General features: G+C 46.3%; 1 protein-coding gene across 1 annotated transcript; it reads right to left on the bottom strand.

The window, feature by feature from the left end:
* Positions 1-44,597: 44,597 nt before the first annotated feature.
* Positions 44,598-127,556, bottom strand: LOC135057286 (serine/arginine repetitive matrix protein 1-like). The gene is made up of 5 exons (XM_063963176.1): positions 127,485-127,556; positions 127,124-127,298; positions 46,490-46,558; positions 46,202-46,414; positions 44,598-45,289 (listed from the first exon to the last, which is right to left on the bottom strand). The coding sequence occupies exons 1-5, from the start codon at positions 127,554-127,556 to the stop codon at positions 45,060-45,062; spliced, it is 759 nt and encodes a 252-aa protein (XP_063819246.1). The 3' UTR covers positions 44,598-45,059.
* Positions 127,557-144,179: the final 16,623 nt, after the last annotated feature.

Genomic DNA, 144,179 nt, shown 5'->3' with positions numbered 1-144,179 from the left:
TTACTTACCTACACCCCATGCCGATGACGTCCAACCTGCAAAAATTTAAATTATACTTTATACAGGATGGGGGGAAAGAAGAGAGAGAGAGAGAGAGGGGGAGAGAGAGAGAGAGAGAGAGAGAGAGAGAGAAACAACAACCACACACTAACCTGCCTATTATGCTGCAGCTGCTGCTGCCGGGCCGAACGGGAGAGGAGAGAGCTGCTGGCTGGGGAGGGGAGAGTGCAGAGTGCTGCTGCTTTGGTAGGGAGGGAAGACGGCTGCTGGCTGCGACGGGAGGACGGAGGAGGAAGGACAGGGGAAAGCCAAACTCACTCCTGCTTCAGCCACTTCCGCCTCCAGCGTCGCTTGTGGGTGATTGGACAGTGGATCCAGCACTGGATCCGTTGTCCAATCACAGGTGCCTCGCTGACATAGGGCTGGTGTCCCTGTCAGCGAGGCACTTGTTTCAGTGCCGCATTTCCCATCATTTTTAAATGGGCTTTTACAGCCCAGTGCTTGGCCCCGCACCGCATTGTGTCCCGTTATCATTATTTATGGGAGGCACTGCTATCAGTGCCTCCCAAACTCATTTAATAGCTAAAATTATTAAAATTAAATACAGAAGATACTTATGACACAGAATATGTGTCATAAGTATCTTCTTTGTATTATTTTAATAATTTATCACGGAGAAGGCACTGTCTCCCCTGCCTCCCCTGACTGCACGTCCCTGCTTCATATGTCAACTTTTGTGAGGATTTATTTGTACCATAAAAAACTGTCTGCATCTATGCAAACAACAAACCTTGGTTTACTGCTAATCTTAAGCAGTTACGCCTTGCTAAGGAAGAGGCGCAAAGAAGTGGTGATAAAATCAGGCATAGACAGGCCAGGAATACTCTATCGAGGGAGATCAGGGCAGCAAAAAAACATTACACCGACAAGCTTGTAACCAAATTCTCAACCAACGACTCTCGGTCTGTGTGAAAGGGCCTGAAGGCTGCCACCAACTACAAGGGCCCCACTTCCTGCTCTCGCTCTAGCCAACAGCTTGCAGATGATCTGAACGTTTTCTACTGCAGATTTGAAAAGTCTCTTGATGCAAGCGACACTTTGGCTCATTCTGATGAAGCGTTGGTTGCTACGACGGACGCCCACCCTAGACCACAGGGCACCATGCCCACTCTTCAAGTGGAGGCAGCTGAGGTAGCAAAGCTATTTAGAATGTTGAAGCCCAGGAAGGCATCAGGACCAGATGGTATGCCTCCGTCCGCCCTTAAAACATGTTATGATCAGCTGGCCCTGGTGTTCACAGCCATTTTCAACAAGTCGCTTGTTGAAACTTGTGTGGTCCCAGCTTGCTTCAAGCGCTCACTCATTATTCCAGTGCCGAAGAAATCTTCCTCTTCCGGTAACTTGAATAATTACAGACCAGTAGCGCTAACATCGGTAGTGATGAAGACGTTGTAGCGTCTAGTACTGGCTCAGCTGCAGTCCACAGCAGGCATCCTCCTAGACCAGGGGTCAGGAAACTTTTTCACCTTTTACCCCAAAACATATTTAGATACACAGATGTTACCCCCTTGATTTGAAAGGAGGGAAATCATATATTATTGTGCATATATACTGGTTATCACTGGCATTTCTGAGATTGTGTGTGTGTGTGTGTGTGTGTGTGTGTGTGTGTGTGTGTGTGTGTATATATATATATATATATATATATATACACTGCACAAAAAAATAAAGGGAATACTTAAACAACACAATGTAACTCCAAGTCAATCACACTTCTGTGAAATCAAACTGTCCACTTAGGAAGCAACACTGATTGACAATCAATTTCACATGCTGTTGTGCAAATGGAATAAACAACAGGTGGGAATTATAGGCAATTAGCAAGACACCCCCAATAAAGGAGTTGTTCTGCAGGTGGTGACCACAGACCACTTCTCAGCTCCTATGCTTTCTGGCTGATGTTTTGGTCACTTTTGAAAGCTGGCGGTGCTTTCAGTCTAGTGGTAGCATGAGACAGAGTCTACAACCAAAACAAGTGACTCAGGTAGTGCAACTCATCCAGGATGGCACATCAATGCGAGCTGTGGCAAGAAGGTTTGCAGTGTCTGTCAGCGTAGTGTCCAGAGCATGGAGGCGCTACCAGGAGACAGGCCAGTACATCAGGAGACGTGGAGGAGGCCATAGGAGGGCAACAACCCAGCAGCAGGACCGCTACCTCTGCCTTTGTGTAAGGAGAAACAGGAGGAGCACTGCCAGAGCCCTGCAAAATGACCTCCAGCAAGCCACAAATGTGCATGTGTCTACTCAAACGATCAGAAACAGACTCCATGAGGGTGGTATGAGGGCCCGACGTTCACAGATGGGGGTTGTGCTTACAGCCCAACACCGTGCAGGACGTTTGGCATTTGCCAGAGAACACCAAGATTGGAAAATTCGCCACTGGCGCCCTGTGCTCTTCACAGATGAAAGCAGGTTCTCACTGAGCACATGTGACAGACGTGACAGAGTCTGGAGACGCCAAGGAGAACGTTCTGCTGCCTGCAACATCCTCCAGCATGACCGGTTTGGCAGTGGGTCAGTAATGGTGTGGGGGGGGCATTTCTTTGGGTGGCTGCACAGCCCTCCATGTGCTCGCCAGAGGTAGCCTGACTGCCATTAGGTACCGAGATGAGATCCGCAGACCCCTTGTGAGACCATATGCTAGTGCGGTTGGCCCTGGGTTCCTCCTAATGCAAGACAATGCTAGACCTCATGTGGCTGGAGTGTGTCAGCAGTTCCTGCAAGACAAAGGCATTGATGCTATGGATTGGCCCGCCCGTTCCCCAGACCTGAATCCAATTGAGCACATCTGGGACATCATGTCTCGCTCCATCCACCAACGCCACATTGCACCAGAGACTGTCCAGGAGTTGGCGGATGCTTTAGTTCAGGTCTGGGAGGAGATCCCTCAGGAGACCATCCGCCACCTCATCAGGAGCATGCCCAGGCGTTGTAGGGAGGTCATACAGGCACGTGGAGGCCACACACACTACTGAGCCTCATTTTGACTTGTTTTAAGGACATTACATCAAAGTTGGATCAGCCTGTAGTATGTTTTTCCACTTTAATTTTGAGTGTGACTCCAAATCCAGACCCCCATGGGTTAATAAATTTGATTTCCATTGATAATTTTTGTGTGATAATTTTTGTGTGATTTTGTTGTCAGCACATTCAACTATGTAAAGAACAAAGTATTTAACAAGAATATTTCATTCATTCAGATCTAGGATGTGTTATTTTAGTGTTCCCTTTATTTTTTTGAGCAGTGTATATATATATATATATATATATATATATATATACATATATATACACATACACATTTTTTTATTATTTTCGCCAATAATTTTTTTGGCAAAGAGTGGGTTAATTAACACTTTCTCCCCAAAACACCAGAATGAATGTAAGAAAGTTGGATGAAAGGGGAAGGGGGGACACGACTTTTAGGAGATAGATGGCCACATCCTCACCTCAGTAATGTCAGTGGGCCACTGTCTGATCCTGCGGAACTCCGTCAGGGGTCAGCCACAGAACATTTCAAGTTCTGTGTGTGGGTTGGCGGGCCGTGGGCGGGACGACAGAACAGCGCAGGACAAGGCAGGCGTGAGGGAGCGCGGTGTGACGTCAGCATGTCACACCACGACCAGGAACACAGCACAGGGCAGGCAGGAGCACAGGGCGGGCAGGAGGTAGCGCGGTGTGACGTCAGCACGTCACATTGCGAGCTGGCTGGTGCTGGACGGGGCTGTGTCTCAGCAGCATGACCATCCATTACCCCCAGGAATTTAACTTTTACCCCATTTGGGGTAATTTACCCCTGTTCCCTGAACACTGTCCTAGACCCTCTCCAGTTCGCCTATAGGGCGAACAGATCAGCAGAGGATGCAGTGACTCTGGGTCTGCACTTCATTATGCAGCATTTGGATACAGCAGGCGTCTATGCGATGGTCCTGTTTGTGGACTTCAGCTCCGCATTCAACACCATTATTCCTGGCATTCTTCAGTCTAAATTGCGCAGCTCAGGAGTTTCAGAAATGTTGTGTGACTGGGTGGAGAATTTTCAGATAGAGAACAGCAGGTCAAGATGGGGAAATTCACCTCTGGTGTTCGGTCGACAAGCACCGGCGCACCACAGGGTTGAGTTCTCTCACCCTTCCTCTTCTCACTGTACACCAACGAGTGCACTTCTGATGACAAATCTGTGAAACTCCTTAAATTTGCGGATGATACTACGCTCATTGGACTCATCATGGATGGTGATGAGTCTGCTTACAGGAAGGAGGTTGTGCAGCTGGCCAACTGGTGCAAAGCAAACAATCTAGAGCTAAACACACTAAAAACAGTTGAGATGATTGTCGATTTTAGGAAGTACCCCCCTGCACTCCCCCCACTCATAATTGCGGACAATGTTATAACTGTGGTGGAATCCTTCAGATTCCTGGGCTCCACGATCTCTAAGGATCTGAGGTGGAACTCTAATATAGACAGCATTGTGGGGAAAGCCCAGCAGAGACTGAACTTCTTACGCCAACTTAGGAAGTTTAAACTGCCACAGGAACTTCTGATCCTTTTCTACTCTGCAATCATACAATCTATTCTCTGCACCTCAATAATAGTGTGGTTTGGCTCTGCCTCAACCCACGACAGAAACAGGCTACAACAAGTTGAAAGGGCAGCGGAAAAAATCATAGGGACGATTGACGAATCTCCCGTCAGACGTGGATATTTATCGGGGTAAGGGTCAAGAAGCGAGCGGGGAGGATCATCGGTGACTACTCCCACCCTGCTCATGACCTGTTCCGGATGCTGCCGTCGGGCAGACGGTACAGCTCAAGGCTCGTGAGAACAGCCAGGCACAGAAACAGCTTCTTTCCTCAGGCAACTAACTCGGGGGGTAATTCCAAGTTGATCGCAGCAGGAAATTTTTTAGCAGTTGGGCAAAACCATGTGCACTGCAGGAGAGGCAGATATAACATTTGCAGAGAGAGTTAGATTTGGGTGGGTTATTTTGTTTCTGTGCAGGGTAAATACTGGCTGCTTTATTTTTACACTGCAATTTAGATCGCCGATTGAACTCACCACACCCAAATCTATCTCTCTCTGCACATGTTATATCTGCCTCCCCTGCAGTGCACATGGTTTTGCCCAACTGCTAAAAAATATCCTGCTGCGATCAACTTGGAATTACCCCCAAGGTTAATTCAGCAAACGCTTAGTCATATTCACAAATCCACTCTGTACTCAACTCATGTACTCAAACTATCCGTCATGTGTTCTCCTTCCTCTATGTTTATTACTTGGCAATAAACTGATTCTGATTCCAAAATGGTAAAAGACGCCCACCGATGCATACGCAGAAATCGAGTACCATCGACAATAGCGGTTGACTCAGAGCTATTAAGAATAATGAGAATGGGCAGATATAATGTGCAGAGAGAGTTAGAATTAGGCCCATTGTTAGATGAATTTCTGTGGACTGGATGGTACAGTCCTTAGATGCTTCAAATCATTTCTTGCTGGCAGGTCACAGAGAGTTTTGTCTGGAGTATACCCTTTGTCACCAGTGCCATTGATTTGCGGTGTCCCACAGGGTTCTATACTATCTCCCATGCTTTTTGCAGTATACATGCTACCACTGGGTGAAATAATCAGAGGTCATGGCCTGGTCTACCACTGCTATGCAGATGATACACAACTGATGATAGGTCACAAGACAAGACTGCAGCAGACCCAACTGACAGGACTTACGGTTACGGGTTCAGAACTACAAAACACTGAACATGTGCGGAATCTTAGTTTTGTCCTGGATAGTGGTCTGACACTTAAACATCAGGTATCAGCCACAATCAAATCCTCAATCATTCCTTCATATGAGGAACATTGGGACTAATTTAGACCTGCTCGCAGCAGCAAAATCTTTCTCTAATGGGCAAAACCATATGCACTGCAGGTGGGGCAGATAATAACATGTGCAGTGAGAGTTTAAACTGTAATAGGCAAATGTAAAGCACTTTGAGTCCTATTAGGAGAAAAGTGATCTATTATTATTATTAATCTTGTTACCACCTGTGTGAGCCACTGTATTCATGTGTATATCTGTGACAGGATGGGCTCTTCTCTAGATGATTTATCTGTGGCTGTAGTGTTTTTCGTGTTGGGGTTCCTTCATGGTCAGTAAATTGCCATTACTGACCACTCCCACTGGTGATATTCAGCCACCAGACACTCACCAACTGTGAGTGCCAACTGCGCACCAGCTTGTAATAGAAGAGTTCCTGCCACCAGCAGGCCCATTTGATTTAACAACACCTAGAACTACAGTATTTAATTCTGGATGTTGTGTACAATATACTGTAGCTGCGCTATCATCTATTTGCTGTTGACTGTGGTTGGCTCCTCCTGACCACTTATGTTAGAGAACAGCAATCCAATGGATTAGAGGTTTAGACCTTATATGTAGGTCACATGATTAAAGCAGACCAATGTGTCATTCAGGATCTTGTTAGCAGAATGATGTGTATTGCTCTAAAAATCTTCTTACAAGGACTATTATACGTCTGTCTGTGTTACAGATGATTAATCCAAAAGTTGAAGATGGTGCACACTGCCAAGATGAGGAGGGGTGTGAGGTCAACACTCTCTTGGCTCATCAGCCTCAGTGGACTATTGGCTAGATCCCATAAGCATCAGTCCCCCTTCTGAAATATTAAGGCAAACAGTATAATGTGCTGCGGATCCACACTTTCCTCTCTTTGTATATGACCCTAACCATGTTTTTGTTTTCATGCACAGATTATGGGCAGCATGGATGGTGTAATGGTTAGCATTACTGCCTCACAGCACTAAGGTCATGGGTTTGATACCCACCATGGCCCTAACTGTGTGGAGTTTGTATAGTCTCCCTGTACTTGCGTGTGTTTCCTCCGGGTACTCTGGATTCCTCCCACTATCCTAAAATACACTGGTAGGTTAATTGGCTCCAAACAAAACTACTCCTGTTGTGTACATGTGGTAGGGCATATAGTGTCTAAATATTCCCTGTAAAACACGGCGGAACATGTGTGCGCTATAAAAAATAACTGGTAATAAATAAATAAAACAAATCATGGCTGCTAAGGTAGTATGGCGTTGCACAATGGGGGTATTGCAGACCTGATCGCAACAGCAAATTTGATAGCTAATGGGCAAAACCATGTGCACTGCAGGTGGGGCAGATATAACGTGTGCAGAGAGAGTTAGATTTGGGTGGGGTGTGTTTAAACTGAAATCTAAATTGCAGTGTAAAAATAAAGCAGCCAGTATTTACCCTGCACAGAAACAAAATAACCCACCCAAATCTAACTCTCTCTCTCTGCACGTTATATCTGCCCCACCTGCAGTGCACACGGTTTTGCCCATTAGCTAACAAATTTGCTACTGCGATCAGATCTGAATTAGGCCCTATGTTCTATTCCAGTCTAAAGCATGGATGATGGGTTTTGTGTAACTGTAGCGATAACGGATACCTCAAATTTTATTTATCATGGGCCTGATTCTAAGCTGGATGCAACTGTGGAACATTTTACTATCAGGCGATAGGGGGAGCTGAGAGGAGGAGATGGGGGAGAGCAGCGGGGAGACGGGGGAGAGCAGCGACTACAGCAGCGTAGCAGGAGGATGGGGCACTGCCGCCGCTGACAGCAGAGTCCACCCGGCCCCAGCAAGCAAGGTTCCGCTTGCTGGAGCCGGGTGGACGCTGCCGTGAGCGACGGCGGTGCCCCATCTTCCTGCTAAGCTGCTGTAGCCGCTGCTCCCGCCCGTCTTCCCGCTGCTCCCCCCCCCCCCCCCCCGTCTCCTCCTCTCAGCTCCCTCAGCTCAATCTGACTTTTTTTAAAGTCGGATTGAGATGGTCGAAAACGGGGGGGCAAAACCTGTTGGATTTGCCCTCGTTTCCGATAGAAGCGTGCCGATCCCAACTTGTCAGATAATTCTGGAGTGTATTGAATAGTTCGGAACCCCTTCCGACCTAAAAAAAAGTTGAAAACTGACGTCTTTCCAACAGACGGCAGCTTTCGACTGCAATTGAATATACCCCCAAGTGGGAAATACCAAGCAGCTTGGCGGGACTCCGGCATCGGTATCCTGAACGCCGGGATCCCGACAGCCGGCATTTTAACTGCATCCCTCAGCAATTATTGCCATTAATTCCAAAAGACTGGGAAAGTATACCCTAAAAATAGTCTCCAGATTTTATGGTGTGGAATGTGATTATTTTCAGGCTTAAAATATAATATAATGTTTTGTGGAGCACAGACTAAATTCTTCTTTTCTGCTGATCATTTTATGTATAAACTTTTGTCTTTCTAATGGAGTCAGCATGGCTGAATTATATCTTGGTCCTGTACTTGAAACCACAAACACATTTCTAGGTCATATCTCAGGAAAACAGCTTTATTCACATTCCTTCATGTCCCCCCTACCCTCCTCCTCTTCAATGCCTGAGCAGAAGATAAATCAGGTTGTTGTGCTTCCTGCAGTGGAATTCCCTGAGGGCAAGATTTTCTTACTGGGAATTCCTCCTGACATCACCTCTGCGTGCAGCAACCTTATAGCTGAGGATTTGCCCAGCTGCCCATTTATTTGTTTTGTTTCACACAGTCATATATTAGAAAGCCTACAAAAATAGAACTGTAGCTATGGGCGGGATTCAATTCTTTTCACCCCTTTCCACACCCGTTTTGTTTCTGCCCTCAGGGACATTGTATCATTATTTCAGCTCGCTACCCCCGGAGTATCAAGGCACCAAACCCTTTACACAGCTAAACTTGATTACTATGGGCGCAATATGCACGATAACGGAGATCATTTTAGAAAGGAAATTGGGCGTGATATATCATTTGAATCTCTCCCTATGTGTTCACATGATTATGGGGTCTATGTATTAAGCCTTGGAGAGAGAGAAAGTGTAGAGAGATAAAGCGTCAGTCTATCAGCTCCTACTTGCCGTGTTACAGGCTGTGGGCCCCTAATTCAGACCTGATCGCAGCAGCAAATGTGTTAGCTAATGGGCAAAACCATGTGCAGTGCATGGGGGGCAAATATAAGATGTGCAGAGAGAGTTAGATTTGGGTGGGGTGTGTTCAACTTCAAACTGAAATCTAAATTGCAGTGTAAAAATAAAGCAGCCAGTATTTACCCTGCACAGACACAATTTAACCCACCCAGATCTGCACATGTTATATCTGCCCCCCCCTGCAGTGCACATTGTTTTGCCCATTAGTAATTTGCTGCTGCGATCAGGTCTAAATTAGGCCCATGGTTAATAAGAATAAAACACAGGGGGTGATTCTAATCTTTTTTGAGTGCCCAAAATAGTGGGCTCCCATCAAAGCAATTCAGTTGTTGCTGTGATCAGGCACCCATTGTATTATACGCGCCCACATAGAAGGATAGTGAATGGCGGCTAGGCCCATCTAAAGTCCTGGTTAAGAGGTTCAAACTTCTGTTTGGGCTCCTCCCAGGGAGGTAACGGAGACCCCCCGCACACCTACCCACAGGTATCACGGGGGGGGGGGGGAGGGGGCGAGGGGCAGCGATCCCGCCCTTTATCAGCTTCCGGTGTAGTAGTGCGCGTGCACCTACACCCTCAGCTCCGAGCAAGCCCGGTGGTGTGACCCGTCGCATGCGCAGTTGACCTGTGTTAACCTGTCAAAAGCAATAAAGTTTTTATTGAAGAAAGTGAAAAACACCACAGCATGTTAAGGAATCTCCAACACTATGTCAGAGCTGACGTTACAGGACAGCCGCATTTGGAGCTGATGAGTGCATTTAGAGGCTTTCGTACATTTGCCTCACTCATCGGACTCCAGTGAGGACCCCGAGGAAGAGGTAAGCGGTGTGGGAGCACTGCGGGCACAACACACAGCGGTAACATGCTGTTCATACATTAAAGACAAACGCTTAGTGCAGTCTTACCATGCGCTGTGGGCAAGAAAAACCACAGCGCACTTTCATACATCTGCCTCTTAATTCTTTGTAAAGATATTGATATGTCTATCCCAGTCATGTTTAAATTGACCTACTGTCATAGCCTCAACCATCTCTGGTGGGAGGCTATTCCACTCATCCACTACCCTTTCAGTGAAGTAGTTTTTCCTTACATTTTCCCTGAACCTACTTTCCTCCAGTGTCAGAGCATGTCCTCGTGTTCTATTACTTCTGTTCATTTGAAGACTGACTCCCTCCTGTACTTTGTTAAAACCCTTTGTATATTTGAAAGTTTCTATCATGTCCCCCCTTTCTCATCTCTCCTCCAAACTATATTGATTTCACCACATAGAATTAAAAATGTTAAATGCAACTATGGGGTATATTCAATTAAAGTCGGATCCATTCCGACATGTATTTGTCGGAATGGATCCGACAACCCCTATTCAAATCTCATCTCAATTCGACTTTTTCAAGTCGAAATGAGATGAGGGACGCAGAGGAGGAGAGGGGGGGGCGAGCCGCGGGGAGACCAGCAGGGGACAGCCACCGGCAGCCAGAGGAGATCAGCGCTACAGTAGCGCTACAGATGGATGTCACTCAGACACCCGACCTCACGGCAGTGTCCACCCGGCTCCAGCAAGCACGTGGATCGGCAGCTATTCCGCCAATCCACGTGCTTTTCGTCAAGTCGAATTCATCGACTTGTCAAAAAATGTAGGGATATATTGAATCGGTCGAATCAGGATTGGACCTTAAAAAGTCGAAAACTGCCGTCTTTTCGACAGACGTCACTTTTCGACTTCAATTGAATATACCCCTATAGCTTTTAAAAGGCAAGCTAGGATTTTCTAAACATAACCCATTGTAAAGTGAAGAAATGGGAAGGCTTCAAGTTCATTTTACTTTGATATAGTGAATTAATTTATGCCAGGAAGGGCAGCGTGAGTGAGCTGACTCAGGGTCTGGTCTTTGTAAACATGTCTGGGATGGGCTGACTCAGAGGCATAGTCACTGATAGGAAAATTGGAGTACACATAAGATTATAAGAATTTCAGAGGACACATGATATATATGCAAGTGAAATGATGGTGTTGGGTGAAATTATTGGCTTTCAGTTGTGTTTTGTTAGGTACTGTATTTTTTCTTTTATAATGTATAAAGGAAGTGTTTATTTATTACCAGTTATTTATATAGCACACACATATTCCGCAGAGCTTTACAGAGAATATTTGCCCATTCACATCAGTGCCTGCCCCAGTGAAGTTTACAATCTATGTTCCCTTTATTATTATTATCCTTTCTTTATATAGCGCCACAAGGGATCCACAGCGCCCAATTACAAAGTACATAAACAAAATAATCAAAATAGGAAAATAGTGACTTAGAGTTGAAGACAATAGGACAAGTACAGGGTAAATAAATATAGTTACAGCAGCAGATGACACTGACATAAGTATCAGGGTGGCAGAAAACTGCGGGTTTGGTGCTGTCAAAGGTTTAAGTAAGAGAAAGATAAGCACATGAGGAGGTTGAGGGCCCAGCTCGTGAGAGCTTACATTCTAAAGGGGAGGGGCAGACAGACAAGGGTAACATAGACGAGGTAGAAAGTGAGCGTGGGCCATAGGGGGCTTAGGATGAGAGACGACTGGGTTTGGTGAAGCAGTGGGTCTTGAGAGCCCATTTGAAGTTTTGTAGAGTGGTGGAGAGTCTGGGGGGGGAGATGTAGAGAATTCCAGAGAAGGAAAGCAGCATGTGCAAAATCTTGGAGGTAGGAGTGGTTGGAGGTAATCAATAGGCAGGAGAGGCGGCGTGCATTAGCAGAGTGAAGAGGACGGGTGGGAGTGTAGAAGGAGATAAGGTCAGAGATGAGGAAGAGGAGTGGGCAGGGGTGTAGCCACAACTTTGTGGGCCCCATAGCAACATTTTGAAGGGGCCCCTGTCTCAATGTTTGTAGGGCCATCAATAGAAAATGAAATTGTGGGAGGTGAGGTTGTGTGGTAGGGTGGGAAGATTATCAACTCAGTCTTAGACATGTTAAGTTGACGATACGCATGAGGAGAGCAGGGGAGAGGTCAGGGGAGGAAAGGTATACTTGAATATCATCAGCATAGAGATGATATTGGAAGTCAAAAGAACTAATGCATTCACCTGAAGAGAACGTTTAGAGAGAGAAATGGGGAGGACTAAAAACAGAACCTTGGGGGACCCTACAGTTAGTGGAAGTGGGGTGGGAGGCGGTGAAGTCATGAGAGGAGACAGAGAAGGAACAGTCAAAGAAGTAAGAGGAGTGCCAGGAGATGACAGTATCACGAAAACCAAGGAGTGAAGGTTTTTCAGAAGGAGATAGTGAAGAAGTCAAGAAGAATACCTTCCACACGTACATGCTAGGGTTAATTTTTGTTGGGAGCCAATGAACTTACCTGTATATTTTTGGAATGTGGGGGGAAACTGGAGTACCCAAACTTACGAAAGTATGGGGAGAATATACAAACTCCACACAGGGCCATGTTGGGAATCTAACCCACAACCAGAGTGCTGTGAGACAGATTTGCTAACCATTACACCGTCCGTACTGCCCAATGTGAAGCTGTATGCAGGAAACTATTCAGGAACCTATTTCCCTAATGTGTCTGCATGCATTGTAGCTCCTCTGATTGTTGCAGCAGTTTAAGCTTAAAGAATGGAACATTTATAATTTATGTATAATGAAAACAAACCAAAGAGGGAGTATTTTATGTTAAAATCTATTTATGCATCTATAAAAACTGTATTGTTGGCATTGACAAACATGGTGAAAAAAACGTAGCTATTTATCATTATTTTTAATTCAATGAAAATGAATGGAGCAAAATGAATTACTGTATGTTACAATACTATTTCATATGGAACCACAAATAAAACAACCAGAAACATCTGGCCACATTTTGTTATCCAGTCTCTACACAATCAAAAGTCTTACTCAGAGCCATGGATGCCAAAGCTGATCCAACATGATGTAGGTTGAGGCTGGCTACACATCAGAATGACCAGCCTTTTCCCAAGACCATGCCAGATTGCCGGTACACAGCAGGAAGACTTCATGAACGACGGGACGTTCACTGTTCCGTCCTTCATTAATATGCATGTCCGATGGGAAGATGACGCATGTGGCCTGCGGGAGTGCGCAATAGTACACTGCACAATGTAAATAATTTGTCGTGCCGATACAGCAAATCGTGCCAACATCATGCAAGTGTGTAACCTCCTCTGTGTGAAGTTTGTGTGCTGAGTAAGTATAAGGGCCCCCTCTAGATGTCGTTTACGACAATGCACTAGGTTTCATTTTCACCTAGTAGCGTATGGTGTCAAATTATGGATAGTAGTATTCACATCAATCTAAACATGTCCACACACTATCAGATCCATCACTAATAGCTCAGTGTGTGATTATTGGATGTAACTTGGTAATAGGTGATCACGCAAGGTAATGACTCAAGTTGGACTGCACTGCAAGGATCAAGCTGTAGGGAAGAAGCATAGTGATGTGGATTGGTGTATGGAGAAGCCTCTGCCAACATAACTACTTTGTGCACCCACTAAAACCGGAAAGGCAATGAGCATAGGACCGGATTCAGAGATCGCCGCAAAGCGGCAGTGCGGCAGTTTTCGTTGCGCGTCTCAGCCTGCAACTGTGGTACCATATGCAACTACAGTATCACTGGCATTTAAGCTTACTCAGAATTGCCACCTTCTGCCTGCTTGTAATCTGCATTGGAAGTCGCAGACACTGTCCACTCCACTCCCAGAAAACGGGCCCATTCCTGGAAACACAGACATGGCCGCCCCGGACATGACTGAAATGCTACGGCAGCTTGGGGGCACTGCGAGTGAGCTGAGATGTACATAAACCATGGGGTTTATGTACATCTCTGAATCAATTATACACTAACTTATTTCCCAAGTGATGACTTTTGCAAGTTTGACCACAACATTTAAAGCAGCACTAATATAATATTAAGTGAAAACAAGCCACTTTTAGCGCTGCTTTAAATTTTGAGCTCAACGTGAAAAGCCACTTAGTAAATCTAGGGGGTAATTCAGATCTGATTGCTGGGCTGCGATTTTTGCTGCCCTGCGATCAGATAGTCGCTGCTTACAAAAGGAGTGGGTTTTCGCTGTTCAGGTGTGCATTCGCATGTGTAGCAGAGCTGCACAAACTGATTTTGTGCAGCCTCTGTGCAGCCCAGGACTTACTCATCCACTGCGCTCACATCAGCCTGATTGGGGCCGGGGCTGACGTCAGACACCCTCCCTGAAAACGCTTGATCCCACCTGAGTTTTCCCTGACACTCCCAGAAAACGGTCAGTTGCTCCCACAAACGGCCTCTTCCTGTCAATCATCTTGCGATTGCCCGTGCAAATGGATTTTTTGCACCATCCTGTCGCAGGTCGCTTATGCCCATTGCAGCCCTGCGATGCGCAGTCGCAGTGCGGTGCATACACATGCGCAGTTTGGATCTGATCGCCTGCTGTGTTAGCCAAACCTATATGCCCATGAGTTTGGCTATTTTTGTCAATTTTTATTGTTCTGTTACATGAAAACAGACAGACTTAAACATACGATATAAGAATAAAAAGGTGGAACTTACAATGATTGTTTTGTTAATACTATAGCATCAGGAAACAGTAGAGGCAGACCACGTCCCATTTGGTTAAAAATAGTTAATCAGAATATTCTGCTTTGAATTTTCTCCTTAGAGCCCCCTTTTTACCATCCCCCAGCTCATTTCGGACACCTGCTTTTTGTTAGGCACTCACAGCCTCTGGATAGTTTTCAGGAAGCACAGGGCGGGTTGTGGGGGGTCCAAATTAGATGGGCCAACTCCCACCCCCATAACTCCCCTTAACCAACTCTGACCTCTGGGACAGGCAAGACAGAGACTAAAAGGGAAAGCAGGCTTTTTATGGCTGTATTTTAAACACAATATATATAAGCAATTTACTTTTAAGGGATTGACAACTTTATGTTTTGTTTTAAATTCTATAACAATAATGAGAAGAACACTGGATCCCGTTACAGTTGAATGCTTTTAATAGGCTTTTTGGTACAAGTGACAAATGCGGCAGAATGGTCAGGACAATTGAGAGAGGAAGTTATTTTCCTCTATGGGGGGTATTCAATTATGTCCAGATTTTTTGGTTTGCCAAAAAATCCGGACACAGCTATTCAATCCTGGCCGTTTTCGGCCACTTTTTCCGACATAGCGGATTTAACTTGTTAACAAGTCCGCGAAAAATAGTCGTAAAACAACCTTGTTTTTGACAAAAACACGTGGATCGGCGAGTAGTTCGCCGATCCACGTGTTTAGCGACAGTGCTGGATTTTTCGACAGTCGAAAAATCGGCACTTTGATTGAATAGGTCGAATATAAATTTGACCTAAAAATGGTTGAAAAGCGATGTTTTTCTGACTGTAGGAAAATTTGGCACTAATTGAATACCCCCCTATAAAGGAAAAATACATTTCTATACAAATTGTGTTTGAATGAGGAAACGAGTCTCAGCATCAGGCTAATTCATGCAGTATGTTTCCATTTCCAATTGTAATCTGACTTTTGGTATTTAACAGTCATTTCAGAAACTCCAACATTACCATGTTGCTCCAAACGTTTCACTTTTTCTCTCTTGCAGTTAACCTGGACTAAAATAATGAATGGATGATAGTGGTGTGGTTAACCATCAATAATTGGAATAGGAAAATAAATATCAATTACAGAGGCAGAACCTGCAGTGTGTGTAAGGGTATCAATTATTTCCAATCTGTGTGTCAGGATACATTAGAATCTTGTGTCGTAGACTAGCTAAGAATTTAGGGTCTTTAGATTTTCTGCAAACAGAATGTGATGGGATCAAATTGCTCTGAAAATCATAAAGAACATTGAGTCCAAGTCTACATGTTTCTGATAATTATAAATGTGATAATATAAACCACATGTCAATCTGAAATGCTAATCTAGATGAACTCTTAAAGTGTACCATACAGAGGAAGCAGCCATCTTGTGGACCGGGCCACAGTAAGAAGTGGAATATCTAAACCAAAGAATTAAGATTATGTACTCAATAGTGAAAAATAATAAATAATAATAATAATTTCAACTCAATAGGAATAAAAAATGATTAGTAATTAATTAAAATCCCAGTTGTCATCATTAAGTAAGGATAGTCTGCTTATCCAAAGACACAAACGATAAAGATTTATAGAAGTGCTACCAAAAAAATCTACACATTCTGAACAGAGCATCAGTGCAATTATAAATAAATGATAAATGCACTCAATACTTATTACTACAGTGTATGAATCAATATTAAATAAGGTCTTGAAAAAATAAGCCAAGTATCGGTAGGCATTAGGCAGGTGAGTGACTGCAGTTTTCTCCGGTTCCCTGCCAGAACATCTACCTGCATGTCAGGCTTTAAAGCGGACTTTCTCTGAGACCCGGACATACATCAGGACTGTTTGTGATGTGCCTGTCTGTACTTTTACTAAGTAGGAGACTAGAATTATTGCACAGTTTCATACATGTTCTTTCATATGTTTTTATTGTAGGTGGATTATTAAAGCATTTATATTTTCCATCTCTTTGATGGTATTACTCAGGTTATTCCACTATTTTTCCACTGTTCATATCATTTGGAAAGGAAGGCGTACCGTTAAAAAACTAATTTGAATGTTGTCATTTCATCTCCATATAATAGGAGTATATACTGAGATTTCTATGGTGGGTTCCTTGTGTTCTACTGACTAGAGAAATTCTGATGGGCCCAACTCTTACTCCGGTAAGAGTACCAACACCGGATATATTGGATATTAGCTTCGTCACCTATATTTTCCATTCTTAATTTCTTTGGTTGACTATCAAGGATATCACCAACATACACTTTTTTTCAACACAGGATATTATTTGGAGGAATATATTTGTTTGGAATACTACACTATGTTATTTACATTTTTTTTTAAATACTACTACTACAACTACTACTACTACAACTACTACTAGTTATTTTTTTTGTTCACGTGTTAATTACTGAGAAATCAGAAGAAGGAATCAAGACTAAGCTCTTAAGAAAAAAGTAATATCCTTTTATTTTGATTATCCAACTTGTGTGTTTGATCCCAGTTGGTCATATCTGCAGTTAATAAAGGATAAGCCACAGGAAACCTATGTAGAATAAGAATATTCTTATCCGGTCTATCCCATGAAATAAAGAGAAAATAAACCGACCCAATATTTGACCACTTAAAATGATCTGGAGAGCAGAGGGAATGGAGAGGGGAAGCGCTTCAGCTCCCATAAAAGTTAACCTTTAAGTGCCCAGCTTTGCTGCTGTGCCGTCAACACAATCCCATGTATCAGTGCCCCAAAGTTTGGATGAAAAACAAACATATGTATGAAGAAAATGTAAAATAAATTAGACTACTAACATAAGGTGTCCCCCCCCACACACACACACACCCTTTCCCCAGCAAAATCTGTAATACCAATATTCTCCTCATATAGATGTAACTGTTGAAACCAGAATGATGTAGTGAAAGATGCTTAGGAACACTATGTGGTGAATGAAATTCAGTGCCACAGATGTAATTTGCAGTTCTGGTAGGGCTGGGGAGGGTCCAGCAGTAGCATACCTCCCAACTGTCCTGATTTTTGTGGGACAGTCCCATTTTTTGGGGACTGTCCCGCTGTCCCACCCGTGGGCTGCAGTGTCCCGCGGTGGAGGGGGTGGGTCAGTTGGGAGGCTCCTGCACTCCCTGCGCTGCTTAGCAGAGCAGCGGTGAATAGACACTGTTCATTATAGAGTCTATTCACTGGAGACAGAGGGGGCATGCCAGCAGCTCACAGAGCGCTGGGCATGCCCCCTCAGTGACGAAAATGGGGGTCATGGCTGACGATTGCGGCACTCCCATGAAGCCATGCCCCCTTTGTTGAGGCCAAATCCCTTTTTCCTGGCCGGGCGTGGCTCCGCTGCGCCAAAAGTCCCTCTTTCTCCCATCCTAAAGTTGGGAGGTGTGCAGTAGTGGGTAAGGGAGAAGTGTTATTGGAGGGGTAGGCAATCGCCCTCATTGTCCCTCCCCCTCCCCGAACTGTGACATATTTATATATGCATAGATAGGCATCGTAGCAATGCCTGGCTGTACATAGTGTTCAATTGAAATCCCCCCTATGGCTATCCAAAGCCTAATTTTCTTATTTCTATTTTCAAGAACCTTTTTCCTTTTTTCCACAGATGCAAAAGCAGGCATTCGTCCTATTCAGATGGAACTTGGCTGGATCTGTCTTTCCAGGAAATTGGGTACTTCGATGTAGCAACTGCCCTGTCTTGTGGGAGTGATGTGGGAGTGTCTTTGGCATGTAAGTAATACTCTGTGTGAATTGTGCGCACGTGGAAGGGAAGCTTGTTTCTTACAGATCTTTTGCACCTAGCATGTGGCTGATGCAAGTGCAGATAATAGTGATTGACAGGGCTGTAACTACCTATGGGTGAGTGGTGCCTGGCACACAGTGCAAAAGCACTTTGGGAGCAGGGCTGCAGACAGAACCCGCAGGGCCTCAACCACCGCCGCTAGCTGCAGCGCTGGCTGTAGTGAGGTACGCCTGGCCCCTTCTCCCACCATTGCCACGACCACCAGCGCTGCAGCTGCCCGCCCCATCTCGGCTCCCCCTCTCCGGCCGCAGCTCCTCCTATCACCATCAGTGGCAGCACAAAACCCCGCCCACTCACTCCCTTGTGCCCCCACCCATGTCTGTCTGCTGTATGTGGATTACAGCAGCAGGCAGAGAGAGTGTGTGCTTCCCATGCGCTCAAATCACCCTCCCTCCGCACCCCCCCCCAACTGACAGATGCTACTTCACGGGGTAATGTGACTGACTGATGCTACTGTGCGGGGTAATGTGACTGACTGGTGCTACTGCGCAGGGTAATGTGACTGACAGATGCTACGGCATAGGGTAATGTGACCGACGGACGCTACTGTGTGGTATAATGTGACTAACGGATGCTACTGTGTTTGTAATGTGACTAACGGACGATACTGTGCAGTGTAATGTGACTAACGGATGCTACTTTGTGGTGTAATGTGAATTGGTACTATTCTGTGGTCACGCCCCATCCCCATAAAGCTACGTCAAACAATCAGGAAACTTGCATGGTATTATAACCATGGCCCCAACCTCAGCTGTGCAATGTCATGATTATTGCCATCAAGCAGAAGAGGGTACAACGAAACATGTCATCAGGGACTTTAAACTCTCCGTAATTTTAGAGTCTCCTGGACATTCTGGGAGATGAAACAAGTATGCCTATTATTACTGTCTGGCTGCGTGCTCCTGTCCTCTACTGTTTATGATGTTTTCCCAATACAGGTTTATTACTTTAAGAAACTCGCTAAACAATATGTCTCTGAGAGATTTAAGGTCAAATAGAAGGTCATTCTCTTGAATGGTGACTTGTCTTCTGTGTAATGAGTCTGCATATGCACAAGCAATGAAACCTCTGGTCTCCACCTCCAAGTAATTCGAAAAAGTAGCTGACCTACTATAGTTCAAATTGTTAGGTATTGCTAGTGCTTCTGTGAAGCTTGTACAGCACATCATGTTATCGTACTGTCTGTACCAATCCCGGCTTTGCTATTGATTACATCCTTCTACTTTATTCCTCCATCATAACTATGAAACAGGCGTACCTATCTTGGCTTGTTTGAGGCTATACATTTCAGCTTTCTCCTCAACTAATATTGTTACTTTGTGTACTGAAATGTATTTATTTAACAGTTTCTTATATAGCGCAGCATATTCCGCTTTACAATTAGAACAACAGTAATAGAACAAAACTGGGTAAAAACAGACAAACATAGAGGTGGGAAGATCCTGCTCGCAAGCTTACAATCTATACGGAAATAGGCATTGATACACAAGGATAGATGCTACCTGTTGCATAATGGTCCATCAGATTGCTAGGTTCTTAATGGGTTGTATGATATGATAACCCAGCAATTTTGGCAAACGGTCAGGAGGGTGTGAGAGTAAAGAAAGACAAAATATGTGAGGTTATGTGTACTGTACAGAGAGGATGTAATTAGATAGGGAACCATTAAAGGTTTATGCGTGTGGGTCTGGAATTTGATAGGCTTGTCTGAAGAGGTGAGCTTTCAGGGAGCGTTTAAAGGTTTGGAGACTAGAGGTGAGTCTTATTGTGCGTGGGAGGGCATTCCACAGAGTGGGTGAAGCCCGGATAAAGTCCTGTAATTTTGAGTGGGAACAAGTAAATACGTGTAGATGAAAGACGCAGATCTTGTGCAGAGCGAAGAGGTCGGTTAGGAAGATATCTTGAGATGAGTGAAAAGCTGTATGTTGGTGCAGTTTGGTTAATTGCCTTGTATGTAGAGATGTGCACCGGACATTTTTCGGGTTTTGTGTTTTGGTTTTGGATTCGGATTGGATTCACCAATTAAAAGAAGCAATCAATCTCTCCTTACACAAACTGGCTCTACAGAGGCAAGATGTCCACCTCCTCCTCCTCCTCCGATTCCTCACCCCTTTCACTGTGTACATCCCCCTCCTCACAGAGTATTAATTAGTCCCCACTGGAATCCACCATCACAGGTCCCTGTGTACTTTCTGGAGGCAATTGCTGGTAAATGTCTCCAGGGAGGAATTGATTATAATTAGTGATGAGCGGATTCGGTTTTACTCGGTTTTACTCGGTTCTCAAAACGGCATCTTATTGGCTCACGGATGTCACGTGTTTTGGATAGCCAATAAGATGCCGTTTTGAGAACCGAGTAAAACCGAGTAAAACCGAGTAAAACCGAACCTCGCTCATCACTAATTATAATTCATTTTGATGAACATCATCTTCTCCACATTTTCTGGAAGTAACGTCCTACGCCTATGGCTGACAAGGTTACCGGCTGCACTAAACACTCTTTCAGAGTACACACTGGAGGGGGGGCAACTTAGGTAAAATAAAGCCAGTTTATGCAAGGGCCTCCAAATTGCCTCTTTTTCCTGCCAGTATACGTACGGACTGTCTGACATGCCTACAGTGATGCTGTCACTCATATAACCAGTGTCTCACCAGCAGGTCTTTGAACATCTGCAGACTTGTGTCTGCCAAAAAGAGAGATACAACGTAGGCTTTAAACCTAGGATCGAGCACGGTAGCCAAAATGTAGTGCTCTGATTTCAACAGATTGACCACCCGTGAATACTGGTTAAGCGAATGAAGGGCTCCATCCACAAGTCCCACATGCCTAGCAGAATCGCTCCGTTTTAGCTCCTCCTTCAATATCTCCAGCTGCTTCTGCAAAAGCCTGATGAGGGGAATGACCTGACTCAGGCTGGCAGTGTCTGAACTGACTTCACGTGTGGCAAGTTCAAAGGATTTCAGAACCTTGCACAACATTGAAATCATTCTCCACTGCTCTTGAGTCAGGTGCATTCCCCCTCCTTTGCCTATATCGTAGGCAGATGTATAGGTTTGACTGGCCTTTTGCTGCTCCTCCATCCTCTGAAGCATATAGAGGGTTGAATTCCACCTCGTTACCACCTCTTGCTTCAGCTGATGGCGGGGCATGTTCAGTAGTGTTTGCTGGTGCTCCAGTTTTCGGCACGCGGTGGCTGAATGCCGAAAGTGGCCCGCAATTCTTCGGGCCACCAACAGCATCACTTGCACGCCCCTGTCGTTTTATTTTAAATTCTGCACCACCAAATTCATTGTATGTGCAAAACATGGGACGTGCTGGAATTTGCCCACATGTAATGCACGCACAATATTGGTGGTGTTGTCCGATGTCACAAATCCCCAGGAGAGTCCAATTGGGGTAAGCCAATCTGCGATGATGTTCCTCAGTTTCCGTAAGAGGTTGTCAGCTGTGTGCCTCTTATGGAAAGCGGTGATACAAAGCGTAGCCTGCCTAGGAACGAGTTGGCGTTTGCGATATGCTGCTACTGGTGCCGCTGCTGCTGTTGTTACTGTGGGAGGCAATACATCTACCCAGTGGGCTGTCACAGTCATATAGTCCTTAATCTGCCCTGCTCCACTTGTGCACATGTCCGTGGTTAAGTGGACATTGGGTACAACTGTATTTTTTAGGACACTGGTGACTCTTTTTCTGACGTCTGTGTGCAGTCTCGGTATCGCCTGCCTAGAGAAGTGGAACCTAGATGGTATTTGGTACCGGGGACACACTGCCTCAAGAAATTCTCCAAGTCCCTGTAAACTAACGGTGGATACCGGAAGCACGTCTAACACCAACACAATTGTCAAGGCTTGAGTTATCCGCTTTGCAACAGGATGACTGCTGTGATATTTCATCTTCCTCGCAAAGGACTGTTGGACAGTCAATTGCTTACTGGAAGTAGTACAAGTGGTCTTCCGACTTCCCCTATGGGATGACGATCGACTCCCAGCAGCAACAACAGCAGCGCCAGCAGCAGTAGGCTGTTACGCACACCAGTGCTAACAGGAGTATACCGGTGTATGAACAGAGAGGGATGCGAGGCAAAACGAACTCACAGACAGTATAACACAACATACACAGGAGGTGATGGAATAACTAATAAACACAAAATGAACGGGGAAGCCCAAAGGCTCAGGAATTGGGTGTCTCCCTAGTGTCAGGAATGCTCAGATGGAATAGAGCGGACAATGAAGTGAGATGTAGTGTTTAACACCCAAAATGATGTTGCTAAGAGCAACAGGAAAAACCCCAAAGGGTTACCAACGGGTGTGGGAATAAACTCCTTGGTCAGAGATAGAAATATAGACACAAGGAGAGTATCCACAATCCTAACCCCCACTTGCAGGGCACAGGTTCAGCTTACTGCCACTAAACTGACACCTGTTAGGCGCCGGGGTCCGCTCGTCGGTGCGGCCCGGCGCCTAGCAACCAGGGACGCCGTGCGCGTACAGCCGCCGGCTCCCTGGCAACGCTAGACGCCGGGCGCACGGAGCCGCACGGACCCTAGCAACGGGGACGCCACTGACGGACCGCGTTCCCCGTTGCTGGGTCCATTTTAATTAATAGGACACCTGTTTCCTGGCCATGCAGCTAGGCAGCTGTATGGTATCTAATCCAATCAGCCTCTAAACAGCTGATTGGAGGACTCCCTGTTAAATACACTTCCTGGGCTTCTCACAGACGCCGGTAATAGCTTCTTGCATGCTGTATCTGTTTGCTGAGAGTGTTTCCAGTCCTGCTGTATCCGGTCGTTCCTGTTCTCAGTTGTCCTGTACTCGGAAGTCGTCATCTGTTCCTGGAGTCCTGACTGAGCACCTTTGAACATCCAGTGGTGTTCGTGAGTCACGGCATAGCCGTGTGTTGCGGCTTGGCCGCTTTATCATTTATTATTTATTATTTGTGTTTCGGAGCTTTTGCGGAGGATTCCGCTCCCACAGATCCACTCTGGTATCCAGCGGTGCTGGGTAGGAGTAACGGACTAGTGGATTTTGGTTGTCCTTTTCCCTGGCGGGTTTCCGCACATACCTCAGCTTTTGTCAGTTAGCTTGTAGCCCCTGGCCTGGTTGTTTAGTCAGAGGGCCCCTTGTTATCACCCTGTCTCGGATTTCCCTTTGTCTCCCATTAAGACCTGAGGGGGCATCGGAGTTGGGCAGACATAATCCGCCCTTCAAACGCGGCTGCCATGGGCTCAAGCAACCATAGTCTCGCAGGGGATTTCTGACAGCACGGGCGAGACAACGGAGTTAGGGCGCCAGGGGCTACTTTCTATTCCCGCTTCCTTCCCCAGCATTACATTCCAGTGCTCCGGTCCTTGCAATAGGACCTCCTCAGACCAGAGTGCTGGAATCATAACATTATTACCGGCCACACCCAAACTTAAAATTAAACAGGGTTTGATTTTTTCCTTATTCAGTTTTGTAAGATTTTTTCGGCCTCATGAATCCCACTGGTTTAGGGCCAAATCCTGGCCAGCTCCTAGTTAGCCAGATTCAAGAACTTACTCAGATGGTTCAGGATCTTTCCCTTCGGGTGAAGTCGCAGGAAGATCTTTTACGAACTTCCCCGAGGGTAGTCCCTGAACCAAAAATGCACTTGCCTGACCGCTTTTCTGGTGATAGGAAGGAGTTTTTTAATTTTAAAGAGTCCTGTAAACTTTATTTTCGTTTAAGACCAATCTCCTCAGGTACTGAATCTCAGCGGGTCGGAATTATTATTTCTTTGCTCCAGGGGGATCCTCAGACCTGGGATTTTGGTTTAAAAGCAGAGGATCCGGAATTGTTGTCAGTGGACGCCTTTCTGGGGTCTTTAGGGCTTTTGTATGATGACCCTGATAGAGAGGCATCCGCTGAGAGTCAGTTACGCGCTCTCAGACAGGGTAGAAATCCTGCAGAGGTTTATTCTACGGAGTTTCGCCGTTGGTCGAACGACTGTGGCTGGAATGACCCAGCCCTGCGCAGTCAGTTTCGCCTCGGCTTATCTGAGTCTATAAAAGACAGTCTCCTTCAGTATCCCGCTCCTGAGACTCTCGATAAACTCATGGAGCTTTCTATTAAGATTGATCGTCGTCTCAGAGAGCGGAGGGCTGAAAAAGGAGCACCTGTCAGGTCTACTCCATGTGTATTTTCCATTCCTGAGGACATAGAGGAGCCCATGCAGATGGGTCTCTCCCGGCTGTCTCCAGAAGAAAGAGCCAGAAGGCAAAACTCTGGTCTTTGTTTGTACTGTGGGGGTAAGGGACATTTTGCCCGTAATTGTCCGAATAAGTCGGGAAACGCCTCGACCAAGTGAATTGTGAGGGGGTTCACTTTGGTCTGCAGCTTATCTCCTCGAATAACTCCCTTTTAGTCCCAGCTAAAGTTTCCTTTGGCAGCCTCTGTTCTTCGGTGTCGGCTTTTGTTGACAGTGGAGCTGCAGGGAACTTTATGGACTTAACGTGGGCCAAGGCCTTGGGTATTCCTCAGTTAGCTTTGGGTAGGTGTATCACCATGCATGGTTTAGATGGGAGTCCCTTGTCCAATGGGGTTATTTCCCTCTGTACACCCCCTGTACTACTTACGGTAGGAGTTCTTCATTCCGAAAAAATTGAGTTTTTCCTTACCCATTGCCCAGCAGTTCCAGTGGTTCTGGGTCACCCTTGGCTGGCCTTTCATAATCCCATCATTGATTGGCAGTCGGGGGAGATCTCACAATGGGGTACCATCTGTAATAAGGAATGTATTACATTTCCCGTCAGAATAGCTGCTGCCATTCCCGAACCCATTCCCGTGGAATACCAGGACTTTGTTGATGTATTTTCCAAGGGCAATGCGGACATTCTGCCTCCCCATCGGCCTTATGATTGTGCTATTGAGCTAATTCCTGGTGCCACATTGCCAAAGGGAAGGTTATATGCATTGTCCGGGCCAGAAACTGCGGCCATGAATGAGTATGTTAAGGAGAGCCTAGGGAAAGGATTTATCAGGCCATCTAAATCCCCTTTAAGTGCAGGCTTCTTCTTTGTGGAGAAGAAAGATGGATCACTCAGACCTTGCATTGACTTTAGAGCCCTGAATAAGATCTCAGTTAAAAATACTTACCCTCTGCCGCTGATTTCTGTCCTCTTTGATCAGCTGCGTTCGGCTGTGATTTTTTCTAAAATTGACCTGAGGGGAGCGTATAACCTCATCCGAATCAAGTCAGGAGATGAATGGAAGACGGCGTTCAGTACTCAGTCGGGTCACTACGAGTATCTGGTGATGCCGTTCGGCTTGTCTAACGCTCCGGCAGTTTTCCAGGATCTCATTAACGATGTGCTCCGTGATTTTCTAGGAAGATTCGTGGTCGTTTACTTAGACGACATCCTGATCTATTCTGACTCTATTGAACAACATGTTACCCAGGTGCGTCAGGTTCTTCAAAAATTACGTGAAAATCACCTATATGCCAAGCTGGAGAAGTGTGAGTTTCATGTCACGGAGGTATCCTTTTTAGGGTACATTATTTCCCCTTGGGGATTCTGTATGGAACCTAAGAAGCTCCAAGCCATCCTTAGTTGGGCGCAACCCACCAACTTAAAAGCAATTCAGCGCTTTTTAGGGTTTGCGAATTATTATAGAAGATTTATTCATGCTTTTTCCGACCTGGTTGCTCCCATTGTGGCACTGACTAAGAAGGGAGCGGATCCTACCAACTGGTCACGTGAAGCTGAGTTATCCTTTCAGGCCTTGAAACAAGCTTTTGTCTCAGCCCCAGTCCTCAGACATCCCAACCCTGAATTGCCCTTCATTGTTGAGGTTGATGCCTCGGAGGTTGGAGTGGGGGCTATCCTATCTCAGAAGGATCCGGACTCTCTAGAACTACATCCTTGTGCCTTTATGTCCAGGAAATTCTCATCCGCTGAATCCAACTACGATATTGGTAACCGGGAGTTACTGGCTATTAAATGGGCTTTCGAGGAGTGGAGGCATTGGCTTGAGGGAGAAACACATACCATTTCAGTATTGACTGACCACAAAAATCTTCAGTACATCGAATCAGCTAAGCGGCTGAATGCCCGGCAGGCTCGTTGGGCTTTATTTTTTACTCGTTTCAAGTTTATTATCACCTTTAGGCCAGGTTCCAAGAATACCAAGGCAGATGCCCTGTCACGCAGTTTTCTTCCAGTTCATAATAACAGTCCTGTTACTTTCATACTTCCGTCTTCAGTCATTTGGGCAGGCCTCACACAAGATTTATTTACCCAGTTAAAGCAGCTTCAACATCAAGCTCCTGGAAATACTCCTGCTGGTCGTCTTTACGTCCCTGAGTTTTTGAGAGCTACTGTTTTGACTGAGTTTCATGATAGCAAAGTTGCCGGGCATTCGGGGATCTCTAAGACTTTGGAATTAGTCTCCCGCTCAGTATGGTGGCCTGGTCTTTCTAAAGACATTAAGGAGTTTGTTTTTTCTTGTCAGGTCTGTGCACAGCATAAGGTTCCCCGTTCCTTGCCTATCGGGCAACTTATGCCCTTAAATGTTCCTCTCAGGCCATGGTCTCATATTTCCATGGATTTTGTGGTAGACCTCCCTCTGTCAGCCGGATTCCGAGTCATATGGGTGGTAGTGGACCGTTTTAGCAAGATGGCCCATTTCATTGCTCTTCCCCGACTGCCATCTGCCCAGGGATTGGCAGTTTTGTTTCTCCGCCATGTTTTCAGACTTCATGGGTTGCCCACTGATATTGTTTCTGATCGGGGTCCACAATTCATTGCACAATTCTGGAAGTCTTTTTGTGCCTCATTAAAGATGAAATTGTCTTTAACATCCGGCTACCATCCCCAATCCAACGGGCAGACCGAGCGAGTTAATCAATCATTAAAACAGTATTTGCGTTTGTACTCAGCCAAACTCCAGAATGATTGGTCCGAGTTTCTTCCTTTGGCGGAGTTTGCTTACAACAATTCTTGTCATTCCTCCACTAATGTGTCTCCATTCTTTTCAGTTTTTGGTTTTCACCCCAGAGCTAATTCTTTTTTTCAACATTCCTCTGTTTCCTCGCTAACCTTAACCTCTCATCTCAGAGTCATTTGGAAAAAAGTGCACCTTGCTCTCAGAAAAGCGGCATTTCGAGAGAAAAAAATTTCTGTCAGGCTCCGGCGTCCTTGCACTTTTAAGGTGGGAGATAGGGTATGGTTGTCGACTCGTAACATTAAACTTCGACAAACCTCAGCTAGATTGGGCCCCAAATTTATTGGACCATTTCATATTATTAAAAAAATCAATCCAGTTGCTTTCCGGTTACGTTTACCAAGAGCTCTCCGGATCGGAAATACGTTCCATTGCTCCCTGTTGAAACCATACGTTTCTTCCAGTAGATTTCCTCGGAAGATCTCTCAGGGGAAATCACCAGTAGATGTACAGGGTCATCAGGAGTTCTTGGTGGAGAAGGTTCTCAATTCCAAATTGTCCCGGGGTCGGCTTTATTTTCTGGTGCACTGGAGAGGCTATGGTCCAGAGGAAAGGTCTTGGGTCCTGGATAAGGATCTCCATGCCCCGAGGCTCAAGAGGGCATTTTTTCGGGAATTTCCTCGGAAACCTGGCTTTAGGGGTTCCTTGACCCTTCCTCAAGGGGGGGGGGTACTGTTAGGCGCCGGGGTCCGCTCGTAGGTGCGGCCCGGCGCCTAGCAACCAGGGACGCCGTGCGCGTACAGCCGCCGGCTCCCTGGCAACGCTAGACGCCGGGCGCACGGAGCCGCACGGACCCTAGGAACGGGGACGCCACTGACGGACCGCGTTCCCCGTTGCTGGGTCCATTTTAATTAATAGGACACCTGTTTCCTGGCCATGCAGCTAGGCAGCTGTATGGCATCTAATCCAATCAGCCTCTAAACAGCTGATTGGAGGACTCCCTGTTAAATACACTTCCTGGGCTTCTCACAGACGCCGGTAATAGCTTCTTGCATGCTGTATCTGTTTGCTGAGAGTGTTTCCAGTCCTGCTGTATCCGGTCGTTCCTGTTCTCAGTTGTCCTGTACTCAGAAGTCGTCATCTGTTTCTGGAGTCCTGACTGAGCACCTTTGAACATCCAGTGGTGTTCGTGAGTCACGGCATAGCCGTGTGTTGCGGCTTGGCCGCTTTATCATTTATTATTTATTATTTGTGTTACGGAGCTTTTGCAGAGGATTCCGCTCCCACAGATCCACTCTGGTATCCAGCGGTGCTGGGTAGGAGTAACGGACTAGTGGATTTTGGTTGTCCTTTTCCCTGGCGGGTTTCCGCACATACCTCAGTTTTTGTCAGTTAGCTTGTAGCCCCTGGCCTGGTTGTTTAGTCAGAGGGCCCCTTGTTATCACCCTGTCTCGGATTTCCCTTTGTCTCCCATTAAGACCTGAGGGGGCATCGGAGTTGGGCAGACATAATCCGCCCTTCAAACGCGGCTGCCATGGGCTCAAGCAACCATAGTCTCGCGGGGATTTCTGACAGCACGGGCGAGACAACGGAGTTAGGGCGCCAGGGGCTACTTTCTATTCCCGCTTCCTTCCCCAGCATTACATTCCAGTGCTCCGGTCCTTGCAATAGGACCTCCTCAGACCAGAGTGCTGGAATCATAACAACACCTGGCCGCCCTGCACCGTGAGGGAGGATTAAGCAAGCAGGTCTGAGAGTACAGCCGCAAACCTGCTGGGTTCACAGAATAGCAAAAGAACCCCAGCAGGTTAAACAACTGACTCCAGTCTTACTGCTAGGTCCGGATTGGCAGAATGAAGTACCGAATCCCAAGGCCTATTCGCAGTAAGCAACAAGTAAATACAAAGTCACACAGTACTAGCTAACTCTCTGGAACTGACTAACAAACAAAGATTCAGCAGCATTTGCCTAGCCTGAGAGGATGGTTTATATAGCAGGTGCTGTCCACGCCCCACTCAGACCTCACAGACTGTGAGCACAAAACCAGCGCCGGATTCCCTGCCGTGCACAGAGCCTGTAACCACTACACAGTAAAAACCCGGACCGGAGTATCAGCTGCGCTCAGGTTACTTCGCTAACACTTGCCTCCCGGATGCCATGGCGACGTGGCAGTAGAGAACAGGAGATCCTAACAGTACCCCCCCTCTGACGTGGGGTCAAAGAACCCCTACCACCGGGTTTATCGGGGAACTGCGAGAAGAAAGAGCGTATCAGTCTGGGGGCATGAAGATCACAACTGCGCACCCACGACCGCTCCTCCGGGCCATACCCCTTCCAGTGCACCAAAAATGACAGCCGACCCCGAACCATCTTGGAGTCAAGAACCCTTTCAACCACAAACTCCCTCTGACCCCGTATCAGAAGAGGAGAAGGTCTTCCACTGGAAGAAGGATTACTAACCGCCAGTTTTAAAAGGGAACAATGAAATATTTTATTGATACCCAATGAACGGGGCAGATCTAACTGAAATGCCACCGGATTGATAACCCTGGTGATCTTATAAGGGCCGATGAACCGGGGGCCTAACTTATGAGATGGCTGTCTCAACTTCAAATTCTTGGTGGACAACCAGACGAAGTCTCCTAATTTAAAGCTGCAGGGTCTTCTCCGCTTATCAAAAACCCTTTTGGTCACTAATGACACAGACACAAGGGCTTTCTTAACTTTCCTCCAAATACCCCTAAGGGCCGAAACCACAGAGGAACCACCAGGCGTGGAATCCAGGGGGTCAAAAGAATTGGCCTTAGGATGATGCCCATACACACAAAGGAAGGGAGAGATCCCTGTAGCAGAGTGAGCCGCGTTGTTATAGGCAAACTCCGCCATGGACAGATGAGCAACCCAGTCAGTATGACACTTGGAGACATAACACCTGAGGAACTGCTCCAAGGACTGGTTCACCCTCTCAGTCTGCCCATTAGACTGTGGATGTTAGCCTGACGACAAGCTCACAGAAATCTGGAGATCAGAACAAAATGCCCTCCAGAATTTGGCCACAAACTGGGATCCACGGTCAGAGACCACATCAAGTGGCAACCCGTGGAGGCGCACAACAAGCTGCATAAATAACTCAGACAGGCGTCTGGCCGATGGCAACGCAACCAGTGGAACGAAATGCGCCATCTTCGAAAACCTGTCAACGACAACCCAAATGGCTGTCATCCCCGAGGATTTGGGCAAGTCCACCACAAAATCCATGGAAATGTGGGTCCATGGCTTAGATGGAATAGAGAGTGGATGTAATGGGCCGACAGGAACCCCTCTAGGAGTTTTATTTCGGGCACAAACGTCACATGCCCCGAACCCACTGATCCACATCCCTAGCCACCGAGGGCCACCACACCGCCCTAGACAGCAACTCCCGAGTTCTGGCAATACCCAGATGCCCTGCCGACCTCTTGGCATGGAATTCCAGGAAGACTCGCTGTCTTAACCTAGGAGGCACAAACAAGAGACCTACCGGAAGGTCTGGAGGAGCCTGCTCCTGTGCTCTAAGGACTAATGACAAGAGGTCCTGGGTAATGCCCACTTTAATACATGATGGGGACACAATGGGCAATGGCTCCTCGGTGGTCTCTTGGACTGGAGCAAAACTCCGCGAGAGCGCATTAGCCTTGATGTTTTTTGACCCAGGGCGATATGTTATCAAAAAATTAAAGCGAGCAAAAAACAAAGCCCATCGTGCTTGCCTGGCTTTGAGCCGCTTCGCTGACTCTAAATATGCCAGATTCTTATGGTCGGTGAGAATTGAGACCACAAACTTAGCCCCCTCAAGCCAGTGTCTCCACTCCCCGAGTGCATCCTTTATAGCCAACAATTCCCGGTTACCCACATCATAATTCATCTCGGCAGACGAAAATTTACGGGAAAAGTAAGCACAGGGATGAAGGCGATTATCAGACACCCCCATCTGAGAGAGCACTGCCCCAATACCTATCTCAGAGGCATCCACTTCTACCACAAAAGGACGCTCTGGATCTGGGTGTCGCAGCACCTTGGCCGAGACAAATGCCCTTTTGAGACGGGCAAAGGCCGCTTTGGCCTCACAAGACCAGTGAGCAACATCCGCCCCTTTCTTAGTGAGTGCCACCAAGGGGGCCACTATAGACGAAAATCCAGCGATGAACCGTCTATAAAAATTCGCAAAGCCCAGAAAACGCTGAAGCGCCTTCAAACTAGTGGGCTGCACCCAATCCAGGACTGCCTGTACCTTAGAACCCTCCATTTGGAAACCTTCTGAGGAGATAATATACCCTAGAAATGCGATTTGCTGGACTTCAAATTCGCACTTCTCCAGCTTCGCCCCAAGCTGGTGGTCTCTGAGTTTCTGGAGGACTAAGCGTACATGCTTCCGATGTTCCTCCAGGGAATGGGAGAAGATTAGGATGTCATCTAGATAAACAACTAAAAATCTATCCAAATATTCCCTGAGCACATCGTTCATGAATTCCTGGAAGACTGCCGGGGCATTAGAGAGCCCAAAAGGCATCACCAAATATACATAATGCCCTGAGTGGGTATTAAAGGCAGTCTTCCATTCATCCTCCTCTCATATTCGGATTAGATTGCAAGCACCGCGTAGGTCAATCTTAGAAAAAATGGTGGCAGTGCGAAGCTGGACAAACAAAACCAAAATGAGAGGCAGTGGGTACGAGTTTTTAATCGTGATACGGTTCAATTCCCTGAAGTCGATGCAGGGTCGCAACGAACCGTCCTTTTTACCCACGAAGAAGAACCCCGACCCAACTGGGGACTGTGAGGGTCTGATAAATCCCTTAGCCAAGTTCTCCTGAATGTACTCTGCCATAGCCTGAGTCTCAGGACGTGACAGGGAGTACAACCTGCTCTTGGGAAGCTTAGCATCCGGCAACAAATCAATGGCACAGTCATAGGGGCGATGGGGAGGTAGTACCTCCGCAACTTTTTTGGAGAACACATCCGCAAAATCTGCATAACCTCCTGGCAATCCTGGCAAACTTAGCTGCGAGAGCCTGACTGGAAGGCTCAAGCAACTCCTGAAACAATCACTACCCCAACTAAGAATCTCCCCAGAGACCCAGTCAAATTGAGGGTTATGGGCCCTTAACCAGGGTAACCCCAAAACCAATGGGGCAAAAGAACAGACAGTCACATAGAAAGACAATTTTTCAGAGTGTGTGGCTCCAATAAACAAAGGAATTTGGCTGGTGCAGGAGGTAATTTTACCCTGGGACAATGGTTCCCCGTTTAACCCACAGATCTCAATCTCTGATGCCAAAGGTACTGAGGGAACAGAGTGTTCCAGGGCGAATTGACGGTCCATGAAAACCCCATCGGCCCCACTGTCAACAAAGGCCTCAGTCTTGACAGTTTGACCGAGGATCTCCAAAGTCACCGGAATAAGAAAAGTCTTTTTGGGAAAATCTGACTTCTGGCCCGACAGGATATTTCCCATCACCCTCAGGCCCTGAAGTTTTCCGGCTTTTCTGGGCATGATACTACGACATGACCTATATTCCCACAGTACAAACACAAACCCTGCTGTCTCCTCCGCGTCTTCTCACGCGAGGAGAGGCGGGTAGCCCCAATCTGCATAGGCTCCTCGGAATATTCCTCAGAGTCTGAGGTTCCCTTGGGAAAAAAAGAAACTGCGGTCTCCCTTTTAAGCCTACGCTCTCTCAGCCGTCTATCCACCCGGATAGATAACTGCATGAGCTGATCTAAGCTATCAGGCGAGGGATATTGTACCAGTTGGTCCTTTATCTGGTCAGAAAGGCCCCTTCGGTACTGGTTTCTCAGGGCTGGGTCATTCCACTGGGTATCATGAGCCAACCTCCGAAACTCCGTACTATAAACCTCAGCTGGCCGTCGCCCTTGCTTTAGGACCGTAATCTGAAGCCATCTTGTCAGGGTCATCATACAAAATGCCCAGTGCCGTAAAAAAAGCATCAACACTTTTAAGCGACGGACAGTCAGGCTGCAACCCATATGCCCAGACCTGTGGGTCTCCTAGTAGCAAGGAAATCACCATGCCCACCCGCTGAATCTCCGACCCAGAAGACTGGGGCCTAAGCCTGAAATATAGCTTACAGCTCTCCTTGAAACAAAAAAACTGCGAGCGATCTCCAGAAAAACGATCTGGGAGATTTACTTTCGGCTCCTTAACCCCTAAACTTGCCGCTGCTGCTGCGGGAGCTCCGCTAGCGGCCTGCGGGGTGTTCATTTTAATGGACATCTCATTAAATTGTCGAGTCAGGACCTGCACCTGATCGACCACCTGTTGCAAAGTATTTTGAGGGGTATGCTCCATATTCCCACAAAATTTCAACAGGAGTAGGGCTGCTGAATATGTTACGCACACCAGTGCTAACAGGAGTATACCGGTGTATGAACAGAGAGGGATGCGAGGCAAAACGAACTCACAGACAGTATAACACAACATACACAGGAGGTGATGGAATAACTAATAAACACAAAATGAACGGGGAAGCCCAAAGGCTCAGGAATTGGGTGTCTCCCTAGTGTCAGGAATGCTCAGATGGAATAGAGCGGACAATGAAGCGAGATGTAGTGATTTAACATGCGGAGCACCCAAAATGATGGCCCTCATTCCGAGTTGTTCGCTCGGTAAAAATCTTCGCATCGCAGCGATTTTCCGCTTAATGCGCATGCGCAATGTTCGCACTGCGACTGCGCCAAGTAAATTTGCTATGCACTTAGTAATTTTACTCACGGCTTTTTCATCGTTCTGGCGATCGTAATGTGATTGACAGGAAATGGGTGTTACTGGGCGGAAACAGGCCGTTTTATGGGCGTGTGGGAAAAAACGCTACCGTTTCCGGAAAAACCGCAGGAGTGGCCGGAGAAACGGAGGAGTGTCTGGGCGAACGCTGGGAGTGTTTGTGACGTCAAACCAGGAACGACAAGCACTGAACTGATCGCAGATGCCGAGTAAGTCTGAAGCTACTCAGAAACTGCTACGAGGTGTGTAATCGCAATATTGCGAATACATCGTTCGCATTTTTAAGATGCTAAGATTCACTCCCAGTAGGCGGCGGCTTAGCGTGAGCAACTCTGCTAAAATCGCTTTGCGAGCGAACAACTCGGAATGACCTCCGATGTTGCTAAGAGCAACAGGAAAAACCCCAAAGGGTTACCAACGGGTGTGGGAATAAACTCCTTGGTCAGAGATAGAAATATAGACACAAGGAGAGTATCCACAATCCTAACCCCCACTTGCAGGGCACAGGTTCAGCTTACTGCCACTAAACTGACACCTGGACGCCCTGCACAGTGAGGGAGGATTAAGCAAGCAGGTCTGAGAGTACAGCCGCAAACCTGCTGGGTTCACAGAATAGCAAAAGAACCCCAGCAGGTTAAACAACTGACTCCAGTCTTACTGCTAGGTCCGGATTGGCAGAATGAAGTACCGAATCCCAAGGCCTATTCGCAGTAAGCAACAAGTAAATACAAAGTCACACAGTACTAGCTAACTCTCTGGAACTGACTAACAAACAAAGATTCAGCAGCACTTGCCTAGCCTGAGAGGATGGTTTATATAGCAGGTGCTGTCCACGCCCCACTCAGACCTCACAGACTGTGAGCACAAAACCAGCGCCGGATTCCCTGCCGTGCACAGAGCCTGTAACCACTACACAGTAAAAACCCGGACCGGAGTATCAGCTGCGCTCAGGTTACTTCGCTAACACTTGCCTCCCGGTTGCCATGGCGACGTGGCAGTACAGAACAGGAGATCCTAACATAGGCATTACACTCAAGGATCCATCGGAGGAATCCCAGTTAGGAGAGGACTAGTCAGACTTGCCAGTGACATGGCCTGCAGGTCTATTGGCGTTCCTGTCTAAGGAGGAAATTGACACTTAGGGAGTTGGTGGTGTGGTTTGCAGGAGCTTGGTTACAAGAGGAAGAAGGGATTTAGATGTCACTGTCAGTGGACTGCTTCCGCTGTCACCCAAAGTTTTTGAACTTGTCAATGACTTCTGATGAATGCGCTCCAGGTGACGTATAAGGGAGGATGTTCCTAGGTGGTTAACGTCCTTACCCCTACTTATTACAGCTTGACAAAGGCAACACACGGCTTGACACCTGTTGTCCGCATTTCTGTTGAAATAATTCCACACCGAAGAGGTGATTTTTTTGGTAATTTGACCAGGCATGTCAATGGCCTTATTCATCCCACGGACAACAGGTGTCTCCCCGGGTGCCTGACTTAAACAAACCACCTCTCCATCAGAATCCTTCTCATCAATTTCCTCCTCAGCGCCAGCAACACCCATATCCTCATCCTGGTGTACTTCAACAGTGACATCTTCAATTTGAATATCAGGAACTGTACTGTGGGTGCTCCTTCCAGCACTTGCAGGGGGCATGCAAATGGCGGAAGGAGCCACCTCTTCCCGTCCAGTGTTGGGAAGGTCAGGCATCGCAACCAACACAATTGGACTCTCCTTGGGGATTTGTGATTTAGAAGAATGCACAGTTCTTTGCTGGGCTTTTGCCAGCTTAACTCTTTTCATTTTTCTAGTGGAAGGATGAGTGCTTCCATCCTCATGTGAAGCTGAACCACTAGTCATGAACATAGGCCAGGGCCTCAGCCGTTCCTTGCCACTCTGTGTCATAAATGGCATATTGGCAAGTTTACGCTTCTCCTCAGACGCTTTTAATTTAGATTTTTGGGTCATTTTACTGAACTTTTGTTTTTTTGGATTTTACATGCTCTCTACTATGACATTGGGCATCGGCCTTGGCAGACGACGTTGATGGCATTTCATCGTCTCTGCCATGACTAGTGGCAGCAGCTTCAGCACTAGGTGGAAGTGGATCTTGATCTTTCCCTATTTTACCCTCCACATTTTTGTTCTCCATTTTTTAATGTGTGGAATTATATGCCAGTAATATATCTGGAATTAGACGGCAGTAATGTCTGGAATTAGATAACACTAGATAGATACCAGATACCACTGTGACTGGAATGATGCTGACCTATGCACAGTGACAGGACACTACCACAGCACCCTACAGCAGCAAGATGCAGCACAAGACACTGGACTTTTAGTCACCACAATGTAGCACTGATAATAATGAGCACAGATACTGAGCACTATTCAGGATAATAGAACTGACACTAGGCAGCAAAATACAGCAATGGACTACTGTACTGTACTGTACTACTATATACTGCTCAGTGGTCACCACAATGCAGCACTGATAATATAATAATGAGCAGAGATACTGAGCACTATTCAGGATAATAGAACTGACACTAGGCAGCAAAATACAGCACTGGACTACTGTACTGTACTACCATATACTGGTCAGTGGTCACCACAATGCAGCACTGATAATATAATAATGAGCACAGATACTGAGCACTATTCAGGATAATAGAACTGACACTGGGCAGCAAAATACAGCACTGGACTACTGTACTGTACTACCATATACTGGTCAGTGGTCACCACAATGCAGCACTGATAATATAATGAGATATTGAGCTGAGATTTGCTGATATTGGGCTATTCGGGCAGAGAACGTAGCCACGTCCTCTCTCTATCGCGACAATGCACGAGTGAAAATGGCGGCGACGTGCGGCTCTTTATATGGAATCCGAATCTCGCAAGAATCCGACAGCGGGATGATGACGTTTTCCCCCGTTTGGGTTTTGCGTGTTAAGCGGGAAGAACCGAGGCTGGCCCTTTAGATTTAGCAGTGACCAGATCATTCACTACCTTAGTCAGTGCTGTCTCTGGGGAGTGTTGGGCATGAAGAGGAAGAGGACCGATCTACACAGGATTTTTGTGAGTATAATTTTATTTACAGGTACCCCGTGGATTCTACGTGGAGAAGGGGACCGAGCCTTGTGTCAACATAGGTAAGTATGTGTGTGTCGGTGTGCATGTATGTAATAAAGTTTTACTTTCACAGTGTGTGTGTACTGTTTTTATTTGGGTATTTTTTTTGCAGTAGAACTATAGGTACCAGCGGGCCCGTTTCCCCCCGCCTGCTGGTACTTGTGGTTCTCCAAGTACCAGCTTGCGGGGGAGGCTTGCTGGGACTTGTAGTTCTGCTACAAAAACCAATATTCTTTATTTTGTCACTTGGCTATCAGCCCCCCATCTGCCGCCCTTGGATGGGGGGGACAGCCTCGGGCTTCACCCCTGGCCCTTGGGTGGCTGGAGGGGGGACCCCTTGATTTAAGGGGTCCCCACTCCACCAGGGTACCCCGGCCAGGGGTGACTAGTTGGGGATTTAATGCCACGGCCGCAGGGACCGGTATAAAAGTGTCCCCCGGCTGTGGCATTATGTCTCCAGCTAGTGGAGCCCGATGCTGGTGTGAAAAATACGGGGGACCCCTACGTCTTTTGTCCCCCATATTTTTTGCACCGGGACCGGATGCAGAGCCCGGTGCTGGTTGTTAAAATACAGGGGATCCCCTGTCATTTCCCCCCCATATTTTTACATTTTTTTGCTCTGTGTAAGGGCTTGTATTTTTTAAGTGCTGCTTGGATTTGTAAGTGTGAGTTGTAAACAGCAAAAAGGTGAGTTAGAATACAGAAAAAGGTGAGTTTTATAATACACAATCAGGAACACACATTTGCAGTACCATTAAACTACTGGTGAGGCTGCAAGGGGCTGACCTTGTGAGTGAGTGAGAGGGTCTCTTACTTAGAGTAGCAGATGGGCTGTGATTGTGCGTGTGTGTGAGGTTTTTTTTGTTTTGTTTTTTAGCAGGAGCTGGAAGCCGAGTGAAAAGGAGGTGCAGTGAGCTGGAACAACTGCAACTGCTAAGTGGAGTATAGGTGCCGCAGGAGAGAGTACTACAGCTGCATAAAAGTGAAGGACCAAGAACCGCACAAAGATAGATAAGTATAAGCCAGCTTAATTATTGTATAAGTGAGATTGCTTGTCTTCTACTTTTTATTTTTGCTGGGAGTTAGACCTTACAAACAATATGGGAGGGGCTGTGATTGGGGACCTCACTCAGTGCATGTCGTGCAAGATGTATGCACACCTGGAGCTACCGGCCCAGTGTGATTACATCTGCACGAGGTGTGTGCGAACGGTTGCCCTGGAAGCCCAGGTAACTGATCTAGAGCAAACCGTTACGCGACTGAGGGAGATTCACAATCTCGAGCGTAGTTTAGACAGAACGGTGGAGGAGTTGCGGGAGGGGTCACTGGTAGAAGAGGATGATGATCAGGTAGCCAGTTGGGTCACAGAAGGAAGAAAAAGAGGGGGAGGCTCGACATCTCCGAACTATCAAACCCAAACAAATTTACCCGATTGGACGAGGAATCGGAGGATGACAGTGAAGAAATGACGGTGCCGGAGGAGACTGCTCCCTCTAGCATCCAGAGGAGCGGTCCCTCTGGCGCGGTTGGGATAAAAGATAGTGAGGTACCTAGTCAGATGGTAATGGTAGGGGATTCTATCACCAGGAAGGCAGATAGGGCAATCTGCTACCGGGACCGTGATCGCCGTACAGTCTGTTGTCTCCCGGGTGCTCGGGTATGGCACATCGCGGACCGGGTAGATAGATTGTTGGGAGGGGCTGGGAAATGACAAAGTTAGCGGAAGGTGGGATGTCCTTAAGAAAGACTATAGGGACTTAGGAAAGAAACTGAAAGCAAAAACATCTAAGGTAATATTCTCGGAATTATTACCCGTGCCATGCGCTAGTCCAGGGAGGCAGAGGGAGATTAGGGAGGTAAATGTGTGGCTTAGGGATTGGTGCAGGAAAGAGGAGTTTGTGTTCCTGGAACACTGGGCGGACTTCTCAGTCAGGCGCCATCTCTTTTGTCGTGACGGATTGCATCTGACTGAGGAGGGGGCAGCGGTGCTGGGGGGAAGGATGGTTAGAAGGTTGGAGATTTTAAACTAAGAGCCTGGGGGGAGGGTTTAGCTAGAAACTACGGGTCATGCAGTGAGAATAGTGGGGATGGCGGTAGTAAACAAAATGGGGGAGAAGTTGGGGGGAGGGTAAGAGCAGGCGGTAAGGTTACTAACATGGGTACTAAAAGAGATTTTACCAAAGCACTAACCAATGACGATTACAGGTCATCATTGCTACATAAGGTGAAAGATGTCCCTAACGCAAGGGAAAATACTTATCTTAGTTGTATGTATGTAAACGCCAGAAGCATTACTGGTAAAAAGGGTGAACTAGAAATACTTGCAGCAAGCAAACAGTATGATATTATAGGCATTACTGAAACTTGGTGGGATGAATCTCATGATTGGACAGTCAATCTAGAGGGCTATACACTGTTTAGGAGAGACAGGCTAAATAAAAAGGGTGGAGGGGTGTGTCTTTACGTAAAGCCGTTTTTAAAACCTGATATACGGGAAGATATTCAGGAGGGGACTGTAGACACTGTCGAGACATTATGGGTAGAAATTGCATGCGGGGAAAAAGGAATAAAAAAGTTAGTATTGGGTGTATGCTATAGGCCGCCTGGTATCAATGCATCTGATGAGGAATTGTTACTAAAGCAAATTGAAAGAGCAGCAGGAGTAGGAGACATAGTAGTGATGGGAGATTTTAACTATCCAGAGATAAACTGGAAAAACGATTCATGTGATACTGCTAGGGGCAATATGTTTTTAAACACACTTAATGATAACTACTTAATCCAACTAATTGAGGAACCAACTAGGTACAATGCAATCGCAGACCTGGTATTAACAAACAATGGGGATTTGGTATCAGGTATTATAGTAGGGGAACCCATAGGAAACAGCGACCACAATATGGTCACATTCAATATCAGTTTCCATAAACAGCCCTTTACTGGCTCAACTAGGACTCTAAACTTTAGCAAAGCAAATTTTGAAAAGGTGAGGGTATTTTTCAGGGATATTGAATGGGAAGGTTTGTTTTTAGGAAAAAATACTACGGAGAAATGGGAGGTACTAAAATTCCTGCTAGCTAAAAATACACTCAAATTTATTCCTATGAGCAGCAAAAAAAGGAATAAAAATCATAAACCGATGTGGCTTAACAAAAAGATTAAGGAACTTATGGGCAAGAAAAGGCGAGCATTTAAAAAATACAAATCTGACGGGGAAGCAGAGTCATTTCAGTACTATAAGGAATGTAACAAAATTTGCAAAAAGGAAATAAGAGCGGCTAAAGTAGAAACTGAAAAACTAGTAGCAAAGGAAAGCAAAGTGAATCCCCCAAAAATTCTTTAAATACATTAATAGCAAGAGATTAAAGAAGGAGAGTATAGGCCCTTTAAAAGACAAGTTGGGAGTCTTAAGCAAAAATGATAATGACATAGCGGACACACTAAATGAGTTTTTTTCAACAGTATTCACTAGAGAGGACCCAATTCAGGGACTGACACACAATCTCAATAATGAGAATATCCCACTGATAGGTACTTATTTAAGCGAGGAAGTAGTCTGTGACCGATTAAAACATTTAAAGATTAATAAATCACCAGGGCCCGATGGTATTCACCCAAGGGTTCTAATGGAGCTTCACTCTGAAGTGGCAAAACCGCTATCTTTGATCTTTAAGGATTCAGTTATATCAGGTATGGTTCCCAAAGACTGGCGTATAGCGGAAGTAGTGCCTATATTCAAAAAGGGAAGTAAAGCTGAACCAGGTAATTATAGCCCAGTTAGTCTTACATCTATAGTGGGGAAAGTATTGGAAGGTATTCTATAAGATAGTATTCAGAAGTTCCTTGAAGTCAATAAGGTCATTAAAAGGAATCAACATGGGTTTATGAAGGGCAGATCCTGTCAAACCAACTTACTTGGCTTTTATGAAACAGTAAGCGCAAACCTAGATCAGGGTAAAAACGTGGATGTAATCTTTTTAGACTTTGCCAAAGCGTTCGATACTGTACCACACATGAGACTTATCTACAAGCTACAAGAATCAGGGCTAGGAAGCACAATATGCACTTGGGCAAAAAACTGGTTAGATAATAGGGAGCAGCGCGTTGTGGTTAATGGATCTTTTTCAACTTGGACTGAAGTGCTAAGTGGTGTGCCGCAAGGCTCAGTATTAGGAACGCTATTGTTCAATATTTTCATTAACGACCTAACAGAAGGTCTAGAGAGCATGGTGTCTATTTTTGCAGATGATACCAAATTGTGTAAGGCTATAAATACAGAGGAGGATGCCGAGTCTCTTCAGAACGACTTAGTTAAATTAGAAGCATGGGCAGCCAAATGGAGAATGCGCTTCAACACAGACAAGTGTAAGGTAATGCACTGTGGTAACAAGAACAAAAATTACACCTACCTACTAAATTTGGTAAAATTAGGGGATTCTGTACTGGAAAAGGACTTGGGTGTCCTCATAGATAGCAAACTAAGCAGTAGTACCTAAAGTAGGACTGCAGCAAAGAAGGCTAATAAGATATTAGCATGCATAAAACGGGGTATTGATGCTAGGGACGAGAGTATTATACTCCCGTTATATAAATCACTAGTGAGGCCACACCTTGAATACTGTGTACAATTCTGGGCACCGTACTACTAAGGATATCCTGGAGCTAGAAAAGGTTCAGAGGAGGGCGACCAAACTAATTAAGGGCATGGAGACGATGGAATACAAGGAAAGGCGTGAAAGACTAGGCATGTTTACATTGGAAAAGGGGAGACTAAGAGGGGATATGATCAACATCTACAAATATATAAGGGGACAATACACAGAGCTTGCGCTGGACCTGTTTTTGGTTAAATCAACACAGAGGACTCGTGGACACTCGCTCAGGTTAGAGGAGAGGAGATTCCGCACAATACGGCGTAAAGGCTTTTTCACGGTAAGGACAATACGTGTTTGGAATTCCCTGCCTGAGGGAGTTGTAATGGCGGAATCTGTCAACACCTTTAAGTATGGGTTAGATAAATTCCTAATGGATAAGGATATCCAGGGGTATGGTGCATAGTCATGCATAATAGTTACTATAAATAGGGATAAAATGCAACGGCTGACAGCAGCATCAGTCAGAAATTTTAGTCAAATCATCATGCATAGGAGACCACAAATAGGTTGAACTCGATGGACAATTGTCTTTTTTCAACCTCAGATACTATATGTTAGGACCGGCTCAAAGAGCCCGAGGCTGGTTATGCTTAGGAGGGGCGAACCCACTAATTTTTTTTCAGGATTTTTTACACACTTTTGTGCCGTTCATGAAGTCGAATCCAGGACACACACTATCGTCAATTGGTCCGTTTTTCGACAGCGGGACTGTCGAATCTGTTTTTTATTGAATATGTCGAATTCGGGTCCCGGCGGGAGGGTGTTTGACTGTCGAATTTAAAAACGGTCGAATTCCAGTCGGAATTCGACCGCAATTGCATATACCCCATATTCCGTTGTGTATCAGCTGAATGTGAGTGTGGTATGTGGATGGGACCTGGATTTGGGGATGTCACCAGCTAGTGAAAGCAGCAGAAGAGAGATAGGTATAGTTGGGGGAGGTGTGAGAAAGTTTCTTATGGTGACAGATTGAAGATGTTATAGTAAGTATACATAGGGGGTAATTCTGAGTTGATCGCAGCAGGAAATTTTTTAGCAGTTGGGCAAAACCATGTGCACTGCAGGGGAGGCAGATATAACATGTGCAGAGAGAGTTAGATTTGGGTGTGGTGTGTTCAATCTGCAATCTAAATTGCAGTGTAAAATAAAGCAGCCAGTATTTACCCTGCACAGAAACAAAATAACCCACCCAAATCTAACTCTCTCTGCACATGTTATATCTGCTCCCCCTGCAGTACACATGGTTTTGCCCAACTGCTAAAAAATTTCCTGCTGCGATCAACTCAGAATTACCCCCATAGATAGGTTAAAAACTCATGAGTGTTAATCTTAGGGGAATGGATTAATGAGGATACCGTGAAGTGCTATTAGGAAAAACAGTTTGTGGTACATGGGGGTATATTTACTAAGCTCCCGATTTTGACCGAGGTGGTGTTTTTTCTTCAAAGTGTCATCTCGGGAATTTACTAAACTCAAATCACGGCAGTGATGAGGGCATTCGTATTTTTTTTACGGCTGTGTAGTAAAAATACGAATGAATACACCATCGGTCAAACGCTACAGTTTAGGTATAGAACTCGGTCATTTACTAAGCATTCGTATTTGAAATCTCTTCCGTGAAAATGCATGTGCGGCCGTGAAAAAAATGCTAATCGTAAAATAAGCCTAAAAAAAAGTAGACCTGCTTTTGAGAAGTGTGTTTACATGTGTTTCCAATTTTACATTACTCACACCTGATTTTTTGGACCTTTAAAAGGGACCCAAGCACATGTTTCACATCTCTCACTCTGAAATGGCTGCTACCGTGTGTACTACTGATTTCTTGTTTGCTGGGGGATACCCGAGACTGCTCCATGAGGCTACAATAAAGCAAGGCCAGGAAACTGAACATGGTCAGCAGGTTGTACAGGTTCCGCGTAGGCTGGGCAGGCCTGGTTTTTTTAGGGGGCGTTTAAACTTGAACAAATTGGCCGATGACCAGGTTATACAGATGGTCCGGCTAAATAGAAAAAACATTTTCCGTCTGTATGACCTTGTCAAACTGAACCTAGACCCTGACACAGCACGCTCTCGCTCTGCCTCAGGCCTGCACAAACTCCTGGCTGTGTTGCACTTTATGGCTACTGGCAGCTTCCAGCCTGTGACTGGCGATGTAATTAGTATCTCACAGGCCACCATTTCTAAATATTTAATTCAGGTGAGTTAAAACATACATACACGTCTATGTGTAAGTGGTGCATATGTAATGTAATATAAGTTAACACAGTATTGTATTGATTACAGGTCATGACACTCACCTTAAATTTGGTAATGTCCACTCAGGTTTTGGATGTCTTGGATGCCCACATAGATGCCTCTCTCTGCTTCCCTACCCAGGAGTCGCAGTGGCATGCAGTCAGGGTAGCTTTCTCTGAGCTTGCTGGCATGGCCTATGTGCTGGGTGCCATAGATTGCACACACGTTGAGCTGAGGCCACCTAGGGGCAGGCAATATATTTATACCAATAGACATCTGGGCCAATCCAGTAATGTGCATGTGGTTTGTGTTGCAAATTAAACAATACACATATTCCGTGTGAAAAATGTATTACCTTTAACACAGGCATCTTTGGTGTAACAAATCAAAAAACATTATTTGGAACAAACAAATTTCTGCAGGCGTCATTATTTTTTTTGTGTGTGTGTGCTGGGTGCAGAGGCTTGCCCTGGTTCGTTGGGCCGGGTTCGGCTTGAGCGTCTAACTGGGGAGTTAACTGGGGTCTGGCTTGGTGTAGTTGTTCCCGAGCTAGAGCTTACTTGGTGTGATGCCAACACATTAAGGCTTTGGCTGAGGTTATTTAGGCTTGCAGTCATTTGGGTATTAGCGGCAGTGCTGTTTGCTATAATTCTGGACAGGTTTTCGTTTATCGTTTGGTTGTTTTGAATAAATTGAATTAGGGTTTGTTGTTGCCGCTGTTGTTCATCCATGATGCGTTGCAGATTGGCTTGCATTTGGGTGTTGTCTGCCCTCATCTGCGTCATTGAATTCGCAATTCTGCCAACCTGAACTATCAGTCTGCCTGAGTTCCGACTAAGTCGCGGCAGTTGATGGGGCAGACTGGCAAGGTATTGGGTGTGGGTGTTCAGGCACGCATAGTGTTGAGCCTGTTGTGTGGCCCAACTGCTCCAAAACTCGGGGCCATTTGTTGCTGGGGTGGTGTTGGGCTCAATTGGGGGCTGTGGGATGTTTGGGGTGGTTGGAGTATGTCCTGCGGCGTGGTTGTCTGGGTAGGATCTATGGCTTGCAGGTGTAGTGTGTAGGTATCCTGCTGGTCACTTTCCTGCTGGGCATCCTCGGCCATGATGGGTGGTTCTGTATGGGGTTGAAGACAGCCACTATTTAGTCATTATTTAGCATTGGTCTAATTATAGCTTTACGTCAACATGCATTACTTCTTAATATTCATGTTGGTATTGATAAATAGATTGCTGCCTAAACTTCACAATTTAGCTCACCTTTTTGTATAAATGTGTTGCTTTTAACGTCCACTACTCAGTTGAAAAATGTTTAAGGGAATTGTTGGACTCTGAGCCATAATTAATGTTCGAACACGAAGAACTCTAACAAATACAAATTACTACATTTATATATTGTGTATGAAGCTTCCTTTTGAAGAACACACACAATACAATAAATGTGTTGAGCCATACACTCATACATTATTCAAGGCAGTCAGTGGTCTGGCCAAAAGTTAAACAAATATAGTGGAAAAAAATGTAAACATTAACAATGGGGGAAAAAGTCTTAAGGTGGCCTATGTTTCGAACTGGTGATGTTGGGCATGCAAAACAATTGGATGAGACTTAACATTTATGTAGCTGTTTCTAGCAAACATAAAAAAAATATTTGTTGCTATGCCCAACATCACCTCTGAAAATTATGCACAAAAAAAAAACATAAACCCCCATGTGCTTGCTGTTGATGATTATTACAAGGATGAATGTTTATTTGTGACACATTTTTTTTTCTGTGCACAAACAGTGGGGCAGATGAATTAACCTTGAGAAGGCATAAGGAAGTGATAAACCAGTGATATGTGCAAGGTGATAAAGGCACAAGCCAAACAGCTACAATATGTAAATTAACAGTTAGGATTTGTTTGGCTGCTGCCTTTATCACCTTGCACATATAACTGGTTTATCACTTCCTTATGTCTTCTCCAGGTTAATACATCTACCCCACTGTTTTTTAACTTCTTTACAAGTAATTGTTATGTTTACTCACCAGACAGCTGAGGGGATTGAGGATCCTCGCTTTCTGGGCTTGCCAAAATGGCTTGTGGTGGCAGGGCCGACACTATGGAGATGCGCCGTTGGGGTGGTGAGGATGCTGATGGTGATTCAGCCTCAAGACGGCGTCTCTTGGTTGCCCTCCTATGTTGAGGATCCGAGCCCTGTGATGGGCTCCTTGGTGGAGGGGGGTTTGCTGAAGAAGAACCTATGTGATAAGATAAACATTAACATTCTGCTTTTCTCTGTGTTTTCAGAATATGTGTGTACACTAAATTCTTACCTGCATCGCCAGCATGTGCATCTCTTGGCAGTGTGGGATGTGGCCTGGCTGTGCTGCTTCTCTTTCGTACTGTAAAAATATGAAGAATGTACTAATGAACATACTATTATGTTTATCTGTTTATGCAAATTCCTTATTGTGATATAAACATATGTGGAACCTGATGAGAAGTAAACTAAACTATTCTTATGCTTTTCTGCATGACTTCATTGGGTGTGTATAGATGAATTAATAAACAATTTCACCAACCAATCCATACACAAAGGTGCATAATGCACAATATTATACTACTTAAAACCCAAACTTGGGGGTAAATTTACTAAGATGGGAGTTCTATTTGAGATCAGAGCCGGATTAAGGGGGGGGCCCTGGGGGTATGTACCCCAGGCCCCCTTTTTTAAAAGGGTGCCCCGCTTCCCACCGCAGCGTTGCTGCGCTCCTGACTCCCGGCTGCACTGCTAAACGCCGGCGCCACAAGCAGTGTACCTGAGCTCCAGCTGTCCCGGCTCCAGGCTTCCCACTGACAAACGTCGGCGCCGCGCGCAGGACAGCTGAGCAATGGATGTCCCGGCTCCCGGCTGCCTGTCCTGGCTCCACACTTCCAAACGCCGGCGCTGCATACAGGGTGGCTGTCATGGCTCCTGGCTGCCTGTCCCGGCTCCCCCTTGCTAAACACCGGCGCTGTACGCAGGATAGCTGAGCGACTGCTATCCAATAACAGTTAGGCTGGCTGCATTTAAAGTTTAGGTATGTGTATATATACATATATATTATTATAGTGTGTGTATAAATGCATATGTCTGTGTGTGTATACATATATATATATATATATATATATATATATATATATATTGAAAGAAGAGATTTCCCCAGGGAGCTGATGTCGTACTTTGGTATGTACAAGTTTTGTATAATAAAATAATCTTAAAAAAGAGAGACTGTTTATTTTTTTTAAAAAGCAATACATAAAACTGTTTACAATTTGCCCAGAATAACAATAAACAATGTTTGTACAGATGATAGTTGTGTTGGTAATTCAAACAACATCAAAATGATCTTCTTTGAAGAGATGTCAGAGAACAATGTGCTAACCCAACACGTTTCGTCCTACAGACTTCATCAGGGGTGTATTAATCTAAACAATACAGAAACATTCATAAACAACTTCACTCTTCTAGTTATAATACAATTAACTCTCTTCACAAGCTTATTGAATACATACCAAAGAATCACAATATTGACATACATCTTATCGTGTCTTCAAAAAGGCAATTTAACAATGCTTAAAATAGTATCGGACCAAATTTCACCATATGGGGTATCTGTAAAATCATAACATATGTTACCAAAAGAATATTACCATAATAATATATGGACAGGATATATTATGTGAGGAGGAACAGAGGAGGAGGACTGGTTTACAAGGATTCTATTGGGCTTTTAATTAGCCTTACTGCTTCATACTTAGTCAGAAAGAGTTGTCTGATCATATTTGAATGTTAAACATATTTATACGTTCAACTTTTAATAAATATGGGACCAACAGAATGTGTAGATAACTCTCTGATGAAGCGTTACTAATATTCGCTTAATATTCACCAATTGGAAGTTTGAAGTGTAGATATACATATAAATAATTGTTTTATATTTTATTTACTTTTATTTTTATTCGCATTGGCACAGATTATACATACCAATTTAAATTGAATTGGAAGTAACCCTTTTCACTGATTATCCACTGGGTATAAACCTTTTTTTAAATTTAGAGTAATTCTGAATCTATAATGGAAAAGAGATTCTATTTAACTCTTGGGTGTGGTATTTATAATGTGATCGCCCATACCACATTCATCATACATACCAATTTAATTCAATTAAGCCCATAAAATGGCAAGTCACTGGATATCTTCCAGATGTCAATTTAGACAAAGTGAACCACTGTAATAGTACCTATGATTAAACAGAATATGTAGATGGGTATAATATTTGTCATTTTAATCCCCCTTGAAATATGTCTTATTTAGTATATTCATCGTACATACCAATTAGATTACATCAAGCCCATAAAGTGACTGATCACTGAGTGTCGTCCCAGCGTTTATTTGGACAGGGTAAATCACCGCAACAATGCCTATGATTAGACAAAATATAGACGGGTGTGATGTTTGTAATATAATTCCCCTGTGGGGTGACATCCTTATTATATTCGTCATACATACCGATTCAATTAAATAAAGCCAATTGGAGCAGCTAATCACTGGATATCGTCCAGGTATCAATTTGAACAAGGCAAACCACTGCAATTGTGCCTATAATTAGACAAAATATACGGGTAGTATAGCACTTTTATAAAAAGCATTTTATAGCATTTTTAGCATTTTATAAAAATCCCATATATGGAGATTGTTTCCCAAGCAGACCTGGTCAGTGCTGCTTAATCAGGGATTGACATAGCATAACATAACTGGAGCTGATGAAGAAACACTCCAAAGCATTTCTCTTCAACAGTGGCATATTTCAAGAAAAAGGTGTAACATAGAGAAAGCTATTACTGATTTTCACCAATTTTTTAGTGATAACATGTTCAGATAACATGGAGAACCATGAAGTTAACATGCTTACCTCTCCACAGAAAGTAACACTCCTAGCTGCTGCATGGTCTGAGGGCTGGAAATCCTGGGTTTAAAAAGCCCTTAATTGACTACATCACTTCCTATCTGATGATTAGCAAGAAAGTGTTTAAAACTCCATATTTTTCTGTTACCGGTGTGTAATGAACTTATGTTAACCTAAAAAACGACCCCAATAACAATTCCTTAATTAATTAAAAAAGGATTGGTGCTGTGTCTTAAGGAGAGAGAGATTTAATTTGATAATTGCTCTCCAATTACTACCATGGCGTGCGTTCCACCAGGCAAATGGAGTTTCCTATTGTTACTTTGTTACCTAGGTAACCATAGTTACCTAGGCGTGTCTCCGTCTCCCGTCTTCGCGCGGTGACGGAGATGCCGTGACAATGTTCCTATCCCTGCCATAGCGCATCTCTGTCCACCGACATCTCGCGGTGACAGGAGCGCCATGGCAACGTACTGCATGTTATGATGACGCGCCTTTTCCACCCGGCGCGTCATGCATTGCACTCACCCATGGGCGCCATGGCAACGCGCCAAGCACTATTACGATGCGCTCCTTCTATCTGGCGCGTGATGCGTTCCACAGCCCCATAGCTTCCTGTATCTAACCCGGAAGCTGTGTTCCATTAGCTCTAATGGCTTAGTCAACGGTCAATTAGTTAACGGTCAGATAGATTTTAGATCAGAAGATACTGTGCACAAATTCTCAAATATACTAATTGACTCAGGTCCTATTGATATTACAGTTATTAATTTTACAGTTATTAATTTTAATAATGTTGATCGTGAATAAATTGGTAATTGCTATAAGTGACAACGTGAAAACTAATCCTTAAAGGATGTGACACATCAATTCCCAATGATTAATAAATTACCCCAATCAGCTTTTAATGTCAATAACTGATACATAATAATTAATTAACTATTCATTCCAATCACAAACAGTCCTAGCTATCAGTATTTAATATTTATAAGTTAGACTGCAATTTTGTGCATAAATTGTGTTGTTTTACTTATACCCTCAGGTATAGGCAGTTCTATATTAGTAAGTGATAATTTCTTCATCAACCCACTCCCTAATTATTCAACCCTTAATGTGGCATAAAAATTGTAGCTATACATAATAATGATTTAACTATTCATTCCCATCATAAAACAGTCCTAACTCTCAGTATTTAATATTTACTAGTTAGACTGCAATTTTGTGCATAAATTGTGTTTTTTTTTTACTCATATCAACAGGTGTAGGCAGTACTATATTAATAAACTTTTCTTAAAAGTGATAATTACTTCATCAACCCAATCCATAATTATTAAACCCTTAATATGACATAAATATTGTAGCCATCCTTCAGGTAATTCTAGTGTCCACAAGCTTCGATTAAATGCAATTACTCCTGTATAAAATATTAACTTATACTATGTAGGGAGTACCTAGCTCAATTAACTTCATGATTCTCCATTTACATTGCAATATATTGCTCTTATTCAGATAATCAATACAGATTAGTAATTCAATTGCTACATATAGTGGCCCTATATTATCAGTATAAAGATACAAATAAAGAAAAGAGGACAAGAGGGGAAAGCCAAAAAATAAGATGGAAAGGAATAATTCTAATGATTGACCTTCATTTAGGTGATTCCTATTTCTAGAGGACTAGAGGAAAGAAACAATATCAATGCCCTCATTGTGGCCTCTCTGGGCTTGAGTGTTTAAAGTATAAATCCAGAACGCTTCACGTTTTGACAGTGTAAGTTCTCGACTGCTGCCTCTTATGTCAATCGGTATGAATTCCAAAATAGTAAACGTGAAATTTTCCCTATTAATTAGGGAGTTGTGTTTCTCTTCATAGTGTCTGGACAGACTATGAGTGGCTACCTTATTTTTTATGTTTCTCATATGTTCTTGTACTCTGATTTTGGCTGCTCTTTTTGTCTTCCCTACATGTGACATATTGCAACTGCAAGTGATTCTATATACTACAAACTCTGTATTGCAATTCACCAGATGATATAGTTTGAAAATTCTGCCCGTATCCAACTTATATTCAAACTGTTTGCGCTCCATATGCTTACAGCATATACACCTGGAGCATGGAAAGCACCCTTTGGTGGGAATAATGGAGCCGGCCTGGAGCTGTGATGTCTCAGGCCTAGTGATTCTACTCGGAGCCAGTCTGCTTTTCAAGTTCGGTGCTCTTTGGAAGACTATATCAGGCTTTTTTGGCAATGCAGGGCCCAGAATTGGATCCCCGCTACCCACCGCAGCGTTGCTGCGCTCCTGGCTCCCGGCTGCACTGCTAAACGCCGGCGCCACAAGCAGTGTACCTGAGCTCCGGCTGTCTCGGCTCCAGGCTTCCCACTGCCAAACGTCGGCGCCGCGCGCAGGACAGCTGAGCAATGGATGTTCCAGCTCCCGGCTGCCTGTCCTGGCTCCACACTTCCAAACGCCGGCGCTGCATACAGGGTGGCTGTCATGGCTCCTGGCTGCCTGTCCCGGCTCCCCCTTGCCAAACGCCGGTGCTGTACGCAGGATAGCTGAGCGACTGCTATCCAATAACAGTAAGGCTGGCTGCATTTATAGTTTAGGTATGTGTATATATACATATATATTATTATAGTGTGTGTATAAATGCATGTGTCTGTGTGTGTATACATATATATATATATATATATATATACCCCGTATATATACTGTATATATTGGTGTATATGCATTTATATATGGACGTGTATGTGTGTGTGTATATATATATATATATATATATATACAGGTTGAGTATCCCATATCCAAATATTCCGAAATACGGAATATTCCGAAATACAGACTTTTTTGAGTGAGACTGAGATAGTGAAACCTTTGTTTTTTGATGGCTCAATGTACACAAACTTTGTTTAATACACAAAGTTATTAAAAATATTGTATTAAATGACCTTCAGACTGTGTGTATAAGGTGTATATGAAACATAAATGAATTGTGTGAATGTACACACACTTTGTTTAATGCACAAAGTTATAAAAAATATTGGCTAAAATTACCATCAGGCTGGGTGTATAAGGTGTATATGTGACATAAATGCATTCTGTGCTTAGATTTAGGTCCCATTACCATGATATCTCATTATGGTATGCAATTATTCCAAAATACGGAAAAATAAGATTTTACTTACCGATAAATCTATTTCTCGTAGTCCGTAGTGGATGCTGGGACTCCGTCAGGACCATGGGGATTAGCGGCTCCGCAGGAGACAGGGCACAAAAATAAAAGCTTTAGGACTAGGTGGTGTGCACTGGCTCCTCCCCCTATGACCCTCCTCCAAGCCTCAGTTAGGATACTGTGCCCGGACGAGCGTACACAATAAGGAAGGATTTTGAATCCCGGGTAAGACTCATACCAGCCACACCAATCACACCGTACAACCTGTGATCTGAACCCAGTTAACAGTATGACAAACGTAGGAGCCTCTGAACAGACGGCTCACAACAATAACAACCCGATTTTTTTGTAACAATAACTATGTACAAGTATTGCAGACAATCCGCACTTGGGATGGGCGCCCAGCATCCACTACGGACTACGAGAAATAGATTTATCGGTAAGTAAAATCTTATTTTCTCTGACGTCCTAGTGGATGCTGGGACTCCGTCAGGACCATGGGGATTATACCAAAGCTCCCAAACGGACGGGAGAGTGCGAATGACTCTGCAGCACCGAATGAGAGAACTCCAGGTCCTCTTTAGCCAGGGTATCAAATTTGTAGAATTTTACAAACGTGTTCTCCCCCGACCACGTAGCTGCTCGGCAGAGTTGTAATGCCGAGACCCCTCGGGCAGCCGCCCAAGATGAGCCCACCTTCCTTGTGGAATGGGCCTTGATAGATTTAGGCTGTGGCAGGCCTGCCACAGAATGTGCAAGTTGAATTGTGCTACAAATCCAACGAGCAATCGTCTGCTTAGAAGCAGGAGCACCCAGCTTGTTGGGTGCATACAGTATAAACAGCGAGTCAGATTTTCTGACTCCAGCCATCCTTGAAATATATATTTTCAATGCCCTGACAACGTCCAGCAACTTGGAATCCTCCAAATCGCTAGTAGCCGCAGGCACCACAATAGGCTGGTTCAGGTGAAACGCTGAAACCACCTTAGGCAGAAACTGAGGACGCGTCCGCAGTTCTGCCCTGTCCGAATGGAAAATCAGATATGGGCTTTTATACGATAAAGCCGCCAATTCTGACACTCTCCTGGCTGAAGCCAGGGCCAGTAGCATGGTTACTTTCCATGTAAGATATTTCAAATCCACCGATTTGAGTGGCTCAAACCAATGGGATTTGAGAAAATCCAAAACTACATTAAGATCCCACGGAGCCACTGGGGGCACAACCGGGGGCTGTATATGTAGTACTCCTTTTACAAAAGTCTGGACTTCAGGAACTGAAGCCAATTCTTTCTGGAAGAAAATCGACAGGGCCGAAATTTGAACCTTAATGGACCCTAATTTGAGGCCCATAGACAATCCTGTTTGCAGGAAATGTAGGAATCGACCCAGTTGAAATTCCTCCGTCGGGGCCTTCCTGGCCTCACACCACGCAACATATTTTCTCCAAATGCGGTGATAATGTTGTGCAGTCACCTCCTTCCTGGCTTTTACCAGGGTAGGGATGACCTCTTCCGGAATGCCTTTTTCCCTTAGAATTCGGCGTTCAACCGCCATGCCGTCAAACGCAGCCGCGGTAAGTCTTGGAATAGACACGGTCCCTGCTGAAGCAGGTCCCGTCTTAGAGGTAGAGGCCACGGATCTTCCGTGAGCATCTCCTGAAGTTCCGGGTACCAAGTTCTTCTTGGCCAATCCGGAGCCACGAGTATCGTTCTTACTCCCCTTTGCCGTATAATTCTCAGTACTTTTGGTATGAGAGGCAGAGGAGGAAACACATACACTGACTGGAACACCCACGGTGTTACCAGAGCGTCCACAGCTATTGCCTGAGGGTCTCTTGACCTGGCGCAATACCTGTCCAGTTTTTTGTTGAGGCGGGACGCCATCATATCCACCTTTGGTTTTTCCCAACGGTTCACAATCATGTGGAAGACTTCTGGATGAAGTCCCCACTCTCCTGGGTGTAGATCGTGTCTGCTGAGGAAGTCCGCTTCCCAGTTGTCCACTCCCGGAATGAACACTGCTGACAGTGCTATCACATGATCTTCCGCCCAGCGAAGAATCCTTGCAGCTTCTGCCATTGCCCTCCTGCTTCTTGTGCCGCCCTGTCTGTTTACGTGGGCGACTGCCGTGATGTTGTCCGACTGGATCAACACCGGCTGACCCTGAAGCAGGGGTTTTGCCAGGCTTAGAGCATTGTAAATTGCTCTTAGCTCCAGTATATTTATGTGAAGAGACATCTCCAGGCTTGACCACACTCCCTGGAAGTTTCTTCCCTGTGTGACCGCTCCCCAGCCTCTCAGACTGGCATCCGTGGTCACCAGGACCCAGTCCTGTATGCCGAATCTGCGGCCCTCTAACAGATGAGCACTCTGCAACCACCACAGAAGAGACACCCTTGTCCGTGGAGACAAAGTTATCCGCTGATGCATCTGCAGATGCGATCCGGACCATTTGTCCAGCAGATCCCACTGAAAAGTTTGTGCGTGGAATCTGCCGAATGGAATCGCTTCGTAAGAAGCCACCATTTTTCCCAGGACTCTTGTGCATTGATGCACAGACACTTTTCCTGGTTTTAGGAGGTTCCTGACAAGTTCGGATAACTCCCTGGCTTTCTCCTCCGGAAGAAACACCTTTTTCTGAACCGTGTCCAGAATCATTCCCAGGAACAGCAGACGTGTCGTCGGGGTCAATTGAGATTTTGGAAAATTCAGAATCCACCCGTGCTGTTGCAGCACTACTTGGGTTAGTGCTACTACGTCCTCCAGCTGTTCTCTGGACCTTGCCCTTATCAGGAGATCGTCCAAGTAAGGGATAATTAATACGCCTTTTCTTCGCAGAAGAAACATCATTTCGGCCATTACCTTGGTAAAGACCCGAGGTGCCGTGGACAATCCAAACGGCAGCGTCTGAAACTGATAATGACAGTTTTGCACCACGAACCTGAGGTACCCTTGATGTGAAGGGCAAATTGGGACATGCAGGTAAGCAACCTTGATGTCCAGGGACACCATAAAGTCCCCTTCTTCCAGATTCGCTATCACTGCTCTGAGTGACTCCATCTTGAACTTGAATTTTTGTATGTACAGGTTCAAAGATTTCAGATTTAGAATAGGTCTTACCGAGCCGTCCGGCTTCGGTACCACAAATAGTGTGGAATAATACCCCTTTCCCTGTTGTAGGAGGGGTACCTTGACTATCACCTGCTGAGAATACAGCTTGTGAATGGCTTCCAATACCGTCGCCCTGTCTGAGGGAGACGTTGGCAGAGCAGACTTTAGGAACCGGCGAGGGGGAGACTTCTCGAATTCCAACCTGTAACCCTGAGATACTACCTGCAGGATCCAGGGGTCCACCTGTGAGTGAGCCCACTGTGCGCTGAAATTCTTGAGTCGACCCCCCACCGCCCCTGAGTCCGCTTGTAAAGCCCCAACGTCATGCTGAGGGCTTTGCAGAAGCCGGGGAGGGCTTCTGCTCCTGGGAGGGAGCTGCTTGGTGCACTCTCTTACCCTTTCCTTTGCCTCGGGGCAGATATGACTGTCCTTTTGCCCGCTTGTTCTTATAGGAACGAAAGGACTGCGGCTGAAAAGACGGTGTCTTTTTCTGTTGGGAGGGGACCTGAGGTAAAAAGGTGGATTTCCCGGCTGTTGCCGTGGCCACCAAATCCGATAGACCGACCCCAAATAATTCCTCCCCTTTATACGGCAATACTTCCATATGCCGTTTGGAATCCGCATCACCTGACCACTGTCGCGTCCATAAACTTCTTCTGGCAGATATGGACATCGCACTTACTCTCGATGCCAGAGTGCAAATATCCCTCTGAGCATCTCGCATATAAAGAAAAGCATCCTTTAATTGCTCTATAGTCAATAAAATACTGTCCCTATCCAGGGTATCAATATTTTCAGTCAGGGAATCCGACCAAACCACCCCAGCACTGCACATCCATGCTGAGGCGATGGCTGGTCGCAGTATAACACCAGTATGAGTGTATATACTTTTCAGGGTAGTTTCCAGCCTCCTATCAGCTGGATCCTTGAGGGCGGCCGTTTCAGGAGACGGTAACGCCACTTGTTTTGATAAGCGTGTGAGTGCCTTATCCACCCTAGGGGGTGTTTCCCAGCGCACCCTAACCTCTGGCGGGAAAGGATATAATGCCAATAACTTATTTGAAATTAGCAGTTTTCTATCGGGGTTAACCCACGCTTCATCACACACTTCATTCAATTCCTCTGATTCAGGAAAAACTACAGGTAGTTTTTTCAGACCCCACATAATACCCCTTTTTGTGGTACTTGCAGTATCAGAGATATGCAAAGCCTCCTTCATTGCCGTGATCATATAACGTGTGGCCCTACTGGAAAATACGTTTGTTTCTTCACCGTCGACACTAGATTCGGTGTCCGTGTCTGGGTCTGTGTCGACCGACTGAGGTAAAGGGCGTTTTACAGCCCCTGACGGTGTCTGAGACGCCTGGACAGGTACTAACTGGTTTTCCGGCCGTCTCATGTCGTCAACTGATTTTTGTAACGTGCTGACATTATCACGTAATTCCATAAACAAAGCCATCCATTCCGGTGTCGACTCTCTAGGGGGTGACATCACCATTACCGGCAATTGCTCCGCCTCCACACCAACATCGTCCTCATACATGTCGACACACACGTACCGACACACAGCAGACACACAGGGAATGCTCTTATCGAAGACAGGACCCCACTAGCCCTTTGGGGAGACAGAGGGAGAGTTTGCCAGCACACACCCAAGCGCTATAAATATATAGGAACAACCCTACAGAAGTGTTGTTTCCTTTATAGCAGCTTAATATATCAATATCGCCAAAAAAGTGCCCCCCCTCTCTGTTTTTTTACCCTGTTTCTGTAGTGCAGTGCAGGGGAGAGTCCTGGGAGCCTTCCTCGCAGCGGAGCTGTGCAGGAAAATGGCGCTGTGTGCTGAGGAGATAGGCCCCGCCCCCTATTTCGGCGGGCTCTTCTCCCGGTGTTTGTGAGACCTGGCAGGGGTTAAATACATCCATATAGCCCCAGGGGCTATATGTGATGTATTTTTAGCCAGAACAAGGTATTATCATTGCTGCCCAGGGCGCCCCCCCCCAGCGCCCTGCACCCTCAGTGACCGCTGGTGTGAAGTGTGCTGACAACAATGGCGCACAGCTGCAGTGCTGTGCGCTACCTCATGAAGACTGAAAAGTCTTCTGCCGCCGGTTTCTGGACCTCTTCACTTTTCGGCATCTGCAAGGGGGTCGGCGGCGCGGCTCCGGGACCGGACTCCATGGCTGGGCCTGTGTTCGATCCCTCTGGAGCTAATGGTGTCCAGTAGCCTAAGAAGCCAATCCATCCTGCACGCAGGTGAGTTCACTTCTTCTCCCCTAAGTCCCTCGTTGCAGTGAGCCTGTTGCCAGCAGGACTCACTGAAAATAAAAAACCTAATAACTTTTTCTAAGCAGCTCTTTAGGAGAGCCACCTAGATTGCACCCTGCTCGGACGGGCACAAAAACCTAACTGAGGCTTGGAGGAGGGTCATAGGGGGAGGAGCCAGTGCACACCACCTAGTCCTAAAGCTTTTATTTTTGTGCCCTGTCTCCTGCGGAGCCGCTAATCCCCATGGTCCTGACGGAGTCCCAGCATCCACTAGGACGTCAGAGAAAATCCGATATCCAAAATTCCTCTGGTCCCAAGCATTTTGGATAAGGGATACTCAACCTGTATACGTATATAAAATGATATCTGTGTATACAAAATTATATATATGTGTATGTATGTGTGTGTGTGTATATATATATATATATATACATACACACACACACACACACACACACACACACACACACACACACACACACACACACACCGTGGATTCAGGCCGGCACTGGCTCCTTTTATAAGTAGTTAAATGCTCCGGTGCCCCCCATGGATTAGATCCGATGTAGTGCAAAGGATGGCGGCGGTCTTGTAATAATGAATTACGTTTTCACTCTATTAGCTCAACATTTCGGGCCTGCTGCCCATCGTCAGGAGACGACATGGACGGGACGCTCACAGCGGATGCGATCAGGTAATTATGACATGCCCTGGTGTGGGTATATATTTGTTTATCCTTGTCACATTCTGTTATCTCCTGTTGAGCTAATAAAGTGAAAACTTAATTCATTATTACAAGACTCGGAGTGCCGCCATCCTTTGCACTATATATATATCCATAGGTGTTTCTAACTGTTTGTTATTTTTACGTTTTTGTATTGTAAAATTGTCATTTCAGTACGTCTGCACTTCCTGTTGTCTATGGTTGCCTAGCAATGCCCCGACGTGTGCTTAGCCACGCCCCCTACCCGCCTGACGTGGTATACCGGTGCAGTCCTGCACTAATGACGTCGTCGTCTGGCGGTGGGGAGGGACGGATGTAGCCACGCGATTGGAGTCCTGCCAGGTACCGGTTTTGTATTTAAATGTTTTGTATCACAGGTTGCTGGTTGTGTCTTGATAAAAGGGAACCATCCCTGAAACGTTGACCGCATCAGCGTTGCCTCTGCTGTCATTTTTCTGAGTGCCACCATACGTTCTTCTATATATATATATATATATATATATATATATATATACATACAGAATAATATAGACATATATGCGTGTGTGTGCGTGTATATATATATATATATATATATATATATATATATATTATACTTTGTAGTGATTAAAGAAATTATGGTTTTCATTTTAGCTCTTAGGGCCCCCCTGTCGTAAGTACCCCGGGCCCCCTGAATCCTTAAGCCAGCTCTGTTTGAGATGGGATGTAGCAACCAATCAGATTCCAGGTATTATCTTCTAGAAGGTGCTAGATAAATGTGAAGTAGAATCTTATTGGTTGCTATGTTCAACATCCCATCTTCAATATAACTCCCATCTTAGTAAATTTACCCCTTGGTAGCTTGACACAACCTGAATATAGCACGATATGTTACTAAATTTTGCTAACAACAAACCACTACCCACAAATATCTAAAACAAATTGTAAGCATCAAAAAAAAAAATATGCTTGAAAAATCACATCAACCACACAAAAGAAAACCCAGATCAACACACAATAACCATAAGTCCATTGAAAAATTATAATTTAAAAAATTAGCAAAAAACACATGAATCACACTTCATTAAAATACAGTGACAACAATTTACTTTTGAATTTAAACACCAGAAAAAGGCAAAGACAACCTGCTAAATTGACAATACAAAGGTAAAAAACTAAACTAATTGTGATTAAAACTACATCATGTTAAAATTATAAATAAAAAACAATAATAAACTCACCATCCTGCCTTGGCCGATCCGAATCCCGGACATGAGTCGCACCAACCACTTCTGGCGGAATCAGAGTACGCACAGGCTCCTCCCAATTCCGATAGGACACTCGGAAGGGGTGTCACTGTCCACCCCATGTTTAGCGGGCTGATTTAGCCTCCTTCGACATCTTAGCCTTGACACGGCGCTTGATGTCGTAGAATCGCTTACGACACGTGTCCTCGGTCCGCCTCACCACACCCTCACTATTCACAGCTGCAACAACCTTCCCCCACAGAACAGTCTTCCTGCGTGACGACACCTATGCAGAATCATGGCCAAACAGCTGCCGATGATGCCTCATCAGCTCCCGCACCAAAGCCATATTTTCAGCGTAGCTGAATTTAACATTGCGGCCCGTCTTTGTAGTGGTGCGTGGCTGCGGAGCCACAGCACCATCACTGTCACTATTACTGGAGGCCGCAGCAGCAACCTCCCCCTCCTCCTCACTAACCTCCTCCACTTCACTCACCTCCTCCCTCTCACTCACCTCCTCCCCCTCACTCACCTCCTTCCTCTCACTCACCTCCTCCCTCTCACTCACCTCTGACTGGGACATAATCAGGACAAACAACAAATAACACTGATAAAAAAAAACACTAAACACACTCCTCCACTATCACTACACACCACACACCAAACACACACACACACACACACACACACACTTACTCACAATGACAATAGACCTTAAAAAAAAAAGACAAAAAACTAGACAGACTTTTAAATAACTACACAACAAGTATGACAAGACTACTTACACACACAGTACAGCACTCAACAATCGCAAAGAACCTCCTCAAAACCGCCAAAAACTCCAAACAACTCACCAACTCCTAACACACCTTCCTCTCACCTCTCCACTAGCTAAACCCACGAGGTGCGGACGGTTTGGGGCGGTTTTATAGTAATGAGCACAGACACTCCTCCATCACGAATCAAACCAATCACGGACGAGTGACAAAAACGAAACTTAGAAAAAAAATGCGGCCGGGAACGGATAAACACTGCCGTAAACGAAAAATTATGCAGTCGTGAAAAAACCTCATAACACGGTCGCAAATCCTCAAAATCGGCCGCATTCTACCTTTGAAAAACACGAATGACATCGACATCGGAAAACACGAAAAAGAAAAATACGACAGCTTAGTAAATGAGTCGTAATAAATTCAAAAAGTTGCAACTTTACACATTCGATGTCATTCGTGTTGGAACTTAATAATCTCATTCTGAAAAATACGATTTTTAGTAAATATACCCCATGGTGTTTGTTAATTAAAAGTATAGATAGTTAGGTAAGTGCTTATGGAAAATGTAAGTTAAATAGTGAAATTACCTGATTTCCAATTTTTTTCAACTGTTGGTTTAACAACTGTTATTTTAAATTTTCCTAACTTTGTAATTTCCAAGCTTCTTATATTTCCTCACTTAGACAACTGCCCCCTCAGACAATTTATTATTTATTACCAGTTATTTATATAGCGCACACATATTCCGCAGCACTTTACAGAGAATATTTAGTCATTCACATCAATCCCTGGCCCAGTGGAGCTTACAATCTATATTCCCTAGCACATTTATACGCACACACAGTCATACTAGGGTTAATTTTGTCAGAAGCCCATCATGGGGGTGGTGTTGGGATCCTTTTACCCTCAAGCTACACATACCAACTTATACCTCCAGAACCATCTCTTACATTCTCTACATTTGAGGTCCATGCAATTCGCCTCTACCAACCCACTAATCTTCGAGTTGCTGTCATTTACCGTCCACCTGGCATTTCCTCTAAATTCCTCGACAACTTTGCCTCCTGGCTTCCTCACTTCCTCTCTTCTGACATTCCCACCATTATCCTAGGTGATTTCAACATCCCTATCGATAACCCCACAAAACCACCTGCCTCTAAACTCCTTAACCTCACCTCTTCACTTGGTCTCTACCAGTGGACCTCCTCACCCTCCCATGTGAACGGGAGCTCACTGGATCTGGTTTTCACTCACCGCTGTGTTATTTCTGATTTCTCCAATTCCCCTTTTCCCCTCTCTGACCACCACTTGCTCTCATTCAACTTATCTATCTCTGCTCCCCCATCTCTCCCTCCTAAGGCTACCATCACTAAGCGTAATATTGAGGCTATTGACACCTCATCCCTATCCTCCCTGTTTGACTCGATTCTCTCTCCTCTTCTCTCTCTCACATGCCCTGAACAAGCCACATCTCTATACAATGCATCTCTTACTTCAGCCCTTGACTCTGTTGCTCCGCCAACCACTATTCACCCTCGCAGATCAACACCTCAACCCTGGCACACCAAATGCACCAGATATCTACAAAAATGCTCACGTACTGCCGAGCGACACTGGAGGAAATCACGCTCTCAAGCAGACTTCCTCCATTTCAAATTCATGCTCTCATCCTTCAGTGCTGCCCTTTCCCTTGCTAAACAATCATACTTCAAAATCCTCATCTCTACCCACTCTTCCAACCCCCGGCGCCTCTTTGCCACTGTTAACTCCCTCCTCTGCCCACCACCACCCCCTCTCCCTTCCTCATTGTCTGCTCTTGACTTTGCCACTTACTTCACATCCAAGATTGACTCCATACGTCAGGACATCACATCCCACCAGTCCAGCAACCAGCCACCACCCATCCTTTGCCACCCCTCCCCTACCCTCTTACCAACTCTGACATCTTTCTCCCTAGTATCTGGTGAGGAAGTCATGGCCCTCTTACACTCCTCCCCCCCCACAACCTCCCCACTCGACCCTATCCCCTCCCACCTCCTTCGCTACCTCTCCCCTTCTGCCTGTTCCCATCTTGCCCACCTTCTCAATCTCTCCCTCTCATCAGGCACTGTCCCCTCTGCCTTCAAGCATGCTCTTGTCTCCCCTATTCTTAAAAAACCTACCCTTGATCCTAACACTCTCTCCAACTATCGACCGATCTCTCTCCTCCCCTTTGCCTCCAAACTTCTTGAGCGTATTGTCTATAATCGCCTTACTGCCTTTCTTTCCTCTCACTCACTGCTTGACCCATACCAGTCTGGTTTCCGCTCTCTCCACTCCACTGAAACTGCCCTCACAAAAGTCTGCAATGACCTCCATGCCGCCAAATCTAAGGGCCACTACTCTCTGCTTATTCTTCTTGACCTCTCTGCTGCTTTTGACACTGTGGACCACCCTCTTCTTCTGCAAATCCTTCACTCTCTTGGTCTACGTGATACTGCCCTCTCCTGGCTGTCCTCCTACCTCTCCGATCGTTCCTTCTCTGTCTCCTCTCATGATGCTACCTCGCCCCCACTTCCACTAACTGTTGGTGTCCCCCAAGGTTCTGTTCTTGGGCCTCTCCTTTTCTCTCTCTATACGTCCTCTTTAGGTGAACTCATTAGTTCTTTTAATTTCCAGTACCACCTCTATGCTGATGACACTCAAATCTACCTCTCCTCCCCTGATCTCTCCACGGCTCTCCTCACTCGTGCCTCTAACTGTCTTTCTGCTATCTCTTCCTGGATGTCCCAGCGCTTTCTTAAACTCAACATGTCTAAGACTGAGCTGATCATCTTCCCACCCTCCCGCACAACCTCACCTCCCACAATCTCATTATCCATTGATGGCACGACTATCTCCTCTAGCCCCCAAGTACGCTGTCTTGGTGTAATCCTTGACTCCTCCCTCTCCTTCAAACCACACATTCAGCACCTCTCACAAACCTGTCATTTTCATCTCAAAAACATTTCCAGGATCAGACCTTTTCTCACCCAGGATGCCACTAAGATCATTATTCACTCACTGATTATTTCCAGACTGGACTACTGTAATCTCCTCCTAACTGGCCTCCCTGACAATTACCTCTCTCCACTCCAGTCTATCCTCAATGCTGCTGCTCGGCTCATCTTCCTCACCAAACGCACTACATCCACCTCCCCTCTCCTACTAGCCCTTCACTGGCTTCCCTTCCCCTTCAGAATCCAATTCAAACTTCTCACTCTCACTTACAAAGCTCTCACCCAATCCTCTCCCATTTACATCTCTGACCTTATCTCCCTTTACTCTCCCACCCGTCCTCTTCGCTCTGCTAATGCACGCCGCCTCTCCTGTCCCCTGATTACTTCCTCCCACTCCTATCTCCAAGATTTTTCACGTGCTGCTCCCTTCCTTTGGAATTCTTTACCTCTCCCCCTCAGACTCTCCACCTCTCTACAAAACTTCAAACGGGCTCTCAAGACACATTTCTTTACCAAACCCAGCCAAATCTCATCCTAACCCCCTGTTCCATGCTCTCTATGTACCCCATCTGTGTCACCCCTGTCTGTCTACCCCTACCCCTAGAATGTAAGCTCTCACGAGTAGGGCCCTCTTCCCTCATGTGCTCACCCTTTTCTTCTTTAATAATTCTCAACTGCCCAAATCACAGTTTTTGGGCCACCTGGAACTTATCTCTGTCATTTACTGGTGTAGTTATGCTTAGTTACCCTGTACTTGTCCAAAATTGATTTCAACTGTAAGTCACTGTTTTGATTATGTGCATATGTACTCTGTAATTGGGCGCTGCGGAACCCTTGTGGCGCCATATAAATAAATTGATAATAATAATAATAATTAACCTACCAGTATATTTTTGGATTGTGGGAGGAAACCGGAGTATCCGGAGGAAACCCATGCAAGTTCAGGGAGAATATACAAACTCCACACAGTTAGGGCCATGGTGGGAATTGAACCCATGACATTAGTGCTGTGAGGCAGTAATGCTAACCATTACACCATCCGTACTGCTCGTACCAGTCAACTGCCCCGTTACTGAATGCAAACATATACTAGGTCAAATTAACAGAGGCTTCAGCTAAAGCCAATTGGACATCTAATCAAAGGACTTAAATTACCCTGTGTTAAGAAAACTACAGTCTATGTATGCTCAATAATCTACACTCCACTGACCAACATCTTTAGAAGAGATAATATAGTACTAATATTATACAAATACATTTGAATACACTGCTAAATTATACATTAGTTTGAATTCAGATTAGGAGTTGTAGTTTGCAGGGGGTGGTCTTCAGTACCACACCCGTTTGCAGGATGTCAATGAGAAATCACATACATTTTCTACACAGCTCAGGATGTTTGTGGGTTAATTCAGAGATGTAGGGATCATCAATGAAAAATCACATACAACTTTGCTCTGTTCCCTGCCTCATCTACTATTTATAATCCTGTTTACTGATAACAGCGGCAAATCTGAGGAAGGGGAGGGGTTCCGAGCGATTGCCCCCCACTTCCCTCATAACACTTCTCCGCCGCCCACTATGGCTGGCCACTGTATAGCAGCACAGCGGAAACGGAGAAAGAAGAGACTGAGCAGCAGTGGCACATTGGGCAGGGAGCGAGCAAAGACTGAGCAGCAGTCTCTGTTCTTTTTCTGCCGGATGTGCTGCTGTGCTACTATGCAACAGCCAGTAGTAGTGGGCAGATAAGAAGTTTTATTTATTTATTTTTTGTTTTTTTCTCGGGGTGAAGGGGGGGGGGAAACTGCCCTAACCAACACCCCCTGGATCCGCCCCTGACTGACCATCTGAGTATCAAACCCCAGACCATTATCTGACCAAATATCTGCCTGCTGTTATGTGAGACTATCAGGGAAGCCAAGAAGTGGGGGGTACTACTTATATGGTGCTCTATTGCCACATCTGTATAGTGGTGCAGCCTCAGCGGCACATCGGCCATTAAGTGAAAAGTGACTGATTTTGCTCAGCAGCAGCAGTCGTTTCTCTACCACTGCCCGATGTGCCACTGTGGCTGCACTGCCGCAGTGGTAGTTTTAGGTCAGCCTGTGAGCTGTCCCTTCCCCCTGGTGCAGCTTCTGTGCTGAGCGTGTGGCGCCGTGCATACTATTTTTTTTAAACCAATTTTTGAGAGGTGGTGGCCCACTCCCAGGACCCATGCCTGCCTGAGGTTTTGGAAGGCCTTGATGACTATCATACTTCTGGATCACATTCTCTGTAAGAAGCTTCCCCAAAAATAAGAAGAGTGGTAAACCTGCCAAACTGTAATGAACGTGTTCTGAGATAAGCTCAAGGAAGACAGAAATCTCCTTAGGAGTAGAAGGGCAAACTTGACCTTGCTCTTATCTTTGCCCTTGTCTGCTTATTCATTGCCCACTAGATAGTACCCAACTGAGAAGTGTTCAGACTACTCTTAAACCAGTCTTGTTGTCCATCAATATTAAACACGCTTCAACCAGTCATCTGTGCATTACTTTTGTAGCTCACTCCCAGCTGTCATATCATTGTAAGCCTTTGCCATTGGAGTCCTACTCTGAAACACTTCCTGGCTAAGTTCATACCCAGTTAATGTGACAACAGCAAGTTAATAAGAGCAGATAGAAATATCTATAGTTTCATTCACAGCCTGAGGAAATCCATTCTGCACATGTGCAGAATGTATGCCTTTTTTAAAAGCTGTGGGACGGATTCGACAATGTCAGCTTAAGCTAACATAAGTGGTTCACATACAACATTGATAAAGTGCATGTTATTGGAATTTATATTTTTTGGTATTGGGTATGACTTCCATAAATAATATTAGTGTTGTGTCACAAATAATTAAGAGGTCTATGTACGAAGCACTGGAGAGAGATAAAGTGGGCGGAGATAAAGTTTAAGCCAATCAGGTCTTAACTGCCATCTTACAGGCTGTGTTTGAAAAATGACAGCTATAAGCTGGTTGGTTGGTAGTTTATTCTATCTCTCTCCAAGGCTTAATACATAGACCCCTGTGTCATACTTGCCAACTTTTTGTAACTCTTTTCACTAGTCACAGGTCTGTGATGAGGGCGCAGGGCCAAAATGATGCAATTCTTATTGGATCGCATCATATTTACCACAGCTCTTCCACATGGATGTGTGCTTCCTGGCATTTCACTCGCCATCCTGCTTAGGAATTGGGCATGATGCGGGAGGGCTATCCACTCTTCCGGAGGATTCACCAGACTACCTAAAAAATCGTGAGTCTCTGGGATGCTGCAAGACAGTAGATAAATATGACTTTAATAACTTGATCGAACAGAATCTCACTGATTATTATAACTGACTGGTGTGTGTTTATGAAATCCATGTTTGAAGGCAAATTTCACCTGGGCTTATGCAGAGGTCTGAAGGGCAGTAGCTGCACCATGCTGGCACTGCAGCCATGCCGAGGGCCTCTTCCTTCCACGTGAGGGCATTGCAGCACTGGCACTTGTGGCTCATGATAACCAGGGTTACAGTGCTGTCTGTTTCATAAGCCAAGTCAGAATCATATGGCATGCCTGAGTGAGCCTTGACCTTCCAAGGAAGTGTGTGTGTGTGTGTGTGTGTGTGTGTGTGTGTGTGTATGGAGTGTTCTGAAAAAAAATTATATACTGTATTTATACATATAATTGTCTTTTATTTAAAATCACACATTTCTTAGCAGTCATACCCAGGATTAGAACCCATGACCAGACACTTTACTGATGGAGCTCTTTGCTCCTGTAGAGGAAGCATGAGAATTGTAACTATATGAAGTTACGTGTAATTGTCAGAGAAGTATCTTCATACAGTTAAAATTCTCATATTTCCTATACAGGAGCAAACAGCTTCATCAGTAAGGTGTCTGCTTCCAGTTTAATAGGTCATGGTTTCTAATCCTGGATATGACACTTGTAAAATGTGTACCTACAGTATAATAAAAAGGGTGTGATTTGTAAGGTGCAGGGACCAGTGATGAAGTTGGCCACTGAAAGACAGCGACAGGTATCAGTTAACTTAATTCAATGGTGTCACAGAATGGGAGGAGAGGTGCCCCCCTTCAGAGCAGGAGCCCGGCGGCAAATGACTCCGTTGCCTCCCAGAGTTCTGCCTCTGTGTGCTCCTATGTGCACATCAGAGTTATTTAGCTGGTACGTGGACACCGCAGCACGATGCACTGCAGGATTTCCTTGCTGTATTCTGAAGTTACTTCCTCCTTTTAGCATTTGGGTGTCTGGCATTACATTTGGCAGGAGCCTTCAGAAGAGAGATGAGAGGTGTAAGGCGGAATCGGCTTTAGGGAGGGGTGGTGTGGTAGACACCTCATAAGATTTATGTGGTAGGTACACAAAGTATCCCTTGGAAAGGTCTTATGTAAAGTGTAGCCTCCTCACAGGGAAACATTCAGCACTGAAACTCTCATAGCACTCACCACAGTGGCAAATCTCGAAGAGGAACTTGAACAGTTTCCCAGCCACCAACAGTTTGCATAAATCACCATAAGTAAAGGGTTGGGACATGTTAAGGAGTTACTCTGATATAGTTGTCCCCCTCGCTGTTGGGGAACATGATGGAGAAGTAATTCCAGTTGTCCACCACGTGCCTCATGATTAGCTCATGAACCTCCCTAGCCTTATGCTGAGTGTCATACATGAGATAGGTGATGGTCCAGGTCTGACAGGCTCTGTTTCTTGTGATGGGTCAATTGCCATGTTCGAGAAAATTAAAAATCCAAATTCAAATCAAATAACATAACATAGTAACATAGTAGATGAGGTTGAAAAAATACAAAATGTTCGTCGAGTTCAACCTGTATTATAATTCTTACACTACTCTGTATTTAACTAGTTAACTATAATGACACCCGATTAAGTTATGTTTATAAGTCTAAATAACAGCTATAATTTATGCTTGTTCTAACATAAGCTAGGAATTATCTAATCCATTTTTAAACATATTAACTGAAGGCCTAATTCAGATCTGATCGCAGCAGCAAATTTGTTAGCAAATGGGCAAAACCATGGGGGTCATTCTGACCCGATCGCACGCTGCAGTTTATCGCAGCAGTGCGATTGGGTCAGAACTGCGCATGTGCCAGCGCTGCCGCATGCCAGACGTCCGAAGGCCGTCGTGCCACTACGAGAGGCGGTCGCTGGGCTGGGGGAAGGGGGCAGAACGGCGGTGTTTAGCCGCCGTTTCGTGGGCACAGTGACGTGGCCAGACCGAACGGGGGTGGGCCGCAGCGGCTGCGTGACGTCACACGCAGCTGCTGCGGGCCGGGGAGCGATGAGTAGCTTCAGCCAGCACGCTAAAGCTGCACTGGTCGGGAGCTACTCTTGAAGTGCACAGGCATCGCCGCTGTGCGATGCCTTTGCACTTCTGCGGGGGGGGGGGGGGGGGGGTGTTACTGACATGCGGGGCGGGATAGCCCTGTGCTGGGCGTCCCCCCGCATGTCAGTGTGAATGATCGTAGCTGTTCTAAATTAAATTTAGCACAGCTACGATCATCTCGGAATGACCCCCCATGTGCACTGCAGGTGTGGCAGATATAACATGTGCAGAGAGAGTTAGATTTAGGTGGGTTATTTTGTTTCTGTGCAGGGTAAATACTGGCTGCTTTATTTTTACACTGCAATTTAGATATCAGTTTGAACACACCCCACCCAAATCTAACTCTCTCTGCACATGTTATATCTGCCCCCCCTGCAGTGCCAGTGGTGGATTTGCCGCTAGGATAAGTGGCTGTGACATCACTTCCTGTTGGTATTCATATTCAGTTTTTTCCCACAAAGTTTAATATCAATATAAAACTATATTTGGGCTCATTATTAGCAGCCCAATCTTCTACCCACATTGATATTAAACTTTGTGGGGAAAAACTGAATATGAATACCAACAGGAAGTGATGTCACAGCCACTTATCCTTAATCATAGCTGCTATAAATAAGAGTGTTTGCATACTAGTCCCTCACCCCTTGATGAAGTCTGAAGGACGAAACGCGTTGGGTGTACCTCTACTGACTCTCCATTTCTACAGATAAGCACCACTCTCTTATCTTTAAAATATTTATTATCAGTTTTATACTTTTATTTTTTATTAATTTTTTTGATCCTGGGTTCTAGCTAAAATTATACATTTTTATTCAGTCATTTTTGTATTTTGTATTTTTTAAGCTTTTACCTTCTATATTTTTTATCCCATATCATGTTTTAAATTGTACAAATAAATATTGTGATATTTTTTATAAACCGTATCCTGCAATATTCTTAATTTTTATATTAATATATTAGACACTGCAAGTCGCAGATACCCCTATCCTCCCCTTTTTTGGATATCTATCTATCTATCTATCTATATATATATATATATATATATATATATATACTCTAGTTGCAGCTGACTCAGGTACATTAAGGGGAGGGAGCAATCTCTGAATATTGTCCATCCTCTGACTGTCATTGTATATTGTCTTTCCTATATATGTATGTGTATATATACTGTGTGTGTGTGTGTATATATATATATATATATATATATATATATATATATTGTATGTTTATATGTATAATTAAATCACTGTTTTTTTTTAAATTTGTATGAGTTGGTTCTTCAATTTTGCTATAATTCATGAATGTTTATACAGAAGGGGCCACGGTTATCTTGACTAGTTTGCTGCGCCTAGGCACAACATGGTTTATTAACATAAACCCTTCATCTATTGTTCTCAGCTGCAATACAATACAGAAAACAATACAGCAGGGGATTAAGGCGGTCATTCCGAGTTGATCGCAGCCAACAACTTTTTGCTGCTGCTGCGATCAACTAGTACACGCCTATGGGAAAGTGTATTGTAGCTTAGCAGGGCTGCGATCGCTTGTGCAGATCTGCTAAACTAAAAAAATTTCAATCCTAGTCTGGCCTATACCTACTTACCCTGTGCGACGATCCCTGCGATGCTTGAGCCAGCTTTGACGTCAGACATCCGCCCTCTGTTCTTCTGGACACACTTGCGTTTTACTCACCACTCCCTGAAAACGGCTCCAAACAGTCCGGATCTGCCCTGGAAAGCCTTCTTCCTGTCAATCTTCTTTGCGGTCGGCTCTGCGACCGCTTCCTTTGTAAGCCGCAACGTAACCCGGCGACCCCTGTCGCCGGCCAACGTCGCGCATGCGCACTGCGGCTGCCACGCATGCACATTCCGCACCCGTTCGCACTGCAGCGATAAACCGCTGCGTGCAAACGGGTCGGAATGACCCCCTAAGTCCAACTGCCCAGTCTCAGGTAATCCTATTAAAGGTCAAGATAAACATGGACCCATCTGTATATATAAGTTGTATATAATAATCAATACTATCCCAGTGCTGTTTTTCTATTGCTTTTTGGAAGAATGAGCAATGTTCTTCTGCTAACCAGGAGCCAATATTAGTGCCGCATTTTCTGCAGTACAGAATGCAACTAATCTAATCACTGTACCGAGTTATTTCTTGCTGGTTCATGTGGAGGCATACTTCCTACCTCATACTATCACTACATTTAAAGACACAACAGGTCAGGGGAGAAAGGTGTACAGGGATTTTCAAGGTAAACTAATAGGAATCAAGGATAAGAAACTTGTTTTCTCACTGGCATGATATACAATATATATATTATTAATGGAATTAAAATGTGATATTAATTAGTGAATCTACTGAGCGACAAGCATGTGCACAAAGATCTCACATGTGGTATATGCGTAGAAATGTGACATGTGCCAGGCTTCTCTCCCGCCGCCAAAGTCCTGCCGTTAGATTTGAACACACAACTCTTTGTAGGCTTTACAAAGTTCTGTGCAAAAGCACCTCATCTATCAAGCAGAACATTTTCCCTTGTGGGGGCTGGTAAACCTGCTGCATAGAAATCTACAGTTCACTGCTTCCAGACCTGCTGAGTCCCCCACTGCAGTAATCCAAAAGCATTATATATCAGTCTGCACTAAAGATCTAATATTATTATTATCACAGATTTCTCTCTGTTTTCATCATCCATAAAAAGCCCTTCTGGTGCCGAAGATATTTTGTCTTTAACCATCTTATAAATTATAATGGGACATGATGAGCGAGTGGAACATGGCAATCTACAGATTGGAAGATTGGGGGTCATTCCGAGTTGTTCGCTCGTTGCCGATTTTCGCAACGGAGCGATTAAGGCGAAAATGCGCATGCGCATGGTACGCAGTGCGCATGCGCTAAGTATTTTAGCTCAAAACTTAGTAGATTTACTCACGTCCGAACAAAGAATTTCCATCGTTGAAGTGATCGGAGTGTGATTGACAGGAAGTGGGTGTTTCTGGGCGGAAACTGGCCGTTTTCTGGGAGTGTGCGGAAAAACGCAGGCGTGCCAGGATAAAACGCGGGAGTGTCTGGAGAAACGGGGGAGTGGCTGGCCGAACGCAGGGCGTGTTTGTGATGTCAAATCAGGAACGAAACGGGCTGAACTGATCGCAGTGTAGGAGTAAGTCTGGAGCTACTCAGAAACTGCTAAGAAATTTTTACTCGCAATTCTGCTAATCTTTCGTTCGCAAATCTGCTAAGCTTCGATTCACTCCCAGTAGGCGGCGGCCTAGCGTGTGCAATGCTGCTAAAATCAGCTAGCGAGCGAACAACTCGGAATGACCCCCATTGAGAGCAGGGCCCTCTTACCTCTTTGTCTGTCTGTTAATACTCAGCTTCCTTTTAGTACTATCTTGTTCCCAATTGTATAATGCAACAGAATATGCTGGCGCTATATGAATAACTGTTAATAAATAAATAATCTAATAACAAGGCTATGCTTATTAGTTTAAAGGATCAATACAGCTGGTAATCTGTAACTGGATTGCTAGTTTAAGAGATCAATTAATTGATAGAGAGAGTGACAGAATGACAATGATTTGCTTAATGTCTTCAAGGGTCAGAAGTCCAGTTGGTTTGTAAAGTTACAAGTTGTAAAACAATGTTATATGAAATGTTTATTTAGTATCTACATGAACAAAGAATCTCCCCCTTAAAGATTAACAGTGACTGAGTCTATTGGATGGCTGGTGCTTTTTCAATGGGTTTCAGTGTTTCTCAAATTCTGCAGACTTGTAACATTCTGTGGGGGACATGTACTAAGCTTTGGAGAGTGATAAAGTGGAGAGAGATAAAGTACCAGCCTAGCAGCTCCTAACTGCCATATTACAGGCCGTGTTTGGAAAATGACAATTAGGAGCTGAATAGCTGGTACTTTATCTCTTTCCATTTTATTACTCTTCAAGGCTTAAGGCCAGTACACACTGGCTGAGATGTGTACTGAGCAATCTAGCACAGACCGCTCAGCACACATCCCGCCCCCCCCCCCCCTGCTCAGCACAGCGCGATGTGTGCTGAGTTGGGAGGGGAGGGGGGGGGGGGGCTCTCATTTCATTTTTGAGCAATGTGGTAGATTGTGCCTGCATGCGTGCCAAATAGCACAGGCGATAGCAACGCGCGGGGCCGCGCATCGCTATCTCTGGGGGGCATACACACAAGAGATCCGTGCTTAAAATCTATGCAATCGTGGGGGTAATTCAGAATTGATTGCAGCAGCAAATTTATGGATGTAATTGGTCCTGTCTTTGCAAAAATTGTTCAATGCTCTTTGCAGACAGGCATATTCCTGGACCCCTAAAGTAAGCAATTGTTAGACCTCTTCTTAAAAAACCTAATTTAGATCCCGACTGCATGACCAGTTATAGACCGGTATCAAACCTTCCTTTTCTAGGAAAGGTTATTGAGAAAGTGGTTGCAAATCAACTGGAAACCCGCCTGACAACCCATGATATCTATGATCCATTCCAATCAGGATTCAGGAGAAGACATAGCACTGAAACAGCCCTGGTGTGTGTGTTAAATGATCTTCTGACGGCAAGAGACAGAGGTGACTGTTCAATATTAATCCTTCTGAATCTCTCTGCAGCATTTTATACCGTGGACCATGGGCTTCTGATTGAGCGTCTGATACATGTTTGTGGACTGGATGGCACAGTTCTAAATTGGTTCAAATCATTTCTCACAGGCAGGTCACAGAGAGTATCATCTGGATTATACTCATCACCACCAGTGCCATTGCCATGTGGTGTCCCACAAGGTTCTATACTATCCCCCATGCTTTTTGCAGTATACATGCTCCCGCTGGGTGAAATAATCAGGCGCCTTGGCTAGTCTACCACTGCTATGCAGATGATACACAACTGTACTTGTCCTTTGCTCCGGGCACTGATAACCCAATAGCAACCCTAAATGGCTGTCTAGCTGAACTCCAGGAGTGGATGAGTGCTAGTTGGCTGCGACTGAACCTGGATAAAACAGAGGTCCTTATGATAGGACTGCAACATCAAAGGACAAGACTGCAGCATAGCCAACCAACTGGACTTACACTCGGGGATTCAGAATTACAAACCACTGATCATGTGCGGAATCTTGGCGTTGTCCTGGATGGTGGCTTGACACTTAAACATCAGATATCAGCCACAATCAAATCCTCATTCTTTCACCTGAGGAACATAGCCAGAATCTAGCACTTAATTCCCTCAGATGATCTGCCAAAAGTCATCCACACATTTGTATCATCTCGAGTAGACTACTGTAATGCCCTCTACCTTGGTCTCCCAGCAAAAGAATTGCACCGCTTACAGTTGGTGCAAAACACAGCTGCCAGGCTGTTAACCAACCAGCCCCGTTCTAGCCACATAACACCCACACTCTATTCCCTTCACTGGCTGCCTGTAAGATGGCGAATCATCTTCAAGATTGGCTTACTGAGTTTCAAAGCACTACATGACCAGGGCCCAAGGTACCTGAAGCAGCTACTGACCCCATACTGCCCCACTCGATTACTGTGATCTGTAGATGAAGGACTTTTAGCAGCACCTAGAATCTCCCGTAATTCATCTGGGAGTCAAGCTTTTAGTCATGCGGCTCCGACTCTATGGAACTCACTTCCCCGCACAGTGCGAGAGGCCCCAACTATAGAATCCTTCAAAAGTAGACTCAAGACTTTTTAATCAAGCATTCCCATAATTGTCCCTTTAGTATCTCCATACTTCTGTATTTTGTGAAAATCTGTTCTGTACTTCATTATTTTCTGTACTATATTATGCTATGTATCTGTTAAGCGCCTTGAGTCCTATTGGAGAAAGAGCGCTATATAAATAAAATTATTATTATTATTATTATTATTATCATAATTTGTTAGCAGTTGGACAAAACCATGTGCACTGCAGGGGGGGGGGAGGGGGCAGATATAACATGTGCAGAGAGAGTTAGATTTGGGTGGGGTGTGTTCTATCTGAATTCTAAATTACAGTGTAAATATAAAGCAGCCAGTATTTCCCCTGCACAGAAACAATATAACCCACCCAAATCCAACTCTCTCTGCTGCTGCAATCAACTCTGTATTACCCCCTTAGTCAGATTGCTTAGATTTTAAGAACTGATCTCTCAGTGTGTACCCCCCTTTAGTAGATCTGCCCCTGTATGTTGCTTGCTAAGAGACACAGTTCATTAAGGAGAATTTTTTCTGCTCCCTAACTTTTCACCATACGGTATGTCTTATAATGTAAATATGGCCTCATTTCATTAATATATGTAAAACAAGTTCAATCCAACAAGAAAATCAGTGGTAACTTTGGTTGGTAACATATCTCCTGGTTCAAGCTGCGGTCTTTGAGATAAACTAAGTGCTTTCTTAAGAGCAGAATTAATTAGTAGTAACTGCATGTCAAAAGAGAATTTTAGATAATGATATTGTAGGTAATACATAATGTCAACATGCAGGAGATAGGCAGCAGACTGTCAGCATCACAATGCAGACAGAGGCAAAATGCTGCTTAAACCATTTACCAGCATGTTTACAATTGCAGATTCCTAAAATGCTGTAAGCTGCATGTTATCTTTGTCTGCATAGTACCTTCTGCTGCTGATCTCCTCTTTGTTGATAAGCTGAATGTATCCCATACTGTAGAACTGGGTATAAAGTACAAACTAGATCAGGTTGTGATGTCACACGTATCAGCATGCCATACTCTTTTGGGGAATATGTATGAAAATGAACCTAGAACAACAATTAATGCAATACATAGAGATTCTGAAAAGAAATGTAAACATTCTCTATACATCTCAGACATATCCTTACCCCGGGTACACATGAAACGATATAGCTAACAATATATCTGTCCAATACGGATCGTAACTATCGACATATCGCCTGTATCACCTAATGTGTATGGCCGATCACACGCTTCCGTGGTTCGATCCCCTGATCGTCATGGCATGATGCACGCCAAATTGCATGACCCAGGAAATTATGGCATGCATTTTTAATTCAGTGAGCAATGGTACATTGTGCCATTGTCCACCGCATCATAAAGTGTGTATGGGCAGCGCGATATATATCGTGCCGTTGGCTGGGGTACACAGCGTTCTGATGTGTACATGGCCTTAGACAAGAAGCAAGAATTTTCTTCTCATATTGGCTGTATACCTTCAGCACTTAGTAATTGGCAAAATCTATCAATTGTACGCCAGCTTATATGTAGTGTACAGAACAGTTGTTTAAAAATATGTGGATTTAAATACATATACATAGTATCTAAGGTTGAAAAAAGACAATTGTCCATCGGGTTCAACCTATTTGTGGTCTCCTATGCACGATTATTTTGTATAAAATTTTGACTGAAGTTGCTGACTGCCGTTCCGATTAACCCCTCTTTTTTATAATAACCATAGTGCGTGACTATGCCCCGTAACCCTGGATATCCTTATCCATTAGGAATTTATCTAACCCATTCTTAACGGTGTTGACTGAGTTGGCCATTACAACTCCCTCAGGCAGGGAATTCCAAACACGTATCGTCCCTACCGTAAAAAAGCCTTTACGCCGTATTGTGTGGAATCTCCTCTCCTCTAACCTGAGCGAGTGTCCACGAGTTCTCTGTGTTGATCTAACCAAAAACAGGTCCTGCACAAGATCTGTATATTGTCCCCTTATATATTTGTAAATGTTGATCATGTCCCCTCTTAATCTCCTCTTTTCCAGTGTAAACATGCCTAGTCTTGCAAGCCTTTCCTCGTATTCCAGCGTCTCCATACCCTTAATTAGTTTGGTCGCCCGCCTTTGAACCTTTTCTAGCTCCAGGATATCCTTTTTGTAGTAAGGTGCCCAGAATTGTACACAGTATTCAAGGTGTGGCCTCACAAGTGATTTATATAACGGGAGTATAATACTCTCGTCCCTAGCATCAATTCCCCGTTTTATGCATGCTAATATCTTATTAGCCTTCTTTGCTGCAGTCCTACTTTGGGTACTACTGCTTAGTTTGCTATCTATGAGGACACCTAAGTCCTTTTCCAGTACAGAATCCCCTAATTTTACCCCATTTAGTAGGTAGGTGTTATTTTTGTTCTTGTTACCACAGTGCATTACCTTACACTTGTCTGTATTGAAGCGCATTCTCCATTTCGTTGCCCAAGCTTCTAATTTAACTAAGTCATTCTGAAGCGACTCAGCATCCCCCTCCGGGGGTGGTATTTGGTATTCATTTGTATATACTGTACGTTGAGACTTACTTCTCTGCACAGTTTTTTTTGCCAAATTATACTCACTAGTACACCAGTCATTGTCCCTCTTTAGCAGTTGGTAAAGTCCAATTTTCCAAAGCAGTCATGTTCAAACTTGTCCTCAGGACCAACAGTGTGTTTTTCTGGAGAATGTCTTTATAGGAGATATCATAACCACCCCTAATTGCATCAAATTGTAGACATCGGAGCTTAATCCACTTGTACTACTGAGATGAAATTTACAATGTACCCGTCAGGGCCGGTTCTACACCTTGTGGCGCCCAGTGCAAAAGTTTCCACTGGCTCCCCCCAGCGCCCAAAAATAGGTGCGTGGCTTCATAGGGGAGGGGCATGGCCACAGTTATGCCCCCAGTAGTTGTGCCCCCAGTAGCTGTGCCGCCTGTAGCTGTGCCCCCAGTAGATTTGCCCCAAGTACTTGTGCCCCCAGTTGATTTACCCCCAGTAGATTTGCTCCCTGAAGCTTTGCCCCAGTAGATTTGCACCCTGTAGCTTTGCCCCCAGTAGATTTGCCCCAGTAGTTGTGCCCCCTGTAGCTATACCCCCAGTAGATTTTCCCCTTTAGTTGTGCCCCCTGTCACTGTGCCCCTTAGTAGCCGCTTACAAACACAAAAAAAACCCAAAACAATACTTACCAGCCCCGCTCCTGCTTCCCGACCTATGCTGCTGCTATGTCTGGCCGCCTGCGGCTCATCTCTATGGGAGAGACGTCATGACATCTCTCCCATAGCAGTGCCGCGCAGACATTAGAAGTCAATAATGACCTCTAGCGTATGACAGGTGCGCCGTCTGCAGCAGACACCCACACAGCCCACTGCGTCTGCGGCAGCTGGGGAGCAGGGTGTGGGTAGACGGCGGGCACCTGCGGGGTGACTGCGGCCACGCCCCGGGCGCCGGCACTGCTTGCCCACACCAAGAACCGCTCCTGGTACCCATCAGTGGTGATGACTGAGGATGGATCTAAGAGCCAACACAAGGCCTTACCATGCCAAGACAATTGATCTTTAAAAACAGGTGCAGTTTAAGAGAGGAGGGGGTCCATGAGCAGGCTCTGTGTGGGTTCTCTCCTTTCCTGTAGAGCAGTAGACATGCGCAAGAGTCTACTGCGCATGTACAGGTCTCCGGGAACATGGAGCCTGCACCATGTTCCCTGTATCTTCTCTACTGCACATGCACAAATCTGTGGGAAAATTGCTGCCACGCCATTTTCCCGGATATTACTGCTGGAGTGCCATGTCGGTAATTATATGGGTGCAGGGTGTACGGTGTGAGCACCCCTGGACCCAGGGGCCATTGTGTACTGCACACCATGCACCATACTTGCCTACCTAACCCTCTCCATGAGAGAGAAAATGCTCTGTTCCTGGACTTTCCTGGTAATGTATGATTGCCATCACCTGTGGTGAGCTAGTTAATTGATAAGAAAGGTGTTTCACCACAGGTGCTGGCAATCATACATTACCAGGAAAGTCCAGAAACAGAGCATTTTCTCCCTCATGGAGAGGGTCAGGTAGGCAAGTTTGCCATGCACCCATTATACATACACCAACGTTTAGGAAACTCTTTATCAAACACAATCAACACAGACCAATACTATGATGTCAAAGAAGAAATCAGGGAAGTTCCATCATATAGTGGAAAAAAATGTCAAACTTTAAACCAAATGTGCATAATTCATGACATCCAGGACATACAGTTACCAGGCAAAGTTATTGGTATATGGAGAAAACTTCGGTATATAAGCAGTTTAGGTAATGTATTTCAACAGATGTTTTGCATATGCCTGCATTGCTTTACATCCAGGGATTCTGGAGTAGATGATTAAATATATTGGCAACAAGTAAGGAATTATTGGTGCCTTATTGCACCGTTCATTGGGCTGGTAATGAGAAGCTGTCTTTTTTGTCTTCCTTCCTGCTCTGGATCAGTTCAGCTTAGTGAGACTTGCCAAAATATTCCTCTGATTTCACTCCAAGCAGAGAGGAGTAACCAGAGCTGAGCTGGCAAGGGGAATGAGAGCAGAGGGGAGGTGGGGGAAGGAGTGTTGTAGGGAGGGGAGGTGGGTGTTAATCAGTCAGTCAATAAAGGGGACAATATATACGTTTAAAACAGAAATACCACGTGCACATTATCAAGCATATTAAAGAAATGGTATTTAATGGCATTCTCTCCATATTCCTTGACAACTTTGCTTCCTGGCTTCCTCGCTTCATCTCTTCTGACATTCCCTTCATTATCTTAGGCGATTTCAACATACCAATTGACAGGGACGGACTGGGCCTCCATTTCGGCTCGGGCATTTGTGAACACGCGAGCTCCAAAGGCGAACGCGCATGTCGCAGGGGGCATACCGTCACGATGTACAGTGTGTGCCGCAAGTCAAGGAGGCATGGACTCCTGGCACACCCACATTTCTATGGTGGCGCTTGCTCTGTGCGGGGGGGGGGGCGCCGTGAGTCCGCATGGACTCCCGGCACCCCCCCATTTCCATGGAGACCAGGGAGGGCTAAACCATGGAGCCGAAGGCTGCACTGTGCGTGGCCTTCCTAGCTCCCTGTGGGACCAGGCCGGCCCACCTGCCCTTCAGGCTTTTGACAGAAATGCCACATGGGCAGTCTGACCCTGCCAATTGATATCTCCACAAAATTCATGTCACTGAGTTTTGTTTGCATCTTTGGAGTACTGGACACCCAATTCTGCATAGTCTTGCTGTATATGTTGGTAAGACCTGGCTCCCAGCACCTCCTTTCTCTTATGGTCAGGATTCGTGTCTCCAGCTAGTTATCACTAGAGCAGGAAAAGGTATATACCAGACACAGGGGGTAATTCCAAGTTGATCGCAGCAGGAATTCTGTTAGTAATTGAGCAAAACCATGTGCACTGCAGGGGAGGCAGATATAACATGTGCAGAGAGAGTTAGATTTGGGTGTGGTCTGTGGTGTGTTCAATCTGCAATCTAATTTGCAGTGTAAAAATAAAGCAGCCAGTATTTACCCTGCGCAGAAATAAAATAACCCAACCAAATCTAACTCTCTCTGCAAATGTTATATCTGCCACACCTGCAGGGCACATGGTTTTGCCCAACTGCTAAAAAATTTCCAGCTGCGATCAACTTGGAATTACCCCACACAGTTCTTAAACTAGCTCATTATCTAATGTTAACAGCTTCCAGAGTCTATTCCCTGTGCATGTTGAGTGTTGTTTTTTTTCTTCTCTTCCCAGCTGCTCATGATTCCCCCTATGCACTTCTATGTAAATAGCAAGCATTTGCAGCCCACCTTTTGTTTGTTCAGTTGTCTATTACAGGCTTCCTGGGGTTCTGGTTATTCTCACTTTCTTGTGTTTTGTTTGCTACTTCTTTGGAGTACTCCCGGTAACTTGCCCTTTTATATAATACTCCTCTATGATCTAAAAAATCACTGACCCTTGTAGTCAGTTGTAACCAAACCACTAGTGCTTTGCTCATGCTCACGTTGCTCAATTTCCTGCGTTGCCAACATACATTGACCTGAAACATATGTAGATTCCCAAGTCGTATTCAAAGCATATTGAACTATGTTGTGCATTTGGTGTTGGTATCGCATTACCGGCAGCCGGGATCCCGGTGGTCAGCATCCCGGCGTTGGTATCCTGACCACCAGTAGCGGATCATGGTACGGGCACACGGAACTTTTGCCCGGGCCGCCGCCTTCCGGAGGGCGCCACCGCCATCTGGAGGGGGCTGCTGCAAGATCCGCTACTAGTTGTGCCCCCCCTCCACCCGTGCCGGTACTGCTGTGCGGTGCACGATGCACCGCACGGCATTGTGGGAGCGGCACTTAGACACTAGGGGTCATGATTGACCTCTAGTGTCTATGCGTTTCTATGGGAGAGACATCATGACGTCTCTCCCATAGATCAGAGGAGCGGCGCCAGCGGCCAGAGACGGAGACAGAGGGCAGCGAGCAGCAGCGGTCGGGAATCTGGAACGGGGATGGTAAGTATTCTTTTTTTTTATTTTTAAAAGCCACACAAACGGGGGCAATACTACTGGGACACAAACTGGGGCAATACAACTGGGGGCACAAACGGGGGCAATACTACTGGGGGCACAAACTGGGGCAATACAACTGGGGGCACAAACGGGGGCAATACTACTGGGGGCACAAACGGAGGCAGTACTATTGGGGGCACATTGACCACGCCCCATTATGAAGCCACACCCCTATTTTCGCCCCGGGGCGCCACAAGGGCTAGAACCGACCCTGCTGACCACAGAATGCAGGCGGTAGGGGGGGAGGCGAGTGCAAAGAAGCCCCTTGCGGGCTCAATGGCTCGCTGCCCTCGCCACAGGTTCTATTATATGCCAACTGTCAGAATTTTGAGTGGGCGGGATGTAGGGGTCGGTCTCCTGACTGCCGGTCACATAACTACATCCCATGCATTTGTGTTATAACAGCCATTTGCTTAAATATAATTGTGATTTATACCTGTAATGTTCCAGCTACTTTCTTGTCAGTAATGCTAGCCATACATCAGACCAACTTTACTCCAACCGCCCAACTGACCAACCAAACAAATTTCGCACCATCCTGTCGCTGCTGTCCGTCACGCATGCGCATTGCGGTGCATACGCATGCACAGTAGTTCGATAATCGCCGGCTGTGCAAAAAAACACAGCAGTGATCAGGTCTGAATCAGGCCCTATATTCCCTACCACATGTACACGTGCACACATTCACACTTGGGTTCATTTTTGTGTACTTTATCATCGTGCTATTTATCACTCTCCACGGCTTGATAAATCTGGACCTGAATCTTAAAGACGAAGTTTTGGAGTAGTTTCTGTGTGAGCGTAAGAACACAATCCTTTGGGGTACGACTGTCTGCCATCTATGGGGCATCAGCCATTTAAAGGGCATTAGCTAAAATCTTGCCATGGGCACTTAATTGGTCAGGGCAGGATCTTTGTAAGCAGCTCCTGCTTGTGGTAAAACAGCAGCCACAAATACTGTAAAAAATAAAAAACATTTTGCAGGTGTGGATCCAGATAGATATTTCTCCTTTCAATGTATTAAAAAAAAAAAAAAAAGTTGTTTCCCGTCTTTTGGATGGACTGGCTGGAGGATTCACTAACATAACTTCAGGGTTCGATGATTCTTTGAAATGTGGGAAAGCTGATATGCAATGCCTGATATAAAAGTGGGTTTCGTCCATGGCATGATATGAACTGCGCATTACAGATGATGCTCCTTCCTTATACTATACTTGAGGGGGGAAACTAATTGTCATGCACGGTAATGGGACTCTCACAGACCCTATTGTTCCTTTGCACTAGTATTTGTTGCAGCTTGTATCCTAATGCAAATTAAATGCAAACAAACTAAACAAAAGGTATTTGTGTGTTTTTGTTTTCTGATCGATCTTTTCCCATTGTGTTACTGACCTGTATGTTTGATGCTTGCACAGATACTTTTGTCCTTAGGGGGTAATTCCAAGTTGATCTCAGCAGGATTTTTGTTAGCAATTGGGCAAAACCATGTGCACTGTAGGGGAGGCAGATATAACATGTGCAGAGAGAGTTAGATTTGGGTGGGATGTGTTCAATCTGCAATCTAATTTGCAGTGTAAAAATAAAACAGCCAGTATTTAGCCTGCACAGAAATAAAATAACCCAACCAAATCTAACTCTTTCTGCACATGTTATATCTGCCTCCCCTGCAGTGCACATGGTTTTGCTCAATTGCTATCAAAAATCCTGCTGCGATCAACTTGGAATTATCCCCTTAAACCATAATTGTTGCTATGTTTGAATATATTGTTTTGTCTGTGATATTGTTTTGTGATCACCAATGACTAATGTATTATTTATGCTTCAGGAACTATAAATATTATATTGAAACTATAAAATAACATAAATGATCTAGCAATTCACACACAGAAGACAGAAAATAAACATTTCAAATAACATTGGAAAGACCTTACATACTTGTTACAGAATTCAGGCATTTGAATAGATAGGATAATTGTTCTTTGCATCAGTACACACAGGATAAATACATTAACAACATTTACAATATGTTTCAGGGAAGTGTAGACTGAAAACAAACTAGAAAAATACGTATACTTCGTTCTACTTAATATATTTGTCTGTATAGGGGGGATCTGTTATGTAATACCAGCTGATGGGTTGCCGGTTGTCGGTATACCGACAGTGAGGCAGCAAGTCTCCTTTGCGGGCTCACTGCGCTCGCCACGAATCGGGCATTCACTCGCCACAGGTTCTACTCCCACTCGGTTGGTGGCGTGGACCCACCAACCGTGTGGGAATTACGGGTGGCGTTCGGTATTCCAACCGCAGGTAAAATGTCGGCTGTCAGGATTACGGTGTCAGACTCCTGACCGCCGGGATCCCGTCAGTCGGCATTTTGACTGCATCCTGTTATACTAATGTGTACACTGACAACTAACTGTGGGGCAAATTTATTAAGCCTGGTGAAGTGATATAGTGGAAAGTGATAACGCACCAGCCAATAAGCTCCTAACTGTAATTTTTCAAACCTAGCCTATAACATGGAGGTTAGGAGCTGATTGGTTGGTACTTTATCACTCTCCACTTTATCACTTCACCAGGCTTAATAAATCTGCCCCATAGTAACATAGTTAATGAGGTTGAAAAGAAGCAAAATGCCCATCGAGTTCAACCTGTATTCTGTATTAGTTGAGTTCATTATAATGTCCCTGCTGAAGTAATGTTTTATGTTTAGTTAACAACTAGAAATCATGTTCTTCCCAGATTATCAATGTCAATATTTTAAATGCTATAACCTTATTTTTTTCAGTCAGAAATGTATCCAAATTGTAAAGTGCAACGGAATTGTTAATAACTACTTTGTAAAAGGAAATTATATATACTGAGCAGCAGAGCCGGCCCTAACCAATATGATGCCCTAGGCAGGATTTTGGCTGGTGCCCCCTTGCACAGATGCTAGTTCTGCCTCTGACCCCGTACCCCTTTCCCAGCACCATCACCCCTCACCCATAGCAGTCCTCATTTTGGTGCTCCTACCCCCAATATTTTAAATAAGAACAGTGTGCATATTTGGTGCACAACCCAAAGCGGTGCTGGGAAGGGGTATGGCCACATAATAATACCCCCAGTAGAAATTACGCCACGCAGTATTGCAACTTTATTCACACTATATCATGCAATAGTGCCCCTTATTCACATTACACCACACCATATTGCTCTTTATTCCCATTAGGCCACACAGTAGTGCCCTTTCTATACGTTACACCACAAAGTACTGTAGTACACCTTGGGGGTAATTCCAAGTTGATCGCAGCAGGAAATTTTTTAGCAGTTAGGCAAAACCATGTGCACTGCAGGGGAGGCAGATATAACATGTGCAGAGAGAGATAGATTTGGGTGGGGTGTGTTCAATCTGCAATCTAATTTGCAGTGTAAAAATAAAGCAGCCAGTATTTACCCTGCACAGAAACAAAATAACCCACCCAAATCTAACTCTTTCTGCACGTGTTATATCTGCCTCCCCTGCAGTGCACATGGTTTTGCCCAACTGCTAAAAAAAATTTCCTGCTGTGATCAACTTGGAGGGGGTAATTCCAAGTTGATCGCAGCAGGAATTTTTTTAGCAGTTGGGCAAAACCATGTGCACTGCAGGGGAGGCAGATATAACATGTGCAGAAAGAGTTAGATTTGGGTGGGTTATTTTGTTTCTGTGCAGGGTAAATACTGGCTGCTTTATTTTTACACTGCAAATTAGATTGCAGATTGAACACACCCCACCCAAATCTAACTCTCTCTGCACATGTTAAATCTGCCTTCCCTGCAGTGCACATGGTTTTGCCCAACTGCTAAAAAAATTCCTGCTGCGATCAACTTGGAATTACCCCCGGAATTACCCGCTTTATACACATAATACCGCACATTAGTAATGCATTTCGTATGCAGATAGAGCCGCAGTCACACACACAATATAGGCATGCTGCATATCATTTTTATCAGCAGAAGCTGCTTGTTCCCCTAGGCATTCCAAATGCCCTAGGCATTTGCCTAGCTTGCCTATGCCTAGGGCCAACTCTGCTGAGCAGTACCCCCTTAGAGCACATGTACCCTGATAAAAATAAGATTTTAAACCTACCGGTAAATCTTTTTCTCCTAGTCCGTAGAGGGCGCTGGGGACTCCGTAAGGACCATGGGGTATAGACGGGCTCCGCAGGAGACATGGGCACTCTAAAGACTTTAGATGGGTGTGCACTGGCTCCTCCCTCTATGCCCCTCCTCCAGACCTCAGTTAGAGAACTGTGCCCAGAGGAGACGGACAGTACTAGGAAAGGATTTTTGTTAATCTAAGGGCAAGATACATACCAACCCACACCATCCACACCGTACAACTTGGAACATACGAACCAGGTAACAGTATGAAACAAAACAGCATCAGCCCGAAACTGATCAAAACTGTAACATAACCCTTATTTAAGCAATAACTATATACAAGTCTTGCAGAATTTAGTCCGCACTGGGACGGGCGCCCAGCATCCTCTACGGACTAGGAGAAAAAGATTTACTGGTAGGTTTAAAATTTTATTTTCTCTTACGTCCTAGAGGATGCTGGGGACTCCGTAAGGACCATGGGGATTATACCAAAACTCCAGACCGGGCGGGAGAGTGCGGATGACTCTGCAGCACCGATTGAGCAAACATGAGGTCCGCCTCAGCCAAGGTATCAAACTTGTAGAATTTAGCAAAAGTGTTTGAACCCGACCAAGTCGCCGCTCGGCAAAGCTGTAATGCCGAGACGCCTCGGGCAGCCGTCCAAGAAGAGCCCACCTTCCTAGTGGAATGGGCCTTTACCGAATTTAGTAACGGCAATCCAGCCGTAGAATGAGCCTGCTGAATCGTGTTACAGATCCAGCGAGCAATAGTCTGTTTAGAAGCAGGAGCGCCAAGCTTGTTGGCTGCTTACAGGACAAACAGTGCCTCTGTTTTCCTAACCTGAGCCGTCCTGGCTACATAAATTTTTAAGGCCCTAACTACATCAAGGGACTTGGAATCCTCCAAGTCACCCGTAGCCACAGGCACCACGATAGGTTGGTTCATATGAAAAGATGAAACCACCTTAGGCAAAAATTGAGGACGAGTCCTTAATTCTGCTCTATCCACATGGAAAATCAGATAGGGGCTCTTGTGAGACAAAGCCGCCAATTCGGACACCCGCCGTGCAGATGCCAAGGCCAACAACATGACCACCTTCCAAGTGAGAAATTTTAATTCAACTGTTTGAAGAGGCTCAAACCAGTGAGATTTTAGGAACTGCAACACCACGTTAAGGTCCCATGGTGCCACTGGGGGCACAAAAGGAGGCTTTATATGCAGCACTCCCTTTACAAAAGTCTAGACTTCTGGGAGAGAAGCCAATTCCTTCTGAAAGAAAATTGATAGGGCCGAAATCTGTACCTTAATGGAACCTAACTTTATGCCCATATCCACTCCTGTCTGTATAAAGTGGAGAAAACGGCCCAGATGGAAATCTTCAGTAGGAGCATTCTTGGCTTCACACCAAGATACATACTTCCTCCAGATGGGGTGATAATGTTTCGCCGTCACCTCCTTCCTAGCCTTAATCAGAGTAGGGATGACTTCCCCCGGAATACCTTTCCCCGCTAGGATTTGGTGTTCAACCGCCATGCCGTCAAACGTAACCGCGGTAAGTCTTGGAACACGCAGGGCCCCTGCTGCAATAGGTCTTCCCTGAGAGGAAGAGGCCACGGATCTTCTGTGAGCATTTCCTGAAGATTTGAATGCCAGGCCCTTCGAGGACAATCCGGAACAATGAGTATTGTCTGCACTCTTTTTCTTCTTATGATTCTCAGTATTTTTGAGATGAGCAGAAGAGGAGGGAACACATAGACCGACTGAAACACCCATGGTGTCACCAGGGCGTCCACCGCTACTGCCTGAGGGTCCGTTTACCTGGAAAAATACCTCCGAAGCTTCTTGTTGAGGCGTGACGCCATCATGTCTATTTGTGGAAGTCCCCACTGACTTGTTATTTCTGCAAAAACTTCTTGATGAAGTCCCCACTCTCCTGGATGGAGATCGTGTCTGCTGAGGAAGTCTGCTTCCCAGTTGTCAACTCCCGGAATGAAGACTGCTGACAGAGCGCTTGCGTGATTTTCCGCCCAGCGAAGAATCCTGGTGGCTTCCGCCATTGCCACTCTGCTCCTTGTCCCGCCTTGGCGGTTTACATAAGCCACAGCTGTGACGTTGTCTGATTGAATCAGAACCGGTAGGTCGCGAAGAAGATTCTCCGCTTGTCGTAGGCCGTTGTATATGGCCCTCAATTCCAGTACGTTGATGTGTAGACAAGCCTCCTGGCTTGACCATAGTCCCTGAAAATTTCTTCCTTGTGTGACTGCTCCCCATCCTTGGAGGCTCGCGTCCGTGGTCACCAGAACCCAGTCTTGAATGCCGAACTTGCGACCTTCGAGAAGCTGAGCACTCTGCAGCCACCACAGGAGAGACACCCTGGCCCTGGGGGACAGGCTTATTTTCTGATGTATTTGTAAATGGAACCCCGACCATTTGTCCAGAAGGTCCAACTGAAACGTCCTCGCATGGAACCTGCCGAAGGGGATGGCCTCGTAGGTCGCCACCATTTTTCCCAGTACTCAAGTGCATTGATGGACTGACACTTTTTTCGGTTTTAACAGGTCTCTGACCATGTTCTGGAGTTCCTGGGCTTTTTCCAGTGGGAGAAAAACCCTCTTTTGTTCCGTGTCCAGAATCATGCCTAATAAAAATAGCCGAGTCGTTGGAATCAACTGTGACTTTGGTAGATTTAGAATCCAGCCATGCTGCTGCAGCACTCTCAGGGAGAGCGACACGCTTTTCTGCAATTGATCTCTCGATCTCGCTTTTATCAGGAGATCGTCCAAGTACGGGATAATTGTGACTCCCTGCCTGCGCAGAAGCACCATCATTTCCGCCATTACCTTGGTGAAAATCCTCGGGGCCGTGGAAAGCCCAAACGGCAACGTCTGAAACTGGTAATGACAGTCCTGTACAGCGAATCTCAGGTATGCCTGATAAGGGGGATATATGGGGACATGAAGGTATGCATCCTTTATGTCTAGAGACACCATAAAATCCCCCTTCCCCCCCCCCCCCCCCCAAGAAGGAGATAACTGCCCGGAGCGATTCCATCTTGAATTTGAACTTTTTCAAGTACAGGTTTAGGGATTTCAGATTCAGAATGGGTCTGACCGAGCCATCCGGTTTCAGGACCACAAACAGGGTTGAATAGTACCCCTTCCCCTGTTGCATTAGGGGAACCTTGACAATCACTTGTTGTTGACACAGTTTTTGAATTGCAAGTAAAACTATCTCCCTTTCTGGGGGAGAAGCTGGTAAAGCCGATTTGAAAAATCGGCGAGGAGGCACGTCTTCGATTCCAGCTTGTAGCCTTGGGATACAATTTCCATCGCCCAAGGATCCACGTCTGACTGAACCCAGACGTGGCTGAAGAGTCGAAGACGTGCCCCCACCGGCGCGGACTCCCTCAGAGGTGCCCCAGCGTCATGCGGTGGATTTAGTAGAAGCCGGGGAGGACTTCTGCTCCTGGGAACTAGCCGTAGCAGGCATTCTTTTCCCTCTACCCTTACCTCTGGCGAGGAAGGAAGAGCCCCGACCTCTTCTGGACTTATGCGACCGAAAGGACTGCATCTGATATTGTGGTGTTTTCTTTTGCTGTGGGGGAACATAAGGTAAAAAAGTAGATTTACCCGCGGTAGCTGTGGAAACCAGGTACGCGAGACCTTCCCCAAATAAAACCTCACCCTTGTAAGGCAAAATTTCCATATGTCTCTTTGAGTCGACATCAGCCGTCTATTGGCGGGTCCACAGGGCTCGCCTAGCAGAAATCGCCATGGCGTTGGCTCTCGAACCTAACTACCCAACGTCTCTCGAAGCGTCTCTCATATATAAGACTGCGTCTTTAATGTGACCTAAGGTCAATAAAATGCTATCCCTATCTAGGGTCTAAATGTCAGATGACAAGGTATCTGCCCAAGCTGCTACAGTGCTACAAACCCAAACCGACGCTATTGCCGGTCTGAGCAAGGCACCCGTATGTGCATAAATTGATTTTAAGGTAGTTTCCTGTCTGCGATCAGCAGGATCCTTGAGGGCTGCCGTGTCTGGAGACGGTAACGCCACCTTTTTGGACAAGCGCGTTAAAGCCTTGTCCACCCTGGGCGAGGATTCCCACCGTAACCTGTCCTGTGCGGGGAAAGGATACGCCATAAGAATTCTCTTGGGAATCTGCAGTTTCTTGTCTGGAGTTTCCCAAGCCTTTTCAAATAACGCGTTCAGCTCATGAGATGGGGGAAAGGTTACCTCAGGTTTCTTTTCCTTAAACATGCATACCCCCATGTCAGGGACTGAGGGGTCATCTGTGATATGCAAAACATCTTTTATTGCAATAATCATATAATGAATACTTTTGGCCCCCCTTGGGTGTAACCTCGCATCATCGTAGTCGACATTGGAGTCAGAATCCGTGTCGGTATCAGTGTCTGCTTCCATTCTCTTATGTAATAAAGACACATTTGCATTTAAAACATTCCACATATCCAGCCAATCAGGAGACACCACAATCATCTGCTCCACCTCCTCCTTAGATGAGCCTTCCGCTTCAGACATGCCGACACACACGTACCGACACCCCCACACACTCAGGTATATATATATATATATATATATATATATATATGGAGACAGTCCCCCAGTAAGGCCCTTTGGAGAGACAGAGAGAGAGTATGCCAGCACACACCCAGCGCCACCGGACACTGGAATAAAATCCCAGTCAGTACAGCGCTTTTATAAATATACTCACTGCGCCAATTAAATGTGCCCCCCCCCCTCTTTTTTGCCCTCTGTACTTGTGTTCAGCAGAGGAGAGTCCGGGGAGCCAGCTTCTCTGCAGCGTGCTGTGGAGAAAATGGCGCTGGTTAGTGCTGAGGAATAAAGCTCCGCCCCCTTACCAGCGGGCTTCGATCCCGCTCAAATCTTTATACTGGCGGGGGTTTTTGCAATATACTGCCTCCGCAGTATATATCTATGCCAGTGTCCCCAGAGGGTTAATAATTGCTGCCCAGGTCACCCCCTGCGCCTTGCACCCATACAGTGCCGCCAGTGTGTGTGTGTGTGTGTTGGGAGCAATGGCGCGCAGCGTTACCGCTGCACGTTACCGCTGCACGTTACCTCATAGAAGATCAGAAGTCTCCTGCCGCCTTTGAAGTCTTCTATCTTCTCATACTCACCCGGCTTCTATCTTCCGGTTCTGTGAGGAGGACGGCGGCGCGGCTCCGGGACGAACAGCGAGGGTGAGACCTGCGTTCCGACCCTCTGGAGCTAATGGTGTCCAGTAGCCTAAGAAGCAGAGCCTATCATTTAAGTAGGTCTGCTTCTCTCCCCTCAGTCCCACGATGCAGGGAGCCTGTTACCAGCAGTGCTCCCTGAAAATAAAAAACCTAACAAAAAGTCTTTTTTCAGAGAAACTCAGTAGAGCTCCCCTGCAGTGCACCCAGTCTCCTCTGAGCACATGATCTAACTAAGATCTGGAGGAGGGGCATAGAGGGAGGAGCCAGTGCACACCCATCTAAAGTAGAGATGAGCGGGTTCGGTTCCTCGGAAACCGAACCCCCCCCGAACTTCACCCATTTTACACGGGTCCGAGGCATACTCGGATTCTCCCGCATGGCTCGGTTAACCCGAGCGCGCCCGAACGTCATCATCCCGCTGTCGGATTCTCACGAGATTCGGATTCTATATAAGCAGCCGCGCGTCGCCGCCATTTTCACTCGTGCATTGGAAATGTTAGGGAGAGGACGTGGCTGGCGTCCTCTCCGTTTATTGTTGAACTTGATTGTGCTTTATTGCTTAATTGTGGGGAGGACTGGGGAGCAGCTGTATAATATAGGAGGAGTACAGTGCAGAGTTTTGCTGATCAGTGACCACCAGTTTTATCCATTCTCTGCCTGAAAAAAACGCTCCTTATCTGTGCTCAGTGTGCTGCATATATCTGTGCTCACACTGCTTAATTGTGGGGACTGGGGAGCAGCTGTATTATATAGCAGGAGTACAGTGCAGAGTTTTGCTGACAGTGACCACCAGTATACGTTGTCTGCCTGAAAAACACTCCATATCTGATTCTGTGCTCAGTGTGCTGCTTTATTGTGGGGACTGGGGACCACCAGTATAATATTATATAGGAGGAGTACAGTGCACAGTTTTGCTGACCAGTGACCACCAGTATACGTTGTCTGCCTGAAAAACACTCCATATCTGTGCTGCATTGTAGACAGTATATAGTAGGAGTACAGTGCATAATTTTGCTGACCACCAGTATATAATATATAGGAGTACGGTACAGAAGGCCACTGCTGTACCTACCTCTGTGTCGTCAAGTATACTATCCATCCATACCTGTGGTGCATTTCAGTTTTGCACAGTTTGCTGACCACCAGTATATAATATATAGCAGTACGGTACAGTAGGCCACTGCTCTACCTACCTCTGTGTCATCAAGTATACTATCCATCCATACCTGTGGTGCATTTCAGTTGTGCGCAGTATATATAGTAGTAGGCCATTGCTATTGATACTGGCATATAATTCCACACATTAAAAAATGGAGAACAAAAATGTGGAGGTTAAAATAGGGAAAGATCAAGATCCACTTCCACCTCGTGCTGAAGCTGCTGCCACTAGTCATGGCCGAGACGATGAAATGCCATCAACGTCGTCTGCCAAGGCCGATGCCCAATGTCATAGTAGAGAGCATGTAAAATCCAAAAAACAAAAGTTCAGTAAAATGACCCAAAAATCAAAATTGAAAGCGTCTGATGAGAAGCGTAAACTTGCCAATATGCCATTTACGACACGGAGTGGCAAGGAATGGCTGAGGCCCTGGCTTATGTTCATGGCTAGTGGTTCAGCTTCACATGAGGATGGAAGCACTCATCCTCTCGCTAGAAAAATGAAAAGACTTAAGCTGGCAAAAGCACAGCAAAGAACTGTGCGTTCTTCTAAATCACAAATCCCCAAGGAGAGTCCAATTGTGTCGGTTGCGATGCCTGACCTTCCCAACACTGGACGGGAAGAGCTTGCGCCTTCCACCATTTGCACGCCCCCTGCAAGTGCTGGAAGGAGCACCCGCAGTCCAGTTCCTGATAGTCAAATTGAAGATGTCACTGTTGAAGTACACCAGGATGAGGATATGCGTGTTGCTGGAGCTGGGGAGGAAATTGACAAGGAGGATTCTGATGGTGAGGTGGTTTGTTTAAGTCAGGCACCCGGGGAGACACCTGTTGTCCGTGGGACGATTATGACCATTGACATGCCTGGTCAAAATACAAAAAAAATCACCTCTTCGGTGTGGAATTATTTCAACACAAATGCGGACAACAGGTGTCAAGCCATGTGTTGCCTTTGTCAAGCTGTAATAAGTAGGGGTAAGGACGTTAACCACCTAGGAACATCCTCCCTTATACATCACCTGGACCGCATTCATCAGAAGTCAGTGACAAGTTCAAAAACTTTGGATGACAGCGGAAGCAGTCCACTGACCACTAAAACCCTTCCTCTTGTAACCAAGCTCCTGCAAACCTGTCACGATCCGGATATCTGGACGCCATTACTTACCCTTCAGATGCCTCCTAAGGCTGGCTCAGCGTTCCAGGACCGGATCCCGCTGTTCCTGAGTTTCCACATGCAGAATGTCAGAGTGGTGATTTCATCAGCCGCGGCCTCCGCTGTGCCCGCGTGGTTAAATGTGCGCTTGTCAGTCTGGCGTCTCCTGTCTCCTGTGGCCGGCGTCGCCATTACTGTTTCAATTCTCACATGGATTACAAACCAAACTTCCCTCCAAGTGTCTGCATGGGCGCAGCCATCTTGGATTTTGTCATCTGAGCATTTCCACCAATCTGCTGTCTGTATTGTTGATTTGCATAATTGCCTAGCCAACCCCTTCCTTGCTGCAGGTATAAGTAAGCTGTGCCTGAGCAAGGAAGGCGTCAGTGCTTTGGTTGTCTAACCTAGTTCCAGTTTGTCTCTCTCCTGTGGTTGTCTTCCAGGTTCCAGCTCCTGTCTCCAGACTTCTGCTATAGAGACCCGCACTAGCATTCCATCTGCGGTGTAGTCTGACTCTCCGATCCATTCTGGACTCACCTGTTTCCAGTTACAACAATCACCTGCTTCCAGCCCAGCTTCCAGCAGTGTACAGCTTCTCTTAAAGGGCCGGTGTCCTTTCTGCAGTTTACCACTCTCCACCGGTATTATTATTTCACCGCTCTCAAACTCCAAACTTCATCAATCACCTGCTTCCAGCCCAGCTTCCAGCAGTGTACAGCTTCTCTTAAAGGGCCGGTGTCCTTTCTGCAGTTTACCACTCTCCACCGGTATTATTATTTCACCGCTCTCAAACTCCAAACTTCATTATTATTTCATCGCTCTCAAGTTCGTTTATTATTTAACTGGTTCCAGCCAGTATCCACTCCGTACCAACAACAGTCTGGTTCCAGCCAGTATCCACAGCAGCCGTTTTATCTTCAGCAACCCAGCCTTTCCTGGAACACCAGCTGGTACGATCCTGGGATCTCTCCATTGCTACAGTCAGGTCTGGTAAGGACTTTCCAACTAGAAGATTATAAGAACTGTCTCACTCTACCAGTGCCTGTGGCCCTTGCCACCCTGTAGTACCCAGGAATTGTATTTATCCTCTGTTGACTTTTATGTTTCCTTTACTGCTGCTGTGTTACGGAGTTTGTCATAATAAACATCATTGACTTTTATCCTGGTTGTCGTGGTCACGCCTTCGGGCAGTTATTCTACATGTTACTTACATGTCTAGGGGTCTGATACAACCTCCCAGGTTCCGTTACATCTCAGCCCCTACAACTGAGGCTGCCTCCCGTCAGCTCAGGCCCTCAGTTGTGACAGTAAGCACTGACCTAATGAATCCAGCCGGAGACCAGGATCAAGCGGCCAGGCCAATGCAAGAACTGGCAGCCCGACTTGAACATCAGGAGGCTGCACAGGGCCACATCATCCGCTGTCTCCAGGATCTCTCTACACGGCTGGATGGGATTCAAACGACCCTCCGTGGACCTGGCACGTCCGGTGCGTCCACTACAGTGACACCAGCTGTAACCCCACCCACCTTACCCATTTCCAGTCCACATCTTCATCTTCCAACGCCAGCAAAATTTGATGGATCTCCAAGGTTCTGCAGGGGATTTCTCAATCAATGTGAAATCCACTTTGAGCTTCTACCTGGCAATTTCTTCAGTGACCGTACCAAAATTGCCTATATCATCTCCCTTCTCAGCGGCTCAGCCCTTGACTGGGCATCACCTTTATGGGAGAAGTCTGATCCCCTGCTATCCTCCTATACTGACTTTGTAGCTACATTCAGGCGCATCTTCGACGAGCCAGGCCGGATAACATCTGCTTCATCTGAGATTCTCCGTTTACGCCAGGGAACATGTACTGTGGGACAGTATCTTATACAGTTTAAAATCCTTGCATCCGAACTGGCATGGAACGACGAGGCCCTGTATGCTGCATTCTGGCATGGCTTATCAGAACGCATCAAGGATGAGTTAGCTACCAGAGACTTGCCCTCTAAGTTGGATGAGCTAATTTCTCTTTGCACGAAGGTTGATCTACGTTTCAGAGAGAGAGCAACTGAGCGAGGAAGATCATCTACTCCTAAATCTTCTGCTCCTCCTCCTCGTCAACCATCTCCATCCAAGGATGAGCCTATGCAAATTAGTCGTTCTCGTCTATCTCCCGCTGAGCGCCGAAGACGTCTCTCTGAGTCTCTCTGTCTCTACTGTGCAGCTCCGTCGCACACTATCAATGCCTGTCCCAAACGTCCGGGAAACTCCAGATCCTAGCTCGCCAAGGAGAGGGCCGGCTAGGAGTAATGATCTCCTCTCCATCTCCTCATGACTGTAACCTCCCAGTGTCGCTCCAAATTGCTCAACGTTACAGGAACGTCATTGCCCTCCTTGATTCCGGAGCAGCTGGGAATTTCATAACCGAAGCTTATGTTAAACGGTGGTCCCTACCCACCGAGAGACTGTCCTCGTCCATCTCTTTGACTGCCGTGGATGGCAGCAAGATTTTTGACGCAGTCATTTCCTTAAGGACTCTTCCAGTTCGTCTGAGAGTGGGAGTTCTTCATTCTGAGTATATTTATTTTTTAGTGATTCCAAGAGCCACACATCCAGTGGTTTTAGGCCTTCCATGGCTCCGTCTCCACAACCCATCAATTGACTGGACGACTACGCAAATACTGGCATGGGGTCCCTCCTGTGCTGAGACTTGTTTAGCCAAAGTTCTTCCTGTTTGTTCTTCCTTCCCCAGGCCATCTGATGTTCCGCCTCCTCCATATCAAGACTTCACGGACGTGTTCAGTAAAGCCTCTGCTGATATCCTTCCTCCTCATAGAGAATGGGACTGCCCAATCGACCTCATTCCAGGGAAGGTTCCACCGCGAGGCCAAACGTATCCGTTGTCTCTGCCTGAGACACACTCCATGGAAGAGTACATCAAAGAGAACCTGGCGAAGGGTTTCATCCGACCATCTTCTTCTCCAGCCGGCGCAGGCTTCTTCTTCGTTAAGAAGAAAGACGGTGGTCTGCGTCCGTGCATCGACTACAGAGGTCTGAACGACATTACCGTCAAGAACCGATACCCTTTACCCCTGATTACCGAGCTCTTTGATAGAGTTAGTGGTGCAACTATTTTCACAAAGCTGGACTTGAGGGGTGCCTACAATCTCATCCGAATCCGTGAGGGTGACGAGTGGAAGACCGCCTTTAACACCCGTGACGGACATTATGAGTACCTCGTCATGCCCTTCGGATTGAGCAATGCTCCAGCAGTCTTCCAGCACTTCGTGAATGAGATTTTCAGGGACATCTTGTACCGCCATGTCGTGGTTTATCTAGACGACATCCTCATCTTTGCTAATAATCTCGAAGATCATCGTTTCTGGGTAAAAGAGGTTCTTTCCCGTCTCCGTGTCAATCACCTCTATTGTAAATTGGAGAAGTGTGTGTTTGAAGTTAAAACCATTCCGTTTCTAGGTTACATTGTGTCCGGTTCCGGACTAGAGATGGATCCTGAGAAACTCCAAGCAATCCAGAATTGGCCTATACCCTTAAGCCTCAAAGGGGTCCAGAGGTTCTTAGGGTTCGCCAATTATTATAGAAAATTTATACGAGACTTTTCCACCATTGTGGCGCCTATCACTGCATTAACCAAGAAAGGTGCTAATCCGTCTAAGTGGTCCGAGGAAGCTACACAGGCCTTTCACCTTCTGAAGCAACGGTTCATCTCTGCACCAGTTCTGAAACAGCCCGACACCGACTCTCCATTTATCTTAGAGGTAGATGCCTCCTCCGTTGGAGTAGGAGCAGTGTTATCCCAGAGGGCCAAAGATGGACATCTACATCCTTGCAGTTTCTTCTCCCGGAAGTTCTCCCCAGCTGAGCGCAACTATGCCATTGGCGATCAGGAGTTGCTAGCCATCAAGCTCGCTCTGGAGGAGTGGAGATACCTGTTGGAGGGAGCTTCCCACTCAATCACCATTCTTACCGACCACAAAAATCTTTTATATCTCAAAGGCGCACAATGTCTGAATCCTCGTCAGGCCAGATGGGCACTTTTCTTCTCTAGGTTTGACTTTAAACTCCAGTTCTGTCCGGGTTCTCAGAATCGTAAGGCCGATGCCCTTTCCCGCTCATGGGAGCAAGAAAATGAGTCCGAGTCTGCAGACAAGCATCCTATTATTAATCCGTTGGCATTCTCCACGGTAGGGATGGACTCTACGCCTCCACCAGGGAAAAGTTTTGTTAAGCCAGTTCTAAGGAAGAAGCTCATGCATTGGGCCCATGCTTCCCGTTTTGCTGGACATACAGGCATTCAGAAAACCCTTGAATTTATTTCTAGGTCCTACTGGTGGCCAACTCTGAAGAAGGACGTTATGGAATTTATTGCCTCCTGCCCAAAGTGTGCCCAACACAAAGTCTCCCGCCAGTCGCCTGCGGGGCAACTGGTTCCATTATCTGTTCCCCGTCGACCTTGGACCCATTTGTCGATGGACTTTGTTTCCGATCTACCTATCTGCAACAAGTTTAATACCATCTGGGTGGTAGTTGACCGGTTCACCAAGATGGCACATTTCATCCCTCTCACCGGTCTTCCGTCAGCTTCCAAGTTGGCTCAAGTGTTTATACAAGAGATCTTCCGACTTCACGGTCTTCCTGAAGAGATCATCTCGGATCGTGGAGTACAATTTGTAGCCAAATTTTGGCGAAGTTTGTGTCAAGCCCTCCAAGTCAAGTTAAAGTTTTCCACGGCTTACCATCCTCAGACCAATGGTCAAACCGAGAGGGTGAATCAGGACTTGGAGGCCTTCCTCCGTATATATGTGTCTTCCTCTCAAGATGACTGGGTTCAACTCCTTCCTTGGGCCGAGTTCAGCCACAACAATCAATACCATTCCTCATCTTCTTCTACACCATTCTTCATTAATTATGGATTCCACCCTAAAGTCCCAGAATTCCAACCGCTTCCCGCAACTTCTGTTCCAGCAGTGGATGTCACCTTGCGTCAGTTTTCAAATAACTGGAGGAACGTCCGCGCAGCCCTGCTTAAAGCCTCATTCAGGTATAAGAAGTTTGCCGATAGAAAGCGTAGAGCGGTTCCTGCTCTCAAGGTGGGTGATCGTGTGTGGCTGTCCACGAAGAATTTGAGGTTGAGAGTTCCCAGCATGAAATTTGCACCTCGCTACATCGGACCCTTCAAGATTGAACAAGTCATCAATCCTGTTGCCTACAGGTTACAGTTACCATCCTTCTTGAAAATACCCAGGACATTTCATGTTTCTTTGTTGAAACCGCTGATCCTGAATCGGTTTCATTCCGCACTTCCTCCAGCTCCCAAAGTTCAGACTCAACGGGGAGTCGAGTACGAGGTGGCCAAGATTTTGGACTCACGTTTCCGTTACGGTCAGTTACAATACCTCATTGACTGGAAGGGCTATGGTCCTGAAGAACGCTCTTGGACCAATGCCTCAGACGTCCATGCTCCTGCCTTGGTCCGAAATTTCCACGCAAAGTTTCCTTTAAAGCCTAAGAAGTGTCCTGGGGCCACTCCTAAAGGGGGGGGTGCTGTCACGATCCGGGTATCTGGACGCCATTACTTACCCTTCAGATGCCTCCTAAGGCTGGCTCAGCGTTCCAGGACCGGATCCCGCTGTTCCTGAGTTTCCACATGCAGAATGTCAGAGTGGTGATTTCATCAGCCGCGGCCTCCGCTGTGCCCGCGTGGTTAAATGTGCGCTTGTCAGTCTGGCGTCTCCTGTCTCCTGTGGCCGGCGTCGCCATTACTGTTTCAATTCTCACATGGATTACAAACCAAACTTCCCTCCAAGTGTCTGCATGGGCGCAGCCATCTTGGATTTTGTCATCTGAGCATTTCCACCAATCTGCTGTCTGTATTGTTGATTTGCATAATTGCCTAGCCAACCCCTTCCTTGCTGCAGGTATAAGTAAGCTGTGCCTGAGCAAGGAAGGCGTCAGTGCTTTGGTTGTCTAACCTAGTTCCAGTTTGTCTCTCTCCTGTGGTTGTCTTCCAGGTTCCAGCTCCTGTCTCCAGACTTCTGCTATAGAGACCCGCACCAGCATTCCATCTGCGGTGTAGCCTGACTCTCCGATCCATTCTGGACTCACCTGTTTCCAGTTACAACAATCACCTGCTTCCAGCCCAGCTTCCAGCAGTGTACAGCTTCTCTTAAAGGGCCGGTGTCCTTTCTGCAGTTTACCACTCTCCACCGGTATTATTATTTCACCGCTCTCAAACTCCAAACTTCATCAATCACCTGCTTCCAGCCCAGCTTCCAGCAGTGTACAGCTTCTCTTAAAGGGCCGGTGTCCTTTCTGCAGTTTACCACTCTCCACCGGTATTATTATTTCACCGCTCTCAAACTCCAAACTTCATTATTATTTCATCGCTCTCAAGTTCGTTTATTATTTAACTGGTTCCAGCCAGTATCCACTCCGTACCAACAACAGTCTGGTTCCAGCCAGTATCCACAGCAGCCGTTTTATCTTCAGCAACCCAGCCTTTCCTGGAACACCAGCTGGTACGATCCTGGGTTCTCTCCATTGCTACAGTCAGGTCTGGTAAGGACTTTCCAACTAGAAGATTATAAGAACTGTCTCACTCTACCAGTGCCTGTGGCCCTTGCCACCCTGTAGTACCCAGGAATTGTATTTATCCTCTGTTGACTTTTATGTTTCCTTTACTGCTGCTGTGTTACGGAGTTTGTCATAATAAACATCATTGACTTTTATCCTGGTTGTCGTGGTCACGCCTTCGGGCAGTTATTCTACATGTTACTTACATGTCTAGGGGTCTGATACAACCTCCCAGGTTCCGTTACATCTCAGCCCCTACAACTGAGGCTGCCTCCCGTCAGCTCAGGCCCTCAGTTGTGACAAAACCACACCACCAACTCCCTCAGTGTCAATTTCCACCTTAAACAGGAAAGCCAATAGTCCTGCAGGCCATGTCACTGGCAAGTATGACGAGTCCTCTCCTGCCTGGGATTCCTCCGATGCATCCTTGAGTGTAACGCCTACTGCTGCTGGCGCTGCTGTTGTTGCTGCTGGGAGTCGATCGTCATCCCAGAGGGGAAGTCGGAAGACCACTTGTACTACTTCCAGTAAGCAATTGACTGTCCAACAGTCCTTTGCGAGGAAGATGAAATATCACAGCAGTCATCCTGCTGCAAAGCGGATAACTCAGGCCTTGGCAGCCTGGGCGGTGAGAAACGTGGTTCCGGTATCCACCGTTAATTGAGAGGCAACTAGAGACTTGATTGAGGTACTGTGTCCCCAGTACCAAATACCATCTAGGTTCCATTTCTCTAGGCAGGCGATACCGAAAATGTACACAGACGTCAGAAAAAGAGTCACCAGTGTCCTAAAAAATGCAGTTGTACCCAATGTCCACTTAACCACGGACATGTGGACAAGTGGAGCAGGGCAGACTCAGGACTATATGACTGTGACAGCCCACTGGGTAGATGTATTGCCTCCCGCAGCAAGAACAGCAGCGGCGGCACCTGTAGCAGCATCTCGCAAATGCCAACTCCTAGGCAGGCTACACTTTGTATCACCGCTTTCCAGAAGAGGCACACAGCTGACAACCTCTTACGGAAACTGAGGAACATCATCGCAGAATGGCTTACCCCAATTGGACTCTCCTGGGGATTTGTGACATCGGACAACGCCAGCAATATTGTGCGTGGGCAAATTACATCTGGGCAAATACATCTGGGCAAATTCCAGCACGTCCCATGTTTTGCACATACATTGAATTTGGTGGTGCAGAATTATTTAAAAAATGACAGGGGCGTGCAAGAGATGCTGTCGGTGGCCCGAAGAATTGCGGGCCACTTTCGGTATTCAGCCACCGCGTACCGAAGACTGGAGCACCACCAAACATTCCTGAACCTGCCCTGCCATCATCTGAATCAAGAGGTGGTAACAAGGTGGAATTCAACCCTCTATATGCTTCAGAGGATGGAGGAGCAGCAAAAGGCCATTCAAGCCTATACATCTGCCCACGATATAGGCAAAGGAGGGGGAATGCACCTGACTCAAGCGCAGTGGAGAATGATTTCAACGTTGTGCAAGGTTCTGCAACCCTTTGAACTTGCCACACGTGAAGTCAGTTCAGACACTGCCAGCCTGAGTCAGGTCATTCCCCTCATCAGGCTTTTGCAGAAGAAGCTGGAGACATTGAAAGAGGAGCTAAAACAGAGCGATTCCGCTAGGCATGTGGGACTTGTGGATGGAGCCCTTAATTCAGGATTCACGGGTGGTCAATCTGTTGAAATCAGAGCACTACATTTTGGCCACCGGGCTCGATCCTAGATTTAAAACCTACGTTGTATCTCTCTTTTCTGCAGAGGTTCAAAGACCTGCTGGTGAGAAAATTGTCAAGTCAAGCGGAACGTGACCCGTCAACATCTCCTCCTTCACATTCTCCCGCAACTGGGGGTGCGAGGAAAAGGCTAAGAATTCCGAGCCCACCCGCTGGCGGTGATGCAGGGCAGTCTGGAGCGAGTGCTGACATCTGGTCCGGACTGAAGGACCTGCCAACGATTACTGACATGTCGTCTACTGTCACTGCATATGATTCTCTCACCATTGAAAGAATGGTGGAGGATTATATGAGTGACCGCATCCAAGTAGGCACGTCAGACAGTCCGTACGTATACTGGCAGGAAAAAGAGGCAATTTGGAGGCCCTTGCACAAACTGGCTTTATTCTACCTAAGTTGCCCTCCCTCCAGTGTGTACTCCGAAAGAGTGTTTAGTGCAGCCGCTCACCTTGTCAGCAATCGGCGTACGAGGTTACTTCCAGAAAATGTGGAGAAGATGATGTTCATCAAAATGAATTATAATTAATTCCTCCGTGGAGACATTAACCAGCAGCAATTGCCTCCAGAAAGTACACAGGGACCTGAGATGGTGGATTCCAGTGGGGACGAATTAATAATCTGTGAGGAGGGGGATGTACACAGTGAAAGGGGTGAGGAATCGGAGGATGATGATGAGGTGGACATTTTGCCTCTGTAGAGCCAGTTTGTGCAAGGAGAGATTGATTGCTTCTTTTTTTGGTGCGGGCCCGAACCAACCAGTCATTTCAGTCACAGTCGTGTGGCAGACCCTGTCGCTGAAATGATGGGTTCGTTAAAGTGTGCATGTCCTGTTTATACAACATAAGGGTGGGTGGGAGGGCCCAAGGACAATTCCATCTTGCACCTCTTTTTTCTTTAATTTTTCTTTGCATCATGTGCTGTTTGGGGACAATTTTTTGGAAGTGCCATCCTGCCTGACACTGCAGTGCCACTCCTAGATGGGCCAGGTGTTTGTGTCGGCCACTTGGGTAGCTTAGCTTAGTCACACAGCTACCTCATTGCACCTCTTTTTTTCTTTGCATCATGTGCTGTTTGGGGACAATTTTTTTAATCTGCCATCCTGTCTGACACTGCAGTGCCACTCCTAGATGGGCCAGGTGTTTGTGTCGGCCACTTGGGTCGCTTAGCTTAGTCACACAGCTACCTCATTGCGCCTCTTTTTTTCTTTGCATCATGTGCTGTTTGGGGACAATTTTTTTAATCTGCCATCCTGTCTGACACTGCAGTGCCACTCCTAGATGGGCCAGGTGTTTGTGTCGGCCACTTGGGTCGCTTAGCTTAGTCACACAGCTACCTCATTGCGCCTCTTTTTTTCTTTGCATCATGTGCTGTTTGGGGACTATTTTTTTGAAGTGCCATCCTGTTTGACACTGCAGTGCCACTCCTAGATGGGCCAGGTGTTTGTGTCGGCCACTTGTGTCGCTTAGCTTAGTCACACAGCGACCTTGGTGCGCCTCTTTTTTTCTTTGCATCATGTGCTGTTTGGGGACTATTTTTTTGAAGTGCCATCCTGTCTGACACTGCAGTGCCACTCCTAGATGGGCCAGGTGTTTGTGTCGGCCACTTGGGTCGCTTAGCTTAGTCACACAGCTACCTCATTGCGCCTCTTTTTTTCTTTGCATCATGTGCTGTTTGGGGACAATTTTTTTGAAGTGCCATCCTGCCTGACACTGCAGTGCCACTCCTAGATGGGTCAGGTGTTTGTGTCGGCCACTTGTGTCGCTTAGCTTAGCCATCCAGCGACCTCGGTGCAAATTTTAGGACTAAAAATAATATTGTGAGGTGTGAGGTGTTCAGAATAGACTGAAAATGAGTGTAAATTATGGTTATTGAGGTTAATAATACTATGGGATCAAAATGACCCCCAAATTCTATGATTTAAGCTGTTTTGGGGGTTTTTTTGTAAAAAAAAAACGAATCCAAAACACACCCGAATCCGACAAAAAATTTTCAGGGAGGTTTTGCCAAAACGCGTTCGAATCCAAAACACGGCCGCGGAACCGAATCCAAAACCAAAACCCGAAAAATTTCCGGTGCACATCACTAATCTAAAGTCTTTAGAGTGCCCATGTCTCCTGCGGAGCCCGTCTATACCCCATGGTCCTTACGGAGTCCCCAGCATCCTCTAGGACGTAAGAGAAAAGTAAATAGTTTTAAATGGATATACACAATGATATACACAAACTACTGATACAGTAGTAAGAAAACTGGTACATTAAATAAATCATTTTAAATGCATGTGTAGATGAAGGTAGGTAGGAAAACTGAACTGTGGAATGTACGAGAAGAATGGGTGGAAGAGACATGGGGAGTGTGGGCGTAGAAATAGATTACTTTTGTGGGGAGTAGCATATTTCTGATAAAAGAAAGAGGAAAGAAAAACCCCAGACTAAATCTAGAGTAACATAATCTGCCCAATTATAGTGTCTTCAGTGAAAATACACAGACCCCTGCTCTGCTGCTAAAAGCAAGGGGAGGGGTTTATAAACCATGCCCTTTCTGAGGAGAGGAGGTTAGGGTTAATGAGAGACATGTGGTGTTTTCTAGACTCAAAAAATGTTATCTACTTTATGCCAAGTATAATGCAATGAGCTTATAGAAAAGTCATGCTGCAGGGTTAACACTTAAGAACTTTCAGAAGTACTCATATTAAAAGAATGTCTGGTCTGTTTATTCTCTATTAGAAAATGAGTTGTCTTCTTGCTGTTATGCTTAGTGTTCTGTATGTTATGCCTCCTGCTGTGGCTGTGTGAGCGGCTAACAAGGATGTACCGCCTGCTGCTGTGCAGGTGTCGTCACTCCACCCACCTGTGCAACGCCGCCACAGACGATATCCAGACGCGTCAGAGACTTCACTCTCGAGACCACTCCTCGGGGCGGACACCACCTCACCGCGGACGACGGGGGTCTGGAAAGAGAGGAATATGTCGGTTGAGACGTACGCCCGACCTCCGCCTAGAGTACGGGACACGTCAGGGGTAGCCGCGACCTTCACCGGCTGGGCGGAAGGTCATCACTGGCCAATAGGCCTCAGCTACCCAATTCTCACACACTCGCACTCTCGCACGTTGTGTGGTGAGAGGGGGTCCTCGCGTCCGCGAGCAAACCCTCCGGACCGGTATACAGGGGGGATGACAGACAGACAGACACAGGGTGATACTCACTTCCAACTTGCGGGTCACCTTGATTGTCGCACCTCTCCGCTCCTGTTGGGACAAGAAGAACAACCTCCCTACCTGCAGGCTACTCTACGGCTAACAACAATACAGCCAACTACGCCTGCCTAACAAACTAACTTAAACAACTGGAGGCTACTGGTTCTACCCCAATCAAACGGAGACTGGACCAATTAACATGTTCACTACCCGGCAAGTCAGTGGAACAATTCCCCGGCCTAACAGTATACCCCGATTTACCAGTCCTACCTTCCGGATGTTGGACACCAGCCGGTGCCTTTGGCTCACAATGAAGGACGGGGGTCTGGAACAGACGGTGGCCCACTTCCGATGACCGGGGGATGGCGACGTGTGGGACGGGAACGTTACTCCACACTTCCAATCCCCTGGGTCATACACCGCGTGGGGCCGGTCTGCTACAAACAACAGCCACTGACCCCTCAAGAGCTGCTACACAGCCCACTTCCAGCCGGAGGGGCGCAGGCAGGAGCCTGAATGAGGGGCGCAGGCAGGAGCCTGAATGAGGGGCGCAGGCCGAAGCCTGGGGTGAGGGCACAGGCCGAAGCCTGGAGTGAGGGCACAGGCCGAAGCCTGGAGTGAGGGCACAGGCCGAAGCCTGGAGTGAGGGCACAGGCCGAAGCCTGGAGTGAGGGCACAGGCCGAAGCCTGGAGTGAGGGCACAGGCCGGAGGCCTGGAGTGGGCACAGGCCGGGGGCCTGGAGTGGGCACAGGCCGGGGGCCTGGAGTGGGCACAGGCCGGAGGCCTGGAGTGGGCACAGGCCGGAGGCCTGGAGTGGGCACAGGCCGGAGGCCTGGAGTGGGCACAGGCCGGAGGCCTGGAGTGGGCACAGGCCGGAGCCCGCCTAACGTGCGCACAGGCCGACAGGGCCTGACTCTGCCCGCAGGCCTAGTGCCTGTCCCTGGTGCTCTAGGGAGGATTATAGGTAGGTAGAGGTGGCCCAAGGCCGCCTACCTGTCGCGGAGGGAGAGGCTGCAGCGGGGAGCTTCGTTAGCTCTTTTGCTCTCCACACGCTGCAGCACTCTCCGCCGGACTTCCGCCGCTGGTCGCCGTCTTCTGTCTTCCTGCGTGACTCCGCCGACGTCTTCTTCCGCACTGCCGATGTCTTCTGCTCCGCCGACGTCTTCTTCCGCTGCTCGGCCGCCGTCTCTCTTCGCTGGAGCTCTTCTTCCTCTTCTGTTCCCGTCCGCCGTCCGACTGACTGTTCCCGCTCCGCAGCGCCTCTTATATGGCGCCGGGAGCGGGCGGAGCTATGACGCGGCGAGCCCCGATTGGCTCGCCGCGGCGAGCTCTGATTGGCGGCCAAGGCGCGAGCCCTGATTGGCTCGCGCTTGGCGCGCCGTTTGAAATGCGCCGCTGGGATTGGAGGGGCTTGAATCCTTTCGGATGCAAGCCCCTCCAGACTGGAAACCGCCCGCCGAGTCGCCGCTCGTCGCTCCGCCGCCCGTCGCTCCGTGGAGGGGAAGGTTGCAATCCCCTTCACAGCTGCGACCTATTGCAGTGTTATTTGTGGCCCTAGTGCAATTAGACAATAGATGAAAGAGTGACAATGTAAAAATATTAAACAGGTCTACAGTGAACAGCGATGAAGCTTATGCAGTATCATAACGTGACCTTCACTGTCCAAGTCTGACTTTCACTATAAATAAAGCATTACATCATTTGTTTGATGCAAAGATAGTTTTTTTATGGATATACTAAGATCATTACTAATTTGATTGTGGAATGATAAAGTCATATTGTTTCAAGGTACTGCCAGTTTTGGATACATAAGAGCCCCACCCTGCTAACTCTGTTCAGATGCAGAACAGATGTGTATGAGAAGTAAATATACACACTTTCTCTGTGAATGTGGGACTGTACCTTTGTCGTACAGTAATATCACCATCATATTATTACTTTTCTCCTGAGTTTGTCTCTGATCATATAACACATTAATGGACAGTTATAAAAACAGCACTTGGAAAACGCCAGGCAGTGTACAAATGACCGCATTACGGTGGTCATTCTGAGTTGATCGCACATAGCAACTTTTTGCTGCTCGTGTGATCAACTTGACGCTGCCTATGGGGGAGTGTATTTTAGCATAGCAGGGCTGCGATCGCTTGTGCAACCGTGCTATGCTAAAAAAGTTTCCTGCAAAACAAGACCAGGGTCAGACCTACTTACCCTGTGCGACGGATCCAGCGACGAAGGTCCCGGGATTGACGTCAGACATCCGCCCTCCAAACGCCCGGACACACCTGCGTTCGGATCTCCACGCCCGGAAAGCGGTGAGTAGACGCCCCGGAACGCCTCCTTCCTGTCAATCTTCTTGCGATCGCACTAGCGATCACTTTTTTAATTCTGCTGGCCGCTGCCGTCACCTGGCAATGACGTATGTGCGCAATGCGGCCGCCGCACATGCGCTGTTCCGACCTGTTCGCACCGCATCGAAGAACATTTTAGCGTGTAATGCATATGATTTATATTAAGACTTACACAGGCTCTTCAGAGGGGTCCGGTATGTAATACCGGCGATTGGGATCCCAGCGGTCAGGAGTCTGACACCAGAATCCCGACAGCTAGAATCCTGGAGGCGAGCTTGGCTCACCACACTATTATATTCCCATTCGGGTGGCGGCATGGACCACCACCCAAGTGGGATCTGGGTGCTTTGGTTGGGATTCATTTAGCTGGCTGTCAAGATTCCGGCGTTGGTCTCCTGATCGCTGGGATCCCGACAGCCGATAAATTAACTGCCTCCCCTTCAAATTACTTGGTGCTTTTTTCCCATTAATTACATTCATCAAGTAATTTGACACCTCTGCATTACACATTTCCCAAAGGCTGCATGAGAATAGATTATGGGAATGGTTTTTAATACCAGCCTTGTTTCTTTCAGTACAGTATATTACCCACACCAAACCCTAAACACATTGGGCCTAATTCAGACCTGATCACAGCAGCAAATTTGTTAGCTACGGGGCAAAACCATGGCCCTCATTCCGACCCGATCGCACGCTGCACTTCTTTACAGCGGTGCGATCCGGTCTGGAATGCACATGCGCGGCGTGCACATTGCGCGCGCTTGTGTCGTTGCGTGCAACAATGTTGACAGCGAAGGAAGCGGTCGCAGCGGCGACCGCAAGAAGATTGACAGCAGGAAGGCGTTCCGGGGCATCAACTGACCATTTGAAGCTGTTTTCGGGAGTGGTAAGAAAAACGCAGGCGTGTCCAGGCGAACGAAGGGCGGGTGTCTGACGTCAAAGCCGTGACCATCATCGCTGGACCCGTCGCACAGGGTAAGTATGTCCAGGGCTGGTCTTGTTTTGTGTGAAACTTTTTTAGCATAGCAGGGCTGCACAAGCGATCGCAGCCCTGCTATGCTAAAATACACTCCCCCATAGGCAGAGATTAGTTGATCGCACCAGCAGCAAAAGTTGCTTGCTGCGATCAACTCGGAATGAGGGCCCTATGTGCACTGCAGGGGGGCAGATATAACGTGCAGAGAGAGTTAGATTTGGGTGGGTTATTTTGTTTCTGTGCAGGGTAAATACTGGCTGCTTAATTTTTACACTGCAATTTAATTTCAGTTTGAACACACCCGACCCAAATATAACTCTCTCTGCACGTTATATCTGCCCCCCCTCCCCCCGCACTGCACATGGTTTTGCCCATTAGCTAACAAATTTGCTGCTGCGATCAGGTCTGAATTAGGCCCATTGTTACTACTTTTATAAACGCATTTTATTGAGTACTATATATTTCCGCTGTGAAAAATGCTCAAGCTTAATTAACACTGGATATCAGACAGATGACACAGCGCTGGAGCAAGATCTGAGGGCACCATTTTCTTTCTAGCATTGCAGTTCCCACCTGGTGCAGTGCTATTAAAATAATCAGGTGGGAGCAGGGGGTGCTATCCTCTGTTCCTCAGTAGGAGTGTGGTACTCGACTATGACATTACAGCCAAGCATTACACCCCCTGACAAGGGGTATAACTTCCAGAGGCAATGGAGACGCCTGTCTTGGGGCTCCAAGACCTAAAGGGGTACCTGCATGTACAGCAGCACCTGTGTGGTTCACAGTATGATCCAAGTGTGACTGCTGCTCTTCCAACAGAGCTGCTGCTGCAGAGTTAATCAGCTCTGTCCAAGGAGCCCTACTAAGACCTGCAATAAGGGACAGAACAGCTCCCACCTGGTACCGTTCAGCCTGCACTGCAGCAAGTGACGGTGAACACTGGTTCTGCATGCTGCAGATGGCTCAATCTCATGAATCTGACCCTGACCCACCAGCCATTGTCACACAGTATACCTGTAGACCTGGGGCTCAGTCTCTGTAGAGCAGCTGAGTGTGCTATCCTTATAATTATGTGTGTTTTGTGTTTTTTTAAACACACCCACCATATTTGTTTTCCCCTTTTGTCATTTAACGGGAAGGGGGGGGGGGGGGGGGGGAGAGAGAAACTTCAACTTGCCTCCAGTAGTCTGGGATGAACACTCCTGCCCCTGACTATCAAACACAAGTAGCAAGCTGCCAGCTGCTGTTCAGTGTTTTAGGTGCCATCTGACCATTGGCACATAGGCAGCCATCGAGATCCACCTAGTGGTAGTGCCGAACATGGTATCTCCCCTTCTTGTTCAGGACACCAATTACCAGCTCCCAGAAGCTTCTCAAATGCTTGCCCGCTGTTACGAAAGACTAGATCTTTGGACTTGTTAGAAGCTGTAGGGAGCTTTGGTACTATTGGGGTGAGACTCCTAGAGCCCTTAAGAGGCTTTTCACCATTAGCAACCCACCCTTAGTGCTAGTAGCGAAAAACCAGTACTTAGGGGGCCTCTGGACTTAAATCCTCCAGCAGTAGTAGCTCACCCAGTAGACTGAAGACCCCGCATTGCCCAGATTTATGACTGAGAGATGATAGGGCAGTGACTTGGTGACGAAAATAGGATTTTAATTACCTACTGGTAAATCCTTTTCTCGTAGTCCGTAGAGGATGCCAGGGTCCACAATAGTACCATGGGGTATAGACGGGTCCACTAGGAGCCACTGGCACTTTAAGAGTTTGAGAGTGTGGACTGGCTCCTCCCTCTATGCCTCTCCTACCAGACTCAGTCTAGAAACTGTGCCCGAGGAGACAGACAACCTTGAGAGAAGGATTTTACACAGATAGTGGCGAGATTCACAACAGCTCACACAGAAGGCAAACCAAGCTAACTAGCTTGAAAAATCAGCAACGACTGAACAATATTACTTACCAAGTAACAAAACAGTACTTAACCAAGAACTAAGCAGTACTGAACTAAGTAACCACTGCAGGATCCTCTATGGACTAAAAGAAAAGGATTTACCGGTAGCTAATTAAAATCCTATTTTCTTACATCCTAGACGATGCTGGGGTCCACATTAGTACCATGGGAATGTACCAAAGCTCCCAGAACGGGAGGGAGAGCATGGAGGCTCCTGCAGAACTGATTGACCAAACTTCAGGTCCTCAGCGGCAAAAGTATCGAACTTGTAGAACCTTGCAAATGTGTTCGACCCAGACCAAGTAGCCGCTCGGCAAAGCTGTAAAGCCGAGACACCCCGGGCACCCGCCCAGGAAGAACCCACCTTACGAGTAGAGTGGGCCTTAACAAACTTAGGACACGGCAATCCTACCGTAGAATATGCATGGTGAATAGTGAACCTGATCCAGCTAGAGATCGTCTGCTTAGAAGCAGGACACCCAAGTTTCTTGGGATCATAGAGGACAAACAGAGAGTCCGATTTTCTGTGACGAGCAGACCTCTTCACATAGATTTTCAGAGCCCTTACAACATCCAAGGACTTTGAGGAAATTGAGGAGGCAGTAGTAACTGACACCAGAATAGGTTGGTTGATATGAAATGCCGACACAACCTTCGGAAGGAACTGCTGACGTATACGGAGCTCAGCACTATCTTCATGGAAGTAGGGGCTCTTACAAGACAAAGCCCCCAGCTCCGACACACGTCCAGAAGAAGCTAAGGCCAACAAAGTGACAGCCTTCCACGCGAGAAATTTGACCTCAACCTCCGGTAGAGGCTCGAAGCAATCCGATTGGTGGAACTGTAACACCACGTTAAGATCCCAGTGCGCTGTAGGCAGCACAAAGGGAGGCTGGATGTGCAGAACACCTTTCAGAAAAGTCTGAACCTCAGGGAGGGAAGCCAACTGTTTCAGGAAGAAAATGGATAGGGCCGAAATCTGGACCTTTACGGATCCCAACCTCAGGCTCCTATCCACATCTGCTTGCAGGAAGAGGAGAAACCATCCCAGTTGAAACGTCACCGTAGGAAACTTCTTGGACTCACACCAAGATACATATTTTTTCCAAATACGATGGCAATGTTGAGACGTTACTCCATTCCTAGCCTGTATCAGGGTAGGAATAACCTTGTTCGGAATGCCCTACCGAGCTAATATCTGGCATTCAACCTCCATGCCGTCAAACGTAGCCATGGTAAGTCTTGATAACTGAACGGCCCCTGCTGCAGCAAGTCCTCCCGAAGAGGAAGAGGCAGCGGCTCTTCTAGTAGTAGATCCAGAAGAACCGCATACCAAGCCCTTCTTGGCCAGTTTGGAGCAATGAGGATTGCCTGAACTCTTGTTCTCCTTATGAGTTTTAGAACTCTTGGAATGAGTGGAAGTGGAGGAAACACGTACACCGACAGGAACACCCACGGAGTCACTAGGGCGTCCACCGTCACGGCTTGCGGTCCCTCGACCTGGAACAATACCGCCAAAGCTTCTTGTTGAGACGAGAGGCCATCATGTCTATTTGAGGTACACCCCAAAGATCTGTTACCTCCGTGAACACCTCCGGATGGAGTCCCCACTCTCCTGGATGGAGATAGTGTTTGCTGAGGAAGTCCGCTTCCCAGTTGTCCACTCCCGGAATGAAGATTGTTGACAGCGCCAACACGTGTTTCTCTGCCCAGAGGATGATTCTTGTTACCTCTGACATTGCAGCTCTGCTCTTCGTTCCGCCCTGTCGGTTTATGTAAGCCACCGTCAACATTGTCCGACTGCACCTGAATGGCTCGATCTCGCAGAAGATGGGTCGCTTGGAGAAGATCCGTGGTTAGAAGGATCCAGTCCTGAATCCCGAACCTGCGGCCCTCCAGAAGGTGAGGTAGTTGTAGCCACGAGAGGAGTGCAATCCTGGCTTTCGGCGACAGACATATTCTCTGGCAGATGTGTAGATGAGATCCCGACCACTTGTCCAGGAGATCCAGTTGGAAGGGCCGAACATGAAACCTTCCGTACTGTAGAGCCTGCAATGTTGGCAGACAGACCAGGCATACAGGATAGACTAAGGCTTGGCCTTGCAGAATGTTAGCACACAGGCCAGGTTTGCAGAATTAGCTGAAGCATAGACTTGAAGGATATAAACTGGCACCAGGTTTGCAGGGTTTGAAGTGAGGACTTGCAGAATATTTACTTGCAGACCCAGTTTGTAGGATTAGCTGAAGTGTGGACTTGAATGATAAACTGACAGACCATGTTTTCCATAACTGCCGAAGAGTGGACTTGCAGGATATTAACTGACAGACCAGGTTTTCTGGAACTACTGTAGAGTGGACTTGCAGGATTTTAACTGACAGACCAGGTTTTCTGGAACTGCTGCAGAATGGACTTGCAGGATATAAACTGACCAGGTTTTCTGGAACCATTGCTACAGACGAAGGGGCCAGGAAGATCCAGATTACAACACAGAGTGACAAGGGCTCCTGCAGTAACTGAGGATTATGGGGGTCATTCCGAGTTGATTGTAACTGTGCTAAATTTAGCACAGCTGCGATCATTCACACTGACATGCCGCATGTCAGTGCCGGCCTCCCCCCCGCAGAAGTGCAAACGCATCACACAGCACTTTAAGAGTAGATCCCGACCTGTGCAGCTTTAGCGTGCTGGCCGGGAGCTACTCGATGCTCCCCGTCCCGCAGCGGCTGTGTGTGACGTCACACAGCTGCTGTGGCCCGCCCCCCCAATGGTCCAGCCACTCCTGCATTGGCCGGACCACGCCCCCTTAATGGCGGTTTAACGCCGCCGTCCAGCCCCCTCCCGCCCAGCGGCCGCCTCTGCCTCAGAGGCGATCGCTAGGTAACGACGGCTGGCATGCGCCATGCGCCAGCACACTGCAACACCGGCGCATGAATAGTTCCGACCCAATCGCTGCGCTGCGAGAAACTGCAGCGAGCGATCGGGTCGGAATGACCCCCCATAACCGTCAAGGTTTAGGTAGAAATGTCTGGAAAATAAAAGAATGAGGAGCCAATCCGGAGGCCGAGAAAGACAAGTCCCCTCTAATTAGTAATTCCAGGCAGCCGGAGCACTGCACGACTCTGCAGATGGACCGCAACGCCCCGTGGTCAGGGATGACATATCGCTTCCGCCCAGCGGTGGGTGGAAGCGCTATGAGTTCCCGTTCACTTAGCAACAATAGGGACTAATGCAGAGCCGCCACTCGGTAAAGCTGCCTGTGATTTACTGTGCTGCCTGGGTAAGGAGGATGCTGTGTCATGGGCCAGCTGTATCTGTTGCTGCTGGCTGGATTCCCTGGTGGCACATGTGCAGGGTACCAGGATTGAGGAGGGGGCGACTTTTTGGATCACTTCATCGGACAGGTCAGTATTGCTAAATTTCTACTCTGAACTGCTATATATCCCATTGTTTGGATGCAATATATAATGATAATGAACTGTCGCCCTTGTTGCTCCTACATGAATTATCTCTCTATCCCTTTATCTCTCTCCAAGCTTTGAAAAGTCTCCCCCATAGAGATTATTGACCTCTTTGGAGTGACACCAGAGCAAATTGTACACATCCAACATTGGAACATGGATGACAGCAGTGGTGAGGGAAATTACAGCATGTTATAACTCACTTGCCTCTGCTCCTATCTCCATCTTGGAAAAAGCCATTTGCATGGCAACACTTCCTTTCCATAGAGATCAGTCCGTGAGAATGGAAACAGAAATTATTAGTACTAGCACACACACATATACACTTGCTCATGCTTGACTCTTATGTGGTGCAGGCTCTTCCCCACTTAAATGAGAATGGCCCTGGACTGATAATCCTGGCTCTCCTAGTGATCTTGTACTAACTTTCCTCCTAATCCAATAACATGGCAATCTACTAAAACCTTTATTGGGTGTCAAACTTGACATAGCCACAATGGATTCAATATCCATTCCACTTTTATTCAATATCCCGAACCATCTAATTTTTTCCAGCCACGCTGCTACCTGGGCTCCTTTCATGATTTGTTCATGTTTGTTCATGTTCATGATTTGCAACACCTACAGAAGGAACCTCTCTCCGTTTTGGTCTGCATACACAAAAACTCCAGCAATGCCACCTAAGTCAGCATCAGCAATGGGTTGCATTTACCACCTCAACCATTTATCTCACCGGCTGATGCCTTAAGGTCTCCTTCCTGCGTCTTAACACAGAAGCCGCACTGTGTTCAATGCAGCAAAATAAAGGAAGATGTATAAAAACTCCTGTACAGATGATCATATGTTCCCTAGAATGCACATGCTTCTTTATCTGAGTGCATCAGACCAGTGCTGGAGATGTTGTAAGGCCCAGCTGCTTCCTCTACATATTGTGGCGGTGCCAAAAATTATTAGTGTTCTGCGGTGAGAGACCTTATCCATTCATTTATACAAGTGGATGTTTCCTTATCTTTGAAAAATGTTTTACTAATAGCCCTGGTACTTGTAGCATTCCACCCCCAGAATACGTTAAATAGCATATTGCTATAGCTGATACTGCAAGTAATACCGTTTTAACTAGAGATGAGCGGGTTCGGTTTCTCTGAATCCGAACCCGCCAGAACTTCATGTTTTTTTTCACGGGTCCGAGCGACTCGGATCTTCCCGCCTTGCTCGGTTAACCCGAGCGCGCCCGAACGTCATCATGACGCTGTCGGATTCTCGCGAGGCTCGGATTCTATCGCGAGACTCGGATTCTATATAAGGAGCCGCGCGTCGCCGCCATTTTCACACGTGCATTGAGATTGATAGGGAGAGGACGTGGCTGGCGTCCTCTCCGTTTAGAATAGATTAGAGAGACACTTGATTTACTAATTTTGGGGAGCATTAGGAGTACTCAGTACAGTGCAGAGTTTTGCTGATAGTGACCACCAGTTTTATTTATAATCCGTTCTCTGCCTGAAAAAAGCGATACACAGCACACAGTGACTCAGTCACATACCATATCTGTGTGCACTGCTCAGGCTCAGGCCAGTGTGCTGCATCATCTATTATCTATATATAATATTATATATATCTGTCTGACTGCTCAGCTCACACAGCTTATAATTGTGGGGGAGACTGGGGAGCACTACTGCAGTGCCAGTTATAGGTTATAGCAGGAGCCAGGAGTACATAATATATTATATAGTGAGTGACCACCAGACACACAGTGCAGTTTATTTAATATATCCGTTCTCTGCCTGAAAAAAGCGATACACACAGTGACTCAGTCAGTCACATACCATATCTGTGTGCACTGCTCAGGCTCAGGCCAGTGTGCTGCATCATCTATATATATTATATATCTGTCTGACTGCTCAGCTCACACAGCTTATAATTGTGGGGGAGACTGGGGAGCACTACTGCAGTGCCAGTTATAGGTTATAGCAGGAGCCAGGAGTACATAATATTATATTAAAATTAAACAGTGCACACTTTTGCTGCAGGAGTGCCACTGCCAGTGTGACTAGTGACCAGTGACCTGACCACCAGTATATATAATATTAGTAGTATACTATCTCTTTATCAACCAGTCTATATTAGCAGCAGACACAGTACAGTGCGGTAGTTCACGGCTGTGGCTACCTCTGTGTCGGCACTCGGCAGCCCGTCCATAATTGTATATACCACCTAACCGTGGTTTTTTTTTCTTTCTTTATACATACATACTAGTTACGAGTATACTATCTCTTTATCAACCAGTCTATATATTAGCAGCAGACACAGTACAGTGCGGTAGTTCACGGCTGTGGCTACCTCTGTGTCGGCACTCGGCAGCCCGTCCATAATTGTATATACCACCTAACCGTGGTTTTTTTTTCTTTCTTTATACATACATACTAGTTACGAGTATACTATCTCTTTATCAACCAGTCTATATATTAGCAGCAGACACAGTACAGTGCGGTAGTTCACGGCTGTGGCTACCTCTGTGTCGGCACTCGGCAGCCCGTCCATAATTGTATATACCACCTAACCGTGGTTTTTTTTTCTTTCTTTATACATACATACTAGTTACGAGTATACTATCTCTTTATCAACCAGTCTATATATTAGCAGCAGACACAGTACAGTGCGGTAGTTCACGGCTGTGGCTACCTCTGTGTCGGCACTCGGCAGCCCGTCCATAATTGTATACTAGTATCCAATCCATCCATCTCCATTGTTTACCTGAGGTGCCTTTTAGTTGTGCCTATTAAAATATGGAGAACAAAAATGTTGAGGTTCCAAAATTAGGGAAAGATCAAGATCCACTTCCACCTCGTGCTGAAGCTGCTGCCACTAGTCATGGCCGAGACGATGAAATGCCAGCAACGTCGTCTGCCAAGGCCGATGCCCAATGTCATAGTACAGAGCATGTCAAATCCAAAACACCAAATATCAGTAAAAAAAGGACTCCAAAACCTAAAATAAAATTGTCAGAGGAGAAGCGTAAACTTGCCAATATGCCATTTACCACACGGAGTGGCAAGGAACGGCTGAGGCCCTGGCCTATGTTCATGGCTAGTGGTTCAGCTTCACATGAGGATGGAAGCACTCAGCCTCTCGCTAGAAAAATGAAAAGACTCAAGCTGGCAAAAGCAGCACAGCAAAGAACTGTGCATTCTTCGAAATCCCAAATCCACAAGGAGAGTCCAATTGTGTCGGTTGCGATGCCTGACCTTCCCAACACTGGACGTGAAGAGCATGCGCCTTCCACCATTTGCACGCCCCCTGCAAGTGCTGGAAGGAGCACCCGCAGTCCAGTTCCTGATAGTCAGATTGAAGATGTCAGTGTTGAAGTACACCAGGATGAGGAGGATATGGGTGTTGCTGGCGCTGGGGAGGAAATTGACCAGGAGGATTCTGATGGTGAGGTGGTTTGTTTAAGTCAGGCACCCGGGGAGACACCTGTTGTCCGTGGGAGGAATATGGCCGTTGACATGCCAGGTGAAAATACCAAAAAAATCAGCTCTTCGGTGTGGAGGTATTTCACCAGAAATGCGGACAACAGGTGTCAAGCCGTGTGTTCCCTTTGTCAAGCTGTAATAAGTAGGGGTAAGGACGTTAACCACCTCGGAACATCCTCCCTTATACGTCACCTGCAGCGCATTCATAATAAGTCAGTGACAAGTTCAAAAACTTTGGGTGACAGCGGAAGCAGTCCACTGACCAGTAAATCCCTTCCTCTTGTAACCAAGCTCACGCAAACCACCCCACCAACTCCCTCAGTGTCAATTTCCTCCTTCCCCAGGAATGCCAATAGTCCTGCAGGCCATGTCACTGGCAATTCTGACGAGTCCTCTCCTGCCTGGGATTCCTCCGATGCATCCTTGCGTGTAACGCCTACTGCTGCTGGCGCTGCTGTTGTTGCCGCTGGGAGTCGATGGTCATCCCAGAGGGGAAGTCGTAAGCCCACTTGTACTACTTCCAGTAAGCAATTGACTGTTCAACAGTCCTTTGCGAGGAAGATGAAATATCACAGCAGTCATCCTACTGCAAAGCGGATAACTGAGTCCTTGACAACTATGTTGGTGTTAGACGTGCATCCGGTATCCGCCGTTAGTTCACAGGGAACTAGACAATTTATTGAGGCAGTGTGCCCCCGTTACCAAATACCATCTAGGTTCCACTTCTCTAGGCAGGCGATACCGAGAATGTACACGGACGTCAGAAAAAGACTCACCAGTGTCCTAAAAAATGCAGTTGTACCCAATGTCCACTTAACCACGGACATGTGGACAAGTGGAGCAGGGCAGGGTCAGGACTATATGACTGTGACAGCCCACTGGGTAGATGTATGGACTCCCGCCGCAAGAACAGCAGCGGCGGCACCAGTAGCAGCATCTCGCAAACGCCAACTCTTTCCTAGGCAGGCTACGCTTTGTATCACCGCTTTCCAGAATACGCACACAGCTGAAAACCTCTTACGGCAACTGAGGAAGATCATCGCGGAATGGCTTACCCCAATTGGACTCTCCTGTGGATTTGTGGCATCGGACAACGCCAGCAATATTGTGTGTGCATTAAATATGGGCAAATTCCAGCACGTCCCATGTTTTGCACATACCTTGAATTTGGTGGTGCAGAATTTTTTAAAAAACGACAGGGGCGTGCAAGAGATGCTGTCGGTGGCCAGAAAAATTGCGGGACACTTTCGGCGTACAGGCACCACGTACAGAAGACTGGAGCACCACCAAAAACTACTGAACCTGCCCTGCCATCATCTGAAGCAAGAAGTGGTAACGAGGTGGAATTCAACCCTCTATATGCTTCAGAGGTTGGAGGAGCAGCAAAAGGCCATTCAAGCCTATACAATTGAGCACGATATAGTAGGTGGAATGCACCTGTCTCAAGTGCAGTGGAGAATGATTTCAACGTTGTGCAAGGTTCTGATGTCCTTTGAACTTGCCACACGTGAAGTCAGTTCAGACACTGCCAGCCTGAGTCAGGTCATTCCCCTCATCAGGCTTTTGCAGAAGAAGCTGGAGGCATTGAAGAAGGAGCTAAAAGGGAGCGATTCCGCTAGGCATGTGGGACTTGTGGATGCAGCCCTTAATTCGCTTAACAAGGATTCACGGGTGGTCAATCTGTTGAAATCAGAGCACTACATTTTGGCCACCGTGCTCGATCCTAGATTTAAAGCCTACCTTGGATCTCTCTTTCCGGCAGACACAGGTCTGCTGGGGTTGAAAGACCTGCTGGTGACAAAATTGTCAAGTCAAGCGGAACGCGACCTGTCAACATCTCCTCCTTCACATTCTCCCGCAACTGGGGGTGCGAGGAAAAGGCTCAGAATTCCGAGCCCACCCGCTGGCGGTGATGCAGGGCAGTCTGGAGCGACTGCTGATGCTGACATCTGGTCCGGACTGAAGGACCTGACAACGATTACGGACATGTCGTCTACTGTCACTGCATATGATTCTCTCAACATTGATAGAATGGTGGAGGATTATATGAGTGACCGCATCCAAGTAGGCACGTCACACAGTCCGTACTTATACTGGCAGGAAAAAGAGGCAATTTGGAGGCCCTTGCACAAACTGGCTTTATTCTACCTAAGTTGCCCTCCCACAAGTGTGTACTCCGAAAGAGTGTTTAGTGCCGCCGCTCACCTTGTCAGCAATCGGCGTACGAGGTTACATCCAGAAAATGTGGAGAAGATGATGTTCATTAAAATGAATTATAATCAATTCCTCCGCGGAGACATTGACCAGCAGCAATTGCCTCCACAAAGTACACAGGGAGCTGAGATGGTGGATTCCAGTGGGGACGAATTGATAATCTGTGAGGAGGGGGATGTACACGGTGATATATCGGAGGGTGAAGATGAGGTGGACATCTTGCCTCTGTAGAGCCAGTTTGTGCAAGGAGAGATTAATTGCTTCTTTTTTGGGGGGGGTCCAAACCAACCCGTCATATCAGTCACAGTCGTGTGGCAGACCCTGTCACTGAAATGATGGGTTGGTTAAAGTGTGCATGTCCTGTTTTGTTTATACAACATAAGGGTGGGTGGGAGGGCCCAAGGACAATTCCATCTTGCACCTCTTTTTTCTTTTCTTTTTCTTTGCATCATGTGCTGATTGGGGAGGGTTTTTTGGAAGGGACATCCTGCGTGACACTGCAGTGCCACTCCTAGATGGGCCCGGTGTTTGTGTCGGCCACTAGGGTCGCTAATCTTACTCACACAGTCAGCTACCTCATTGCGCCTCTTTTTTTCTTTGCGTCATGTGCTGTTTGGGGAGGGTTTTTTGGAAGGGACATCCTGCGTGACACTGCAGTGACACTCCTAGATGGGCCCGGTGTTTGTGTCGGCCACTAGGGTCGCTAATCTTACTCACACAGCTACCTCATTGCGCCTCTTTTTTTCTTTGCGTCATGTGCTGTTTGGGGAGGGTTTTTTGGAAGGGACATCCTGCGTGACACTGCAGTGCCACTCCTAGATGGGCCCGGTGTTTGTGTCGGCCACTAGGGTCGCTTATCTTACTCACACAGCGACCTCGGTGCAAATTTTAGGACTAAAAATAATATTGTGAGGTGTGAGGTATTCAGAATAGACTGAAAATGAGTGTAAATTATGGTTTTTGAGGTTAATAATACTTTGGGATCAAAATGACCCCCAAATTCTATGATTTAAGCTGTTTTTTAGTGTTTTTTGAAAAAAACACCCGAATCCAAAACACACCCGAATCCGACAAAAAAAATTCGGTGAGGTTTTGCCAAAACGCGTTCGAACCCAAAACACGGCCGCGGAACCGAACCCAAAACCAAAACACAAAACCCGAAAAATTTCAGGCGCTCATCTCTAGTTTTAACATCGCAAACCCAGGTCGGATCCGGCTTTTGAACCTGGGTCTGACTGGGGTCCGAGCAGCCTCAGACCCTGTCACATTGCAGTTTCAACCCGGGTTATTCCCAGGTTGGTGCCTTTTACACTGAACCCAGGTCACCCATGTTAAACACTGTGATGTGATCTAAAATGGACTTTTCTGACTCACACTGATGAGGTTTCAAAGGAAATAAAAGGAGGGGCTGGGGACTGCTCTGAGCAGACACATAAACAGCCAATCTGCACCTTTTTCTGTGACCCAGGTTGATTATCTCGGGCCAGAGGCTTTCACACTGCACAACGACCCGGGTCCGACCCGTGTTTAACCCTTCTTTTTTAACCTGGGTTGAAATGCAGGGTTGCTTGACCCTGGTTATTCACTTTGGCGCTTTCAGACTGCACCTCGACATGGGTCGACCTGACAACAACTCAGGAATTACCCGTGTTGTTTTGGCAATGTGAAAGGGTGAGTGGCTGATTGTAAACGCACCTAAGCACCTTCTTTCCAAGTGTTATTGAAAAGACTTTGGCACACACAAAATATAGAATATAGCATCTGCATAATTAAACACTCTAAATTAGCCTGCAAAATATGAGAGCACTGCCTATTACAGCCTGAGAGTTCCAGTTTCAACAGTTGATTGACGCATTTATCATCATGAGCACTGCTTACCCGAGAAGTGGTCTTTCCTTGACTGCTACCACTGCCAAAGTTTATCACTGAACATTCCACCCCCTTCGTACAATTACCAATTGTTATAAATGTTCCATCCATTGCCCTCCAATCTCTTGACTAACGTACGGTGGACTGCCACCCCTGCCAGAGTCTAACATTCCTCACCATAATTTCACAACTTCCTCACCATAATCTCTCCTCCCTTATGTTTTAGAAAATAAGGATTGGACCAAAGTTGGGTATTGACTGACTCTTTTTCCGCAAAGTCTGGAAACCTTGAATGATTTACGTTTAAGGTATGACTACCTAGTTTTATAGCAGCTCCATTCCTCCCACAATCTCTTGACTAATGTATGGGGATGGACTGCCACCTGGATCTTATACTTGCTCTCCCCTTTCTCCCTCATCCCCCTTGGATTTCTTCATCATAGAAACCCACTGAATGAAAGCCTCTACAGCCTATTTGAGTTTAGAATTTGACTATTTTAATAATGCAAAATGTTTTGTTTGCTGTTCATTGCAATTATTTAACTATGGTTTTTCTGTAGTCTTGTAACTTACAAATAAAAAAAAGTAGACAGCACATCGCCCAAAAGCACTTTACATAAACTTTTGAAAAGTATAATTAAAGTTACATTTCTGCTTTTTTGAGGTATTGCTTTTTTTTTTTTACATGTTCTATTAGTAAGTATTAATATGAGAGACCTTACAGTGACGAACTACACAGAGATCCAAAAATACTGTCAAACAATATCACAAAGAAAGGCAAATCAATGAGTTATCTAAATACATAAAGTGGTCAGTGCACAACCCTGAAAACAGATTAAGTATTTTACAGTCTCATCTAATTTTCTTATTGTAAATAGAAAATGAGAGATAAGAGAGAAATAAAGAAAGGAGAGAAAAAGCAGTAGAAGAAAACTAAGAAGTGAGGCAATAGGTGAAGGAGGGTGGGGGAAGGGGGCGGGGTAACCTGACTGGAGAGGTCTATAGAAATTTAGCTCTACGGGCCATTGACTGGGTCTATGTGTAAGATGATTAAACCAAAAGCATACCTCCCAACTGTCCCGATTTTCGCGGGACAGTCCAGTTTTTTTGGGACTGTCCCGCTGTCCCGCCCGCGGGCCGCAGTGTCCCGTGGTGGAGGGGGGGGACGACAGTTGGGAGGCTCCTGCACTCTCTGCTCTGCTAAGCAGGGCAGCAGTGAATAGACGCTGTGCGCATGCGCACAGTATCTATTCAGTGGAGACAGGAGGAGAGGAGGCATGCCAGCAGCTCACAGAGCGCTGGGCATGCCGTCTCAGTGACAAAAATGGGGCGTGGCTCGCGATCGCGGGTCCTCCCGTGAAGCCGTGCCCCTTTTTCGGTGTGTCCCTCTTTGACAAAGCAGAGAGTTGGGAGGTATGCAAAAGCGATCGATTAAATGCAGGGGGAGGGGGGGGGGCTGAAAGTGAGAAGTCCATGGTTCCCAAACCTTGGTACATTTTTTAGAAGAGCCCCTCAGTATGCTAGTGATATATTCCATAGACTGGATATGCCATATTTTAGCTATGATTTCACCCATGTCAGGTGCCTAAGTTGTCTTCCAATGTGATGCCATGACACATCTAGCCGCCAGAACCATATGAGTGAAAAACTTGAGAATATTGCTTTTTAATCTCTTTGGTTCTCAGGCAGCGGCAGCTGCTGCCCCTGGACTGCAGCACTGTCCAAAAGCTGCAGGGGGGAGCTGGCCAGGGCATATGAACATACATGTGAAGAGGTATGTACCATATGTCCTGGCTTCAGTGGCGTAACTAGAAATTTTTCTCCCCCAAGCCAAAAAATCCTTCGGCACCCCCCCCCCCCCCCCCCCCCACACCAATAACCCCCATGATTGGCACTAGTAAAGGGACAAATATGTGTGCGCCGCCAAAAAGGGTGTGTGGCTTCGTTGAAATGGGCGTGGCTTTGCATAAAGGGGCGTGGCATTGCAGGAAAAGACTACCTTATACCCCAGTTTTGCAACCTGCACGCCCAGACGTTAACCACCACAGGAAAGAAAAATAATCCTGATTCATGCCCTTTACATTATTTGTCATCTTTCCTCCTTATAGTAATGCCCAGTATACATTATTCCACATACTGCAATGGCCTTAGCCATTATGCCACACACAATAATGCACATGACACAATATGCACACACTGTAATGCCCCCGACACATTATGCCACACACCGTAATGCCTGTGACACATTATGACAGGAATCGCAATGCCCGTTATACATTATGCTACACACTGCAATGCCCCTGATACATTATAGCACATACAATGTCTGTGACACAGTATGACACACACCACAATGATCCTGTGACATTATACCACATACCACAATGCCCGTGATATAGTATACAACACACTGTAATGCCTGACACATTATGACACACACCACAATGTCCGTGATACATTATGCCACACACCGTAATGCCCATTACACATTAAGTTCTACAGTAAGGCTTCTAATTACTTTTAAATTACCTGCTCGTTGCCAGGGGTTTCATGCTCTTGGTTCCATGCACGGTGCCAGGGGTTTTCATGCTCAGGGTGTCATGCTCGTTGCCAGGGGTTTCATGCACTGGGTGTCATGCTCGTTGCCAGCGGTTTCATGCTCTTGGTTCCATGCACGGTGCCAGGGGTTTTCATGCTCAGGGTGTCATGCTCGTTGCCAGGGGTTTCATGCACTGGGTGTCATGCTAATTGCCAGGGGTTTCATGCACTGGGTGTCATGCTTGTTGCCAGGGGGTAGTGCTTGTTGCTAGGGCCATGCTCCCAGTGCCACATATGCGCCCAGTGCCAGATATTCCCCCACGGTGCCAGGTATATCCCCCCAGTGCCAGATATTCCCCCACAGTGCCAGGTACATGCCCCCAGTGCCACATATACCCCCCCCAGTGCCACATATGCCCCCTCAGTGCCTGCTCCCCCCAGTGCCAAATATTCCCCCACAGTGCCACATATGCCCCCTCAGTGCCTGCTCCCCCCAGTGCCAGATATTCCCCCACAGTGCCAGGTATATGCCCCCAGTGCCAGATATTCCCCCACAGTGCCAGGTATATGCCCCCAGTGCCAGATATTCCCCCACAGTGCCAGGTATATGCCCCCAGTGCCAGATATTCCCCCACAGTGCCAGGTATATGCCCCCAGTGCCAAATATTCCCCCACAGTGCCTGCTCCCCCCCCCCCCCCCCCCCCGCTCCTTTGTGTTGGAGGGACACGGAGCGCATAGCGCGCCTCTCCTGTGTCCCTCCTGGCTCTCCTGCCGGTCTAATAAAGGAAGTGCCGGTTCGTGAGCCAATCAGAGCTCACGAACGGCACTTCCTTTATTAGACCGGCCGGGGGAGAGCCAGGGAGGGACACAGGAGAGGCGCGCGATGTGCGCTCCGTGTCCCTCCTTACAGCAGCGGAGGGAAGGAGGAGACCGCAGATTGACATGCGGACGCAAAGTCAGTGGCGCCCCCACAGCCCCTCGCCCCCAAGCCACCGCGAGGACTGCGGGGGCAGTAGTTACGCCACTGCCTGGCTTCCTTCCCTGGAAATCACCAGTCACCGCAGCATGCCACACACTGCTCAGCCTATCAATCATCCTTTAGCCCTCCCCGGACTCTTGTGAAACTAGCAGCCGCCGCTGGTCTCAGGTTTTCTATGGAACTTTTTATATACAGATGTAGCCTTGCTCATCTCCGCGACTATTTACAGGTGCGGCTAGCTTGTCGCAATTAGTGTGCCCAGCTGTGGACACGTGCGAATAGTCGCACCTGCTATCCATAAGAATTATACTGCATTGTGACAACGATGAGCAAGACTACTGTACATCTGTATGACCTACAGCTGCATGCGAAACACAAGGACCAATATTTGTTACTAGAGAAAATTACTTTATTATTATATTTCTCAGATAAAAAAACAAAACAAAAAGTAATACAGGTTGAGTATCCCTTATCCAAAATGCTTGGGACCAGAGGTATCTTGGATATGGGATTTTTCCGTATTTTGGAATAATTGCATTCCATAATGAGATATCGTGGTGATGGGACCTAAGTCTAAGCACAGAATGTATTTATGTTACATATACACCTTATACACAGCCTGAAAGTAATTTTAGCCAATATTTTTTATAACTTTGTGCATTAAACAAAGTGTGTCTACATTCACACAATTCACTTATGTTTCATATACACCTTATACACGCAGCCTGAAGGTCATTTAATACAATATGTTTAATAACTTTGTGTATTAAACAAAGTTTGTGTACATTGAGCCATCAGAAAACAAAATTTTGCTATCTCAGTCTCACTCCAAAAATTCCGTATTTCGGAATATTCCGTATTTCGGAATATTTGGATATGGGATACTCAACCTGTATAATAAAAACCCTTACCTAAACTAAACTATAATACCCCTTTCACATAGCCAAAATATCCCGGGTTATTCCCGGGTCGAGGTGCAGTGTGAAAGCGCCACTTAACAATTTTCACGGGTCAAGTGACCCGGCATCTCAAACTGGGTTAAAGCAGGTTTATTCACAGGTATGAACCTGGTTGAAGTGCAGTGTGAACAGGTGCAGGATTGATGTGACCCGGGACCCGTTCACACTATAGGAAAGCCGGCACTTGGATATGATCTCAACTCCAAGCGTCAGACTGACCAAGCAATAAGCAGTCTGAAAAAGGCCAAAGCTGGGACGCACCGTGTTGGACCCGTGTACAATATCCAGGGTGTGTCCTGGCCGTGGCGATGTGAAAGGGGGTATAATTCAGCATTTAAGTCCTGCAAAATGGCGTAATTCTCACATGTGCTCTAAGATGTGGTGATTAGGTGTCAATCATAACTTTCATTGAGACATTTAGTGCAAACCAAGAAAATGCAGTAGAAAACTGAGTGGAAAATGCATACCCTCCAACTGTGCCTTTTTGGAGGGGACAGTACCTTTTTTCTATGGTCTGTACTGATTTTTGACTCTCCCAATTTCCATTGAAAGTATAGGAAAAGGGGCGTGACCACACCCCTTTACCTGTGACCACACCCCCTTTTCTAATTTGTACCGTTTTTTATGTGTAAAATGTTGGAGGCTATGAAAATGCATGCTAAACATACCTGTAGGGTATGAAAGGACACACAATTGTGTTGTTTGTTTTTTTAAATTGTATAAACTAGGCATATTCACAACTGAACACTGTGCTAAAAGGTGGCTGTATCAAAATACGTTTAAATATTTAAACATATCTTGTTGCGGACAAATATTAGATGTGCCAGTCGTCATTATCAAATTGATGATAACAGCAGGTATTTTAATGTGTCTAAAAAAATTTTATGAAATAAACAATGTCTCCTACGATCTAATAACCTGGACCGATTACAGCTAATACTGTACATAGGAAGAAAAGTCACAACAAGCTCTACAGTAGATTATTATTTTATGTTAATTTATTTAGTCAAATTTAATTTATAGTTTGGATTACAATACAAAACTTTGGGATAAATAAATAAATATATACCTATTACCAGGTGAAAAGCGATTGAAGGAATTAGCTAACCATACTGCTAATTAAGCTGAAGTCTGCATTCTGAAACTAAAAACCTGGGAAGCAGAAAAGAATATATACATCCCACTTGCATTCCATAGAGCAAAAGCAGGTTATAAATAGCCAAATGATAATCTGAAAAATGCTGCAGCAATGTGATGAGTACCAGATAGGCTCAGCATAAGGGTCATTGGGGGTTTCACTATCGTGAAAATATTTTATTATATACAAACATAATTTCTGCAAATGTAACCCTATCTTTTTATTCTTGTAGTGTTAATGCACCTCTCCTAACTCCAAACCTTTTCTGCATACTGGGGGTCATTCCGAGTTGTTCGCTCGCAAGCTGCTTTTAGCAGCTTTGCACACGCTAAGCTGCCGCCTACTGGGAGTGAATCTTAGCTTATCAAAATTGCGAACGAAAGATTAGCAAAATAGCGAATAGACACCTCTTAGCAGTTTCTGAGTAGCTCCACACTTACTCGGCATCTGCGATCAGTTCAGTGCTTGTCGTTCCTGGTTTGACGTCACAAACACACCCAGCGTTCGGCCAGACACTCCTCCGTTTCTTCAGCCACTCCCGCGTTTTTCCCAGAAACGGTAGCGTTTTTTCGCACACACCCATAAAACGGCCTGTTTCCGCCCAGAAACACCCACTTCCTGTCAATCACATTACGATCACCAGAACGAAGAAAAAACCTCGTAATGCCGTGAGTAAAATACCTAACTGCATAGCAAATTTACTTGGCGCAGTCGCACTGCGGACATTGCGCATGCGCATTAGCGACTAATCGCTCCGTTGCGAGAAAAAAATACCGAACGAACAACTCGGAATGACCCCCACAGTGTATATGACATACAAATTTTCCCAAGAACTCCTGGAAGAGTAGGTCACACTCCATCCCGCCCATTCTGAATTCTTGTAGCATACCAAGAACTCCTGGTAGTATAGGTCACCATCCCGCTCACTCATTAGATGTCACGGCCCCAGGGGATGCTGCTAAGGTCATTCCCCGTTTCTTACCTGTCAGGCCACTTGTGAGGGTCTGGCGTGCTCTGGCAGTCCGGCAGCATGCTCTTCGCTTGGCTACAGTAGTCACAGCGATTGGGGCTGGGTCCTCTGTGTGCGATGGTCCTGCGAGCCCTGCAGTATGGACGATGCCATCTTGCTTAGTGTCAGCTGACCAATTCCATGCAGCCTGAGTGTCAGCTGACCAGTTCCATGCAGCCTGAGTGTCAGCTGACACTCCCAGCAATCCTGTGTCACCAATGGGTTTTAAACTTCCTGCTTCTCAGTGTTCAGGTTTCCAGTGCCATAAGTCACATAGCTCTGTGTGTGACCTTTGAAGCTGCGCTCCCCTGGGTATTCAGCTACTGCACAGTACCTGCGTTCTCTGAGCTTCTCTGTTTGCTACCTGCATCACCATCTGCATTCCTAAGGGATCATCCAGTGTCATCATTCCAGATCCAGTCCGGTCAGCACTCCAGTGTCATCATTCCGGATCCATCCCGGTCAGCACTACGGTCCCATTAAAGTCACCATCGGTTCCAGTCTGATAATACAAATATCATTGGTTACAGATTCCATCGGTTCTAGTCCGATAATACAGATACCATCAGTTCCAGTCCGATAATACAGATCTTATAGGTTACAGATACCATCAGCTCCAGTCTGATAATTGTTACGCACACCAGTGCTAACAGGAGTATACCGGTGTATGAACAGAGAGGGAAGCGAAGCAAACAAACTCACAGACAGTATAACATAACATACACAGGAGGTGATGGAATAACTAATAAATACAAAGTGAACGGAGAAGCCCAAAGGCTCAGGAATTGGGTGTCTCCCTAGTGTCAGGAATGCTCATATGGAATAGAGCGGACAATGAAGCGAGGTGTAGTGATTTAACATGTGGAGCACCTGAAATTATGTTGCTAAGAGCAACAGAAAAAACCCCAAAGGGTTACCAACGGGTGTGGGAATAAACTCCTTGGTCAGAGATAGAAATATAGACACAAGGAGAGTATCCACAATCCTAACCCCCACTTGCAGGGCACAGGTTCAGCTTACTGCCACTAAACTGACACCTGGACGCCCTGCACAGTGAGGGAGGATTAAGCAAGCAGGTCTGAGAGTACAGCCGCAAACCTGCTGGGTTCACAGAATAGCAAAAGAACCCCAGCAGGTCAAACAACTGACTCCAGTCTTACTGCTAGGTCCGGATTGGCAGAATGAAGTACCGAATCCCAAGGCCTGTTCGCAGTAAGCAAAACAAGTAAATACAAAGTCACACAGTACTAGCTAACTCTCTGGAACTGACTAACTAACAAACAAAGATTCAGCAGCATTTGCCTAGCCTGAGAGGATGGTTTATATAGCAGGTGCTGTCCACGCCCCACTCAGACCTCACAGACTGTGAGCACAAAACCAGCGCCGGATTCCCTGCCATGCACAGAGCCTGTAACCACTACACAGTAAAAACCCGGACCGGAGTATCAGCTGCGCTCAGGTTACTTCGCTAACACTTGCCTGCCATGGCGACGTGGCAGCACAGAGCAGGGCATCATGCCCCACTCGCCCCCGTTAACCCTTAATGTGAGGGGAGGAGAGCGCAGCGTCTCTCCCTCCCCTCACCGCCGCTGCCAGCAGCGCTGCTGTGTCCGGTCTCCAGCGTTAGCCAATCAGAGCTTGCGGACCGGCTCCTGATTGGCTGCCGGTCCGCGAGCTCTGATTGGCTAGCGAACCGGCGCCAGACAGCCGCCGGAGACCTGGAGCTGTGAGGGGAAGGAGAGGCGCTGCGCTCTCCTCCCCTCACATAGCAACAACTTACAAGCGGCCGGTAAGTGACGGGGGGGGGGGGGGTCCGGCGGCACAGTGGGGCATGTATCTGGCACCAAATGGGGCATGTAACTGGCACTGAGTGGGGCCTGGCACTGTGGGGAATGTATCTGGCACTGTGGGGCAAAGTAACTGGCACTGTGGGGCAATGTATCTGGCACTGTGGGGCAATGTAACTGGCACTGTGGGGCAATGTATCTGGCACTGTGGGTCAATGTAACTGGCACTGTGGGGCAATGTATCTGGCACTGTGGGGCATGTAACTGGCACTGTGAGGCAATGTAACTGGCACTGTGGGGCAATGTATCTGGCACTGTGGGGCAATGTATCTGGCACTGTGGGGCATGTATGGCACTGTGGGGCATGTATCTGGCACTGTGGGGCATGTAACTGGCACCGTGGGGCAATGTAACTGGCACTGTGGGCCATTTTCAGTGGCCACACCCCTACTGGAGCGTGGCCACACCCTGCTGGGGGTGTGGCCACGCCCATTTTCCACCACGCACGCCTTCGGCGCGCGCACATGCTTCTTTTTGTGTGGGTTTTTTTTTTTGGGGGGGGGGGGGGGCGCCATTTTCCATCTTGCCCTGGGCTCCCGAAAACCGTTACCCTAGTTACGCCTCTGCTTACTTTATTAGATCAGATCTCTAGATGTGGAAGGTGTACAGTACAGTACAGTACATCAACAATTATAGAAAGAGGACTGTGTTAAATAACTGCTAAACCAGATGGATTAAGTAAACTAGCTACCTGCAGGGGAGGATCGGGATCTAAAACCAGCCCGGGAAATTTATGGAAGCAGCCCTAATGGGGATGCGGTCTGATTATGATAAGGGGCTGGGGTCTATTGAGGGGTATATGTAAATTGAAATTCCATGGAGGGTTCAGCACATAAAAACTGCATTAGTTAAAAACTGCACAAGCATTTATGTTGCTCACATTTATGTGCAGTGGCATAACTAGAAATCTTTCTCCCCCAAGCCTAAAAATTCTCTGCCCCCCCACCCCCCCATAATTGTCACTAGCAAAGAAATGAATCTGCGCGCGTCGGAGGCGCGCGTCGCAAAAAGAGGCGTGGCCTTGTTGAAATGGCGTGGCTTTGCATAAAGGTGCGTGGTTTTGCAGGAAAAGACTACCTTATACACCAGTTTTGCAACCTGCACGCCCAGACATTGGCCACCACAGGAAAAAAGAATAATCCTGATTTCATGCCCCTTACATTATTTGTCATTTTTCCTCCGTATAGTAATGCCCAGTATACATTATGCCACATACTGCAATGGCCCTTAGACATTATGCCACACACAATAATGCCGATGACACAATATGCCACACACCATAATGCCCCCGAAACATTATGCCAAACACCGTAATGCCTGTGACACATTATGATAGACTTCACAATGCCCGTTATTCATTATGCTACACACTGTAATGCCCCTGATACATTATAGCACATACAATGCCTGTGACACATTATGACACACACCGCAATGTCCGTGATACATTATGCCACACACTGCAATGTCCGTGATACATTATGCCACACACTGCAATGACCCTGAGACATTATACCACATACCACAATGCCCGTGATATAGTATACCACACACCGTAATGCCTGTGACACATACCGCAATGCCCGTTAAACATTATGCCACACACTGCAATGCCCCTGAGACATTATACCACATACCACAATGCCCGTGATATAGTATACCACACACACCGTAATGCCTGTGACACATACCGCAATGCCCGTTATATCCTATGCCACACACAGCAATGCCCGTTATACATTATGCCACACACTGCAATGCCCCTGAGACATTATACCACATACCACGATGCCCGTGATATGGTATGCCACACACCGTAATGCCTGTGACACATTATGAGACACACTGCAATGTCACGTCAGTGATACATTATGCCACACACCGCAATGCCCATTACACATTAAGTCCTACAGTAAGGCTTCTAATTACTGTTAAATTACCAGCTCGTTGCCAGAGGTTTCATGCTCTTGGTTCCATGCACGGTGCCAGGGGTTTTCATGCTCAGGGTGTCATGCTCGTTGCCAGGGGTTTCCTGCGGTAGGTGTTATGCTTGTTGCCAGAGGTATCATGTGCTGGGTTTCAAGCTTGTTGCCAGGTGGTAATATTCGTTGCCAGGGGTCTCATGCACTGGGTGTCATGCTCGTTGCTAGGGGGTAATGCTTGTTGCCAGGGATTTCATGAGCTGGGTGTTGTGCTTGTAACCAGGGGGTATGCCCCCCAAGTGCCAAATATGCTCCCGCAGGGCCAAATATGCTCTCCCAGTGCCAAATATGCCCCCCCCCCCAGTGCCAAATATGCTCCCCCAGTGCCAAATATGTTCCCCCAGTGCCAAATATGCCCCTCAGTGCCAAATATGCTCCCCCAGTGGCAAACATGCCCCCCAAGTGCCAAATATGTTCCCCTAGTGCCAAATATGCTCCCCCAATGCCAAACATGGCCCCCCAAGTGCCAAATATGTTCCCCCAGTGCCAAATATGCCCCCCAGTGCCAAATATGCTCCCCTTGTGCCAAATATGTTCCCCCAGTGCCAAACATACCCCCCCAGTGCCAAATATGCTCCCCCAGTGCCAAACATGCCACCCAAGTGCCAAATATGTTCCCCCAGTGCCAAATATGCTCCCCCAATGCCAAACATGCCCCCCCCCCGAGTGTCAAATATGTTCCCCCAGTGCCAAATATGCCCCCCATTGCCAAATATGCTCCCCCAGTGCCAGGTACACCCCCCTCCCCCCTGGGCTCCCCCACTGATTCTGTTTTGGGAAGGAGGGACACGGAGGGAACAGCACGCGCCTCTCCTGTGTGTCCTTCCTGCTTCTCCGGCGGCAGAGGCGTGTCTATCAAAAGAAATGCTGGTTCGTGAGCCAATCAGAGCTCATGAATGGGCACTTCATTTAATAGGCACGACGCTGCCACTGGAGACCCAGGAGGGACACACATGAGAGGCGTGCGCTGTGCCCTCCGTGTCCCTCCTTCCCAAAACAGAATCAGTGCCGGCGGCTAGGACGCCCCGCAGCCCTGCGCACCTCCAAGCGCTCGCAGTGGCTGCGGACCTCTAGTTACGCCACTGTGTATGTGTTCAATTAAATAAACAACTACTTCTACATGTGTATGTACTTTTAATGTGATGAACGGGACTCCTCTATTCAAGTAGCTGAGTGCATGTAAAATAGAGTTCTGTACAATACAATTCTGAAATACAAATTTCATCCTAACCCTTTTTTCCACGCTCTCTGTCTACCTCTTCTGTGTCACCCCTGTCTGTCTGCCCCTCCCCTTTAGAATGTAAGCTCTCACGAGCAGGGCCCTCTTCCCTCATGTGCTTATCCTTTTCTTAGTTTAATCTTCAACTGCACCAAATCCCATGGTTTTCTGCCACCTGATACTTATTCCAGTGTCATCTGCTGATGTAACTATGTTTATTTACCCTGTACTTGTCCTATATTGTCTTCAACTGTAAGTCGCTGTTTGCCTGTTTTGATTATTTGTTTATGTACTCCCTAATTGGGCGCTGCGGAACCCTTGAGGCACCATATAAGTAAAGGATAATAACAGATAAGAAAAATGGGAATGTGCAAATAGCACTGAATGGAAAATGTTCCTGAAAGGGAATGATAACCTAATGTAAAAGTAAAAGTATAAAAACGTCCAGTTATTAACAATAAAGGTTGTGCATAGGGGGTTCTGGCAACGGAAAACTAGGAGCATAGCTATGTCACATGGGCATCATGGGAAGGTTTGATGGAAATGGCCACACCAGCTAACAGCATTTAGGGATAAATGACCTGATTGCAGGATAGTCTCCTCATGGGGGTCATTCCGACCCGAACGCTCGCTGCAGTTTGTCGCAGCGCAGCGATCGGGTCGGACCTGCGCATGCGCCATCACCGCAGTGCACCGGCGCTGCAGTGCGCCAGCGCATGGTAGTCGTCGCTGCCTGAGACAGAGGCGGTCGCTGGGCGGGAGGGGGCTGAATGGCGGCGTTAAGCCGCCGTTTAGGGGGCGCAGTCCGGCCAACACAGGCATGGCCGGACCGTTGGAGAAGCGGGCCACGGCGGCTGCGTGACGTCTCACGCAGCCGCTGCGGCCAGCGGCAGCGACAAACAACTTCCGGCCAGCCGCAGGAGCTGCGCTGGCGCTTTTGTATTTATGCGGGGGGGGGGGGGTGACTGACATGGTGGGCGGACTAGCCCTGTGCTGGGCGTCCCCCCGCATGTCAGGGAAGATGATCGTAGCTGTGCTAAATTTAGTACAGCTGCGTTCAACTCGGAATGACCCCCATATCTGGACTGTCCTGCTGAAGTCAAGACGGAGGTGTACCATTTACCGAAGTAATATGGCCTTCCACTTCATTCAAGTTTACTATGTTTGATATGGATTCTACTTCCAGGATAAACTAGTGAACAAGAACAGCCTGTAAAATCAGAGTAAGAAGCGGATTGATTAGTGCTTCATATCTCTTCTTTTTATCTCTCTCCACGCTTATACCCCATTTATATCATATAAACAAAATAATGTGAAAATAAATTTTTGTTGTCAAAAACCTAAATCGCTAGAGAAGTGTTCAACTCAAGATTAAAGTGGAACTCCACTAACAGATTATAATATTGCACCAACAGATTTGTTTATTTTTGCTGCCCCCCCTAAGACAGTAGGTTTGCTGTGTATATATTATTACATAGGTTCTCAAACTCGGTCCTCTGGATCCTAAACAGTTCACATTTTCCAGCCCTGCTCACAGAATCGCAAGTGAAATAATTAGCTCCACCTGTGAATATTTTACAACGTGTCAGTCAGTAATGAATACACCTGTGCATCTGCTAGGTGACCTTGAAAACATGAACTGTTGGGGTCCTGAGGACCGTGTTTGTTTGTGAGCAACTGTATTATTATATTTAACCAACACACATACCTGAGCTTATATTCAGGCAAAAATGAAATGTGCATGGAGCCATGGACCATAGAATTACCACAAGATTGTATTTCTCTTTAAAGACAAAATCAGACTGGATCTTTTGCTAGTCTCTCTCCATGAACAGAAGCAGATTCTTCTTTGTCTTACCTTTCTATTTACCATATTACATTTTATCCCTTTAATTTCTGAAATATGTGTACTTCATGTACTACATCAGTAACAGTTTTACACCTTCTCTCCATGTAGCTGAGGCCCTCTCCTTTTGGGGAGAGCTGAAGGTTTTTGTTCCCCAGGGGGAAGCTTCGGCCAACCCTGGGGAGAAAGGGACGACCCCGACCCGTGAGGCGGAGGGAAATCTGAAGACCCTTGCCCCCTAAGGGGCCTTTTGGCTCCGGGGGTCGGGGACTCAAGTGGTGCCCCTGCGCTTCAGCAAGGGGGGACCTGAAGACCCCTTTTCCCTCTAGGCTTTTTGGCTCTGAGGGTTAGGGGAGCAACGGGGCCCTTCTCCTTTTGGAGAGGGTCCAAGTCCTATTCCTCCAGCACGATTTTTGCACAGATCATTGGGTGATGAAGCCACGCACCTCGGGCTTCAAGAAAAAAAAATTAGTAACAGTTTTATTCTCTTTTCATGCAACCAGCCCAAAACAAATAAAAGTGAGTGTAATGTTATACTATAGGTCAAATAATAGAATGGAATGTTTGAAAACATTTTGCTGAAATATTATTGGCTGAGAAATAAATTAGTATGGCAGTATAAAAGGGTAGAATAGAGCTTTATTTTATATATTACCAGTTATTTATATAGCGCACACATATTCCGCAGTGCTTTACAGAGACTATTTGGCCATTCACATCAATCCCAGCCCCAGTGGAGCTTATATTCCCTACCACACGTATACACACACACACACACACACTAGGGTTACTTTTGTTTTGAAGCCAATTAACCTACCAGTATATTTTTGGATTGTGGAAGGAAACCGGAGAACCCGGAGGAAACCCACGCAAGTACGGGGAGAATATACAAACGCCACACAGTTAGGACCATAGTGGGAATCAACCCCATGACCTCAGTGCTGTGAGGCAGTATTGCTAACCATTACACCATCCGTACTGCCAATGATAATCATAAACCATTACTGTACATTAATGAAACTTGCTACACATAAAAAGTATGCTAATCTCTGAATATATAATTATAATGTACTTTCACACCTGAATTGAAGCATTTCTTGAGGGAAAGTGCAGCTTTACTACCTAAATAAGTGGTGGATTGGTGGGCATGGTCAGTTTGATTGGGGAAATGCTCCATTTTTTTTTACATTTCTATTTCAAAATGTTATTATTATTATTTATTATTATTATTATTATTATTATCATCCCTTATTTGGCACCACAAGGGTTCCGCAGCGCCCAAATACAGAGCACATAAACAATAATCAAAACAGGCAAACAGCGACTTACAGTTGAAAACAATATAGGGCAAGTACAGGGTATATAAACATAGCTACATCAGCAGATAAGTATCAGGTGGCAGAAAACCGTGGGATTTGGTGCAGTTGAAGATTATTAAAGTAAGATAAGGCTAAGCACATGAGGGAAGAGGGCCCTTCTCGTAAGATCTTACATTCTAAAGGGGAAGGGCAGACAGGCAGGGAGGGCAGATAGGCAGGGGTGACACAGACGGGGTAGACAGTGAGTGTGGAACAGAGGGTTATGATTAGGTTTGGCTGGGTTTGGTGAAAAAGTGGAGCCCGTTTGAAGTTTTGTAGAGAGGGGGAGAGGTAGGGAATTCCAGAGAAGTGGTGCAGCACGTGAAAAATCTTGGAGGTAGAAGTGGGAGGAAGTAATCAGTAGGCAGGAGAGTCCGCGTGCATTAGCAGAACGAAGAGGATGGGTGGGAGTGTAAAGAGAGATAAGGTCAGAGATGTAAATGGGAGGTGGTCTTTAGTATGCCGACTGTCGGGATCCCGGCGCCCAGTATACCAGCGCCGGAATCCCGACAGCCGGCACACCGAACTTTTTCTCCCTCGTGGGGGTCCACGACCCCCCTGGAGGGAGATTAAAATAGCGTGGCGCGCGTAGCCACCGTGTCCGCAGCGTGGCGAGCGCAGCGAGCCCGCAAGGGGCTCATTTGCGCTCACCAGGCTGTCGGTATGCCAGCGCCGTTATGCTGGTCGCCGGGAGTCCGGCCGCCGGCATACCATACTACACCTGTCAATGGGGGAGGAGTGGGTGAGGGCTTTGTAAGTGAGAGTGAGAAGCTTGAAATGGATTCTGAAATGGAAGTTGGGAGGAATGTAAAAAATAAATAAAGCATAAAGAAATACAATGAAAACAAACAGTATTAGTATTTTTGGCAGGTGGCAGCAACTCAGTTTTTACAATATTAACCTAAGAACTGTATGTTTGTCATCTCAGCCAATTAAAACCTCGACAATTGTCACTATGCAGCCATATAATGTATATTTGAATTTATACTTAATACAGACGTCACATGTAAATGGTATGTGCACCAATAAATCAGGCAATCCTTTAGATGCAAATATTGAAGGGGAAACAAGGTAACATTATTGTACACAGTGTTTTCTAAAGTTTACAAAGCATTTTCTACAGTGTTCTTTCTCCCTCTACTGGCTATTAATTGCAATCACTGTACACTACTGTATAAAGAACTAAACAAAGACCTGTATTCCACTCACCTAATGTGTACTTGACGTGTTTTTATTACAAAACATTCTTTACAGTATTCATATGAATCATATACGTAAAGTTATTGAGTAAATGTGTGGAGAAGATTGTACTCTATTCCATACATCTTTTGTGTCTACCATAGCGGGTAGTCACAGATTCAAAGAACTTATACACAACAAAACCATGACAGCACAATTTAGATGCATGTCCTTATATACTTGTGTTAACAGATTCACTGATGGGCATATTTATTAAAATGAAGTTGCAGGAAACCATCCCAAAAACTGCAGTTTTTGGTGAATTTCTGCAAAATCTGAAGTACCCTCAGCATGGTGCGATGTAACCTTACGATTTTGACTATATAGTTAAAATTGTAAGAAAAGTTAGTGCAAATCGCACTGTGAGTACACAGCTTGCGATACCGATGTGCGCTCCCATAGGGTCGGTATCGCAATAAAAAATAGACTGTGCAGGCAAGTAAATCTTGACTATATTGTGTACAATAATCTAGTACATGGTATAGTCAAAACTGGCACTTAGTCAAAATCTCAAATAAAGATAGTCAGTATCGGTGGTTCAGGGCTCCGGGGAGTTCAGGGGAAATCGCAAAGTCAAAATCTCACCATGTGTATGCACCTTAAGATGGAGAGACCACAGCACATGCTGTATCTCCTATATCTTCCGCAGTCTATTTCTGACTGCAAAGCACCCTCCATAGAGTGCCAGATTAACGTTGTGGGGGCCCCAGAGCAACTAATATGTGGGGGCCCATATCAATAAAAGTTATCAATAGATATGCTGGCGATGTTACTATAAGTATAAAAGTGTAAATACTCCCAGCACCACAAATGTGTTTAACACACTGTAGTTCTCCCAGTATAAATTATGCCACACAGAAAACCCGCTTCACATATGCCACCATGCTGGTGATGTAGCTATGTATCGGACGGCCTGGCGTGATTGCCCCGCCTACTTTGTTGTTAATCCAGCTCTGCCTCCATAGGTTCCTATGGAGGGCTGCTATGCTATTAGATTTACCAAGATCCAAAATACAAAGCTTTCAGAGCTGGGCTCTGGTTGGTAACGCTATCGGCAAATGGCATTAGCCTATAGCCCATAGAAGTGACGACACCTGGATTTCTACAGTAGACTGTAGCTTGCTTCAAATAATTGGGACTAAGTGTTTTTTTACATATTTATATATTTATTATCAGTGTGCTAGAATATTTTAGTGGGCATTTTAATATAGGAAACACCACTTGATGAAATTACATGCCATATTATTTCCTATTCATGTTTTTAATTCATAATAAATTGATATATATATATATATATATATTTTTTAGACATATGTATCTTATATCTGATTGCCTTACCAGTGGGACATTACTTATTCGATTAGTTATTTAATTTTATTATTTTTATTTTTCTTACTGTCAAAGAAATGAATCGGAAAGCACTAATTGACTGAGAGTGTGGGAACGGTTGCTATCAGCCAATCAGTACTTTGCCATACATTTTTATGGCAGTGTCTGCAAATGACCTGTCATTTCGTGGTGGCTGTCCAGCAGCCTGCCTGTTGTGTTCTGCTCAGTTTGTAATTTTGTCAAGACCCGTGGATGCCTACTTGGAACGAATAGGAGTATTGGTGGAGTAAGTAGAGGGTAGGGTCAGATGGATAACAACATGCGCTGTCAGTGTCCTGTCTTTATTTTAATATTTTCTTTAAAGGCAGACTACAGGTGGCCCTTAATTTCCTGGCATACTGGCACTTTTCTAGAAGGGCAGTATGGATGGTGTAATAGTTAACATTACTGCCTCACAACACTGAGGTCATGGGTTCGATTCCCACCATGGCCCTAACTGTGTGGAGTTTGTATATTCTCCCCGTACTTGCGTGGGGTTCCTCCGGATTCTTCCCACAATCCAAAAATATACTTGTAAGTTCATTAGCTCCTAACAAAAATTAACCCTTGCGTGAATGTGTGTGTACATGTGGTAGGGAATATAGATTGTAAGATCCACTGGGGCAGGGACTGATGTGAATGGCCAAATATTCTCTGTAAAGCACTGCAGAATATGTGTGCGCTATATAAATAACTAATAATAATAATAAAAAATAAGTGCCATCAAGCCAGGGCAAGCTCGCTGGGACTTTTCGGGCAAATGTAAAGAACAATATTATTAACTATTTTTTTTTACTATTAATTCCACACCCACCACTCAGGGGTGCGGGAATAACACTGGGCTGTTTTTTTGGGGGGGATCTGTCTTTCCGATTAAGTCCAACCCTGGGCTGACCAGTTTGGGTCTGGTTGACGTAATGGCAGAGGGACACCATGCTGTGTGTCTCCCTTCTACAGCGTTATCCCCCCCATGACTGGTTCAGCCCGGTGCTGGTAATTGGAATTTCTTTCATACCTTTCAAACCTGATAAACAGAGCCGGCCTTAGGCATAGGCAAACTAGGCAATTGCCTAGGGCATTTGGTATGCTTAGGGGCACCAGCAGCTTCTGCTGATTAAAATGATATGCGGCATGCCTATATTCTGTGTGTGACTGCGGCAGTATCTGCATACGAAATGCTACGTTGCAGTGTATTCCTGGAAATCACTGTAATGGAGCATTTTGTATGCAGATACAGCCGCAGTCGCACACAGAATATAGGCATGCTGCATATCATTTTAATCAGCAGAAGCAGCTTGTGCAACCTAGCCACATAGCAATGCAAATAAGATGCATTTTCATAAACAAAAGGCGCCCGACGTTAGCAGAGCTGCCAGCTGACTCATGCCAGGCATCTCCTGCAGAACTAGTGGCGGTGCTAGGGGGCACCAGCCATAATCTTGCCTAGGGCATCATATTGGTTAGGGCCGGCTCTGCTGATAAAGCCTGAACAGATCGTAGTGATGTCTGCTGTGTTTCTCCCAAACTCATCTGCTGCAAGCAGGTCTAGTATTTGGGCAGGTTTACCTTTGCTATATGACCATTAGTAAATATGAGGCTCTTATTCTTGCCTCTGTTAAAAAATAAATTTTTGGTCCGATGTTCTTAAGCTGGTTTGAAATTGTTTCCCCTTCGGTTTTGTCTTTAGTAAATGGTCAGTTTACAAAACTGACAGAAAAATGAGCCACAACTGACGTTTAGAAATTTCTATTTCACAATGCACGTTTTAGTGCTGGAAGCTTTGCTTAAATGCTCTTCTACTTTAGGAAGCAGACTAGATGGGCCAAGTGGTTCTTATCTGCCGTCAAATTCTATGTTTCAAATTCTATGGGGTAAATTTACTAAGATGGGAGTTCTATTTAAGATGGGATGTTGCCCATAGCAACCAATCAGGTTCTATTTCTCATTTATCTAGCACCTTCTAGAAGATAATACCTGGAATCTGATTGGTTGCTATGGGCAACATCCCATCGTAAATAGAACTCCCATCTTAGTAAATTTACACCAATGTAAGCAAAGCTGATTTAGGTGGATAGACCCAACATTGAGAAGGATGCACCATACTAATGAGCATTAAAAGCACTTCAGCGCACCAATCTGAAAGAGCTTACACATCAGCATTCCAAGTGAGGGACATTAATCTCCTCTCCACTCTCTTCTTAGAAGTATTACACCATCATCTTGAAAAGTATCAATGCAGATGCGAAATGCATTGATGCTGGAAGTTACTTGTGAGAGGGAGTCATTGGCAGCTGCATTTTGTCAGTTGAGGCCCGGATCACTCTCCTTGTGCTGCAGAGTGACTCTCACGGATGTTACAAGTCCTCTACATGTTGTAACTCCCATCTCTCATTGCAATATCTTTCCCCCACTTGCTTGACACACAGTGGAGGTGCATTAGAGTTTCTCTTACGTCCTAGAGGATGCTGGGGACTCCGTAAGGACCATGGGGTATAGACGGGCTCCGCAGGAGATAGGGCACCTAAAAAGAACTTTGACTATAGGTGTGCACTGGCTCCTCCCTCTATGCCCCTCCTCCAGACCTCAGTTAGATCTTGTGCCCAGAGGAGAATGGGTGCACTGCAGAGAGCTCTCCAGAGTTTTCTGTGGAAAAAGAATTTTGTTAGGTTTTTTATTTTCAGGGAGTCCTGTTGGCAACAGGCTCCCTGCATCGTGGGACCGAGGAGAGAGAAGCAGTGCTGGCTTGTCAAGTTGGGCACTGCTTCTAAGGCTACTGGACACCATTAGCTCCAGAATGAGTCGGAACACTGGTCTCACCTGGGGTTCGTCCTGGAGCCGCGCCGCCGTCCTCCTCACAGATGCCGAAGATAGAAGCCGGATAGAGAAGGCAGAAGACATCTTAGGCGGCAGAAGACATCTGATCTTCATGAGGTAAGGCGCGCAGCAGTAAGCTGCGCCCCATTGCTCCCAGTCACACACACACAGAGCAGCACTGAAGGGTGCAGGGCGCAGGGGGGGGGGGGGGGGGGGGGCGCCCTGGGCAGCAATAAACCTCACATTTTGGCACAAATACAGTTGGATTAGACTGCTGAGGCAGTAAATCTATGATCCCCCGCCATTTTATTGAAAAATCACTGGGACCGAAGCCCGCCGTCGGGTGGGCGGGGCTTGATCCTCAGCACTAACCAGCGCCATTTTCTCCACAGAAGCTGCATGAGAGAAAACGCTGGCTCCCTGGTCTCTCACCTGCTGAACACAGGCTGGACAAAAGAGGAGGGGGGCACATTAGCGACGCAGTGAGTGGGAATTGGCATAATATATATATATATATATATATATATAAAAGCGCTATCTGGACATATTTTTTTCCAGTGTTTTAAGCGCTGGTGTGTGCTGGCATACTCTTTCTCTGTCTCTCCTTAGGACCTGGTTGGGGTTTTGTCCCCTTATAGGTTAATCCCTGTGTGTGTGGGGTTTCGGTACGGGTGTGTCGACATGTCTGAGGCGGAAGGCTTCTCCAAGGAGGAGGTGGAGCAAATGAGTGGTGTGTCCCCGTCAGTTGTGCCGACTCCAGATTGGATGGACATGTGGCATATGTTGAATGCAAGTGTGGCATCTTTACATAAAAGGCTTGATAAGGCTGGTTTAGGGGGGACATCAGGGGGTCAATCCTCAGATTGGACCGACTCACAGGGGCCGTCGGGGTCTCAAAAGCGTCCCTTAACACAAGACACTACTACCGACATGGATTCTGATTCCAGTGTCGACTATGATGAAGTAAAATTGCACCCTATGGTGACTAAAACCATTCAGTGTATGATTGTGGCAATAAGGGATGTGTTGCATATTGTGGATGAACCCTCGGTCCCCGACACAAGGGTACACATGTTTAAGGAAAAGAAACAGATTATTAATTTTCCCACATCTCATGAATTAAATGAATTCTTTGGAAAAGCTTGGGAGACTCCGGATAAGAGACCGCAGATCCCCAAAAGAATTTATATGGCATACCATTTCCCTAAGCAGGACAGGGAGATTTGGGAATCACCCCCCACTGTGGACAAGGCCCTGACGCGTTTGTCCAAGAAAGTGGCGCTACCGTCTCCTGACACAGCGGCCCTTAAGGACCCTGCAGATCGCAGGCAAGAAACTACCTTAAAGTGTATTTATTCTCATACGGGTGCTGTGTTAAGACCAACAATTGCGTCGGCATGGGTGTGTAGCGCAATTGCAGCTTGGACAGATGAGCTGACAGATCAATTTGATAATATGGATAAGGATACTATATTCCTAACTCTAGCCCATATTAAAGACGCAGTCTTATTTATGAGGGATGCTCAAAGGGACATTGGATTGCTAGCTTCTAGGGCCAATGCCATGTCTATCTCAGCGAGAAGATCCTTATGGACTCGCCAATGGACGGGTGATGCGGATTCCAAGAAACATATGGAAGTACTACCCTATAAGGGGGATGTATTGTTTGGGGATGGGCTGACGGACCTGGTTTCCACAGCTACAGCAGGTAAATCAAATTTTTTACCATATATTCCCCAACAGCAAAAGAAAGTAACACCCTATCAGATGCAGTCCTTTCGGTCGCACAAGTCCAAAAGAGGTCGGGGAGCCTCTTTCCTCGCCAGAGGTAAGGGCAGAGGCAAGAGAGCACCTGCTTCGGCAGGTGCCCAGGAACAAAAGTCCTCCCCGGCTGCTCCAAAACCCACAGCATGAAGCTGGGGCTCCCCTGAGGGAGTCCGCACCGGTGGGGGCACGTCTTCGACTTTTCAGTCAGGCCTGGGAAAGTTCGGACCTGAATCCCTGGGTGTTGGAAATAGTTTCCCAGGGTTACAGATTGGAATTCGAGGAGGTGCCCCCGAGCCGATTTTTCAAATCGACCCTACCAGCTTCCACATCGGAAAGGGATGTAGTGTTAGCTGCAATTCAAACGCTGTGTATACAGCAAGTGATAATCAAGGTTCCCCTGCACCAGCAGGGAAGAGGTTACTATTCAACCCTATTTGTGGTCCCGAAACCGGACGGTTCGGTCAGACCTATTTTGAATCTGAAATCCCTAAACCTGTACATAAAAAGATTCAAATTCAAAATGGAATCTCTCAGAGCGATAATAGCCAACATGGAGGAGGGGGAGTTTATGGTGTCTCTGGACATAAAGGATGCGTACCTTCATGTCCCCGTATATGCCCCTCATCAGGAATACCTGAGATTCGCTGTACAGGATTGTCATTACCAATTTCAGACGTTGCCGTTTGGACTTTCCACGGCCCCGAGGATTTTCACCAAGATAATGGCGGAAATGATGGTGGTCCTGCGCAAGCATGGAGTCACAATTATCCCATACTTGGACGATCTCCTGATAAAAGCGAGATCAAGGGAGAAATTGCTGAGCAGTGTGGCGCTCTCTCTGAGAGTGCTCCAGCAACACGGTTGTATTCTAAATCTACCGAAGTCACAGTTGATTCCGACAACTCGACTACCGTTCCTAGGTATGATACTGGATACGGAACAAATGAAGGTCTTCCTCCCAATAGAGGAAGCCCAAGACATCCAGAACATGGTCAGAGACCTGCTAAAACCGAAAAGGGTGTCAGCTCACCAATGCACTCGAGTTCTGGGGAAAATGGTGGCGGCCTACGAGGCCATCCCCTTCGGAAGGTTCCATGCAAGGACTTTTCAATGGGACCTTCTGGACAAGTGGTCCGGGTCCCATCTGCACTTACATCGGAAAATAACTGTGTCCCCAGGGACCAGAGTGTCCCTCCTGTGGTGGTTGCAAAGTGCTCACCTGCTGGAGGGTCGCAGGTTCGGAATTCAGGATTGGCTCCTGGTTACCACGGACGCGAGCCTCCGAGGATGGGGAGCGGTCACACAGGCAAAGACTTTTCAGGGGCTTTGGTCAGACCAGGAGGCCTGTCTACACATCAATGTGTTGGAACTCAGGGCCATTTACAACGGCCTTCGACAAGCGGAGAGTCTTCTTCGAAACCTACCGGTTCTGATTCAATCAGACAATGTCACAGCAGTGGCTCATGTGAACCGCAAAGGCGGGACCAGAAGCAGAGTCGCGATGGCGGAAGCCACAAGGATCCTTCGCTGGGCGGAAAATCATGTAAGCGCTCTGTCGGCTGTCTTCATTCCGGGAGTGGACAACTGGG

This window comes from Pseudophryne corroboree, chromosome 3 (assembly GCF_028390025.1).
Source record: "Pseudophryne corroboree isolate aPseCor3 chromosome 3, aPseCor3.hap2, whole genome shotgun sequence".
NCBI classification, from domain to species: domain Eukaryota; kingdom Metazoa; phylum Chordata; class Amphibia; order Anura; family Myobatrachidae; genus Pseudophryne; species Pseudophryne corroboree.
The sequence above is the reverse complement of the archived record's forward strand: the minus strand, read 5'-3'. Positions and strand labels throughout refer to the sequence as shown.

Excerpts from the sequence above, each read along its gene's own strand:
- LOC135057286 (XM_063963176.1), bottom strand. The coding sequence starts at position 127,556 with ATGACACTGGATGATCCCTTAGGAATGCAGATGGTGATGCAGGTAGCA. Across the intron at positions 127,299-127,484 it reads GAGAAGCTCAGAGAACGCAG|GCTGCATGGAATTGGTCAGC; the intron begins GTACTGTGCAGT and ends GCTGACACTCAG. Across the intron at positions 45,290-46,201 it reads TCAATCCCCTCAGCTGTCTG|AACCACCCATCATGGCCGAG; the intron begins GTGAGTAAACAT and ends AACCCCATACAG.